This window comes from Taudactylus pleione, unplaced genomic scaffold, assembly GCF_031769625.1.
Source record: "Taudactylus pleione unplaced genomic scaffold, aTauple2 ptg000910l, whole genome shotgun sequence".
Classification (NCBI taxonomy): Eukaryota; Metazoa; Chordata; class Amphibia; order Anura; family Myobatrachidae; genus Taudactylus; species Taudactylus pleione.
In genome coordinates this window covers 1-119,340 of record NW_028285311.1, presented here as the reverse complement: position 1 = coordinate 119,340, position 119,340 = coordinate 1, and the positions used below count along the sequence as shown (strand labels likewise).

The 119,340-nt window shown below is 44.4% G+C and overlaps 3 protein-coding genes and 1 long non-coding RNA gene across 8 annotated transcripts; 3 read left to right on the top strand and 1 right to left on the bottom strand.

The window, feature by feature from the left end:
• Positions 1 to 2,927: 2,927 nt before the first annotated feature.
• LOC148473805 (uncharacterized) lies at positions 2,928 to 73,269 on the bottom strand. The gene is given in 9 exon segments (XM_088459440.1): positions 2,928 to 4,291; positions 55,077 to 56,278; positions 59,780 to 59,886; positions 60,458 to 60,978; positions 61,274 to 61,329; positions 61,449 to 61,527; positions 61,778 to 61,966; positions 62,783 to 62,947; positions 73,130 to 73,269. Coding segments are annotated over 8 exon segments (2,934 nt in total). The 5' UTR covers positions 62,861 to 62,947; positions 73,130 to 73,269; the 3' UTR covers positions 2,928 to 3,589.
• Positions 28,962 to 41,411, top strand: LOC148473806 (uncharacterized). Of its 4 annotated transcripts, none has more exons than XM_088459424.1 (7): positions 28,962 to 29,030; positions 33,142 to 33,209; positions 35,513 to 35,704; positions 37,281 to 37,359; positions 38,496 to 38,593; positions 38,737 to 39,037; positions 40,210 to 41,411. In XM_088459424.1, the coding sequence occupies exons 2-7, from the start codon at positions 33,144 to 33,146 to the stop codon at positions 40,965 to 40,967; spliced, it is 1,494 nt and encodes a 497-aa protein (XP_088315550.1). In that variant the 5' UTR covers positions 28,962 to 29,030; positions 33,142 to 33,143; the 3' UTR covers positions 40,968 to 41,411. The 4 variants fall into 4 exon arrangements, with proteins under 4 accessions (XP_088315550.1, XP_088315549.1, XP_088315546.1 ...); XM_088459423.1 differs by having other exon boundaries at positions 35,513 to 35,770; positions 40,213 to 41,411; XM_088459420.1 differs by having other exon boundaries at positions 35,513 to 35,770.
• A 233-nt stretch (positions 73,270 to 73,502) lies between the features above and the next one.
• Positions 73,503 to 97,038, top strand: LOC148473804 (uncharacterized). Of its 2 annotated transcripts, XM_088459410.1 has the most exons (10): positions 73,518 to 73,573; positions 74,511 to 74,601; positions 77,161 to 77,223; positions 79,600 to 79,676; positions 79,792 to 79,889; positions 80,019 to 80,214; positions 80,309 to 80,417; positions 88,937 to 88,951; positions 92,987 to 93,161; positions 93,429 to 97,038. In XM_088459410.1, exons 4-10 carry the CDS (start codon positions 79,622 to 79,624, stop codon positions 94,131 to 94,133), a joined length of 1,353 nt encoding a protein of 450 aa, XP_088315536.1. In that variant the 5' UTR covers positions 73,518 to 73,573; positions 74,511 to 74,601; positions 77,161 to 77,223; positions 79,600 to 79,621; the 3' UTR covers positions 94,134 to 97,038. The 2 variants fall into 2 exon arrangements, 1 of the variants encoding a protein (XP_088315536.1); XR_015872947.1 differs by lacking the exons at positions 74,511 to 74,601; positions 79,600 to 79,676; positions 80,019 to 80,214; ... (2 more) ...; positions 92,987 to 93,161; positions 93,429 to 97,038 and having other exon boundaries at positions 73,503 to 73,573; positions 79,792 to 79,814.
• Positions 97,039 to 104,800: 7,762 nt separating this feature from the next.
• On the top strand, positions 104,801 to 106,915 carry LOC148473803 (uncharacterized). Its single transcript, XR_015872948.1, has 3 exons — positions 104,801 to 105,122; positions 105,202 to 105,315; positions 106,129 to 106,915. It is a non-coding gene; the product is annotated as an uncharacterized LOC148473803 (long non-coding RNA).
• Positions 106,916 to 119,340: the final 12,425 nt, after the last annotated feature.

Genomic DNA, 119,340 nt, shown 5'->3' with positions numbered 1-119,340 from the left:
CTCTCCATCCACTACCCATTCCTACCCAACCATGGACCCATCTTTCCATGGATTTAATCACAGATCTTCCTGAGTCTAGGGGGTGTATGGTTATTTGGGTAGTGGTGGATTGTTTTACCAAGATGGCCCATTTTTGTCCTTTGGCTCGAATTCCATCAGCCCCCAAATTAGCACAAATATTTATTAAAGAGATATTCCGTCTTCATGGATTTCCTTCTGAGATAGTGTCTGATCGGTGTGTCCAGTTTGTTGCTCGTTTTTGGAGGGCCTTATGTTCAACATTGCTAATTAAATTACAGTTTTCTTCTGCATATCATCCTCAGTCAAATGGACAAACCGAAAGAGTAAACCAGGATTTGGAAACTTTCTTGAGAATGTATATTTCCTCTTCTCAAGATGATTGGATGGATTTTTTGCCTTGGGCTGAGTTTGCCCATAACTTTCATTATTCATCTGCTATAGGTGTAAGTCCTTTTTTCGCCAACTATGGTCGGCATCCCTGAGCTTCAATCAATTCCTACAGTGGACATTCCAGCAGCTAAAGCTACTCTCCAACATTTTTCTGGAATGTGGAGACAGGTACATAAGTGTCTTAGGAAAGCCTCTCATAATTATAACATTTTTGCTGCTAGAAAACGTTCGGTTGTTCCTAAACATTCTGTTGGGGATCATGTCTGGTTGTCCACTAGAAATCTTCGACTTAAAGTACCTACTATGAAGTTTGCTCCCTGGTATTTGGCCTTTTCATATTGTAAAAATTATCAATCCAGTAGCATGTAAGTTACAGTTACCTCCAACCATGCATGTACCTAACTCCTTTCATGTCTCCTTGCTTAGACCATTGATTCTTAATCGATTTCATGACAGCTTGCCTAAAGTACCTCCCATAACAACTTCTGAAGGTGTGGAGTTTGAGATCGATAAGATTCTGGATTCACGTAAGCATCAAAATCAATTGCAATATCTCGTAGACTGCTTATTATTTGAAACCTGATTCCATTTAGGTCACATGTTCTGAACTTCCTATGGATCACAGACCTCTAGTATAAAGCCTGTTACTGTGTCTCAGTGTCTGTGCAACATTACTTTCAGGTCTTTCTTGGACTCCTGCCAGATCCCCGCTGTGCCTGTGGTTTGCTGTGGACTTTGCTATCTCTGCCCGTGTTCCGGTTAAACTTCTGATAGTTTACCAGCCGCACTACAGAGCTCAGCATCGCCATTGCCTAAGTATTGTTATTCTGCTCTATTGCTGTGGTTCCATTCCTTGCTGCATTATTTACTCTGCCTGTTGTCTTCTACTTCCGTGGACATTGTAGTTAACTTTGCTACAGTTGTCAACTGCACCGTTATCGTCGCCGGACCCTTAGTGCATCGTGGGGCTCAACCCCGCTCTGGATCCTCATCACGCCACAGGGCTCAACCCTGCTCCGGACCCTCAATACATTGCGGGGCTCAACCCCACTCCGGATCCTTGTCACGCTGCAGGGCTCAACCCTGCTCCGGTCCCTCAGTGCATTGCAGGGCTCAACCCTGTCCCGGATCTTCACTATATCACAGGGCTCAACCCTGCTCCGACCTTCACTACATTGCAGGGCTCAACCCTGTCCCAGATCTTCACTACATCACAGGGCTCAACCCTGCTCCGACTTTCACTACATTGCAGGGCTCAACCCTGTTCCAGATCTTCACTACACTGCAGGGCTCAACCCTGCTCTGGATTTTTATCACGCTACACGGCTCAACCCTAGTTAAGGTCCTCTATGCCATCCTGAGGTCTTAGCCTCATATTGGACTCGGGGTTTCCCTACCACATTAGTTCTTGTGCATCAAAGACTTTATTTACATATACAGGTTTGCTCCTATATTAATTACTGCATATTTGAACCCCTGTGTTGTTGGGACTTTATGTGAAACATTGCTATATATTTTTGCCTGTGAAAAAATTCTATTTACTTTTATTCCGTGCTACTGAGATTTTATGAAAAGGTCATTCCTAAAACCACCTTAGTTTATAGTGCCCAGTAGGCCCGACTCCTTCCAGGAGTCTCAAGTGTCGGCAGCCGTGACAGTGGACCACGTGATTACTCGGCAGTCACCTGCTCTCATAGGGTAGAGATGGCAGTCTCATCCAAGTGAGTAGACAGAGACGCTCACATTATACTTGGATCCCAGAGACAGCACCAGTCCTTAAAACAACTAGGAGATGGAGAATTGGGTGATCACCACATCTAATTATTGGGGTAAGCTACCTGGAATACACATCCATTACCTCTGTATCTCCACATACACACATTGGAATACATGTTAGAACTTTGTTACTATTCAGTGAAGATAATATTTAACAGAGAAGTGTCTCTTTGTCACATGTATCAACATCTTCAATTGACTGTACATTAGTTTCCACTGTTGGGAACTCTGGTGATGCCTTTTTGGACATAAAGAACATCTACACGTTAATACCTCACCATATTGAGTGGATTTTAACAAGGGTTCTTTTTGTGACAATTATTGCATAATTATTGTCTACATTTGTGTATTGTTTATGCTATTTTATATTTTTGATGCTGGGACCCATGCATTTAATGTCCTTTAACCTATGATTATTTTAATAAATTGTATTAATTTTTTTCATGGTATTTGCACTATATTATATGGATATAGCAGTGCAGATTTTATATAGTATTATTGCAGGTCAGTGGTGCTGATGTCTGATCTCCATTGTTTCCTCTTGGCACCAGCCATGCCTGTTATTACATCACACCCCCGCCAGTGATGTCACACACATCCCCTTACTAGCGCTGCCATAGACACTAGGGACAGTTTTATAACAAGACTATATCACAAATCTAGCCCTGAGTGATTATAGCCCATTAATGTAACAAACATAAAATATAAAGTGATATAAAAGGTAGAACAATAACACTACAAGATGTTAAACCACATTTATTAGTCTACCAGTACATATAGCATCATCCTCTGTGCTCAGGAGAGGGAGCGCGGTCCTATTATAGACACAAATATAATCAGACTCCACCCAGAGCGCCAGGAACACCCACATATAGGACAGTCCTTATCCCTCACATTTGTGGTGTCCTGGTGATGGCGCCACTAACCGAAGAACAATTTGTGTTGGTCTCTTTATTTCTGGAAAACAAACCTATGACATCACAGTGATCATTTATGACATCATGTTTCTCTGGGCACCTGGCATCCTTGTATATCACAGGTTATTGCAGGTGGGGGAAGAGGCTTATAGCAGGAACGTGTTTGTCAGGTATTTAGACCCAATGTCACATTACAAGTCACTATGAATTTACCCCAAGTCCCTGGAGCATGGTCCATGTTCTCGTGCACTCTTATGCTATTTTGGGTGATACAATTCCAAAAGTGACCATACACGCTGCATAGTGACAATGAGTGTATATTATCTTGTGAGAGATTGAAGAGCCCATCTCAGCAAATTAGGCATGAGATTTGCTCTTTAGATAAAATATTTTCACTCTCAGACTTTCCCATTTAAATGTGTGTGAATAATAATCCGCAAGATCTGACTTTAATGTAATTTCTCTCAATCAGAGCATGTGGCCTCTCACCTGTGTGACTTCTCATGTATAACAAGATGTGATTTCTGTCTAAAACATTTCCCACACACAGAACATGGAAATGGTTTCTCACCTGTGTGAGTTCTATGATGTTTAACTAGATCTGGTTTCAGTGTAAAATATTTCTCACATTTACTGCATTAAAATGGTTTCTCACCTGTGTGACTTCTCTGATGTGTAACAAGATTGAATTTATAGGTAAAACATTTCCCACACTCAGAGCATGGAAATGGCTTCTCACCTGTGTGACTTCTCTGATGTCTAACAAGATCTGATTTGTGTGTAAAACATTTCCCACACTCTGAGCATGGAAACGGTTTTTCACCTGTATGACTTCTCAGATGTCTAACAAGGGCTGATTTCAGTGTAAAACATTTTCCACACTCAGAGCATGGAAATGGTTTCTCACCTGTGTGACTTCTCTCATGTATAACAAGATGTGATTTATGTCTAAAACATTTCCCACACTCAGAGCATGGAAATGGCCTCTCACCTGTGTGACTTCTCTGATGTTGAACAAGATGTGATTTATGTCTAAAACATTTCCCACACTCAGAGCATGGAAATGGCCTCTCACCTGTGTGACTTCTCTGATGTGAATAAAGAACTGATTTATATGGAAAACCTTTCCCACACTCAGGACATGAAAATGGCTTCACATATATATTAGCAGGTTGATGGGTAATACGCTTTGTTTTCTTTGTAGAACACGTGGCATTTATATTATTGGGAAAAATATTATCTACTCTGAGAGTTGTAATAGATATACCGATATCTGAGTTATCAGGAGAACATGACACATGAGAAGAATGAGATGACATATCTATACTGTGGAGAACTGGAGAATCCCGTCTGATGTCATCTTTTATTTTAGAATCTGGAGATATAATTAGATGGTCCTGCGATATATTCCATCTGTTACTTCCACCTGTTGGGAATATAATAAATGTACAGTAATATTAATGTTTTAACAAAATAAGGTTAATATAAAAAAACCCTCTAAGTGATGAATTTAAGACGTTTAAAAAGGTACAATTTGTAACTAACATTTCTCAATCTGTGCTCTCTCTCTACATGTGTTTGTTTGGTACATATTTATTTTTAATAGCTGAAGTGCCTGTGCAAGAGCTTAATTTGCAATGTGAAAGGAGGATGTGAATATGATTAAGCTGAAATATGGTTTAAAATAATAAAACAATTGTTTGCATAATATAAAGGTGAAATAAAATACTGCTGCCTCCAGGACGGCAGAAGAGGTGCGAAATATCCAAGAGCTATAATGAAAGAAAAGCTGTAACTGCAAATGCTTACCACGCCTGTGTAATAGTCCCATTACCACGCCAGTGCAATAGTCCCATTACCACGCCTGTGCAATAGTCCCATTACCACGCCTGTGTAATAGTCCCATTACCACGCCAGTGCAATAGTCCTATTACCATGTCCCATGACCACGCCTGTGCAATAGTCCCATGACCACGCCTGTGCAATAGTCCCATGACCACGCCTGTGCAATAGTCCCATGACCACGCCTGTGCAATAGTCCCATGACCACGCCTGTGCAATAGTCCCATGACCACGCCTGTGCAATAGTCCCATGATCACGCCTGTGCAATAGTCCCATGACCACGCCTGTGCAATAGTCCCATGACCACGCCTGTTCATTAGTCCCATGATCACGCCAGTGCAATAGTCCTATTACCATGTCCCATGACCACGCCTGTGCAATAGTCCCATGACCACGCCTGTGCAATAGTCCCATGACCACGCCTGTGCAATAGTCCCATGACCACGCCTGTGCAATAGTCCCATGACCACGCCTGTGCAATAGTCCCATGACCACGCCTGTGCAATAGTCCCATGATCACGCCTGTGCAATAGTCCCATGACCACGCCTGTGCAATAGTCCCATGACCACGCCTGTTCATTAGTCCCATGATCACGCCTGTGCAATAGTCCCATGACCACGCCTGTGCAATAGTCCCATGACCACGCCTGTGCAATAGTCCCATGACCACGCCTGTGTAATAGTCCCATTACCATGTCCCATTACCACGCCTGTGCAATAGTCCCATGACCACGCCTGTGCTATAGTCCCATGACCACGCCTGTGCAATAGTCCCATGATCACGCCTGTGCAATAGTCCCATGACCACGCCTGTGCAATAGTCCCATGACCACGCTTGTGCAAGTCCCATGATCACGCCTGTGCAATAGTCCCATGACCACGCCTGTGCAATAGTCCCATGACCACGCCTGTGCAATAGTCCCATGATCACGCCTGTGCAATAGTCCCATGACCACGCCTGTGCAATAGTCCCATGACCACGCTTGTGTAATAGTAATAGTCACCTCACCACGCCTGTGTAATCGTCACATCACCACGCCTGTGTAATAGTCACATCACCACGCCTGTGTAATAGTCACATCACCACGCCTGTGTAATCGACACATCACCACGCCTGTGTAATCGACACATCACCACGCCTGTGTAATCGTCACATCACCACGCCTGTGTAATCGTCACATCACCACGCCTATGTAATACGTTACCACGCCTGTGTAATAGTCACGTCACCATGCCTGTGTAATAGTCACATCATCACGCCTGTGTAATAGTCACATCATCACGCCTGTGTAATACGTTACCACACCTGTGTAACCGTCACATTACCACGCTTGTGTAATAGTCACATCACCACAGCTGTGTAATCGTCACATTACCACGCCTATGTAATATGTTACCACGCCTGTGTAATAGTCACGTCACCATGCCTGTGTAATAGTCACATCATCACGCCTGTGTAATACGTTACCACGCCTGTGTAACAGTCACATCACCACGCCTGTGTAATAGTCACATCACCACGCCTGTGTAATAGTCACATTAAGGCTCTGCATGTTCTCTGCACATTTCTAGCAGAATTAGTTTTCTTTCTGGGTCTGCATGAGACTCACAGGATTGTAGAGCCGGGCTCTGGTTTTATTAGTGTCACAGAAAATGAGAGATATGGTAAGAGCTTACCCTTGTTATCTCTCTTTCTTCAAAATCCATAGGGTCCACAGGGTCGACCTTGGGGTATAGGTTGGGAACCAAATCCGGCCACCACGCAGTTAAAGCTTTCAGCTCCCAGGATGCACTGGATCCACTCTCCCTATAACCCCGCCCCCAAGCCAGAGGCACCTCAGTTTGCAAGTAGCCAAAGGCCAGAGGAGGAAAGAAAGAGAAGTCTGGAACACTGAAGAACCATACTCAGAGAAGGAGATGGGAAACCAGTGACCAGTAACACAGCTCATATGAAGCCAGGTACGTCAGGGTGGGTGCCCTGTGGAACCTATGGACTTCGAAGAAAGAGAGATAACAAGGGTAAGTTCTTACCATATCTCATTTTCTTCTTCAGGGTCCATAGGGTTGACCTTGGGGATGTCCCAAAGCAGTCCTTATAAGGGTGGGGATGCTCCTGGAGAATCCATCGCCCAAAGGAAGCATCCTGAGAGGCAAAGGAATCCAATGCATAGAACCTTAGAAAGGTTTGGACAGAAGACCAAGTGGCCACCTTGCAAGGCAGAACAGCCGAGGCGTCACAGCGAGCCACCCACGAGGGGCCCACAGCCCGAGTAGAATAAGCATCAACAGAAACAGAAAGGCCTTCCTATGTGTAGGCCCCTGAGATAGCCATACGAAGCCATCTAGCCAATGCTTGTTTATTGGCCGGCCATCCTTTCCTGTGAAATCCATAGACGACAAATAAGGAGTCTGATTTCCTGAAGGAACTTGAATGGACCACGTAGATCCTGAGAGGCCGGACCACAGTCAATGAGGCCAGCCCAGCTGATAGGACTGGAGACTGAAATGTCGGTACAGTAAGTTCCTGAATAATATGGAACTTAAAAACCACTTTAGGAAAAAACACAGGACAAGTGCGACTCATAACCCTGTCTTGGTGAAATATCCAGAAGAGGGAGCCACATGAGAATGCTCCCAATTCCGACACTCTCCTGGCAGATGCAAACGCCATAAGAAAGAGTCTAAGCCATAAACCACGTAAGGGCTATCAAAACTAGTGGTTCAAATGGAGGTCCCAGGAGGGCATGAAGAACCAACGGCAAATCTCCAGGAGCCCCTAGGGGGGATAAAGGGAGGTAGAATCCAGAAAACACCGTGAAGGAGGATCTGGATACCCGAGAGTTGGGCTATTCCACAACCGAACCATACTGAAAATGCAGAGACCCGCACTTTCAGGGAGGCCAGGTGGAGGGCTTGACCCAAGCCAGCTGGAAGGAATGCCAGAACTTCTGGAAATCCTAAACACCTAAGGATCGTAGCTACAGGTACAATACCATAAGAATTATGTATGCCATATTCTGTGGTAGATCCCAGCAAAAGCTGGCCTAGATGCTCTAAACATCCCGATGACAGAGCCAAAAGAATACTTAGGACCACAGTAGGGATGCAGTCAAATACAAACGATCCAGGTCCAGGGAAAGGCAAGGACCCTGAGACAACAGTTCCGGATATTGAGGCAGCAGGAACAGTGTCGATGGAGAGACTCCGAAAATCTAAGTACCAGAGATGTCTGGGTCAATCTGGAGCCACCAGCAGGACAGTATCTCTGTCTCGATTGAACCTCCAAAGTACTCGAGGAAGGGAGACCGAAGGAAACAAGAACACAAATTGGAAGGTCCACTTCACTGACAACGCGTCACCAAAGGTTGCTTCAGTACCTCTAGTTCTGGACCCTAACACCGGCAGTGTGTGATAGAGTCAGGAGGCCATGAGGACCACCTCTGGAAGGCCCCCTCTGCTCACTAGTAGTTGAAACCTCTCTTGGAGAAGAGACCATTCCCCGGGATGCATGTTGTGATGGCTGAGGAAGTCCCCTTCCCAATGGAGAACTCCCGGAATGAACACTGCAGAGATGGCTGGGAGGAGACCCTTGGTCTATGTCAGAATGTATGACATTCCTGTCATTGCTGCCCAACTACGAGTGTCTCCTAGATGTAAGCCACTGTTGTGACATTGTCGGACTGAACCTTTACAGGTTTACCGTGAAGTGTGTGTTAGGCCAGAGCAAGGGCCCAAGACAGCTTGAAGTTCCAATAAGTTGATTGGCTGGGCAGAATCGACAGACATCCAACTGTCCCAAAAGGAATGTGCACCAGTCACTGTGCCCCAGAGACTGGCATCTGTTGTAAGGATTACCCTAGATGAGATGGCTATAGCCACCCAGATAGAGACAGACACACCTCCGGAGAGAGCATCATCGTCTGAACAGTGATCCGATGGAGAAACCTGTTCCATCTGGAGAGGATCAGTTTTGCAAAGGCCTGGACTGAAACTGAGCATATTCCACCATTCGGAAGGTAGATACCCTGGATTCCAGAACCCGCATTACAGAGTATAATGACACTTGGCTGTGGAGACCTCCGCGCACTCGTAGTTGAAGAGTGGAGATCTTGTCTGACGTCAGAAGGATTCTCCAATTCTGAGAATCCAGCAGGGCTCCCAGATGAATCATACCCTGGGAGGGATTCAGGGAGGACTTTTTACCAGTTGAATTACCATTTGTGCTTGTGAAGGAAAGCAATGGTTAACTGGAAATGGCTTTAAAGTACCTTGGTGATCCTGCTAAGAGCAGGCCATCCAGATACTGGAGTAGTCGGATACAGTGAACAGGTGGCTGTCATAAAAGCCATAAATCTGGTAAATCCCTGTGGGGCTGTGGACAGTCCAAAGGGCAGAGCCTGAAAATTGGAAGTGTTGCTGTGGCACAGCAAACCTTATCCAACACTGATGAGAGGGCTCTATAGGTACCTGTAGGTACGCGTCCTGAATATCCAGCGATACCATAAAAGTCCCCAGGTTCCATAGCTCGGATGATGGATTGTAGGGGTTCCCTCCTGAACCTAGGCACCTTTAGGCATTGGCTTAGGGATTTGAGATAGAGGATAGACCAATGAGGACCATTCGGCCTCTGCACCAGAAAGAAAATAGAATAACCAGTCCCTCGCTGAGATAGTGGGGCTGGCATAATTATCCCTGCTTACCGCAAGGACTGTATAGATTTCTGGATTTGTAAGGCCTTGTTCGGGTCTGAAGAAGGGCCTGTGTAGCAAAACATGTGGGGAGGCCGCCTGAGCAATGAGAGGGTGTACCCGTGAGAGTCTTCAACTCTTACCCAAGCATCCGTGGTGACTTGACACCAGCATTGGGCGTACTGAAAAAGTCGGTATCTCATTCTGGGATCCCCCAGATGAAAACCTGTCCTGTCAGGCTGAAGGTTTATCCTTAGGTATAGAAGCAGGGCGTCTGGATGTCCAGGTCTGCTCGGTACCGGGTATGGCTGCCCTCGTGGAGGCCGACAGCCTAGGAAAAGACTGGCCTTTAGGTTGTCCCTGAGGACAAAAAGACTTAACAGATTTAGTCCGAGGCCTTGTAGTGGGAGTTGTTGAAAGCGGAAATTTGCCGTTAGTGATACTGCCAATGTTGCTACAATCTGGTCAAGGTCAGGACCAAACAAAATCTCCTCAATATAGAGTATCCATTTTTAAGGCCTATCTTGGAGTCCACCTCTGCCTTCCATGAGTGCAGCCATAGGGTATGGCAGCAGATAGTCGCAGCCAAAACCCTGAAGGTTAGGACACTGGCATCCAATGTTGTTACTCCAATATATGAAACTGCATTTTTTATGTGAGCAACAAAAGACATCTGATCCCCAGAAGTTTTTGAGGGAAAAAGCTCTACAAATGCATCAGCCCAGCACTCAATAGCATTAGCCACCCATGCGATAGCCATGGTTGGACGGGCAACAGCCCCTGAAAGCGAGTATATTGATTTCAGGTAAAGTTACTACCTACAGATCCATAGAATCCGTCCGGGCAGGGAAGGGAGGCGTAGTAGCGCTCTTAATCAGACGAGTAACATGAAAATACACCCCAGGAGGTGATTCCTATTATTTGTAATGACCCTCAGGGAATGGGAAACATGAGGCCAAACGCTTTCTGATACCTCTTATCTGGCGATAGCCAGCCTACCGCCATGTGATCCACCCGCTGGTCAGAGAAGGGGATCACAGCCGAAGACACTTAATGCTTAAACTGAGGGTGATTTGATTTAGGTGCAGGATTGACATACTCTATAACTAGAATGGACTTGACCACCAGCACCAAAGCAGGGATATTAATACTGGATTTAGGCTCCCCCTCGTGTGAGAGGGATAGGAGTCCAGCAGTGTACACTGGGAAGTAACCTCTGGGCGTTTATTACGCCATTTTGTGTTTCGTAGAAACAACATCCACCCAGGGTGGCTGTTTTGGTAATCCCTGCCAGGGAAATGACAGACTGTTGTGGAACCTGAGGGAATTGCATGTACTGTGAAAAACCCTGGTATGAAGCGACAGTCTGTGTCACAGAGGTAAAGTGCAAGAACTGCTAGATACCCTGAGAGGGAAGGGTAGCATGTTAAGTTAACCCCAAGTGGGTTACAACTATGGGGGCTGCCAGGCGATCTGCAATGGAGGCCAGGGTCTTGAGGAAGAACCTGCCTAAGGGGGTCCTTTAAGGGGCCCGGCACCTGATGGCACCTAATATATAACCCTTTCTGATTCAAATCCTCCGTACTCACAGCTGCAGCACATGACTTGCAGGATAGCAAAAAATGGGTGCAGTATATCGTGCTCCATTTTCTGGTCAAACAATCATCATTGTGGAAATATCAAGCAGCGCTATACTGGTCCTGACTGGCGCTAGGATTAGCTGCAGGGACCCATTATCACCGTATGCAACACACAGTTCCATCTAACATATGGCAATGTGCAGCACACAACAGTATGTGACAAACCTCACAAATATTGACAAGTATATATATGTGAGGTCTCAGAACCACCCTAGGTACACCTGTATTAGGGCAGATTGTAAAGAAAAGGGATAGATATATACTGACAGTGGAGAGAATAAGGCACAGACAGTCAGCGCTAGCATAAGTCACATACAATGCAGAAATATACAGTGATCGGGTTAAGCAAAAAAAAATGTGGGTCCCAAGGACCCCTCACTTTAAAAAATTTGGATCCTACTCCACAGTTTCCGGGTCCCATCACAAATTATGGTTTTGAGCTCCCCATATGCCATGAGACAACCCCAAATGCCCTACACATACTGTACACTATGGAAAGTCAGTCACCAAACACCCCTTAATCTTCCCCATCCCATTAGTGTCATCATTGGCATCTCCCCCCAGCCCCCATGGCCATGACAGCACCCAAATCAATAAAACTTATGAAATGAGCACAGACTATATGGGGTTAATGTATACAGTATGCAGTCGGGAAGCCGGCGGACCTTATACCGACAGCCGGCTTCCCGACTGACATGTCCCGGCAAGTGTCAAATGACAGGCGTCGCTATCCCGACGCCTGACATTAGACCTACGCCGGGAGCCTGACGCCCAGCATCCCGATCGAAGGGACGTTGGTGGGGTTTTAGGGTTAGGTTAAGGGCTCCCGGGGGGGGACTTAGGGTTAGGCACTCCCCCAGGAGTTTAGGTTTAGGCTAGGGCGAGGGAGGGTTAGCGTTAGGCACCCCCGAGGGGGACATAGGTTTAGGCAGCGGGGAAGGGGGGGTTAGGTTTAGGCACTTAGCGGGGGGATTAGGGTTAAGCACTTGGGGGGGAGGTTAGGGTTAGGCATCCCTAAGGGAGGGTTAGGGCTAGGGGGTAGAATAGGTTATTTAATACTTACCTTCTGACGATCGGGATTTCCTCCTGTGTCAAGATGCTGCAGTCAGGATTTGAACCATAATGATTCCATGTATACAGCTGTTTTTCACAGAAATCTCCAGCAAGTGCTAATTAGCACTTCATCATTATTATCAATGAGGACTACGATCTGACCTCTATGTACTAAACTCCAAAAAGCAAAACTTTTTGGAGTTTAGTCCCGGTAGTTTACACTATCTCCACATGGTGTAAACTACTGTAAGCCTATGAGGGCTCCAGATGCAGGAGAGAGATCTTTCAATCTCTCTCCCCCGCAGCCCCCGGTCGGCTCTGGTAGCTGACACTGTGTCCATGCGCAGTGTCAGCTTTTCCCGGGGAAGTCTTTCACTTCTGTGAAAGACTTCTAAAATTTGTCAGGTGTATAACTCGCAGGGACAGCGGTTACCGCAACCACTGTCCCTGTGAGTTCCCCTTAGTGCATAGCCTGGCACACAGGGATGTGGGGATGCCCTGTGCTGTGTGGCACGCAGGGTTGTGGGGATAGCCCATGTGGCGGTAGAGAGAAAGTTGGGATGCCACACTATATAACACAATGAAAGCTGGCCAAGACCAGATAAAGCCTTCGGAGGGCATGGGGCACTTAAGACGGGGGCCTCTCTCTCTTGTGAGCGATTTCCCCCTGGCTGTGCCAGTTGTGTGTGTTCCGCCTCCTCCCACACCTCCATGAGGTCCTACCTGAACTCCTGCAGGGGGGGGCAGACTCCGGAGCCTTCTCTTGGGCAGCGCTAATGCTGCTCATCTCCAGCCTCTGTCCCCAGCAGCAGAGCAGTAAACGTTGGGCATGCTGCTGCTGGCTCTGTAGGGTGGAGAAAAGAATCGTTCCTGGACAGCAGCAGCAGAGCTGGGTTGGAGCGAGGGCCGACAACAGAAACTTTGGGGCACATCACACTAATTTTTCTTGTCCCCATCTCATCCCTCCCCACTTGGTACAAGCTGGTTGGCTTGAGTCTTTTCCTACCTCTGCAATGGGGTCTCTAAAGAAATGGATCCTTCCTGGTCAGATGATGGCTTCAGATGGTATGCACTATTTATGTAGACAATCGCATGGGCCAGAAGATGCCTGTTTAAGTAGGAATATTACCAATGTCGTCATCATCATATAACACAGGTTGTATGTTTTTTGTTTTTTTAAATTGGTGTCTTAATGAAGATTATTGTGCCACAGCCTCTTCCCTCCTGTTTTTTCAGCTGTCTCATCCTACTATGTCTCTCCAGCAGCCTCAGTTCCCCATCTCTCCAGCAGCCTCAGATCCCTATCCCCGTCTCTCCATAGCCACAGATCCCTATCCCCCTTCTCTCCATAGCCACAGATCCCTATCCCCGTCTCTCCATAGCCACAGATCAACCTATGTCTCAGACACCCTCTCCACGTGTCTAACCAGCAGCTGAACCCCCCCCCCACACCTGTCTCTGCAAAATCCATAGCACCCCCTTGTCCCTGTAGAAGCCTTGGCCCACCTGAGTCTTTGCAGCAGAAGTCAGAGTTTCCCAAATAAATGTTCCCAGCAGCATGCCGGGCACCTCCCCCACACCCCCATCTCTCTGCAGGAGCAGCCACAACCTCCCCGTATTTCTCCATAACCCCACACTCACCTGGGCTGCATCTTCTGCTTACTCCTGCAGACAGCGGCGACAGGCTCCTCACTTGCTGATCTTCTCCCAAGCAGTGCGCGGACGTCGTGACGTCACTCGCACTGCGGCCAAAAAAACAACAACTTTATTGAGCCGGCCGGGAGAGATACCAGTGACAATGAAGCAGCGTCGCGGATCCCACACAGATTGGCTGGCACTGTCGCTGGTCGGGGGGCCTCCTGAGAGAGGGGGACCTGAACACTGCTCGGCCAGACCCCGCCAGCAACCTCCCTCCTGATCCCGAGCTGACTGCCGGAGAGGTCACTAACTCACAGCTGGCAGCGGCAGCAGGCTCCATGGACACTATAGAGGCGGCGCGTCAGGCTGGCAGCAGCTCCCTGCCAATCACAAGCCAGGACGGGAGTTTCAGCCAATCAGAGGTGACCAAGACCATGCTGTTGGCTGCCAACCACATGTAGCAAGAGCAGCAAAGGCAGCCCAGCACTAAGTTTGGTAGGGTATATGTAAGTGACACGGACAACGCGTCGGACGGGACCCGCTCCTTTTTTAAATCTGAGTCCCTTTCTGCCTGTAGCGCATAAAAACGCGCTATAGCGCATATTTTGCGAACACTGATATATACATAAACATTACATATAATATACTACAAATGTCGCTACATTCAACTGCCCAGATTCAGTGTCTAGGAATGCTATAGCGCTGTGTACACGCACCCAAACGGCCAGGTACGCAGGGGGACTGGGCTCACTGTTATCCTAGGAGTTCTGCTGCTGCACCACAGAGAAAATGCCCACCTGGAGACCTCAGAGGAAGCGCGGCCCGCGGAGGAATGCAGCTCAGGGACGCCAGACCTTACGATGGAAAGGCGCCCTGAGCTGAGGGGAGGAGCCGCTAGACAGGGAAGACTGCCTCCCCTGGCTAGCAATTAACCCCTGGGACACCGTTTCCCGCTGCCGGCATAACTCCCTGGTGGTCTAGCGGTCACACGGGGGATGCCTCTGCAGAGGGGGAGCCCGCTGCCGCTATCGCCTCCAGTCGGTCCTCAGAGACCGGAGGCAGCGTCTTACCTGATCCCCGCTGCTCCGGCAGCAGTCGTGGGAGTCCCCAGAGCCCGGCTAGTACAGACTCTGGGGTCCCGCCACAATCCCCAGATCTGTACTGGCTTATTTTATTTAAAAGAGTTTTAATTTATTTTATTTATTTTTCACTACTCTTCAGAGCGGCAGCATCAGACTATCCATTGGACGTCCAAGATGCCACCGCTCTGAAGAGTAGTGAAAAATAAATAAAATAAATTAAAACTCTTTTAAATAAAATAAGCTTAGGAGCTGCTAAGGGTGACCCGACTCCGGCAGGGCACCAACTAAAATTGAGGTGCCTCTGCCTTGGGGGCGGGGTTATAGGGAGAGTAGACCCAGAGCATCCTGGGAGCTGAAAGGTTTAACTGCGTGGTGCCCGGATTTGGTTCCCAACCTACACCCCAAGGTTAACCCTGTGGACCCCCTATGGACCCTGAAGAAGAAATATATTTAAGTGACTGTTAAAGTGAGACATATTTTATTGATATTATGTTGATATTTACATGTTGCATTATATTGTGTTATTGTAGGTAAAGGTTTTACATCCTCTGTAAATAAATGCACTAATAACTTATTACATATAATATCTTGTACTAATGAAAGTCCCTTTTGTTAGGGCACACCCAGGGATCCACATAAACTAGAGTCTGGCTAAAGAGGTCGTCACCTATAGCAACTGCCTTTCCCATAGATATTTATATTCTCACAGATACTTGGATGTCTCCAGGTCTTATACTCAAGATAGTAGGAGCTTATGATGGAAACCAGGTGGCAGCAGAGAGTAAGCTGGAGTGGGAAACAGGGTGCAATGAAACCGGAGCCAGATGACTGGTGCTGAGAACCAGGAGGCAATAGCTGAGATCAGGGTCAGCAATCAGGAGAAGAATGAAACCGGTACTGAGCTTGAAGATCAGGAAATCAGGACAGGAAGCAGGGACAGGGTGCAGGAAGGTCCGGATGTTTAGGAACAAGCAGGAGGCACACAAAGGCAGGAACAGGTGCAAGGGGAGTCAGGATTCCAGTAACAGACAGGAGGTATCAGGGAGCAGGTCAGCACCAAGGACAGGATGCTATAACAGAGAGGTTATGTCCTCACTGCCTCTTACATAAACAGACACCCAATCAGCATGCCCGCTGGGACAAGCCCTCTAATCTGCGTAAATCCACTGTAAGGGAAAACAGCCAGACAACAGCCGGGACCAGAAGGCAGTGCGGCTGACATGATGATATCATGCAGCGTCCTGGTAGCCTAGCAAAGGCCAGAACAAGGTGGGGCTGTGTGAGCGGTTGCAGAGGTTATATGAGTTCAGAGGATATATGATGAATATACAGCACTATGCTAGTTTTAGGCAGGTGTGGAAAAAATGCTGCAAAGTAAGAATGATTTCACAAATATAAGTATTAGTTTATTTTTATCAATTAACAAAATGCAAAGTGAATGAACAGAATCTAAATCTAATCAATATTTGGTGTGACCACCCTTTGCCTTCAAACTGCATCAATTCTTCTAGGTACACTTGCACACAGTATTTGAAGGAACTCGGCAGGGAGGTTGTTCCAAACATCTTGGAGACCAAACCACAGATCTGTGGATGTAGCTTGCTCAGATCCTTCTGTCTCCTCATGTAATCCCAGACAGACTCGATGATGGTGAGATCAGGGCTCTGTGGGGGCCATATCATCACTTCCAGGACTCCCTGTTCTTCTTTACGCTGAAGATAGTTCTTAATGACAATGGCTGTATGTTTGGGGCCGCTGTCCTGCTGCAGAATATATTTGGAGCCAATCAGACGCCTCCCTGATGGTATTGCATGATGGATAAGTACCTGCCTGTATTTCTCAGAGATGATCATTATCACCTGTTGGTATTATTGGTTAATCATACACCTGACTATAATCATACAAAATCTCTGACCTTGTGCAAGTGTACCTAGAAGAACTGATGCCGTTTTGAAGGCAAAGGGTGGTCACACTAAATATTGATTTGATTTAGATTACTGTTCATTCACTTTGCACTTTATTAATTAATAAAAATAAACTAATAACATTTCTATTTCTAAAAGCATGCTTACTTTGCTGCATTTTTTTTCCATACCTGCCTAAAACTTTTGCACAGTATTGTATATGGAGTTTCACCCAAAACTACACACACACGTTCTCACTAGGACACCCTGTAAAATACAAATAACAAAGCACAAACAGCTATTACCAACAGTGACCAAGGATCTAGGCATTCAGATGCATCATTTGAAGTTTCCAATCAGATCTTGTGAATGGTGATTGCCATGTTTTTGGACCTGTTTTATTGACTGTATTATAATTTCTCTATGACGTGGATCATTATAATCCTGTGTTTCAAATACACACACACATGATGTGAGGGGGAGAGCAGGAGTATAATAATGGCTGATGTATCCTGATGTATGAGATACACCAGAGAGTGTGGGGAGGAGACTGGTCAGATCTCTGGGCTGGTAACACACAGTGACATGATGTGAGGAGGAGAGCAGGAGTATAATAGGGGCTGATGGCTCCTGATGTATGAGATACACCAGAGTGTGTGGGGAGGAGACTGATCAGATCTCTGGGCTGGTAATACACAGTGACATTATGTGAGGAGGAGAGCAGGAGTATAATAGGGGCTGATGGCTCCTGATGTATGAGATACACCAGAGAGTGTGGGGAGGAGACTGGTCAGATCTCTGGGCTGGTAACACACAGTGACATGATGTGAGGGGGAGAGCAGGAGTATAATAGGGGCTGATGGCTCCTGATCTATGAGATAAACCAGAGAGTGTGGGGAGGAGACTGGTCAGATCTCTGGGCTGGTAATACACAGTGACATGATGTGAGGGGGAGAGCAGGAGTATAATAGGAGCTGATGGCTCCTGATGTATGAGATACACCAGAGAGTGTGGGGAGGAGACTGGTCAGATATCTGGGCTGGTAACACACACACACATGATGTGAGGGGGAGAGCAGGAGTATAATGGGGGCTGATGGCTCCTGATGTATGAGATACACCAGAGAGTGTGGGGAGGAGACTGGTCAGATCTCTGGGCTGGTAACACACAGTGACATGATGTAAGGGGGAGAGCAGACGTATAATAGGGGCTGATGGCTCCTGATGTATGAGATACACCAGAGAGTGTGGGGAGGAGACTGGTCAGATCTCTGGGCTGGTAACACACAGTGACATGATGTGAGGGGGAGAGTAGGAGTAATAGGGACTGATGGCTCCTGACTCCCCCACTGAGCAGATACATTTTCCTCATTAGTTTGTACTGACAGAGAAGGGTGTAGGATTAGAGATTGCTGTAGTGACTGAACAAGAAAAATACGCAACTTTTTCTGTAGTAAGTGAATATAACTCACCTGTGCTGATATCTGTAAGTATTTCCTCCTCCTTATACTGCTGATCACCCCTCACATACGTCTCTTCTTCTCCCTCTGTATCTACTGCTTTATTATCAGTCACATAAGTCTCTTCTTCTTCTATATCTTCTGTTTTATTATCAGTCCCATACGTCTCTTCTTCTCCATCTGTATTTTCTGCTTTCAAAGCAGTCACGTACATGTCTTCTTCTTCTTCTATATCTTCTGCCTTATTAAGAGTCACATACGTCTTTTCTTCTATATCTTCTACCTTATTATCAGTCACATACGTCTCTTCTTCCCCCTCTATATCTTCTGCCTTCATATCAGTCACATACGTCTCTTCTTCTCCCTCTATATCTTCTGCCTTCATATCAGTCACATACGTCTCTTCTCCCTCTATACCTTCTGCCTTCATATCAGTCACATACGTCTCTTCTTCTCCCTTTATATCTTCTGCCTTCATATCAGTCACATACGTCTCTTCTTCTCCCTCTATATCTTCTGCATTCATATCAGTCACATACGTCTCTTCTCCCTCTATACCTTCTGCCTTCATATCAGTCACATACGTCTCTTCTTCCCCCTCTATATCTTCTGCCTTCATATCAGTCACATACGTCTCTTCTTCCCCCTCTATATCTTCTGCCTTCATATCAGTTACATATGTCTCATATTCTCCCTCTGTATCTTCTATCATAATATTAGTCAGCGCTATACACTAAACAGAAATAGTTTTTAATTTTAGATTTCATTAATAGACATTAAACAGTAGGATATCAGTGTATAACACACACAGCTTTAGACCCTACATTTCACCCACCTGATGCTCCTGTGGGATCTTGTGATTCTCCTCTGTGTTACTGTATACTATCCCATTCCCAGCAGTCATCTCTCCAGTCAGCAGCTTGTTGGTGAGTTCCAGTATCTTCTGGTCATTGTGTCTCTCATGTATCAGTGAGTGAGGTGATGGCACCGTGATGGAGCTCTGGGTCCTGCTCAGTCCTCCTGATAAACAGGGACGGCTGCTGAGTGTCTCACCGTCACCGGATGTCTTCTTCACTACTGTGTAATCCTGTGTATTGGAGGAGGACATCAATGAGAAGGTAAATTAAACCTAAATGGGACTGTTTATTCAAGTGATCACTTTGCATAATATACAAGAAGACAATTTTACAAATACATGTCTTGCAACAATCTAGTATATACAGGAAAATGTACAGTATATAATATCTCCTGCTGCTACATCTTTGTGTCAATGACAGAAAGAAAATAACATAATATGTGAAATGTAATAACTCCCAACTACAGTCAGGACTGATACCAAGGACTGAGAACAGCTGCTCTGAGCGATCTAGGTCAGAGTGATGTCACAGTGACCCTCCCAGATCTCGTCACCTCCCAAATCACATACCTGTATCATTAATATAGATGTAAGTGATGTCACTGTGACACCACCAGATGTCCTCACCTCCCGAGTCATGTCCCTGTATTATTATAGATATAAGTGATGTCACTGTGACACTCCCAGATCCCCTCACCTCCCCAGTCATGTCCCTGTATTATTACTATAGATATAAGTGATGTCACAGTGACACTCCCAGATCCCCTCACCTCCCCAGTCATGTCCCTGTATTATTACTATAGATATAAGTGATGTCACTGTATAACTCCCAGATCCCCTCACCTCCCCAGTCATGTCCCTGTATTATTACTATATCCTCTCACCTCCCCAGTTAGTACGTAGATGATCTCCAGGGTCAGATGTAAGATCCTCTCAGTCCTGTGACTCTCGTCCTTTTCCATCCTCAGTGAATCAGTGAGAATACAGAACGTGTGATGTGTAATAAAGACTCTGGTTCCTCACAGCAGGACTGTCTAGGAATAAATAGAATATAATACACATCACAGAGAACACATGTAACACAGTCAGATATGTAACACTGAGTGACCAGTAAGTCTCCCCTATCCCCTCAGCCATAGAGCCCTGGTCAGTGTCTGTCAGAGGTCCCTGTGACCCAGCCCCATAAGACTTCTCAGAGGCCGTTATACAACACTGTACTGCATCAATGCTCCTCTCCTGGCCGGAGGTCTTATTCCTCCCAGACACAAAATCAGATGCTCTTTGCACCACTGTAAATAAGCTACATTGGTGTTAGGACACAGGACCTCATTCAGAGGCGGTCGTTAGATGCAAGCGGTCGCCCTGAATTAGGGCGGCCGCTTGCATACTGAACGACCACCTCCTTGTCGATCGCTAAGCTGTGGGTTAACACCCACAGCTCTAGCGACCGACATGGGTGATGGTCGCGATGGTCAAGACCATCGCAACTTACGACCAGACCCTAAGGTTGGGTCTGGGCACTCGTAAGCCCCAGGGAGCTTCCTGCTCTGATCGAGCAGGAAGCTCCCCACTGACATCACGCCTCCATTTGGGCAGGCACGCCCCCTGCCCGCCCACCAAATGGGGAGAGCTGTCAATCACCATCGACTGCTCGCCCCATCTGGTGCGAGACCCTTAGCGACGGCGCGCCCGTCGCTAGCCGGGTCTCGCGCATGCGCACGACGGAGCCGGCTTCATCGTGCGCATGCCCAGTGGGGCAACATCGAGTCGGTTGCGAGCGCTTAGCGCTCGCGACCGACTCTGAATGACCCTCACTGTCCTTTATTTTGAATCTGGCCTGCAGCACCTCTGTGCCACCAGAAGTGCTGCTGATGTATTCTGACATTGTCTCCTCACATGCAGGAATATTACTCCCCTGTTTAACCACCTGCACCTGTCTCAGATACTATTTATTCCTGCCCCTCACTATGCACCCTGCTGGTTATTGACTGTTTTAAATGGATTGTACTCCATGGCCTGAACCTGATCTCCTGTCTACTGGACTTCTGCAAAATGCAGCTCCACTGCTGTCTGTGAGTCTGTCTCATCTACTCTGCAGCTTTTCGCCTTTGCTTGTACCCAGTCTGTATATCCCCAGCCTATAATATGTGCAGCTAAAGCCAGCTGGGCCTCTGCAAGCTGTCCCTCCTATTACTGCATGTGACTCTGACTCACCCACTCTGCAGTATATGGTTCTTGTTTGTATCCAGTCTGTATATCCCCAGCCTATACTATGTGCAGCTAAAGCCAGCTGGGCCTCTGCAAGCTGTCCCTCCTATTACTGCATGTGACTCTGACTCACCCACTCTGCAGCATATGGGTCTTGTTTGTATCCAGCTTTGCAGACCCTCAGGTTTCTGTTACCCCCAGTTCCCGTCCGGTTCATGTATCACTCCTGGATTCTCTGCATTGCCTGCACTATGGTTTTGTTTCATCAACAATTTATATTTCACTATGCTCCTGACTCCACAGCTGTCATTACAAGTATCCAGTTACATAACAATGGGACAGAAACAGGGCTTTCCAGATCATTTGTTTTCTGTTTTAATGTCACCCTAGAAACAGACAATGTCAGACCCTATAATCACATAAAATATAAATTACACAAATGACACTATTCACTCTATTTCCTAGAGATATACATATTACATACATGCATACATACATAGAAATAACATCCATGCATAAATACATATATAATCAGAATGGGGCATTGCTAAGGTTTTGTCACAAGCTCTGGGAATGATTCCGGAACTCCCCCATAACTCTCTCCTGGGATATCACCAATATGTTATTATTACTCGCACATATATATGACACACTACTCCATTATAAAGACTCCCGGTAGCTGAGCTTTACAGCTATATGCTACTTATTGCACTTTTATATGCCACAAATACATTACGTGTTATCATAAGCAAAATACATAAAAAAATCAGGAGTCTGGAATCTTTTTATAGCAGCTGTGAGGAACACAGACAGGACCTGGATCGTTCAGAGCAGCTTTGAGTAACCCAGATAGGACCTGGATCGCTCAGAGCAGCTGCGAGGAACACAGACAGGACCTGGATCGCTCAGAGCAGCTGTGAGGAACACAGACAGGACCTGGATCGCTCAAAGAAGCTGTGAGGAACACAGACAGGACCTGGATCGCTCAAAGAAGCTGTGAGGAACACAGACGGGACCTGGATCGCTCAGAGCAGCTGTGAGGAACACAGACAGGACCTGGATCGCTCAGAGCAGCTGTGATGAACACAGACAGGACCTGGATTGCTCAGAACAGCTGTGAGGAACACAGACAGGACCTGGATTGCTCAGAGCAGCTGTGAGGAACACAGACAGGACCTGGATGGCTCAGAGCAGCTGTGAGGAAAACAGACAGGACATGGACCACTCTGAAAAAAACTAATCTGGAAAGAATAAATTGGAGATCTCAGAGAGACAATAATGATTTTTTCACTACAGAGACAATGAGGCCGATTCAGAGTTGGGCGAAGAAGAGCCCACAGCTGGTCTATCGGTACTCGCCCATGTGTGACTATATCCAAATGGTGCTACAAAGCCCTTCCCTGGTGTATATCTGTGCGTCCGAATGAGCCAGGACTGAGACACTCAGTATGACCATCCATAGGCGCTGTAATACTGCCTGGGGTGTCTTTAGACGCCGCCATCGGTTGCACCAGACCTATGGTGGGGCAGATTATCATCTCCAATTTGAGCGATTGAACATCTATGTATGCAAACCCCTCAGTCACATGCCCACAACACTCCCATGACACGCCCACAGCGCTCCCATGACACACCAAGAGACGAGGAATGATACTGGAGAGAAAATAAGAAAATAGGTACTGGAAGAAAGAGAACGAAGGAAAGAAATAGGAAGGAAGATATTGGATAGAAAATACAAAGTGGAAGGAAGATACTGGAGTGAAGCTACCTAGTGGAAGGAAGATACTGGAGTGAAGATACCTAGTGAAAGGAAGATACTGGAGAGAAGATACATAGTGGAAAAAGATACTGGAGAGAAGATACATAGTGGAAGAAGATACTGGAGAGAAGATACATAGTGGAAGGAAGATACTGGAGAGAAGATACATAGTGGAAGGAAGATACTGGATAGAAGATACATAGTGGAAGATACTGGAGAGAAGATACATAGTAGAAGGAAGATCCTGGAAAGAAGATGCATAGTTGAAGGAAGATATTGGATAGAAGATACATAGTGGAGAGAAGATACTGTAGAGAAGATATATAGTGGAAGGAAGATACTGGAGAGAAGATACATAGTGGAAGGAAGATACTGGAGAGAAGATACATAGTGGAAGGAAGATCCTGGAGAGAAGATACATAGTGGAAGGAAGATCCTGGAGAGAAGATACATAGTGGAAGAAGATACTGGAGAGAAGATACATAGTGGAAGGAAGATACTGGAGAGAAGATGCATAGTTGAAGGAAGATATTGGATAGAAGATACATAGTGGAGAGAAGATACTGTAGAGAAGATATATAGTGGAAGGAAGATACTGGATAGAAGATATATAGTGGAAGGAAGAAACTGGATAGAAGATATATAGTGGAAGGAAGAAACTGGAGAGTAGATAGATAGTGGAAGGAAGATACTGGAGAGAAGATACATAGTGGAAGGAAGATACTGGAGAGAAGATACATAGTGGAAGGAAGATACTGGAGAGAAGATACCTAGTGGAAGGAAGATCCTGGAAAGAAGATGCATAGTTGAAGGAAGATATTGGATAGAAGATACATAGTGGAGAGAAGATACTGTAGAGAGGATATATAGTGGAAGGAAGATAATGGAGAGAAGATACATAGTGGAAGGAAGATACTGGAGAGAAGATACATAGTGGAAGGAAGATCCTGGAGAGAAGATACATAGTGGAAGAAGATACTGGAGAGAAGATACATAGTGGAAGGAAGATACTGGAGAGAAGATGCATAGTTGAAGGAAGATATTGGATAGAAGATACATAGTGGAGAGAAGATACTGTAGAGAAGATATATAGTGGAAGGAAGATACTGGATAGAAGATATATAGTGGAAGGAAGAAACTGGATAGAAGATATATAGTGGAAGGAAGAAACTGGAGAGTAGATACATAGTGGAAGGAAGATACTGGAGAGAAGATACATAGTGGAAGGGAGATACTGGAGAGAAGATACATAGTGGAAGGAAGATACTGGAGAGAAGATACATAGTGGAAGGAAGATACTGGAGAGAAGATACATAGTGGAAGGAAGATACTGGAGAGAAGATACATAGTGGAAGGAAGATACTGGAGAGAAGATACATAGTGGAAGGAAGATACTGGAGAGAAGATACATAGTGGAAGGAAGATACTGGAGAGAAGATACATAGTGGAAGGAAGATACTGGAGAGAAGATACATAGTGGAAGGAAGATACTGGAGAGAAGATACATAGTAGAAGGAAGATACTGGAGAGAAGATACATAGTGGAAGGAAGATGTGCCACCACTGAAGAGATGAACAAAAAGAAATAATAAGCAATCTATCTGATCAAGTGCTCAATAAGGCCCAAGTACATCTTCTCAGCCAAGGATTATCTGCTGCTGATTGGCTGCCGGTCCGTGAGCTCCAATTGGCTCACGAACGGTGACTATTTGATTGACAGTGGTGCTTTTAGCAATGCATGCAGGGTAGCTGGGCCGCGTCACCGGAGACATGCTGTGCTGCGGCCAATCTCTGACAGCCTGACAGGGATTGGCAGCGGCACAGCGCGTCCCCAGGGACCCGGCTCTTTTTTAAAAGTGAGTCCCGAGGCCTTAATACCGGGTAAAATATGCGCTATAGCGTGTATTTGCGATCACTGCATCAACCAGACACATCCCCTGGTGTTACTGTATAATGGGCCAGATTCAGCACAGATTGCAAGTCTGCAAACGCACGCACCCGGCCGCTGACAAATTATGCAAATGAATGTGTGATCGCAATGCCACCGCAGCACAAAATGCAGACGCCCAGCGGTACATAATGCCGCCCCATTACCTTTACTTACATCCACAATGCCTTGTAAGACAGCGAAAACATTGGTAACATCGAGAACCATCGGACACATACGCACAATAGTGGTTGACCAGACCTCACTCACAAATTGCTAAACTTCCTCTGTGCATCTAGTGCTCAAACTGCGTATGTCGTCATAGGGGCTTATTTATGCATGCCCCTGTAATGGCATCACCACCCACAAACAGCACTTCCTGTCACTCAATGCTGGGTCTGTGTATAAACTGTGATCGCTTCCCTGGTCGCAGTGGCTAGCTCGTGCAATGCGATGCATATGCATGTGCATAACACAACAATCGGCCGGGTGCATGCGAATTAGTACTTATGTTCCTTGCTGAATCAGGCCCAATGTCTCATTCCCAGCAGTCACCTCTCCAGTCATCACCCAGACACATCCCTTGGTGTTACTGTATAATGTCTCATTCCCAGCAGTCACCTCTCCAGTCATCACCCAGACACATCCCCTGGTGTTACTGTATAATGTCCCATTCCCAGCAGTCAGCTCTCCAGTCATCACCCAGACACATCCCCTGGTGTTACTGTATAATGTCCCATTCCCAGCAGTCACCTCTCCAGTCATCACCCAGACACATCCCCTGGTGTTACTGTATAATGTCCCATTCCCAGCAGTCACCTCTAAAGTCATCACCCAGACACATCCCCTGGTGTTACTGTATAATGTCCCATACCCAGCAGTCACCTCTCCAGTCATCACCCAGACACATCCCCTGGTGTTACTGTATAATGTCCCATTCCCAGCAGTCACCTCTCCAGGCATCTCCCAGACACATCCCCTGGTGTTACTGTATAATGTCTCATTCCCAGCAGTCACCTCTCCAGTCATCACCCAGACACATCCCCTGGTGTTACTGTATAATGTCCCATTCTCAGCAGTCACCTCTCCAGTCATCACCCAGACACATCCCCTGGTGTTACTGTATAATGTCCCATACCCAGCAGTCACCTCTCCAGTCATCACCCAGACACATCCCCTGGTGTTACTGTATAATGTCCCATTCCCAGCAGTCACCTCTCCAGTCATCACCCAGACACATCCCCTGGTGTTACTGTATAATGTCCCATTCCCAGCAGTCACCTCCCCAGTCATCACCCAGACACATCCCCTGGTGTTACTGTATAATGTCCCATTCCCAGCAGTCACCTCTCCAGTCATCACCCAGACACATCCCCTGGTGTTACTGTATAATGTCTCATTCCCAGCAGTCACCTCTCCAGTCATCACCCACACACATCACCTGGTGTTACTGTATAATGTCCCATTCCCAGCACATCCCCTGGTGTTACTGTATAATGTCCCATTCCCAGCAGTCGCATCCCCAGTCATCACCCAGACACATCCCCTGGTGTTACTGTATACTGTCCCATTCCCAGCAGTCGCATCCCCGGTCATCACCCAGACACATCCCCTGGTGTTACTGTATACTGTCCCATTCCCAGCAGTCGCATCCCCGGTCATCACCCAGACACATCCCCTGGTGTTACTGTATACTGTCCCATTCCCAGCAGTCGCATCCCCGGTCATCACCCAGACACATCCCCTGGTGTTACTGTATAATGTCCCATACCCAGCAGTCACCTCTCCGGTCATCACCCAGACACATCCCCCGGTGTTACTGTATAATGTCCCATTCCCAGCAGTCACCTCTCCAGTCATCACCCAGACACATCCCCCGGTGTTACTGTATAATGTCCCATTCCCAGCAGTCACCTCTCCGGTCATCACCCAGACACATCCCCCGGTGTTACTGTATAATGTCCCATTCCCAGCAGTCACCTCTCCGGTCATCACCCAGACACATCCCCTGGTGTTACTGTATAATGGGCCAGAATCAGCACAGATTGCAAGTCTGCAAAAGCACGCATCCGGACGCTGCCAAATTATGCAAATGAATGTGATCGCAACATACACAATGCCTTGTAAGACAGCGAAAACATCGAGAATCATCGAACACATATGCACAATAGTGGTTGACCATACCTCACTCAGAAATTACTAAACTTCCTCTGTGCATCTAGGGCTCAAACTGCGTATGTCGTCATAGGGGCTTATTTATGCACGCCCCTTTAACGCCATCACCACCCACAAACAGCACTTCCTGTCACTCAATGCTGGATTTGTTGACCAAGGCGATTTAACACTTGCACAACTACAGCATCTTATTCAAAATGACAAAATCTGGTGCCTGTGTCCACTTAACCAACCTATTTATGCCCAAGTCCTTGTTGTACCAGGACAATTACAATTTCAATTTGTGTAAGAGACACAATTTTTTGTTAATACAAATTTAACATAGTGATCTAACTAGATCTAATTTTATTAATAAAACGTATTGAATAAATTGCTGGAGCACAAAGTGAATAAGAAGCTGTCCGAAAATTAAGATAACTTCAGCCTCGTTCTGTGCTGGGAGCTGTGTTATTCCCCCTCATATATCACTGTCCGGTCCCCTCTCACCTATATAATAATAATACCACATATGTGTGTGCTGGGAGCTGTGTTATTCCCCCACATATATCACTGTACGGTCCCCTCTCCCCTATATAATAATAATACCACATATCAGTGTGTACTGGGAGCTGTGTTATTCCCCCTCATATATCACTGTACAGTCCCCTCCCCCCTATATAATAATAATAATAATAATAATACCACATAGTGTGTGCTGGGAGCTGTGTTATTCCCCCTCATATATCACTGTACAGACCCCTCTCCCCTATATAATAATAATACCACATATCAGTGTGTGCTGGGAGCTGTGTTATTCCCCCTCATATATCACTGTACGGTCCCCTCTCCCTATATAATAATAATACCACATATCAGTGTGTGCTGGGAGCTGTGTTATTCCCCCTCATATATCACTGTACGGTCCCCTCTCCCTATATAATAATAATACCACATATCAGTGTGTGCTGGGAGCTGTGTTATTCCCCCTCATATATCACTGTACGGTCCCCTCTCCCTATATAATAATAATACCACATATCAGTGTGTGCTGGGAGCTGTGTTATTCCCCCTCATATATCACTGTACAGTCACCTCTCCCCTATATAATAATAATACCACATATCAGTGTGTGCTGGGAGCTGGGTTATTCCCCCTCATATATCACTGTACAGTCACCTCTCCCCTATATAATAATAATACCACATATCAGTGTGTGCTGGGAGCTGTGTTATTCCCCCTCATATATCACTGTACAGTCCCCTCTCCCCTATATTATAATATAATATATACAGGACACGTTACCTGGCTCCGGCTGTCAGGAATGTCTATGATAAAATGGCAGCTAAAGCCCCTGTGGCCCCGCCCCCTCTGCTCTGTGACTGGGAGACTATAAGAATATGGCCGCCGGTCACCGTACATGAGGACATCATTAGACTATACAGCTGTTACTCTAGTGATGAAGCTGTGAGCGGCAGGTGCAGGGGGTCTTCTGGTTACAGGACGTCCTTCCTACTTTGTGCCGCCTGATTGGCTACTCGCTGCTGCCAATCACCGAACTGAGAGGAACGAGAGGAGGGCGGGCACTATGATAGGAGGGGCGGGGCAGACAGTAGCCTTAGCCCCACGGAGGAGAGAGGGGCGTGGCTATATAGAGGGGCGTGTCTTCTTGTATAACTGCTACTTCCGGGTGACGGTCCCAGCAGGAATAAGCAGCAGGTGATGGTATTTATTGTTATTATACAGGGGGAGCAGAATGTGGTGCCTCATTATAATCATACAGGTAGATCAGACACCAGTGTTCTATATAATACACGTGTAACAGACACTGGTGCACTGGTGTTACTATAATACAGCTGGAGCAGCCTTTAATGCTGCACTTTGAGTATACAGGTAGAGCAGATGCCAGAACTTTTTGTTACTCTAATACAGCTGGAGGAGACTCTGGTGCTGCATTATCATACAGGTGTAGCAGACCCCAGTGTTGGTATGATACAGGAGGAGCAGAACCTTTTGTTACTATAATACAGCTGGAGCAGACTCTGGTGTTGTATTCTCTTTATACAGGTGGAGCAGAAACCAGTGCTTGTATAATACAGGTGGAGCAGAACCTTTTGTTATAATAGTACAGCTAGAGCAGACTGCTGCATTATTTTTATACAGGTGGAGCAGACCCCAGTGTTGGTATAATACAGGTGGAGCAGGCTCTGGTGCTGCATTATCATTATACAAATAGCAAAAGCAGAAAGTTCTCTCTTTTTTGGGGCACTCACCCTACTAATAATAAAGTGTAACCTGTAATAGTGTCAGTAAGAAATGACCGAGGTGTTATCTGTATAGCGCAATAAGTCAGGAAATACACAGAACGTAACATAAAGAGGATATAAAGCCTGGTCTAACCAGGGCCAATAACCCCTCAGCACTGACCAGCTGTGTGATGGGAGACGTATATAGTGATTATCTGTATCATTTATGGTCAGACAAATACATCATGGCCCAGTGCTGTGTGTGTGTATATAGAGAGAGAGAACGGAAGGTGCGGCACTCACAGCATACAACAACAGCTGACAAGAGGCGGTGGGGTATATCAACCTTTTAGTTCAATAAAGACTTTTTTCAAGATAACAAAGCTGTACACAAACATACCTTATATACAGGCATCTCATCACACGTGAAGCCGTTTCCCCGGCTCTGGGACTGCGCACCCGCCCGGCGGCGCTGTTGGATGACGTCATCACGCTGTCAGTGGACGCTCATACCTATGACACCATCACCATGGTTACTAAAGTAACTCCTAATGGACAAAAATGAGTACATATAAAAAGACATGTAAAGAAACACAATACACATACATGACTGCCTATTGCACCAATCACATGGCTCTCAGCTGGGGGCTAAGTAATGGTAAGTTTAGTCGCTACAAGCTAAAGAGACCCCTAACAGCTGACATCTTGGACCAATATCAAGAAAAAAGCCCACAGAGAAGCTAATACATAAACTTTATGTTACCATTATACGCACAAAGTCAGAAAAGCTGACACATCAGTGCGATATTGGAGAACTCACAGTTGGGCTACTAAATGAATTTATAGTGCCTTTGTACCTAAGGCTCCATGAGGACAGATTAAAGTTACAAAACACTATCATATGAAATACTTTCATTTAGGCCCCTAGGATGGACCACATCCAAACGGGATATCCAACGTGCTTCACACTGTAATAATTTTGAAGCTCGATCACCTCCACGCAAAGGGGGGGAAGGTGGTCAATCATATGGTAGCGTATGCTGGCCAAGGGATGTTTAAATATGGCAAAGTGCCGAGCTACCGGCTGTTCACTAGTGCCTGATTCTAGGGCTTGACGAATGGCGGAGCGGTGTGCCGCCATACGCTCCTTAAATTTCCTTTCGGTCTTACCAATGTAGGTGAGGCCGCATGGGCAGATGACTTGATAAACCACATAACTTGTATTGCAGTTCAATAAGTACTTGATGGAGATCTTTTTTCCACTATGGGGATGCGAAACCGAATTACCTACAATGAGATATTGACATGTGATACACGGGCATTTAATGCAACCCACTTTTGCATGTGTAAAGAACCTAGTTGAGGGATTTTCATTCAACTTAGAAATATCGGTCTTCACCAAGCGATCACGCAAATTGCTTCCTTGTGAATAACTTGGCATAAGCTGGGCACCAGTAAGATGTAAATTGCTGTCTGATTCGATGATAGGCCAATGTTTCTTAGAAACTTGGTTAATCACTTGGGACGCTGTGTTAAACCTGTTGACCCAAGGAAATTTTGGAATAGAAGAATTTTTCCTCTCTTTCCGTGATAAAAGTTGATCTCTTATTAAGCACCATAACTTTTGCTTTAGTTTGCTCTAAGGCTTTTCGTGAGTATCTTCTGGCATAAAACCTTTCAATAAGCTCATTTAGTTGATTGCTGGCTCTCAAAGGATCACTATTGATACGCCTCACCCCAATCATTTGTGAGTAGGGGAGCCCCCGGATCAGACTCTCAGTTTTGCACTTGTAGCAGCAAATTTCTATCTGTGGGTTTTGTGTATAATGTTGTAATTATAGAGTTGTTATCAATAATTATTTTGACATCTAGAAAATGAATTTCTTGCCTACTCATGTTAATAGGTTAATTGATTTTATTATGATTTTCCATGAATAGCTGGAACTCATGTCCTTCTCCACTCCAAAAATTGAGCAGATCATCAATGAAACAAGAGTAGGAAAATATCTTTTAAACAACCTGTGTATCGCTATACTTCAAACATTACGATATTCGCATAGACCGGGGCTGCGCTAGAACCCATAGCGCAGCCCTTTGTCTGTAGGAAAAAGCTTTTATCATAGATAAAGAAGTTGTTAGTAGCAATTCCAGTGATTTTTTTACAAATACCAAACTGAAATCATGAGGAATCTAATTATATAAAGAGACTACATCAATTCCTATAAGTCAACAAGTTTTAGGTACACAAGCAATAGATTTAATTCTCTCCAGCAAGCTGGTGGTATCAAGTAAGAACGAAGGTTTGTTCTGAATAAGGGGCTGCAATAAATTATCCCAAATAATTGCACAGGGCTGTAATAGCGAGCCCCTAGCCGAGACTATGGGGCATCCGGGCGGAGGATCAATGCCTTTGTGGATCTTAGGAATCAAGTAAAACAGGGGTTACTATTGGAAAAGCTGGAATTAATGACTCTATAAGTTTTGCTGTGATCAATTGCAAGTCCATAGCCTGTTGAAGAATAGTCATTATTTTTTTCTTGCATGATGCTGTAGGGTCACCAGGAAGCTTAGAATACACATCTCTATCAGAAAGTTGGCATTCAGCTTCTAATCGATAATCAGTAAGGTCCTGCAGCACTATAGCGCCGCCCTTGTCCACAGGGCGGATTATAAGATTTTTGTTGTTGGATAATGCAAACAGTGCTTGGCGTTCCAAGACAGAGCGGTTAGGGTGAATCGGAACTTTTTTTATTTCAGTGCTCGCTAACTCATGGTCCAAGATTCTGACGTATGTTTTGATGTTGGAGTTTGATTGGGGTTCAAAAGAGCAGCGGGGGCCCACAGCTTTCAATTTAGAAGGAATTTGATCCTTGTTTTCCATCACTTGATCTTTAAAAAATTCTTTGAGTTTAAGTTTTCTCTGTAGGGTATTTTTCTCTATGTCCCATTGAAACTCATTGAAGGGTACAGTAGGGACAAATTAAAGATTAAATAGTAGGTCTTTCGGGACCGAGGTGGCTTCCCTGCATCAAGATTATTGGCCATGAGAGGACCTTTGGTGTGACCTCCAGCAATGCCGTGTGGTGGTCAGTGAGCAGCCCTATGAAGCTGGGGCAGAGGAACTTCTGAGAAACACTGACCTAGACTCTATGGCTCTGGGAATGAGGGGACTTAGTGGTCACTCAGTGTACTCTTACATTTATATAGGCAACATGATAGCGTAGTGGACAGCATTTCTACTCTGCTCTGTGGTCGTGAATTCAATTCCCAACCAAGGTCCTGTATGTGTGGATTCTGTAGGTTTTTCCTTGTTTGCATTGATTTCTTCCAGGTGCTCTGGTTTCTTCCCATTCTCCAAAGCCACACTGGTAGGTTAGTTGGCTTCTTTCATAAATACCCCTGGTGTGTGTGTGTGTGTATAGGCTGTCCATGTGGTAGGAAATGTAGATTGTAAACTCCCCTGGGGCAGGGACAGATGTGATTAAATATTCCCTGTAAAGCACTGTGTAATATGTGCACACAACATACATAACTGGTAAGAAATAGCATCTAATAATTATATTTATTCCTATATTTCTGTGCAGTGATGAGTCACATGACTGCGAGGATACTAAATCTCACACTGGAGATCATCTACCTGCTGACTGGGGAGGTGAGCGAATCTGAGCATGTCAGAGTGACTTCACTTATATCTATAGTAATAATACAGGGACATGACTGGGGAGGTGAGAGGGTCTGGGAGTGTCACAGTGACATTACTTATATCTATAGTAATTATACAGGGACATGACTGGGGAGGTGAGGGGATCTGGGAGTGTCACAGTGACATCACATATCTATAGTAATTATACAGGGACATGACTGGGGAGGTGAGGGGATCTGGGAGTGTCACAGTGACATCACTTATATCTATAGTAATAATACAGTGACATGACTGGGGAGGTGAGGGGATCTGGGAGTGTCACAGTGACATCACTTATATCTATAGTAATAATACAGGGACATAACTGGGGAGGTGAGAGGGTCTGGGAGTGTCACAGTGATATCACTCATCTATAGTAATAATACAGGGACATGGCTGGGGAGGTGAGAGGGATCTGGTAGTGTCACAGTGACATCACTTATATCTATAGTAATTATACAGGGACATGACTGGGGAGGTGAGGGGATCTGGGAGTGTCACAGTGACATCACATATCTATAGTAATTATACAGGGACATGACTGGGGAGGTGAGGGGATCTGGGAGTGTCACAGTGACATCACTTATATCTATAGTAATAATACAGGGACATAACTGGGGAGGTGAGAGGGTCTGGGAGTGTCACAGTGATATCACTCATCTATAGTAATAATACAGGGACATGACTGGGGAGGTGAGAGGATCTGGGAGTGTCACAGTGACATCACTTATATCTATAGTAATAATACAGGGACATGACTGGGGAGGTGAGGGGATCTGGTAGTGTCACAGTGATATCACTCATATCTATAGTAATAATACAGGGACATGACTGGGGAGGTGAGGGGATCTGGTAGTGTCACAGTGATATCACTCATATCTATAGTAATAATACAGGGACATGACTGGGGGAGGTGAGGGGATCTGGGAGTGTTACTGTGACATCACTTATATCTATAGTAATAATACAGGGACATGACTGGGGGAGGTGAGGGGATCTGGGAGTGTCACAGTGACATCACTTATATCTATAGTAATAATACAGGGACATGACTGGGGAGGTGAGGGGATCTGGGGTGTCACAGTGATATCACTCATATCTATAGTAATAATACAGGGACATGACTGGGGAGGTGAGGGAATCTGGGAGTGTCACAGTGACATCACTTATATCTATAGTAATAATACAGGGACATAACTGGGGAGGTGAGAGGGTCTGGGAGTGTCACAGTGATATCACTCATCTATAGTAATAATACAGGGACATGACTGGGGAGGTGAGGGGATCTGGGAGTGTCACAGTGACATCACTTATATCTATAGTAATAATACAGGGACATGACTGGGGAGGTGAGGGGATCTGGTAGTGTCACAGTGATATCACTCATATCTATAGTAATAATACAGGAACAATGACTGGGGAGGTGAGGGGATCTGGGAGTGTTACTGTGACATCACTTATATCTATAGTAATAATACAGGGACATGACTGGGGGAGGTGAGGGGATCTGGGAGTGTCACAGTGACATCACTTATATCTATAGTAATAATACAGGGACATGAATGGGGATCTGGAAATGTCACAGTGACATCACTTATATCTATAGTAATAATACAGGAACAATGACTGGGGAGGTGAGGGGATCTGGGAGTGTCACTGTGACATCACTTATATCTATAGTAATAATACAGTGACATGACTGGGAAGGTGAAAGGTTCTGGGAGTGTCACAGTGACATCACTTATATCTATAGTAATAATACAGGGACATGACTGGGGAGGTGAGGGGATCTGGGAGTGTCACAGTGACATCACTTATATCTGTAGTAATAATACAGGGACATGACTGGGGGGGGGTGAGGGGATCTGGGAGTGTCACAGTGACATCACTTATATCTATAGTAATAATACAGGGACATGACTGGGGAGGTGAAAGGTTCTGGGAGTGTCACTGTGACATCACTTATATCTATAGTAATATCCGAGCAGCAGGGAGTCGTTCTCGGATATAGTATTAATCCCACAGTTCTCACTGTAGTTGGTATGTATTACATTGCTATCAGTATGTTGTTCTTTCTCTGTCACTTACAAAAAAGTTTTTGGGGCTGCTAGAGATACTATATACTCCACATTTTCATATATATGGGAGATTGTTATAAGATGTTTTTTTTGTAAAATAGTCTACTTGAATTTTATGCAATTTGATCACCTGAATAAACCGTCTCATTTAGGTGGTTTAATTGACCTTCTCATTGATATTTTCCCAATACACAGGATTACACAGTAGTGAAGAAGACATCCAGTGAGTGTGAGACACCCAGCAGCCGTCTCCGTATGTCAGGAGGACTGAGCAGGACCCAGAGCCCCATCATGGTGCCTCCACCTCACTCACTGATACTAGAGAGAGACAATGACCAGAAGATCCTGGAGCTCACCAACAAGATCATTCAGCTGCTGACTGGAGTGGTGACTTCTGGGAATGGGACATTATACAGTAACACCAGGGGATGTGTCTCGATCATGACTGGAGAGGTTACTGCTGGGAATGGGACATTATACAGTAACACCAGGGGATGTGTCTGGGTGATGACTGGAGAGGTGACTGCTGGGAATGGGACATTATACAGTAACACCAGGGGATGTGTCTGGGTGATGACTGGAGAGGTGACTGCTGAGAATGGGACATTAAACAGTAACACCAGGGGATGTGTCTGGGTGATGACTGGAGAGGGGACTGCTGGGAATGGGACATTGTACAGTAACACCAGGGGATGTGTCTGGGTGATGATTGGAGAGGGGCATGCTGGGAATGGGACATTATACAGTAACACCAGGGGATGTGTCTGGTTGATGACTAGAGAGGTGACTGCTGGGAATGGGACATTATACAGTAACACCAGGGGATGTGTCTGGGTGGTGACTGGAGAGGTGACTGCTGGGAATGGGACATTACACAGTAACACCAGGGGATGTGTCTGGGTGGTGACTGGAGAGGTGACTGCTGGGAATGGGACACTATACAGTAACACCAGGGGATGTGTCTGGGTGGTGACTGGAGAGGTGACTGCTGGGAATGGGACATTACACAGTAACACCAGGGGATGTGTCTGGGTGATGACTGGAGAGGGGCATGCTGGGAATGGGACATTATACAGTAACACCAGGGGATGTGTCTGGTTTTTGACTGGAGAGGTGACTGCTGGGAATGGGACATTATACAGTAACACCAGGGGATGTGTCTGGGTGGTGACTGGAGAGGTGACTGCTGGGAATGGGACATTACACAGTAACACCAGGGGATGTGTCTGGGTGATGACTGGAGAGGGGCATGCTGGGAATGGGACATTATACAGTAACACCAGGGGATGTGTCTGGTTGATGACTGGAGAGGTGACTGCTGGGAATGGGACATTATACAGTAACACCAGGGGATGTGTCTGGGTGATGACTGCAGAGGTGACTGCTGGGAATGGGACATTATACAGTAACACCAGGGGATGTGTCTGGGTGGTGACTGGAGAGGTGACTGCTGGGAATGGGACATTACACAGTAACACCAGGGGATGTGTCTGGGTGGTGACTGCAGAGGTGACTGCTGGGAATGGGACACTATACAGTAACACCAGGGGATGTGTCTGGGTGATGACTGGAGAGGTGACTGCTTAGAATGGGACATTATACAGTAACACCAGGGGTTGTGTCTGGGTGGTGACTGGAGAGGTCACTGCTGGGAATGGGACATTATACAGTAACACCAGGGGATGTGTCTGGGTGATGACTGGAGAGGTGACTGCTGGGAATGGGACATTATACAGTAACACCAGGGGTTGTGTCTGGGTGGTGACTGGAGAGGTCACTGCTGGGAATGGGACATTATACAGTAACACCAGGGGATGTGTCTGGGTGATGACTGGAGAGGTGAGTGCTGGGAATGGGACATTATACAGTAACACCCGGGGATGTGTCTGGGTGATGACTGTATCATTGTGTGTGTCAGGTTCCTATAAGGTGTCAGGATGTCACTGTCTATGTCTCCATGCAGGAGGGGGAGTATATAGAGGAATACAGGGCTCTGTACAAGGACGTGATGATGGAGAATCACCAGCCCCTCACCTCACTGGGTAAGAGGAGACTGGCATTTATTGTACAGGGGAGAGCAGGTATGGGGGCCCCCTATATACACATCACCTGATAATCACTTATAGATGTGTCGTCTTACATCTGTCCTCAATACGCCACAGCGTGACTTGCCTGGCAGCTCACTCTGGTCCCATGCAACTCTGCTAAAGTTGAGCATCTTTCATACAGATGTGTCCTCAAATCTAACCTAAATAACAGAACACAGTGGCCCTGATTCAGAGCCGGACACTCTGACAGAGCGCTCGCTCTGAATCAGGGCCGTCCTTCGATTTATTTTAGAGCGGCCTCCTGGTCGCTCACATAGCTGTGGGTGACCACCCACAGCTATAGCGAGCGGCCAGGAAGATGGTCTCGATGGTCAAGATCATCGCGACCATCGGGCTTGCGACGAGACCCTTGCGGTAGGGTCTCATTGTGATGTCACTTGTGATGTCAGTGGGGCCGGCCCTAGACGGAACGCCTCCGTCTGTGTAGCCACGCCCCTGGCCCACCCAGCAAAGGGGGCGTGCTGTCACTCAACATCGACAGCATGCCCCCTTTGTAGCGAGACCCGGAGCGACGGCTTGCCCGTCGCTATCCGGGTCTCGCGCATGCGCACGACAGAGCCGGCTCCGTCGTGCGCAAGCGCACTGGGCCAACATCGACCCGCTTGTGAGCGCACAGCTTTCGCGAGCGGGTCTGAATCAGGCCCAGTGTGACTTGCCTGGTGTGAGTGAGCCACCAGGTCCTGTGCTACTAGGACACACCAGCAGACTGTGCTGATTAATGTGATATGTGACACTTGTATATCTGTTTGCACCTATGTCTGTATATGAAGCACAGCGGAACTTGGAATGAAAAAAGCTGCGGCCGCTACATTGTAGCACTTCGTATACAGATTCAAAGACTCAGTCGCACACAGATATACAAGTGCTGCATGTCAATTAATCTGCTGGTTTCTTTGCATTGTCACTTAGATGGATTTTCAGCAAAAAAAGTTGCAAAAAAGTCACCTGGCGCTAGCAGTGTCTCATGGGACTTGGCGTTCCGTAAGGGGCTTTTTGTCTCGACTGCAGCAAAGATGTGTAAGGGCACATCTATATATACAATGTACTCAGTCACTGTGTGTCTCCTACAGATGGACCCAGTAACAGAAATACCCCAGAGAGATGTCCCTGTTCTCTTTATTCACAGGATTGTACAGAGAAGAATCACAGGATCCCACAGGAGCATCAGGTAGGTGGGATTTAGGGTCTCACCAGTATACAACAGTGACTATCACTACATGATGCATAGATAAGCTGTGTGTGTCTTATACACTGATATTATACTGTTTAGTCTCAATTAAATCAGACATTATTGTTATATGGATCATTTAGAGTGAAGATCTTGCTGATATTAAGGCAGAAGATACAGATGGAGAAGAGATGTATGTGACTGATAATATGGCAGAAGATATAGAGGGAGAAGAAGCGACGTATGTGATTGATATGAAGGCAGAAGATATAGAGGGAGAAGAAGAGATGTATGTGACTGATATGAAGGCAGAAGATATAGAGGGAGAAGAAGAGACGTATGTGACTGATATGAAGGCAGAAGATATAGAGGGAGAAGAAGAGATATATATGAGAAGTGATAAGCAGTGTAAGGAGGAACAAATCCCTACAGACATCAGCACAGGTGAGTTATAAACACATCACATATTCTCCTTACTTACTCAGTCACCACATCAATGTAAAAGTTTATGAGGGAATTGTATCTGCAAAGTGGGGTAGTCAGCTGCCATCAACCCCTATTAGTCTCATGCTCTCCCCCCTCACATCATATCACTGTGTGTTACCAGCCCAGTGATCTGGCCAGTCTCCTCCCCTCAATTTCTGGTGTATCTCATACATCAGGAGCCATCAGCCCCTATTATACCCCTGCTCTCCCCCCCCTCACATCATGTCACTGTGTGTTACCAGCCCAGAGATCTGACCAGTCTCCTCCCTGCACTCTAAAACCATATACTCCCACATCACAACAAACTCCATGTATACACACACAAAGCTATAAGCACACACTTATTATTGCACAGCCCTTCCACCAATGCTTGTCTACAATGATTGATTCAAACTATAATAGTACTGTCTGTGTGACACTTTGGAGAGAGGTGGTGAGTCTGATAGAGTGAGAGTTCCAGAGGTGAGGAGCAGCACAGGCAAAGTCTTGGAGGCAGGAGTGGGAGGATATAATGAGTTGGGTGGCGAGACGCCAGGCATTGGCAGAGCAAAGTACTGTAGGTGATGAGAGTGTGGAGGGAGGGATTTATAAAGAAATGAAGGGCGAAGACATATGGTGACTTTATAGGTGATTGTAAGGAGCTTGAAAGTATTCTGAAGGGGATGGGGAGCCAGTGTAGGACCTGTAGTAGAGGGGAGGCAGAAGCTGTAGTTTGGAGATGAGCTGGGTTGAGGACAGATTGCAGTGGAGAGAGATGGGTGTTGGGGAGGCCACATAGGAGGTGGCTGAAGTAGCCCTTTGTAGAGATGAACAATGAGTGGATGAGGGTCTTGGTTACCTCTAGGGTAAGAAAGGGTCTGATCCTGGAGATATTTTGAAGGTAGAAGTGGAAGACTGGGAGAGGGACTGAATGTGGGCATGGAAGCAGAGGGCGGAGTTAAGGATATCTCCAAGACAGCAGACTTGTGGGATAGAAGAGATGGTGAGGTTGTCGATGGAGGTGAGGGGACGCCAGATGGTGGGAAGACAATCTGCTCAGTGTTAGACATGTTAAGCTTAAGAAAGCACTGTGATATCCAAGAACATTTGCTCTCAATGTAAGTTGTTTATTCTTATACATTTGTTTCCAGAAGATGGACACACAAGCAGGAATACCTCGCAGAGAGATCTCATCGTGTCACCAGATTTTAAAATAGAAGATAAGAACATCCGACAGGATTCCTCAAGAGAAACTCCAATTACCCTAAATATACATCCAGCACTTCACAGTGCAGATATGTCATTTGGTCCCTCTAATCATGAGGAACGTTCTCCTCCTGATAATTCAGAACTTGCTACACACAGTACAGCTCATATAGGTAATAGAATATTATCTTGTTCTAAATCTGGTAAAAGTTCTATATGTCGGTCAGTTTCTGTTAGACATCAGAAAACTCACACAGGTAAGAAGCCATTTCCATGCTCTGAGTGTGGAAAATGTTTTACACAGAAATCTGATCTTGTTGCACATCAAAGATGTCACACAGGTGAGAAGCAATTTCTATGTTCTGAGTGTGGAAAATGTTTTACACTGATATCACATCTTGTTACACATCAGAGACGTCACAGAAGTGAGAAGCAATTTCCATGCTCTGAGTGTGGGAAAGGTTTTACAGTAAAATCTGATTTTGTTACACATCAGAGAACTCACACAGGTGAGAAACCATTTCCATGTTCTGAGTGTGGGAAGTGTTTTGCACAGAAATCAGATCTTGTTAAACATCAGAGACGTCACACAGGGGAGAAACCATTTCCATGCTCTGAGTGTGGGAAATGTTTTAATCAGAAATCAGATCTTCATAGACATCAGAGAACTAGACACAGGAGAAATACAACTTCAATGAGCTGATATTCATGGACCCAAAGTGCTGCACAGAGCACAATCCAGGTGTGTAGAGGGAAAACACAATGAATAGCATCTGAATAATGTGCACAATAAATACTAATCTGGGGAGACTCATCCTAGTTGGAGTTTCTACATCCTCATGGGACCCCAATAGTTCCTACCAATTGGTGTTTATTGTGCTACCATCACATACAGCTACAGTGTTATCAGCTCTGTATATGTGACCTGCAGACGCTCCTGGTGACTGACCACAGTGTGGTTTATGCTCTCACCATTTTATTCACCTATATCACATTTATATGCTTTGGATATTAAATAGCTGCTGATTATTTACACTATGGCCGATTGATGCAACTAATGTATATTAGGTACTGCATCGATACTAACTACTGTAAAAGCTGTGTACATTAATGTATATAATAATATAATAAAAGCCTTTGTGTCATACAGTATGCTGGATGTACCATTCACTCCCTGAAATCTAGATTCAGGGAACACAGATGAACATAGTAAAGGGTCACCAGCCGCACAGTGTATCGCAGCACTTTGCTACCAATCACAGCTGCGCTTCTGAAGACCTGTCACATGTAGGGGTGCAGCATGTGTGGAGGACAAGCAGGGGCGCAGACAGGCTCAGGAACTTATGTGCTAAAGAGGCATTATGGATGTTTACATTACAAACCTTGTTCCCACAAGGGCTCAGTGATACTATAGATCAGGGGTGGCCAACCCGCGGCTCTCGAGCCGCATGAGGCTCTTTTGAGCTTCTAATGCGCCTCTGCAGACCCCCCAATATTTACTGAGAATACTGGTCTCTGAAGCCATCAGAGACTAAAGAAGCCTCTGATCGCTTCAGAGGCCAGTGTTCCCAGTAATGCAATGCACGGGTGGTGTCCTGATGTCACTCGCCATGTGAGGAGTCCGCACTTCTGCTGGATCCAGTTAGATCCAGCAGGCGGCAGAAGCAGCAGCGACGGCGGGACTCAGGAACCCTGATGGCGTGGAGTGGTGCCAGCGTGAAGGTACGTTTCTTCATAGGGGTGTGGACTGGGAGGGGGAGCGCTAGTGCTGGGGGCACGACTACAGGGATATTGCAGGAGGGGCACAGCTAGAGGAGGCATTGCTTAATGGGCACAGCTACAACGGACAATGCAGAAGGGGCACAACTGCTGGAGGCATTGCTTAAAGGGCACAGCTCTAAGGGGGCATTGCAGAAGTGGTACAACTACAGAGTGCATTGCATAATGGGCACAGCTACAGGGGCATTGCTTAAAGGCCACAACTACTGAGGCAATTGCTTAATGGGCACAGCTACTGGGGGCACTGCATAAGGGCCACAACTAATGGGGGCATTGCATAATGGGCACAGCTACAAGGGGCATTTCAGAAGAGACACAACTACAGATGGCATTGCATAAGGGTCACAACTACAGGAGCCATTGCTTAAGGGACACAACTACAGGGGGCATTGCAGAAGGGGCACAACTACAGAGGGCATTGCATAGAGGGCACAGCTACAGGGGGCATTGTGTAATGGGCACAGCTACAGGGGACATTGTATAATGGGCACAGCTACAGGGGGCATTGCATAATGGGCAAAGCTACAGAGGGCATTGCATAAGGGCCACAACTACTGGGGGCATTGCTTAATGGCCACAACTACTGGGGGCATTGCATAATGTGCACAGCTACAGGGGGCACTGCATATGGGGCACAACTACAGGGGGCACAGCATAATGGTCACTGGCATTCTCAATGTATTTTATGTTTTTCTGGATTTCAATATGTATTTTTTGTGGATCTGCCTTGTTTCTGTGTATTTTGTGTGGATTTGTATTTTATGTGGATCTGGCTTGTTTCTGTGTATTTTGTGTGGATGTGTATTTTATGTGGATCTGGCTTGTTTCTGTGTATTATGTGAACATGGCTATTTCAATGTTTTCTATATTGCTCTGGCTTTTTTTGTCACTTGAACAGTGAAAAATGTATATTGAGAAGATTATGTAAAATGTGTATTTTCAATGTCCTGGGCTCGCCCCCAGCGTGACTAAAAAGGGTGGTGTGACACAAGGTCATGCTCCTGCAAATGTCATACCAAAGGCGTGCACACAAAAATGGGTCGTGGTCTTGTGACAGCTAAGACACACGCGCATGCTATCAGCTCTTTCGGTTGACTACATATATTTTTTGGCTCTTTGCCTCCGACTGGTTGGCCACCCATGATAAAGATTGAGTCCTGTGCTTAGATGTCGGTGTAGTCAGCCTGGTCAGTTGGACCTGTATATGGGGCCATAACTGCAACTCTTTCTGTACATATAGGGGTTACATGACTTGTGTGCGGAGTCTGTTACCCGTATTCCCCATATGTGTAGGTAACACAATACCAGGATGACATTAATAACTGATAGAGGAGACCAGCCTACACTGCGCTAGCCGGCTCCGTTGTGCGCATGCGCGAGACCCGGCTAACGACGGGTGATCCGTCGTTAGGGGTCTCGTCGTAGACGGGGTGAGCTGTCGATGTTGAGTGACAGCTCGCCCCGTTTTCTGGGCGGGCCGGGGGCGTGCCTGGCCAAACGAAGGCGTTCCAGTAGGAACGCTTGCTGTTTGGGGGCGGCCCCACTGACATCATCAGTGATGTCAGTGGGGAGCTTCCTGCTCGATCAGAGCAGGAAGCTCCCTGGGGCTTAAGCTTGACGAGACCCTACCTTAAGCCCCGATGGTCGTGATGGTGTTAACCCACAGCCTAACGACCGACATGGAGGCGGCCGTTCAGGATGCAAGCGGCCGCCCTGTTTCAGAACGACCGCTTGCATCCTACGACCGCCCCCCTTCCCCCAAAATAAAGAAATAACTTTTTTTAGATGGCATTCTTCTGCATGCGCTTCTGGAAAGGGTGCATGTCCTTGCGGAAGACACCCAATTCATCACACTGTGGGGTGTGCCCAGCACTTATGGAGGTGCTTGGCTTCCCCCAAGCTCTCCCCTTATGGCGAATAATTGCCATGCGCAGTAAAGCACCTTACACAATATGCCTTACATAGTAATGGCCTTTATAACACATTATGTCACATGCAGTAATGCCCTGTATAATACATGCTACACGCAGTAATGCCCTGTATAATACATTGTGCCACACACAGTAATTCCCTTTATAATACATTATCCCCAATTCAAATTGGGCCACACAGTAGTCCCTTATTCATGTTATGACACATAGTGGTGCCCCTTTTACACAATGCCCAAATTAGTGTCCCTTATACACAAGGCCCACAGTAGTAGTGCCCCTTATACAATGCCCACAGCAGTGGTGCCCCTTCCACAATGGCCACAGTAGTGGTGCCCCCCATGCAGTGCCCCCATTAGTAGTACCTGCAGTGGGAATCCCACAGTAGTAGTGCCCGCATTGGTTATGTCCCCTATAGTAGTGCCTCAATTGGTAATAACCCCATTAGTAGTGCCCCCAGTAGTAATGCCCCCTATAGTAATCCACCCAGTAATAGTGCCCCCTATAGTAGTGATGCCCCCAGTAGTAGTGCCCCCTATAATAGTGCACTCATTGGTAATGCTCCCAATAGTAGTGTGCCCAGTGGTAATGCCCCCTATAGTAGTACCCCCAGTAGTAAATCCCCCCAGTAGTAATGCCCCCTATAGTAGTGACTCCAGTAGTAATGCCCCCTGTAGTAATCCCCCAGTAGTAATGCCACCTATACTCATGCCCCCAGTTCTGGCGCTTCTGAAAAAAATACAATTAAAACACAAACACAATACTTACCTTAAGCCCCGCTCTTGTGCCCGCTGCCGTCTAGTCCGACAGCGTCTCCATGGATCTATGGGAGAGACGTCATGACATCCCTCCCACAGTGCTGTCTGCGGGAGCCGAAAGTCAGAGCTTAGGAGTGAGCTCCAGCTTTCGTCTGCCGCTGCAGGGAGGCAGCTAGTGGGGGGGACTGGCAAAGTTTTTGAAAACTTCACTTTAGAGACTTTAAAATATGCTAGCACCCATTTTCAAGTACTCCAAATTTGACAGGACTACTTATTTTCACAAAAAAATTCTGCTTAATGCCATTCTTCACCACTTTAACAAGGACGCTAATAACAAGAATATTAAACAACTTCAGTACCCCAAATAGTTTTATTAGGGCTATTGGAACACTTCTACATTGATCCCAATGTTAGAGCATCTTTTTGGGGGGTTCAGGCTGATTTCCCCATTTCTGACAGCACTTTCCGCCTGTTCTGAATTCGCCGCTTGCCGTTTTTGTCTGGTTTGGAATTGAATAGGGCGAAAAGTGGGGGCGCGCATGGTAAGTTTTCGCGTCCAAAACACACAATGTCGGTGAAAAGTCCGGTAGGTGGAACTTTGTCGCAGAGGTAAAAAGAAATGAATATGGCCCTTTGCTGGGTAATGTTCCAAAGCCATCATCATAGTGCATGAAGCCTCATTAGTCAGTGACATTGGTGAACCATAATAGCCATCGACCTCCCTCACACATACACATGGGAAACTTGTAGGATAATTACTAACAACTGTGTCCACACTACACAAAGTTCTCCAGGTGGTTATATATGTAGCAAAAACAGCCTCTATATGGGGAGGCAGCAGGACAGGGTAGAGGAATGGAACAGGGCACAGAGTGGGGGAAGGCAGCAGGACAGGGCAGGGGAATGGAACAGGGCACAGAGTGGGGGAAGGCAGCAGGACAGGGTAGGGGAATGGTGCAGGGCACAGAGCGGGGGAGGCAGCAGGACAGGGTAGGGGAATGGTGCAGGGCACAGAGTAGGGGAGGCAGCAGGACAGGGTAGAGGAATGGTGCAGGGCACAGAGCGGGGGAGGCAGCAGGACAGGGTAGGGGAATGGTGCAGGGCACAGAGTGGGGGAGGCAGCAGGACAGGGTAGAGGAATGGTGCAGGGCACAGAGCGGGGGAGGCAGCAGGACAGGGTAGAGGAATAGTGCAGGGCACAGAGCAGGGGAGGCAGCAGGACAGGGTAGGGGAATGGAACAGGGCTCAGAGTGGGGGAGGCAGCAGGACAGGGTAGGGGAATGGTGCAGGGCACAGAGGGGGAGGCAGCAGGACAGTGTAGGGGAATGGAACAGGGCACAGAGTGGGGGAAGGCAGCAGGACAGGGTAGGGGAATGGTGAAGGGCACAGAGTGGGGGAGGCAGCAGGACAGGGTAGGGGAATGGTGCAGGGCACAGCAGGGGAGGCAGCAGGACAGGGTAGGGGAACGGTGCAGGGCACAGAGGGGGAGGCAGCAGGACAGGGTAGGGGAACAGAGCAGGGCACAGAGCAGGGGAGGCAGCAGGACAGGGTAGGGGAATGGAGCAGGGCACAGAGTGAGGGAGGCAGCAGGACAAGGTAGGGGAATGGAGCAGGGCACAGAGTGGGGGAGGCAGGACAGGGTAGGGGAATGGAGCAAGGCACAGAGCGGGGAGGCAGCAGGGTAGGGGAATGGTGCAGGGCACAGAGTGGGGGAGGCAGGACAGGGTAGGAGAATGGTGCAAGGCACAGAGCGGGGGAGGCAGCAGGACAGGGTAGGGGAATGGTGCAGGGCACAGAGCAGGGGAGGCAGCAGGACAGGGTAGGGGAATGGGGCAGGGCACAGAGTGGGGGAGGCAGCAGGACAGTGTAGGGGAATGGAGCAGGGCACAGAGTGGGGGAGGCAGCAGGACAGGGTAGGGGAATGGTGCAGGGCACAGAGCGGGGGAGGCAGCAGGACAGGGTAGGGGAATGGAGCAGGGCATAGAGTGGGGGAGGCAGCAGGACAGGGTAGGGGAATGGTGCAGGGCACAGAGCGGGGGAGGCACCGGGACAGGGTAGGGGAATGGCACAGAGCACTGTATTTCCTTCATATGCATCTGTTTATGCTGATTGAGAAGATTTATGCTAAGATCTGCCATATGAATCCATATATGTGTGCACATTACTCCCCTGTGAAGGGATATTATATGAAATTGTGTGATATCAATGAAATAGAAATCCCCAATTAACTCCACTAATTCTAAACATTACCTCGATCAGAGGGTTATCATAGACAATATTGAATTATATATTTAGCCTAAACTCAATTAACAGGAACCTGTTACATAGTATAATATCCCTGTATCTGTATATGTTGTCCCTTGAGACCTTATATAGGGAAAACCGTATCTGGGCTGGTAATATACCTATAGATTGATGAACATATCCTATCCTGAGACTCACCATACCTCTTTTGAAATTATGGATGGATCTCTTTTTTGTGCAATCTGTTTTTAGTAAAGGTTCCAAAAAGCAAACATACAGATATATATAATCATACAAAGACTAGTAAATCCATATCAAAATGTATAGCAATTGGAAACCAATATAAAGTTATATAAAGAACAATAACTATAGTGGAAAATAAACAAAATAAAATATAGAAAAAGAAAAGTACAGAAAAACTATCAGATGGGGGGTGGTAGGGGAGGGTCATCTTATATTAAAAGAGTAAATCTATAAAAAAATAAGGAAGCCAAGACATATTATGGGATAGATACGGTTGGAGACATATCATTTTATACTCCGCTGAGGATTTATACTCCAACCATGGCAGCCAAGTAGTGGTAAAAGAAGGTGGCCTATTGGTGGGAAGAGGTATAAGATCCTCCATTGATAAATAATAATCAATGATCTGGAACCAATCTTTACATGTGGGTGGGTCACAGGAATTCCAGAAAATTGGGATGACCGCTTTTGCTGCATTACTTAGATGGCACAGTAAGGATTTCTTATAACTTAAGCTAGACCCCACTGTTTTGTGAGCTCCAGTGTCTGCTTAGGGATTCAGGAACGGATATCTATGTGTCTCAGGCTCTTGTTTTTGCTTTGGGTTTTATTTTATGAAATTACATGTCTAATGAACCTTTAAAAATGTATACAGACTATAGTCCTTATAGATTTGAATGCGAGAAATGCAAATGTGTTATTATTATTTAACAGTTTGATAATTGGTTTCTTTGGTTGGTATGAATATTGTCCCTTGATACACCTTGTGATCTTTTTACTTCCAGATATAGAATAAACAAACATAGAAGTGCCTTTTGGTAGATTACCATATTGACGGAGATTATCTCCAGACCAGAGTAGGAGAATTTTGGGATTTGTTTATAACTAATTTACCAGTCAGTCAATCTATATCCCAAAGGTACGGTTATAGTTTGCCCAGATCTACTAAGGATACCCACCTTAGTAACAGAAAAAATAAGACTGTCTGGTATTCATCCCCTAAGTAGGAGATACCTCATACAATAGAACAGGGTTTTGTAAACCCACAGAGAAGGGTTTTGTAAACCAAAAGATATGGGTAATACAGACAGTAAGCACCTGTCCAACTGTCAGACCCCCACAGATATGCACAGTTTTAAGTCCTGGGGTGACAGAAGGGATGTCCAAACTCTTTAATAAGGTTGGCATACACAGAAATGGCACACACTTGACCCAATTAAATTACAACGGATACATAAGTCATATGGCCCCTACATAAAGAGTAACAAACTTGAAGGCAAACTTTGGAATTAAATAAAAGTGTCAGAACAGATCTTGTTAGAGAAAGAGACACAAGAAAAGAAATAAGAGAGTAATTGAATGCCCTTTAAGGATTATGTTAAGAGACACCTATAAGGACAGTAGGTCCAAATTGTTCAGTGAAAAATGATATTGCTAAAAAGAAATAGTTATGCCCAATAGAGATTGTCAGGCATGTGATGATTTAGCATTGTGGTGCTGTAAATTGCAGAGTTTGTAGACTGAAGGTATCATATACTGAACCCAGAAAAGATACCAGAAGTTGGGATGGGGTTAAGAAATATATAGATCCCTGTAGGAAAAATACATGGAAGTGTGAATGTCCTCAAGTTAAATTGTGGAGAGAGATAAATTGTTTATGATATTAAATGTAAAAAGAAGCTATGAATGGGGATTAGTAGGTTCAAGAAGTAGTTAACGTGGAAGATACATAAATTAATGTGTATGTTCAATAAAATCTAAATGTGATGTGAGATATTAAATATTTGAAGGTATGACATAATTGTTCTTGTCTTAGTTAGTGTTAGTGACATTTGCAAATCAAAATTATTATTATTTTTTTTGCTATTGGCTTTTGTCTCAGTACAATACATAAGTATGTATAAAAGTTTTCTGATTGTGGTATTATAAGGACATAATTAATCTGTCACTGATTACTAACAGCAATGTTACAAAATGCTGGAGAAGTGAGTGTAGAGGGTGTCATTATTGGACTAATAGACAATGTACTGTCTGTAATATAATGAGAAAGGACAGGCAGGACAAGCGAGCACCACAGCCTATTTATGTTGTGCAATCATCAGGAAAGTGACAACAGTTAGTGCCATTTGGGCAAAATATTGGTGCACGTTCAAAAAAAAAATGAGGCTAACAGCGTCCCCTGTTGCTACAATGTTATCTAATGTTACACGTAGTCAAAGATCCCAAACTTATATGTAGAATGGTTTGTGTTTTCACTGCCCTCGTCTCAGTGAATCCAGTGCAGAACACATAGACAAGTATAGGAAGATAGCCCCCAGAGTCACATACTTCCCAATGTAACCAGTCTTAGTGGCCCACAATATACTGTATCCATCTGTAGCCGCTAAAAGTGTTATTCACTCCAAATTAATCTCACCAGAACTTTTGATCTCCTCTGTAGTCCTGGCCACTGGCCTGGATGGCCAAATACAGTATTTACAGAAGACAAATCCATTGCAGATTATTGTAAATAATGGTGTAATAGTCTCTGATGACTGCCCACTTAATCTGTTAGGGGCAGATCTATGGTCAGCATTAAATGCCACAATAACATACAAAGATGGGGAAGTGACTTAACTTTCAAACCAGGACTTCTTGGAAAAATAACCTTTGATACAAGAAATGTACTAACATATCTCATTAATGTTAACACTGAAAACTTGTAATTAAATGAGATATTTGCTAAAGTCCCTGATATGTTATGGGCAAAGGGTAAAATGGATGTAAGGCTACTGCCCATCCAGCCCATGGAAAAGAAACTTAAAGCTACATGTGCAAGTTAAACAATACCCTTTAAGACCAGATCAAGTGGCTGCAGTAACCAAACAGGTAGATAACCTGAAAGCAGGGTACTTAGGGAATGTCGTTTCAGTCGGAACTAGTTTTTTCCTATTAAAAGGAAGACCCCAATTCCAGATGAATCTCCCTATTTTAGGATGATTCGTGATTTAAGAAAGATTAATAAAAGGCTACAGCTTGATACATGGACTGTACGTAATCCACACACCGTGTTGAATGGCATATCACCCACCTCACACTTTTACTGTTTTTCAATCCCAATAACAAAAGAAATCCAACTATTCCAACTTCTACACACCAAGAAAAGCAATGTGCTTGGACTAGACTGCCACAAGGGGGTGCTACAAGCCCTAGTGAATACTCAGAGACAAGGTCATTGGTTTTAAAAGATTGGCTTCCTGCCAGTGCAATCACAATCGTTATACAATATGTGGACAATTTACTTTTATGTGTTGACTCAGAGCAGGATTGTTTGCATGAAATAATAGCATTACTGCATATTCTGCACAGTAAATGTTGTAGGGTATCTAAAGAAGCGGGATACCTTCTGAAAATAAATGGTAACTTTTGTATGATGCATTAGAGGGACCTATACAACAGAGTCCGCTTTAATTAACACTTGAATGAATTGAAGTTTTTATGTTGTATAACAAGACATCATTAATGCACTAGCATTAGCTGTACCTGAGTATAGTGAGCCTTTATACTGTTTTGCCATGGGTCTAACTCACATGCTCAGGGGGTCCTTGCACAATCACATGAAAACTCTCGTCACTTAGACCCTGTAAAGTGCTAACATAGTGTTAGGACACATAACCCTTATAGTACCACATGGGGTTATAAAGATCCTCAGTAGGGCTCAAACAAAGCATTTGTCTGTTGCTAGGATTACACAATATGAGGTAGTTTTGTTGTACAAGTAATGTCACTCTTAAAAGGTCTAGTGTTGAATCCTGCATCATTGCTCCCGCAGGTTTCAAGAGATACAAGTACAAATAACAATGACAGTGATAGTGACAGCATCAAGGAGGACACTGAAAATATACAATCATGATTGTGTTGAACTAATGAAGCAGGAATCACTGTCCTTATCTAATATTTCAGATGTTCCTATTGTAGATGCCGACCTTGCTCTCTTTGTAGATGGTTCCAGATACAATGTAGATGGAGTTACACACACAGGATATGTTATCCATATCAGAGCACTGTCTACTGCGTTCTAGTTACCCTAAAGGCTTTCAGTGATAAAGATAAAAGCACATACAGGAGACACTACACCCGAAGCTGATGGCAAGAGACTGGTAGACCAGGCCGCACGTGCTGCTGCCATAAGTCACTACTCCCAGGGTGAGCCCACATATGTGGTACATCCCACCCACAAGACTGACTTAAGTACCCTCATAAAGCAGAAAGAATTCCTGCACAGACAGGCCAAGAAGACTATTTTGTGGGGCACTCTTAAATGATGAAAGTTAATTGAATATGATAAGTTGATAAATTAAAACGTAAATTGTAATAATACTCTTAAAATAATAGTGCACAAGACACCAAAGAGAATTTAATAGTTGTAGTTCAACCAGAAAAGTATATATATATATATATATATATATATATATATATATATATATATATAAATATAAAAATAGACAAATCTATACTAAATCCTGCTTGAGAGAGGGATAGTTCTTTCTACGACAGAAAAAGTGGGGCTAAAATATTCATAGAGCTATTCCTCTATCCCATATGTGAGGGAGAAAAAGAATAACATTTTGTGTATTCCAGCAAGCACAGGCAGATAGTACAATGTATTCTGAGTTATCTCTAATATAAAACCTTCTATATGTGCAGAAAGATGATGGATAACAGTGATCATTAGCATATGACATTAGAAACCTATATCTTCTCTAATGCTATGCAGACAGCCTTATATCATGAATCCAATCACTATTCAGAAAAGGCACAGTATCCTTTATAATGCGTCAATAGTTCTTGAGCAGTGTCACATAGAAATAAAAGTCAATTATATGCATGTTGAATACTGAGAGATTAATATATTGATCATTATCCTATGATTCATCAAAGCATAGATAAGAAAAAGTTAAAGTAAGACACTGTTAAATATCTCTCCACTTCTGCTTTCACATGGGGGTAGTGCAAGCCATGTGATGAGAGAGCGAGGAGACTGGTGTCTATAGAAACAACAGCAATGATAGGGTTTGTTAAAGCTCTGCCAGGTGTTAGATGAGCCCAGTTACCATTTAGGGCATTGCAGGGCTTAAATGCGCCCAGGAGCAGTCAAACCACTACCACTACCAGGAGAGATAGAGAAGGTACCTGTCTGACCATGTGTATTCTGCACTGTGAGAAGGGAATTCTGCGCTGTGCTCTGTTCCTGTCAGCTGAAGAATGCTGCGTGTCTGTAATCCAACAGGCAAAACCTGAACGTCTGGCTCAGAAGAGTGTGTGCCTGTAGTGGATCGCGCAATGGCGGTTACGTGTCTGTGATCAGCTGTTAGGTGCCTGGGTAGACGCTGTGTGTCTGCAGCCCACAAGTAAGACGTCTGGTCCGGCTCAGGAGAGTGTAGCCTGCGGTGAATCTTACAGTGGTGGTCACGTGACCGTGAATGACGCGCATTTCACCCGGAGGCTTGTTCACAAAGGAATGCCCAGACACATTCTACCATTCCTTTGTGAACAAGCCTCCGGGTAAAACGCCTTTAAGTATTCAGAAGAGAAAATTACAGAATACTGTGAAGGTTTTTTTTGCTGACCTTCAGAGAATCAGAGCATTGGAATGTGCAGATGTTTAAAATGTGCAGATAGTGCCATGAACACACTCCCAAACATGTATTCTAGACTCCTTTTCTATACTACACTCCCCTTCTATGCTAGACTCCCTTTCTATGCTAGACTCCCTTTCTATACTAGACTCCCAAACATGTATTCTAGACTCCTTTTCTATACTACACTCCCCTTCTATGCTAGACTCCCTTTCTATACTAGACTCCCTTTCTATACTAGATTCCTTTTCTATACTAGACTCCCTTTCTATACTAGACTCCCTTTCTATACTAGACTCCCTTTCTATACTAGACTCCCTTTCTATACTAGACTCCATTCTATACTAGACTCCCTTTCTATACTAGACTCCCTTTCTTAAATAGAGAAGATATAATCATGACTGTGGGGTAATTGATGGGCTCTCAGTAATGAACTGCCAAGAATTAATGAATGTTTGCACTTTCTGATAATTGTATATGTTACACTGTGAGATTATCCTATCTGTAAGAACGCCTATAAAACCTGTGTACTTTATCTAATACAGAGAACCTGAAAACTGACTTATCTGTTTGGTTTGAGTGTTATTTCTCCACATCAGCTGATGTAACAATGGGATATCCCCACCGAGAGTTTTGACACATATAACGAGCTCTGCCCGGTGATAAGACAGTTGAAGAGTCTGTTTTAAATCTATCAGTGTTTATACACCAGTTACCCCATACACACCACGGAAGGTGAACGCTGAGTGTTTTATACACCAGTTACCCCATACACACCACGGAAGGTGAACGCTGAGTATACACCAGTTACCCCATACACACCATGGAAGGTGAACGCTGAGTGTTTTATACACCAGTTACCCCATACACACCACGGAAGGTGAACGCTGAGTATACACCAGTTACCCCATGGAAGGTGAGCGCTGAGTATTTATACACCAGTTACCCCATACACACCATGGAAGGTGAGCGCTGAGTGTTCTTCTACTTTACTTTAACCATTTGTAAGGAAGGTTACCTCACTCACATAGCAGCTCCCTATGAGCACACCCAGCATCCACCTTAAGTGTTAAGACTGATGCATTTCACCTCCAGAGACTTTATCTGTCATTGCTGATCTGTGAAAGCTTTGTAGTGGAAGTGATCCAATTGCTACATGGCATTAATTGTTCCACACATGATGTAAGTGGACCTTTTATTATTTTTAAGGTACTATATATAAAACAATATCAACAGTAAATAAAAAATAATTGGTTGTGTAACACCGGTTGGGTACACAATGTGTGTGTTACATATATCTGTCTATAGATTAAACATCAAACAGACATAGTAAATAAAAAATAGCATTTATTAGTGATAACTTGGCTTAGTTAATTAGTACATGACATTAGGATACAAATACTGGAGGTAGATGATTGGCTGAATTTCTCACGTGGAAACCCAGAGAAATAAAACTACAGATTACAATGTAGCAAGTATAAATATATTAGTACATACTGCACAATATTAAGTTTGAAAAAGATCTTTATAGCCTCATCCTCTAAGCTCAGAAAAGAGAAGAAATGAGAGAGAATAATTATTTACATACATAGAAATATACACAAATTTGGGACACCACCAGCAGCACCAGGGACACCCACACATAGGACAGTCCTCACAGTTGTTGTGTCCTGATGTTATTTCTTTTTCTAACAAATACTTCCCTGATACACTGTAACTGTTTCTATCCTCCCATTGCTGTGGGCACCTGGCCCCCCTGCAGCATATAATAGTTATTACATAGAGGGAAGGAGGTGGGTGGCAGGAACTTGTCGGTCAGGTTTCAGACCTTATGGTCTCTTATTAGATGACAGGACTGTTATCACTTTGGCTACTGTTCTTTGTGTCTTCCTACAAACTTTTATACCATTCAGGTGATCAGATTCCAAAAACTGCTATACACACTGCAGGGTAACTCTCCTCATTATCTTACAAAATAGATAAAAGCAAGAAAAGCACAATGAGGACAGTAATACAAGCTATAAACTTTCTGGATCATGAAACAGAAATGTCAAAGGCCATTGAAGTACCCAGGTCAGAAGATATACTAAATAGTTATATATTTTTTTTTAAATACATTTTCACTTGTTAACACAGTTTCTTCAGTGTAAATAAGGATTGGTTTACCAAGATCTGATTTCTGTCTTTTCCAACAATCAGAACATGAGAATATCTAATCTGTGTGATGTATGTTATGTCTAACAAGATCTGATTTCCGTGTAAAACATTTCCCACACTCAGAGCATGGAAATGGCTTCTCACCTGTGTGACATCTCTGATGTCTAACAAAATCCGATTTTTCTGTAAAACACTTCCCACACTCAGAGCATGAAAATGGTTTCTCACCTGTGTGATTTCTCTGATGTCTAACAAGATGTGATTTATAAGTAAACCATTTCCCACACTCAGAGCATGGAAATGGTTTCTCACCTGTGTGACTTCTCTGATGTCTAACAAGATCTGATTTCTCTGTAAAATATTTCCCACACTCAAAGCATGAAAATGTCCTCTCACCTGTGTGACTTCTCTGATGTCTAACAAGATGTGATTTATATGTAAAACATTTCCCACACTGAGAGCATTGAAATGGTTTCTCACCTGTGTGACTTCTCTGATGTCTAACAAAATGTGATTTATATGTAAAACATTTCCCACACTGAGAGCATTGAAATGGTTTCTCATCTGTGTGACTTCTCTGATGTGTTACAAGAAAAAACTTCTGTGTAAAACATTTACCACACTCAGAGCATGAAAATGGCTTCTCACCTGTGTGGCTTCTCTGATGTACAAGAAGATATGATTTCTGTGTAAAACATTTCCCACACTCAGAGCAAGGAAATGGTTTCTCACCTGTGTGACTTCTCTGATGTGTAATAACTTCTGATTTATGTGCATATTTCCCACAGTATGCGCAGGAAAACATATTTTTACCTGTGTGAAATCTCTGATGTCTGACAAGATCTATTTTATATTTAAAACATTTCCCACACTCAGAACATGGAAATGGTTTCTCACCTGTGTGGCTTTTCTGATGTCTAACAAGATGTGTTTTATATGTAAAAAAAATCCCACACTCAGAGCATGGAAATGGCTTCACAACGGCCTTAGCTGACTGATGGGTAACAAGCTTTGTATCCTGTGTAAAACTTTTGCCATGTATAGAACAGGGAGAGATTGCGGCTATGCTAAAAGCTGTACTATGTATAACAGTATCTGAGTTATCAGGGGAACATTGCTGACGGTCAGAGGGATCAGATGACATATCCCCACTGTGAGGTACTGGATGTATAATTGGGGTAATAGGCTTTTCTCCTGGAGAATCCTGTGTGATGTTATCTTCTATTGTATAGGCTGTTGAGAAAATGTGACATTCTTCCGAGATATTCCTGCTGTTATCTCCATCTGCTGGGAATAAAATAACAAGTTTACTTTGATCAATAAAGATTATGCTGAAAAATCTCCAAATGTACTTGACATGGGTAAATTCAAAATGTTAGAAGATATAATTCATAACTCAGTATCTGACATTAAGGTGTGTTATACATATAGCATAACCTTACATGTTGTACATTTTAATAATTTGTGTTGCTTTCAATATCAAGCATGTGGGGGGTGTGCAATAAGATTGTGGATGTGCAGAGCATAGATAGACAAAATCTGACTGTTTGGTTCTGAAGTGTAATCTCTGGTTAAAGCACAGAACTGTATATAAGCAGCACTGCACACCAAAGTAGTCAGCTTGTTCACTTCCATTACAAATTCCTTATGGAGATCAGCAGAGGCCACTGGAGAGCCATGATCTTCTACAACTACAAGAGTAGTCTGCAACAGCAGGAGAATTGTGACCGGTTACAAGTTGCTTTTGGGGAGAAAGCACCATCCTGGATCACTGTTTTAGTTGTTTGCAGAATTTCGGCATGGGAGATGGTCCCGAAAGACGAGAAGCACTGCAGCCCACCTGTGTCTGCCACCACAGACGACAACATTGCTGCCATGAAGGCCATAGTTAAGGTGGACGCCAGGGTGACCATGGCCTAGTTAGAGAAGGAGATAGGCATCTCATTAGGATCCATCTGCTCAATACTCTATGAAAAGCTTGGTGAGTTCTAAGGCTGGGTACACACCTGCACAATATTGTCCCATTTTGGGCAGATTGGGATGACAAATCACGCATATCATGCAGTGTGTATGCCTGATTTCCCATGGTTGCATGCGATATCGTGTGATTGGCTATGCTGCACGTCATTCATTAAATCTTTTAAGTGTGTGTCGGTCATTTAGGTGTGTACCCACCCTAACAGAGGCAGCTGGGATATTTAGAGGCAGTACTTTCAAGGAAGCCCTGCACAGCAGGCATATCACAGTGAGAGACCAGCACTGGAGATACTGGCACGCTCTATATGGTAAAGTCAGCTGTTGATCAATACAGATTGTCAGCCGGCAGCCAGAAGTATGTGGAAAGGCCACCCTGCCTAATGAAAGAGGGGTGGCTGGATACACGGCAACAGCCTTCTCTCTAAAAGGGTTAGATTAGCCAGCAGATGTACCCAGGGTCTACCCTTGACCAAATGGGTAACACATTGAGGTCAGGCTGACCATCAGGCAGCCCAGAAGAGATGCAGCACATGGCACAGTCGTAATTATAAAATTTGCTGAAGACACCACGATAGTGGGTTTAATCAGTGATGGGGATGAGGAGAGTTACAGGACAGAAGTGGATCAACTCATTAAGGGTAATAATTTGCTGCTGAATAATAAAAGAAACCAAAGAGGTAGTGATAGATTTTAGAATAAGTAGGAAAAGTGCCCCCCGAGCCTTATTTTTAAATGGCTCAGAGGGTTAGTGGGATTACGTTTTTAGGAATCAACTTTTCTGATGACCTATTGTGGTTGTCACATATTTCATCAGTAGTTGGGAATGCTCTGCAACGCCTTTTCTTCCTAAGGAAATTGGTGGGAGATGCCGCACATACAGGATGGGGGGAGACGCCGTGGGGGGAGATGCCGCGCAAACAAGCTGGTGGGAGATGCCGCGCATACAAGCTGGTGGGAGACGTTGCACATACAGGCTGGTGGCAGACGCCGCACATACAGGCTGGGGGGAGAAGCCGCGGGGGGCGATGCCACGCATATAGGCTGGGGGGAGACACCGCGCGCCCATTGGCTGGGGGAGATGCCGCGCGCCCATTGGCTGGGGGAAACGCCGCGCGCCCATTGGCTGGGGGAGACGCTGCAGCGCAGCCATTGACTGGGGGAGACGTCGCAGCGCTGCCATTAGCTACAACAGCACAAACAGAGCCAGCGGGTCCTACAGTACCTGATCAGTTTTTAAATCTGGGTCCCCAGTTTGCTGTAGCGCGTCAAAACGCGCTATATCGCGTATTTTGCGAACCCTAGTTTTCTATTTAGATGATTTGCTTTTCAAAGCAAAGTCAATAGAGGCTCTTCAAGCAGATCTGATAAGGACAGTGAACGTCCTAGAGTTCCATGTCTGGGTTACCAACTACCAAAATTCCAAGATGCTTCTCAGTCAACGCAGGAAAGTTTTGAAGTGTTCAATACCCAACTAGCCAGGGTCTTTTTGCCAACAGAAAACCTATAATAACCAAGTCGTACAACATTACAGCAGTAGCATACATAAATCATCAGGGGAGCTGTAAAAAGTTCCCTGGCAATGAGAGAATCCTTTCAGATCCTATCTTCAGCGGAGATTCATGTTCCAGCGATATGTGCAGTATTATTTCAGGAATAGAGAGTTGGAAGATGGACTTTCAGAGTGGCCAGTTTATACTTCCAAGGGAATGGTCTCAGCATCCAGAAGCCTTTAACAGTCTGATAACTATATGGGGGTCAGCAAGAGATAGATCTAATGGTTTCTCAATTCAACAATAAAATGGCCAGGTGTTGTTGCAAGGTCAAGGATCAATCAGCCTTCCTAATAGATGCCATGGTGGTCCCTTGGAGATTTCATCTAACGTACATTTTCTAACATATAAATTTGAGAAAGTTGGCTCTGATTCCAAAAGTAAAGACTTTCTAGCAGGGTGTATAACATATACAGCCGCCATATATGCATTCAGAGCCTTGGGATATAAAGCTGGCGCTGTCAGCGCTTCAGTTACCACCCTTGGCAGTAGGTGGACATGAAGTGGGTAACTTTTAGTTATATAATCAGCTAGAAGAGTTTCTCCTGATGATAGAACTAAAAGAAAACATAACTTCCAAGATACTCACTTCAGGGTTAGAGAAGAATACCTCCCGGAACAGCCACTCCATCAGATGTCTGCACTGAAACTACTCATCACATGACTGCCCAGACCCGGAAGACTTCTCTGGATACGCCGCTGCTGCCGGGAGCCGGTAAGTCACAACCAGGGACGGTTCACATTCTATCACGTCAACATTTCTCAGTTTCCACATAATGAATATCAACCTTATATACCACACCGGTCTCCAATCATGTTACCAGCTCTCTTCACGTGTAAACTAAACCCGGCTCCACTAGTACAATATTATGCACGTCCAGCCTCAGTGTAAAATCCAATTATTTTACAAGGGCAAAACAGAAAAATGCCATATAATAGAAACAGTGCTCTATAGAAGCGCTAGGCAGCCAGCGTAAGTCAGGGGGATTACTGTACAAACATCCCGACTGATTCACAAGTAAAATTTGAGTAGTAGCCTGGATTAGTTACAGCTAAAACTATGAAAGCATCTGTATGCTCTGTGTATTCTATTACCTTCACCTGGTAGTACTGTCATTTTTAGGACATTTGATTTGATTCAATAAACATCTGTTTTCATCCAAGATGCCGGCATCTGCTCTATATCCTGTGACCACCCCATAAAGTGCCTGAGCAAAGAGAATGTCTGGCTTTTTTCCTGTAATAAGTGTTTATTACTCACCTGTGCTGATATCTGTACGGATTTCCTCCTCTCTACACTGCTCATCACCCCTCACATATGTATCTTCTTCTGCCTCTATATCGTCTGCCTTCATATCAGTCACATACGTTTCTTCTTCTCCGTCTTTCTCTTCTGTCTTATTATCAGTCACATACGTCTCTTCTTCTCCCTCTGTATCTTCTGTCTTATTATCAGTCACACAAGTCTCTTCTACTGCCTCCATATCTTCTGTGCTATTCTCAGTCACATATGTATCTTCTTCTGCCTCTATATCTTCTGCCTTCATATCAGTCACATGTCACTTCTTCTCCCTCTGAATCTTCTGCCTTATCATTAGTCACATACGTCTCTTCTTCTCCCTCTAGATCTTCTGTGCTATTTTCAGTCACATATGTCTCTTCTTCTCCCTGTATATCTTCTGTGCTATTATCAGTCACATACATCTCTTCTTCTCCCTCTATATCTTCTGCCTTCATATCAGTCACATACGTCTCTTCTTCTCCCTCTATATATTCTGCCTTCATATCAGTCACATATGTATCTTCTTCTCCCACTATATCTTCTGCCTTCATATCAGTCACATATGTCTCTTCTTCTCCCTCTATACCTTTTGCCTTATCAGTCACATATGTCTCTTCTTCTCCCTCTATATCTTCTGTGCTATTATCAGTCACACATGTCTCTTCTTCTCCCTCTATATCTTCTGCCTTCATATCAGTCACATATGTCACTTCTTCTCCCTCTATATCTTCTGCCTTATTATCAGTCACATACATCTCTTCTTCTCCCACTATATCTTCTGCCTTCATATCAGTGACATATGTCACTTCTTCTCCCTCTGTATCTTTTGCCTTCATATCAGTCACATACGTCTCTTCTTCTCCCTCTATATCTTCTGTGCTATTATCAGTCACATATGTATCTTCTTCTGCCTCTATATCTTCTGCCTTCATATCAGTATCATACGTCTCTTCTCCCGCTTTATCTTCTGCCATAATATCAGTCACATACGTCTGTTCTTCTCCCTCTGTATCTTTTGCCTTCATATCAGTCACATACATCTCATCTTGTCCCTCTATATCTTCTGCCTTCATATCAGTCACATACGTCTCTCCTCCCTCTATATCTTCTGCCTTGTCAGTCACATATGTCTCTTCTTCCTCTGTCTCTTCTATTTTAATATTAGCCAAATCGTCAACCTAACAAAACAATAAAATAACACTTTAATATTGTCTGATGTCATTACTCGAGACTAAACTCCAGTGCATTAGACTTATAAAGGTTTATTTATGAAGTGATAGGTTGTAAAACCCAGAGCTTCTGATCCTGTTTATGCCCAATATTTAAAAAAGCTAATAAAAGCATTGTCTTATTACATATCGGGCATAAATACATCCACTTTACATATCATACAATGAACAGTCACTTTGGTATATTATTGAGACCATAAATCCCATCTAACTGTGGGAATCTGTGAACCTCCTCTGTACAAACCTGGGAATAAAGAGGACGGGGACATCTCTCTGGGGCATTTTTATTACTGGGTCCATCTGTAGGAGACACAAAATTACTGAGTTCATTATATATATGTGTTTATCAGATGATGTGTGTATTTAGGGGGCCCCTATACCTGCTCTCCCCTGTACAATAAATGACAGTCTCGTCTTACCCAGTGATGTGAAAGGCCGGCGATTCTCCATCATCACGTCCTTGTACAGACCCTTGTGTCCCTCTATATACTCCCCCTCCTGCATTAAGACATAGACAATGACATTCTGACACCTTATGGGAACCTGACACACACAATGATACAGTCATCACCCAGACACATCCCCTGGTGTTACTGTATAATGTCCCATTCCCAGCAGTCACCTCTCCAGTCATCACCCAGACACATCCCCTGGTGTTACTGTATAATGTCCCATTCCCAGCAGTCACCTCTCCAGTCATCACCCAGACACATCCCCTGGTGTTACTATATAATGTCCCAGAAGTCACCTCTCTAGTCAGCAGCTGAATGATCTTGTTGGTGAGTTCGATGATCTTCTTGTCATTGTCTATCTTGTGTATCAGTGAGAGAGGTGGAGGCACCGTGATGGGGCTCTGGGCCCTGCTCTGTTCTCCTGACACACAGGGATGACTGCCAGACGTCTCACAGTCATCAGATGTCTTCATTACTATGTAATCCTGTGTATTCAAAAACTATGTAATCCTGTGTATTCAAAAAGATACTTTGAGTGCAGATCCTCTTCACCACCCCAGTCATGTCCATGTATTATTACTATAGATAAGTGATGTCACTGTGACAACCCTTGTCAGTTGTGGTAACCCTTAAATGTCATAATTTTAATTGAATATAAATAAAGATTAATATGTTTTAACTAAGGAATGATTAATGTGGACTGACATAATGGTGCACCGTAGTAAAAGACTCTACTTTTCTCTTTGTTTTTGAAAAAAAGTCACTGTGACACTCCCAGATAATCCTCACCTTCCAATTCATGTCCCTGTATTATTACTGTAGCTATAAGTGATGTCACTGTGACACTCCCTGACCCTCTCACCTCCCCAGTCATGTCCCTGTATTATTACTATAAATATAAGTGATGTCACTGTGACACTCCCAGATAATCCTCACCTCCCCATTCATGTCCCTGTATTATTACTATAGCTATAAATTATGTCACTGTGACACTACCAGATCCCCTCACCTCCCCAGTCATGTCCCTGTATTATTATTTAAGCTATAAATGATGTCACTGTGACACTCCCAGGCCCTCTCACCTCCAGAATCATGTCCCTGTATTAATACTATAGATATAAGTTACATCACTGTGACACTGCCAGATCCCCTCACCTCCCCAGTCATGTCATTGTATTATTACTATAGATATAAGTGATGTCACTGTGACACTCCCAGATCCCCTCACCTCCCCAGTCATGTCCCTGTATTATTACTATAGATATAAATTATGTCACTGTGATACTCCCAGACCCTCTCACCTCCCCAATCAGCAGGTAGATGATCTCCAGGGTGAGATTTAGTATCCTCTCAGTCATGCGATTCCTGTCCATGTCCATCCTCAGTGATCAGTGATTTATAGAGGACACGTCTCACACTCACGTGACGTCTAGTAACAAGGATCTGACTCCTCACTGTACAGAAATCTAGAAATAAATATAATTATTAGAAGCTATTTCTTACCAGTTACTTAAATAGTGCGCACATATTACTCAGCGCTTTACAGGGAATATTTAGTCACTGACATCTCTCTCTGCCCCAGTGGAGCTTACAATCGACATTTCCTACCACATGGACAGCCCACACACATACACACTAGGGGTATTTATGAAAGAACAATGTAAAAGAAAAGGTGTGAGGTCTAGGCCAACCACAAGAGACTCTATAAAGAGAGCACTCAAAATAGCAAGTTATCACCCATTATTATCTGACTAAAATTTAACCTTTAATTGGATTGTTAGAAACAAAGTAAAATTGAACTCACACTTACATATAACAGATATAGACAAGTTGACAAAACTACAGTATATTGTAATCACTGTAGTTATTGGTCATTTAAAGGTGAAGTATTACAAAAATTACATAGATACATCACTAACATAAATGTTAAAAGGTCTTAATGTAAAAAACACCAGGTACAGAATAATAAATCAAAAGTTGCTCCCTATGTAGGACATGAGATGATCACCATCAATGATAGATCTACAACAAAAACCCCTACAGAAATAAAAGTTGGGTGTATCCAGTTATGCAGCTGGGCTCTGCTGTTCCCCCTCATACAATGTAGAGGAGAGGGAATGAGAGATCTGCTAGCGCAATCACCCTTTGAAAAGAAGTCAACAGTGATCCACTTCATCAACCCCAATCTCTGCTGTTGGTTGTCTTGCCACAAGTACTGGACAAACAATGAGAGGATTCTTAGGTTGGTATGACAATCACTGGGAAATACAAGTATTGAAACAATCAAATCTCAAAGGGGGGTGTATAGAGAAGTCTGGGATAAAGATTCTGATCTAATTCCCTCTCCTCTACATTGTATGAGGGGGAACAGCAGAGCCTAGCTGCATAACTGGATACACCCAACTTTTATTTCTTTACTTTAGGGGTTTTTGTTGTAGATCTATCATTGATGGTGATCACCTCATGTCCTACATAGGGAACAAATTTTGTTTTATTATTCTGTACCTGGTGTTTTTTACATTAAGACCTTTTAACATTTATGTTAGTGATGTATCTATGTAATTTTTGTAATACTTCACCTTTAAATGACCAATAACTACAGTGATTACAATATACTGTAGTTTTGTCAACTTGTCTATATCTGTTATATGTAAGTGTGAGTTCAATTTTACTTTGTTTCTAACAATCCAATTAAAGGTTAAACTTTAGTCAGATAATAATGGGTGATAACTTGCTATTTTGCGTGCTCTCTCTATAGAGTCTTTTGTGGCTGGCCCAGACCTCCCACATTTTATTTTACATTGTTCTAATTACTCTGAGAAGCACCTCCACAATTCTACACATACCCTGAGGGGAATAATTGATTATAGAGTGGATACAATAGCAATTATTTTTATCCCATATAATTAATTACTTTATTATACGGTGAATTGAAACCTGTGCGGTGACATTTCCCATTTCCCTTCCCTTTAATATGTATTTATGACAGAAGCCAACTAACCTACCAGTGTAAGAAACCAATGTAAACACGGGTAGAACATACAAAATCCAGACAGACAGGACCTTAGGCAGGAATTAAATCCATGACCCCAGTGCGGAGTAGAAATGCTGTCCACTATGCTATCATGTTGTCCATAAAAACATAAGATTACACTGAGTGACCACTAAATCCCCTCAATCCCAGAGCCATAGAGTCTTGGTCATTGTTTCTCAGAAGTTCACTGACCCAGCTTCTCAGGTGCCCTCCCTCTATTAGTGACTTGGTAACCATGGTTGGCTTGAGCCTTCCTAGGTGAGAGGGTTAATAGCTCCCTCCCTAGTTATGATGATGTTATCAACAGTGTTCCAGTATTGGGGGCAGACTAATGGGTGACTTGTTATTGTGGACCCCTCGTATGCAGATTCCCTCCCTCAGAGTGTGTTTGTTCTGCAGGGGTCCCTTCAAAATGTTGCTGTGGGGACAAAGTTCTAGGTCCACCTATGGTACTGAGACATCTATTCCAGGAGCTGGAAGAGATGGAATTAGTAACCTAACACCTGTTCTGGCAAATAGATATAGCTACTACTCCAACACCTATTCCAGCAGCTGCAATAAAGGGCGTGAGTATTTAGATCCCTATTTTGACACCCACAATGGATGGCTAAGGTACTGGGAGACCCAATGGGACAGCTGGAAGAGATGGTTCTCATAGCCCTATTCTGGCACTTGAAACAGCTGGCTAACGTACGCACAGCTCCATCTACCACCTGACACAGTTGGTTAAGGTTATCAGAGCTCTATTCCGGCACAAAGAACAGCAGAAGTACTCACTGCTCCATCTAGGCTCCCGAACAGGTAGCTTACACACTCAGAGCTCTTTACCGGCACCAGGAATGGCTGGCTAACATACTAAAGTGAAACCTGAAACAGATGGCTAACGTACACAGAGCTGCATTCTGGAACTCAGCTAAGCTGGCTAACGTACTCCGAGCTCCATCCGCCATCTGTAACATTTGGTAAAGATGGTCAGAGGTCTATTCCGGCACTTAGGACGGATGCTAATGCACTCAAAACTGTATTTTGGCACCAAGTCCCAAACGTACTTTATCTCCATACCAGCACCCAGAACAGATGGCTAATATACTCAGAGCTCCATCCCAGCACCCGGAAAAGCAGGTAAAAGTACTGTAGCTCCATACCGTCACCTGGAATAGCAGGCTAGTGTACTCAGAAACAGATGACTCGTGTACTATACAGTCACTTAGTCACCCTGGCAGGACACCGTTATACATTACACTCCTGCACATGACACAGATGTACTAGTGTACTATACCGTCACTTAGTCACACTGGCAGGACACCGTTATACATTACATTCCTGAACATGACACAGATGACTAGTGTACTATACCGTCACTTAGTCACACTGGCAGGACACCGTTATACATTACATTCCTGCACATCACACAGATGACTAGTGTACTATACCGTCACTTAGTCACACTGGCAGGACACCGTTATATATTACATTCCTGCACATGATACAGATGACTAGTGTACTATACCGTCACTTAGTCACACTGGCAGGACACCGTTATACATTACATTCCTGCACATGACACAGATGTACTAGTGTACTATACCGTCACTTAGTCACACTGGCAGGATACCGTATACATTACATTCCTGCACATCGCACAGATGACTAGTGTACTATACCGTCACTTAGTCACACTGGCAGGACACCGTTATACATTACATTCCTGCACATCACACAGATGACTAGTGTACTATACCGTCACTTAGTCACACTGGCAGGATACCGTATACATTACATTCCTGCACATCGCACAGATGACTAGTGTACTATACCGTCACGTAGTCACACCGGCAGGACACCGTTATATATTACATTCCTGCACATGACACAGATGACTAGTGTACTATACCGTCACTTAGTCACACTGGCAGGACACCGTTATACATTACATTCCTGCACATCACACAGATGACTAGTGTACTATACCGTCACTTAGTCATACTGGCAGGACACCGTTATACATTACATTCCTGCACATCACACAGATATACTAGTGTACTATACCGTCACTTAGTCACACTGGCAGGACACCGTTATACATTACATTCCTGCACATCACACAGATGACTAGTGTACTATACCGTCACTTAGTCACACTGGCAGGACACCGTTATATATTACATTCCTGCACATCACACAGATGTACTAGTGTACTATACCGTCACTTAGTCACACTGGCAGGACACCGTTATACATTACATTCCTGCACATCACACAGATGTACTAGTGTACTATACCGTCACTTAGTCACACTGGCGGGACACCGTTATACATTACATTCCTGCACATGACACAGATGACTAGTGTACTATACCGTCACTTAGTCACACTGGCAGGACACCGTTATATATTACATTACTGCACATGACACAGATGACTAGTGTACTATACAGTCACTTAGTCACACTGGCAGGACACCGTTATACATTACATTCCTGCACATCACACAGATATACTAGTGTACTATACCGTCACTTAGTCACACTGGCAGGACACAATTATACATTACATTCCTGCACATGACACAGATGACTAGTGTACTATACCGTCACTTAGTCACACTGGCAGGACACCGTTATACATTACATTCCTGCACATGACACAGATGACTAGTGTACTATACCGTCACTTAGTCACACTGGCAGGACACAATTATACATTACATTCCTGCACATGACACAGATGACTAGTGTACTATACCGTCACTTAGTCACACTGGCAGGACACAATTATACATTACATTCCTGCACATGACACAGATGACTAGTGTACTATACCGTCACTTAGTCACACTGGCAGGACACCGTTATACATTACATTCCTGCACATGACTAGTGTACTATAACGTCACTTAGTCACACTGGCAGGACACCGTTATATATTACATTCCTGCACATGACACAGATGTACTAGTGTACTATACCGTCACTTAGTCACACTGGCGGGACACCGTTATACATTACATTCCTGCACATCACACAGTTGACTAGTGTACTATACCGTCACTTAGTCACACTGGCAGGACACCGTTATATATTACATTCCTGCACATGACACAGATGACTAGTGTACTATACCGTCACTTAGTCACACTGGCAGGACACCATTATATATTACATTCCTGCACATGACACAGATGACTAGTGTACTATACCGTCACTTAGTCACACTGGCAGGACACCGTTATATATTACATTCCTGCACATGACACAGATGTACTAGTGTACTATACCGTCACTTAGTCACACTGGCAGGACACCGTTATATATTACAGTCCTGCACATGACACAGATGACTAGTGTACTATACCGTCACTTAGTCACACTGGCAGGACACCGTTATATATTACATTCCTGCACATGACACAGATGACTAGTGTACTATACCGTCACTTAGTCACACTGGCAGGACACAATTATACATTACATTCCTGCACATGACACAGATGTACTAGTGTACTATACCGTCACTTAGTCACACTGGCAGGACACAATTATACATTACATTCCTGCACATCACACAGATGTACTAGTGTACTATACTGTCACTTAGTCACACTGGCAGGACACCGTTATACATTACATTCCTGCACATGACACAGATGACTAGTGTACTATACCGTCACTTAGTCACATTGGCAGAACACCGTTATATATTACATTCCTGCACATGACACAGATGACTAGTGTACTATACCGTCACTTAGTCACACTGGCAGGACAACGTTATACATTACATTCCTGCACATGACATAGATGTACTAGTGTACTATACCGTCACTTAGTCACACTGGCAGGACACCGTTATACATTACATTCCTGCACATGACACAGATGACTAGTGTACTATACTGTCACTTAGTCACACTGGCAGGACACCGTTATACATTACATTCCTGCACATGACACAGATGACTAGTGTACTATACCGTCACTTAGTCACACTGGCAGGACACCGTTATACATTACATTCCTGCACATCACACAGATATACTAGTGTACTATACCGTCACTTAGTCACACTGGCAGGACACCGTTATACATTACATTCCTGCACATGACACAGATGACTAGTGTACTATACCGTCACTTAGTCACACTGGCAGGACGCCGTTATACATTACATTCCTGCACATCACACAGATGTACTAGTGTACTATACCGTCACTTAGTCACACTGGCAGGACGCCGTTATACATTACATTCCTGCACATGACACAGATGACTAGTGTACTATACCGTCACTTAGTCACACTGGCAGGACACCGTTATACATTACATTCCTGCACATGACACAGATGTACTAGTGTACTATACCGTCACTTAGTCACACTGGCAGGACAACGTTATACATTACATTCCTGCACATGACACAGATGTACTAGTGTACTATACCGTCACTTAGTCACACTGGCAGGACGCCGTTATACATTACATTCCTGCACATCACACAGATGACTAGTGTACTATACCGTCACTTAGTCACACTGGCAGGACGCCGTTATACATTACATTCCTGCACATGACACAGATGACTAGTGTACTATACCGTCACTTAGTCACACTGGCAGGACGCCGTTATACATTACATTCCTGCACATGACACAGATGACTAGTGTACTATACCGTCACTTAGTCACACTGGCAGGACGCCGTTATACATTACATTCCTGCACATGACACAGATGTACTAGTGTACTATGCCGTCACTTAGTCACACTGGCAGGACACCGTTATATATTACATTCCTGCACATTACACAGATGTACTAGTGTACTATACCGTCACTTAGTCACACTGGCAGGACACCGTTATACATTACATTCCTGCACATCACACAGATGACTAGTGTACTATACCGTCACTTAGTCACACTGGCAGGACACCGTTATACATTACATTCCTGCACATCACACAGATGACTAGTGTACTATACCGTCACTTAGTCACACTGGCAGGACACCGTTATACATTACATTCCTGCACATGACACAGATGTACTAGTGTACTATACCGTCACTTAGTCACACTGGCAGGACACCGTTATACATTACATTCCTGCACATGACACAGATGTACTAGTGTACTATACCGTCACTTAGTCACACTGGCAGGACACCGTTATACATTACATTCCTGCCAGTATGTATATATTTTATGTTTATATACATTTAGCACATTGATGTAGTGATTCTATCAGGATGAACCATCCGTTTGTCATACATTGTAGGTTCACAGAATTATACAATTAATTCACAAGTCCTTGAGAGTGAGATTAATTGCTTGTGAGATAACGGTCAGTTTATACAAGGCCGAGAAACGCGTTAGTTACTCTCACCACGACCTATTTCTACTTGTTGGGATACTTGTTTTTGACACCGGAATACCGTTTTTTTAACCGTGCTTTCAGCGCTACATGGCGAATCCAGCAGCTCTCTAGCATCTTCTATCACTAATATCCACTGTCACATACAGCACCGGACAGAGCGGAGTCACAGCCTGCAATACTATTCACTTTACCCGGCCGGGATCAGTTGTGGAGCAGACATCGGGTGCTCCTTCCCCTGACTATTACAGGATTGGAGTCACAGGAGGTCACCCGGCCGGGATCAGTTGTGGAGCAGACAGCGGGTGCTCCTTCCCCTGACTGTTACAGGATTGGAGTCACAGGAGGTTACCCGGCCGGGATCAGTTGTGGAGCAGACAGCGGGTGCTCCATCCCCTGACTATTACAGGATTGGAGTCACAGGAGGTCACCCGGCCGGGATCAGTTGTGGAGCAGACAGCGGGTGCTCCTTCCCTGACTATTACAGGATTGGAGTCACAGGAGGTTACCCGGCCGGGATCAGTTATGGAGCAGACAGCGGGTGCTCCTTCCCCTGACTATTACAGAATTGGAGTCACAGGAGGTTACCCGGCCGGGATCAGTTGTGGACCAGACAGCGGGTGCTCCTTCCCCTGACTATTACAGGATTGGAGTCACAGGAGGTTACCCGGCCGGGATCAGGTGTGGAGCAGACAGCGGGTGCTCCTTCCCCTGACTGTTACAGGATTGGAGTCACAGGAGGTTACCCGGCCGGGATCAGTTGTGGAGCAGACAGCGGGTGCTCCATCCTCTGACTATTACAGGATTGGAGTCACAGGAGGTCACCCGGCCGGGATCAGTTGTGGAGCAGACAGCGGGTGCTCCTTCCCTGACTATTACAGGATTGGAGTCACAGGAGGTTACCCGGCCGGGATCAGTTATGGAGCAGACAGCGGGTGCTCCTTCCCCTGACTATTACAGGATTGGAGTCACAGGAGGTTACCCGGCCGGGATCAGGTGTGGAGCAGACAGCGGGTGCTCCTTCCCCTGACTATTACAGGATTGGAGTCACAGGAGGTTACCCGGCCGGGATCAGTTGTGGAGCAGACAGCGGGTGCTCCTTCCCCTGACTATTACAGGATTGGAGTCACAGGAGGTCACCCGGCCGGGGTCAGTTGTGGAGCAGACAGCGGGTGCTCCTTCCCCTATTACAGGATTGGAGTCACAGGAGGTTACCCGGCCGGGATCAGTTGTGGACCAGACAGCGGGTGCTCCTTCCCCTGACTATTACAGGATTGGAGTCACAGGAGGTTACCCTGCCGGGATCAGGTGTGGAGCAGACAGCGGGTGCTCCTTCCCCTGACTATTACAGGATTGGAGTCACAGGAGGTTACCCGGCCGGGATCAGTTGTGGAGCAGACAGCGGGTGCTCCTTCCCCTGACTATTACAGGATTGGAGTCACAGGAGGTCACCCGGCCGGGATCAGTTGTGGAGCAGACAGCGGGTGCTCCTTCCCCTGACTATTACAGGATTGGAGTCACAGGAGGTCACCCGGCCAGGATCAGTTGTGGAGCAGACAGCGGGTGCTCCTTCCCCTGACTATTACAGGATTGGAGTCACAGGAGGTCACCCGGCCGGGATCAGTTGTGGAGCAGACAGCGGGTGCTCCTTCCCCTGACTATTACAGGATTGGAGTCACAGGAGGTCACCCGGCCGGGATCAGTTGTGGAGCAGACAGCGGGTGCTCCTTCCCCTGACTATTACAGGATTGGAGTCACAAGAGGTCACCCGGCTGGGATCAGTTGTGGAGCAGACAGCGGGTGCTCCTTCCCCTGACTATTACAGAATTGGAGTCACAGGAGTTTACCCGGCCGGGATCAGTTGTGGAGCAGACAGCGGGTGCTCCTTCCCCTGACTATTACAGGATTGGAGTCACAGGAGGTTACCCGGCCGGGATCTGGTGTGGAGCAGACAGCGGGTGCTCCTTCCCCTGACTATTACAGGATTGGAGTCACAGGAGGTTACCCGGCCGGGATCAGTTGTGGAGCAGACAGCGGGTGCTCCTTCCCCTGACTATTACAGGATTGGAGTCACAGGAGGTTACCGGCCGGGATCAGTTGTGGAGCAGACAGCGGGTGCTCCTTCCCCTGACTATTACAGGATTGGAGTCACAGGAGGTTACCGGGTAAGAACCTCTAACCACAAATAAGACTTATTACCCGCTTTATATAAAGTTTATTCAACCTTTCATCCTGCATACAAATATATGGGTCATCCATTATCCCGGGAAACATTATCCAACATACTTATTATCCGGATTTCTGTTACAATAACTGGACGTGTAACATAAATATTTATCCTCCACCAGGAGTTACACGATTTCTTCTTCCTTGATCTGCAACAATTGTTTCTTTTTTACTTTGAAATTGTTTTTATGTTTGTATTTAATATGATAAATGCTACTACTTAGTGACACAAGCAGAATTTTATTGGTCAATATTTTAGAATATTTTATTAAAGATCCAGAGTTAATAATCTCTTAGAATTTGGATTTGTGATCTTTGTTAGATGTCTTGTATGATACTAAAACAAATTATCAGCGCTCCCGATTTCCTTCTCTTTATATTAACAAGGTCTGCGCCACCAGTATTATAGTAACAACTGGGGCTGTTCCACCTGTATTATATTAACAACAGAGTCTGCACCACCTGTATTGTAGCAACAACTGGGTCTGCATAACCTGTTATAGTAACAGCAGGGTCTACTCCACCTGTATTATAGTAACAATGGAGTTTGCACCACCTGTATTATAGTAACAACTGAGTCTGCTAAACCTGTATTATAGTAACAACTGAGTCTGCTAAACCTGTATTATAGTAACAATAGAGTCTGCACCACCTGTATTATAGTAACAACAGAGTCTATAGTACCAACGGAGACCGTGCCACCTGTATTATAGTAACAACTGGGTCTGCTCCACCTGTATTATAGTAACAACTGAGTCTGCACCACCTGTATTATAGTAACAACTGAGTCTGCACCACCTGTATTATAGTAACATCAGGGTCTGCGCCACCTGCATTAGAAAATTAGGACACTAGAGTGTATCCTACCTGCACAGTGACAATGCAACACCACAGTCTGCTCCAGCTGTACTACAGCAATGAATCAGTGTCTGGTCTCCTTGTAGTACAGCAAAGTGTCACCAATGTCTGCTCAGCCTACAGAATAATAATAATAATAGTAATAATATAATATAATTACCTGCTGTCAGACACAACACTGGCTGCTCCCTGTCCCTGCTGCTTCCTGTGGGAATGATAGGAGGAGGGAGACCTCAGACCAGGAGAAAATGGCCGCCGCTCCTAATGTAACCTCAGGGCCAGGGAACATGATATTGCAGCTGGACTGTATACAGGAAAATGGCCGCCGCCCTCCCGCACTGAGGACATGTATTATAGACAAAACTGTCATTCTAGAGAGGATTACCGGGCTGACTAACACGGCTCCGCCCACCCGCCGTCTCTATGGCTGCAGTCTTCCACTCCTCCCTGATAATGAGGTGAGTGACGTTTCGAGGAGCCAATCAGATTGTTAAAATTACAAAGCAGAGATAAAGCCTAATACAGATTAACAAGTGACGACAGGAAGTGGGCGGAGTTACATAGAGCGCGGGGAAGGCGACGTCTCTGTGTCCAGCAGCAGCAGGTAATGTGTCCTATTATACAGAGGGAGTGGTCTGTGGTGCCCTACTATACAGGGAGAGCAGCCTGTGGTGTCCTGCTATACAGGGGGAGCAGCCTTTGGTGTCCTGCTATACAGGGGGAGCAGCCTGTGGTGTCCTACAGGGGAGCTGCCTGTGGTGTCCTACTATACAGGGGGAGCAGCCTGTGGTGTCCTGCTATACAGGGGGAGCAGCCTGTGGTGTCCTACAGGGGAGCTGCCTGTGGTGTCCTACTATACAGGGGGAGCGGCCTGTGGTGTCCTACCATACAGGGGGAGTGGCCTGTACCTATAGAATATACCAGTGGGGGGAGGCCTGGGCTATATACCCTGTACTGTCACACAGTCTCCTCATACAGCAGCACTGGGGGTCCCATAATAACAGCTCCCAGCACACACTGATATGTGGTATTATTATTATATAGGGGAGAGGGGAGTGTACAGTGATATATGAGGGGGAATAACACAGCTCCCAGCACACACTGATATGTGATATTATTATTATTATATAGAGGGAGAGGGGACTGTACGGTGATATATGAGGGGGAATAACAGCTCCTGGCACACACTGGTATGTTGTATTATTATTATTTAGGGGGAAGACCATGCAGTGATATATTAGGGAGAATAACATAGTTTCTAGCGCACACTGATATGTGGTATTATTACATAGGGAAGAGGGGACTGTACAGTGATATATGAGGGGGAATAGCACAGCTCCCAGCACACACTGATATGTGGTATTTTTATATATGTGAGAGGAGACCATACAGTGGGTCTGATTCAGCACGGCTCTCAACTGCATTCTTAGCTGCAAATACGCATGCATTGAAACTGCGACAATGTTAGTAATTGCAAAAGCTCAGCCGCCATTAAGACGCCCACTTCTGTTTACTCACATCCGTCTTACCTTGCAATCTAGTGTAAACATTGGTAACATTGACGAACATCGGCCCATCACGCAATTAAGGCACGTCAGACCCTACGCAGAACTTCAAGCCTTGTGTCACGCCGTGAGTACTCAAGCTGTGTATGTCATCGCAGTGGCTAATTTATGCATGCCCATTCAAACGGACAAGCTCGCCCGTCACCACCCCAAACCGTTTACAGCCTGTCACTCACTCTGCGATGGATTCTGCTCTGCGTCCATAATGGCAGTGTGATCGCAGCACACGTGTGGTGAATGCGCAGTAACTATTGCTGAATCTGCGTATACAGTTGCTATTGCTATAAATGCTGAATCAGGCCCAGTGATATATGAAGGGGAATAACACATCTCCCGGCACACACTGATATGTGGTATTATTATTATATAGGGGAGAGGGGACCTTACAGTAATATATGAGGATGAATATCACAGCTCTCAGCACGCATTGATGCGTGGTATTATTATTATATAGGGGGATGCGGGCATTGATGCGTGGTATTATTATTATATAGGGGGATGGAACTGTACAGTGCTATATAAAGGGGAATAACACAGCTCCCAGCACACACTGATATGTGGTATTATTATTATTATATAACAGAGAGGGCACTGTAAGTGATATATGAGGGGGAATAACACAGTCCCAGCACACACTGATATGTGATATTACTTGCTAATGCAACAAACTGCTGAGATACATACCATAGTGTGCTAGAACCACCAGATCAGTTAGTGACACCCCAGACAGGAAAAAGGAACTGCATGGGTTGTGACAGGAGCAGGGTGCTAGGCTGATCACTACAGTTCTGTCTGCAGCTCTGTCCTCTAACCTGGCCCCCGCATCCTGCCCATGAGCAGTACTAACCCTGAGCAGATTAGTGACTGGCGTACAGAAAGAGCGGACGTGCAAGGCGACTGCCACCAAAGTGATGGTAGGAATGGGCAGCAGTACCTTTTGTGTTGCACTGAAATGCCCATTCCAACACCTCCATATAGTATTCCCTCTCACCTGAATCTCAACCATGTTTTTGAATAGAGATTTGCTGAAATTTGCTACATTGCGCGTACGCGTCCATTTAGTGTCAGTCAGCAGTTGCCGGAGTTCTTGTCCAACCGGGTCATTAATGATCTGTCATCCTTTACATGTTTTTTGTGATGCTTCTTGATTTATTATATCGCTGCTCTGATTACATGTAGGTCCTATTTCTGGTTATGATCTATGTAGATCCTGTATGTGGTTATGCTCTATGTAGGTCCTGTATGTGGTTATACTCTATGTAGGTCCTGTATGTGGTTATGCTCTATGTAGGTCCTGCTTCTGGTTATGCTCTATGTAGGTGCTATTTCTGGTTATGCTCTATGTAGGTCCTGTTTCTGGTTATGCTCTATGTAGGTCCTGTTTGTGGTTATGCTCTATGTAGGTCCTATTTCTGGTTATGCTCTATGTAGGTTCTGTTTGTGGTTATGCTCTCTGTAGGTCCTTAGTTTTCACTCTAGGTCCGGTGACAGGCAGGGAACCAGACCTAGAGTAAGGGCATGGTCACTGAAAAGTGACGCGTCCCCTTTTCGTCACTCTTGGGGGCATGCCCGGTACTTACGGACAAGCCGGGCAGCCCCCAAGCACTGCGGTCACTGTGATGGAATCCGTTCACCGGCGGTGACCTCCGCTCTGCCGTTTTCCCCACCCACGGGACACTGCAGCCCGCGGATGGAGGACGGAACCCGAAGGCTGTTTCAGCAGGGCTCCGCGCTGGAGGGCAGGGTGCTTTCTGCCCTTCAGAAATAGGGCAGAGCAAGGCGCCCGCTGAAACAGCCTAGCGGGAACGCTAGGTCCTATTTGTGGTTATGCTCTATGTAGGTGCTATTTGTGGTTATGCTCTATGTAGGTCCTATTTGTGGTTATGCTCTGTGTAGGTCCTATTTGTGGTTATGCTCTATGTAGGTGCTATTTGTGGTTATGCTCTATGTAGGTCCTGTTTGTGTTTATGCTCTATGTAGGTGCTATTTGTGGTTATGCTCTGTGTAGGTCCTATTTGTGGTTATGCTCTATGTAGGTGCTATTTGTGGTTATGATCTATGTAGGTGCTATTTGTGTTTATGATCTATGTAGGTGCTATTTGTGGTTATGCTCTATGTAGTGCTATTTGTGTTTATGCTCTATGTAGGTGCTATTTGTGGTTATGCTCTATGTAGGTGCTATTTGTGTTTATGCTCTATGTAGGTGCTATTTGTGGTTATGCTCCATGTAGGTCCTGTTTGTGTTTATGCTCTATGTAGGTGCTATTTGTGGTTATGCTCTATGTAGGTGCTATTTGTGTTTATGCTCTATGTAGGTGCTATTTGTAGTTATGCTCTATGTAGGTGCTATTTGTGGTTATGCTCTATGTAGGTGCTATTTGTGGTTATGCTCTATGTAGGTGCTATTTGTAGTTATGCTCTATGTAGGTGCTATTTGTGATTATGCTCTATGTAGGTCCTGTTTGTGTTTATGCTCTATGTAGGTGCTATTTGTGGTTATGCTCTATGTAGGTGCTATTTGTGGTTATGCTTTATTTAGGTCCTGTTTGTGTTTATGCGTTATGTAGGTAATTGATATCTGACATTTTCTATTTATCTCATATGTAGTTTCTTCCCTCTTATACAGGGGTTTTACCCAAGCCTCTGATTATTGCAGACACTTGAAGTGGACATAAGAACACTTCCACAGGTAAGATTGTCACTATCCTGTGATTTATTATTATTCCCGTCTCCCAGCCGTCTCCTTGTACAGGATGTCACACATTAATAAATAACACAATAAAGAACATTACTATATATTAGTCTGGATCTTTTCTCTCTCACAAAGTCTGGCCTCTGGGTAGACGAGGATGAAACAAGGGACCCGATTGCCAGGTTCTCTCACAGATGTGACCCTTAGTACATACCATACATTTTTTTGCCAATTTAGATGCACATGTAGGTAACAATTTCCTCTTGGTTGGCAAATACCACTAATATCATCCTCAGTAATACAATAATACAGATCAGTGGTAGATGGAGCATTAGATGTAATATCCCTGTAGTTATTAGGGAATAACAGGACACATGTATTACTAGTGGTGTTAGATGGAGATGTGACTAAGGGCTGATTCTCAGTAATACAATAATACAGATCAGTGGTAGATGGAGCATCAGCTGTAATAACCCTGTAGTTATTAGGGAATAACAGGACACATTTATTACTAGTGGTGTTAGATGGAGATGTGACTAAGGTCTGATTCTCAGTAATACAATAATACAGATCAGTGGTAGATGGAGCATAATAACCCTGTAGTTATTAGGGAATAACAGGACACATGTATTATTAGTGGTGTTATATGGAGATGTGACTAAGGGCTGATTCTCAGTAATACAATAATACAGATCAGTGGTAGATGGAGCATTAGATGTAATATCCCTGTAGTTATTAGGGAATAACATGACACATGTATTACTAGTGGTGTTATATGGAGATGTGACTAAGGGCTGATTCTCAGTAATACAATAATACAGATCAGTGGTAGATGGAGCATCAGATGTAATAACCCTGTAGTTATTAGGGAATAACAGGGCACATGTATTACTAGTGGTGTTAGATGGAGATGTGACTAAGGGCTGATTCTCAGTAATACAATAATACAGATCAGTGGTAGATGGAGCATCAGATGTAATAACCCTGTAGTTATTAGGGAATAACAGGACACATATATTACTAGTGGTGTTAGATGGAGATGTGACTAAGGTCTGATTCTCAGTAATACAATAATACAGATCAGTGGTAGATGGAGCATCAGATGTAATATCCCTGTAGTTATTAGGGAATAACAGGACACATATATTACTAGTGGTGTTAGATGGAGATGTGACTAAGGTCTGATTCTCAGTAATACAATAATACAGATCAGTGGTAGATGGAGCATCAGATGTAATATCCCTGTAGTTATTAGGGAATAACAGGACACATATATTACTAGTGGTGTTAGATGGAGATGTGACTAAGGTCTGATTCTCAGTAATACAATAATACAGATCAGTGGTAGATGGAGCATCAGATGTAATATCCCTGTAGTTATTAGGGAATAACAGGACACATGTATTACTAGTGGTGTTAGATGGAGATGTGACTAAGGGCTGATTCTCAGTAATACAATAATACAGATCAGTGGTAGATGGAGCATCAGCTGTAATAACCCTGTAGTTATTAGGGAATAACAGGACACATGTATTACTAGTGGTGTTAGATGGAGATGTGACTAAGGGCTGATTCTCTATCACCATATTTCTTAGAGCTGATATAGAGTGATAAAAAGAAACTAACCTTTGTTGCAAAATATAACCCCTCACTTATCACTCGACCACCTACACACACATACACCTATTGCCTCTTACAGTAACTACCTGAGTAAATAGAGCTTTTTTTGTAATTTAAAACAACCTTTACCATGAGAGCTCTCAGATTTCAAACTACATCTTTCGGTGGTGCACGTTTAAATATGATCCCTGTTTTTTTAAGTGAGCTTATCTAGTGTATATGCTATATTAAAGACAAAGACAGGAGTGAAATGACTGGGAATACTATGGCTTTGATTCAAGTAGACGCAAAGGGGTGAGTTATCGCCACCAACTAACCTGCAACCTGCTCCACTCATGGCCCGATCTAGCCCCGCAACCATGGATATTTATATGTGTGTGGTGGCACCGTAAGTGTGGCATATAGCTGTACTTACTCGTGGATGCGACTGTCATGTCTAATTGGATCGACCCCTAAATACAGGGGAGTGTCACAGTGACATCATTTATATCTATAGTAATAATACAGGGACATGACTGGAGAGATGAGGGGATCTGGGAGTATCACAGTGACATCACTTATATCTATATTAATAATACAGGGACATGACTGGGGAGGTGAGGGGATCTGAGAGTGTCACTGTAACGTCACTTATATCTGTAGTAATAATACATGACAGTACAACCAGGGGATGTGTCTGGGAGATGACAATATCATTGTGTGTGTCAGGTTCCTTTAAGGTGTCAGGATGTCACTGTCTATGTCTCCATGCAGAAGAGGGAATATATAGAGGAACATGGGTCTGTACAAGGACGCGATGATGGAGAATCACCGGCCCCTCACATCACTGGGTAAGAGGAGAATGTCATTTATTGTATAGGGTAGAGCAGGTTTGGGAGCCCTATATACACACATTACCTGATAAGCACATATATACAATGTACTCAGTCACTGTGTTTCCTATAGATGGACCCAGTAATAGAAATACCACAGTGAGATGTCCCCATCGTCTTTATTCACAGGATGGTACAGAGGAGAGTCACAGGACCCTACAGGAGCATCAGGTAGATACCAGTATACCAAAGTGACTGTGACTATATGATCTATAGAGAATCTGTGTGTGTATTATACACTGATTATTTTACTGTTTATTCTCAATTAAATTACACTTGATTATTTTATGGGTCATTTAGAGTGAAGATCTTGTTGATATGAAGGTAGAAGATACAGAGGGAGAAGAAGAGACGTATGTGACTGATATAAAGGTAGAAGTTATAGAGGGAGAAGAGACGTATGTGACTGATATGAAGGCAGAAGTTATAGAGGGAGAAGAAGAGACGTATGTGACTGATATGAAGGCAAAAGATACAGAGGGAGAAGAAGAGACGTATTTGACTGATATGAAGACAGAAGATATAGAGGGAGAAGAAGAGACATATGTGACTGATATAAAGGAAGAAGATAGAGGGAGAAGAAGAGACGGATGTGACTGATATAAAGGCAGACGATACAGAGGGAGAAGAAGAGACGTATGTGAGGGGTGATCAGAAGTGTAAAGAGGAGGAAATCCCTACAGATATCAGCACAGGTGAGTAATAAACACTTATTGCAGAAAAGAGTCACATACTCTGTTCAATCACTACAGCAATCTCTTATCCTACACCCTCCTCTGTCAGTACAAACTAATGAATAAAATGTATATGCACAGTGGGGGAGTCAGGAGCCATCAGCCCCTATTATACTCCTGCTCTCCCCCTCCCATGTCACTGTGTGTTACCAGCCCAGAGATCTGACCAGTCTCCTCCCCACACTCTCTGGTGTATCTCATACATCAGGAGCCATCAGCCATGCCTGCACTCTGTTACACATACTGAGATGGAGATTCAGAGAGTGTGAGGACACAGCAGGGTACAGCTAGTATGTCCTGTGTGTGATATAATGTATAGACCATGTCTGCACTCTGTTACACATACTGAGATGGAGATATGGAGAGTGTGAGGACACAGCAGGGTGCAGCTAGTATGTCCTGTGTGTGATATAATGTATAGACCATGCCTGCACTCTTACACATACTGAAATGGAGATAAGGAGAGTGTGAGTACACAGCAGGATACAGCTAGTATGTCCTGTGTGTGATATAATGTATAGACCATGCCTGCACTCTGTTACACATACTGAGATGGAGATCCGGAGAGTGTGAGGACACAGCAGGGTGCAGCTAGTATGACCTGTGTGTGATATAATGTATAGACCATGCCTGCACTCTGTTACACATACTGAGATGGAGATATGGAGAGTGTGAGGATACAGCTAGTATGTCCTGTGTGTGATATAATGTATAGACCATGCCTGCACTCTGTTACACATACTGAGATGGAGATCCGGAGAGTGTGAGGACACAGCAGGGTGCAGCTAGTATGACCTGTGTGTGATATAATGTATAGACCATGCCTGCACTCTGTTACACATACTGAGATGGAGATATGGAGAGTGTGAGGACACAGCAGGGTGCAGCTAGTATGACCTGTGTGTGATATAATGTATAGACCATGCCTGCACTCTGTTACACATACTGAGATGGAGATACGGAGAGTGTGAGGACACAGCAGGGTGCAGCTAGTATGACCTGTGTGTGATATAATGTATAGACCATGCCTGCACTCTGTTACACATACTGAGATGGAGATATGGAGAGTGTGAGGACACAGCAGGGTGCAGCTAGTATGACCTGTGTGTGATATAATGTATAGACCATGCCTGCACTCTGTTACACATACTGAGATGGAGATATGGAGAGTGTGAGGACACAGCAGGATACAGCTAGTATGTCCTGTGTATGATATAATGTATAGACCATGCCTGCACTCTGTTACACATACTGAGATGGAGATATGGAGAGTGTGAGGACACAGCAGGATGCAGCTAGTATGTCCTGTGTATGATATAATGTATAGACCATGTCTGCACTCTGTTACACATACTGAGATGGAGATATGGAGAGTGTGAGGACACAGCAGGATGCAGCTAGTATGTCCTGTGTGTGATATAATGTATAGACCATGCCTGCACTCTGTTACACATACTGAGATGGAGATATGGAGAGTGTGAGGACACAGCAGGGTGCAGCTAGTATGTCCTGTGTGTGATATTATGTATAGACCATGCCTGCACTCTGTTACACATACTAAGATGGAGATCCGGAGAGTGTGAGGACACAGCAGGATACAGCTAGTATGTCCTGTGTGTGATATAATATATAGACCATGCCTGCACTCTGTTACACATACTGAGATGGAGATATGGAGAGTGTGAGGACACAGCAGGATACAGCTAGTATGACCTGTGTGTGATATAATGTATAGACCATGCCTGCACTCTGTTACACATACTAAGATGGAGATCCGGAGAGTGTGAGGACACAGCAGGATACAGCTAGTATGACCTGTGTGTGATATAATGTATAGACCATGCCTGCACTCTGTTACACATACTAAGATGGAGATCCGGAGAGTGTGAGGACACAGCAGGGTACAGCTAGTATGACCTGTGTGTGATATAATGTATAGACCATGCCTGCACTCTGTTACACATACTGAGATGGAGATATGGAGAGTGTGAGGACACAGCAGGATACAGCTAGTATGTCCTGTGTGTGATATAATGTATAGACCATGCCTGCACTCTGTTACACATACTGAGATGGAGATATGGAGAGTGTGAGGACACAGCAGGATGCAGCTAGTATGACCTGTGTGTGATATAATGTATAGACCATGCCTGCACTCTGTTACACATACTGAGATGGAGATATGGAGAGTGTGAGGACACAGCAGGATACAGCTAGTATGACCTGTGTGTGATATAATGTATAGACCATGCCTGCACTCTATTAGTAGTGACTGTTTTAGCTCCGTGTAACAACCATTACAGTGTAGCATATAGGTAAGGTCTGAATTCAGTGCATCCCAGGTTTAAGCCCAGATGTTGCACCCATAGTACATAACATGTCATAAGAGAAAGAATCTGGGGGAAGTGTATGACGCCTTAGAGAGAGATACAGAGGAGAAATTGCCCACAGCAGCCAATCGGCTTCTAGCTATCATTATCAAGTACAGTCAGTGAAATGACAGAAGCTGATTGGTTGCTAAGGGCAACTTCTCCACAAACCTTCTGTAAGGTTTGGTACATCTCCCCCTTTGTAATTTTTAGTGATTACTCCCCGGCCAGTGTTACTGCTGCACCCTAATCCTCCTCATGAGAAACATCGCCAAATATATGATGAAGTCATTGGGCGCCATTCAATATTGGTCGATGTTTCTGAGGGTGCGAGGAGAAATCCAATGAAATCTCCGGCCACGCGGCTGTTTGACGACTTACCCCGGCACTAACCGCTTCGCAGCCTTCACTTTAGTCGGAGAATGACGGTTCTCATGACTAAATACCCAGGTTAAGTTGTGAGAACTGGCATTCTCCGACTTAGCACCACGCTGAATTTAATTGCTCCAGGAGCTCACACAATCGCGGCCACTGACTGTATGGAGATGTTGGGGTACAGCCGGGCACATCTTATAGTTACACAGTATGGAGATGTTGGAGTACAGCCGGGCACTTATTATAGTTACACAGTATGGAGATGTTGGGGTACAGCCGGGCACGTCTTATTATAGTTACACAGTATGGGGATGTTGGGGTACAGCCGGGCACGTCTTATTATAGTTACACAGTAGGAGATGTTGGGGTACAGCCGGGCACGTCTTATTATAGGGACACAGTATGGAGATGTTGGGGTACAGCCGGGCACGTCTTATTATGGTTACACAGTATGAGATGTTGGGGTAAAGCCGGGCACGTCTTATTATAGTTACACAGTATGGAGATGTTGGGGTACAGCCGGGCACGTCTTATTATAGTTACACAGTATGAGATGTAGGGGTACAGCCGGGCACATCTTATTATAGTTACACAGTATGGAGATGTTGGGTACAGCCGGGCACTTATTATAGTTACACAGTATGGAGATGTTGGGGTACAGCCGGGCACGTCTTATTATAGTTACACAGTATGGAGATGTTGGGGTACAGCCGGGCACATCTTATTATAGTTACACAGTATGGAGATGTTGGGGTACAGCCGGGCACGTCTTATTATAGTTACACAGTATGGAGATGTTGGGGTACAGTCAGGCACGTCTTATAGTTACACAGTAGGAGATGTTGGGGTAAAGCCGGGCACGTCTTATTATAGTTACACAGTATGAGATGTTGGGGTACAGGCGTGCACGTCTTATAGTTACACAGTATGGGGATGTTGGGGTACAGCCGGGCACGTCTTATTATAGTTGCACAGTATGGAGATGTTGGGGTACAGCCGGGCACGTCTTATTATAGTTACACAGTATGGAGATGTTGGGGTACAGCCGGGCACGTCTTATTATAGTTACACAGTATGGAGATGTTGGGGTACAGCCGGGCACGTCTTATTATAGTTACACAGTATGAGATGTTGGGGTACAGCCGGGCACGTCTTATTATAGTTACACAGTAACTAATTTCCATATAATCTTTCTTCTTCAGGGTCCATAGGCTCCACAGGAAGACCTTAGGGTATAGCTGGATCCTGGGCACCACACAGTTAAAAGCTTTTCTCCCAGGATGCACTGGACCATCCTCCTCTGTACCCCGAGCCAGGGGCACCTCAGTTCTAGTTGTGCCCGGCCATAGTCGGGTCACTGTTTGCGCAGGGGGGCTGATTAGCAGCCCCAAAGATATTTTATTTTTATGAGTTGATAGTTTTTTTCTTTTCACTCTTCAGAGCGGCAGCGTCGGACTGTCCATAGGCAGTCTGCGCTGCCGCTCCTTCACCCCGCCGACGCTGCGATGCCAGTACAGATCTGGGGATCTCAGCGGGACTTCGGAGCATGTGCTAGCCATACTCCGCGAGACTCCCTGGACTGCTGCCGGGTCTACGGGGACAGGTAAGAGCGGATCACCATTTGCGGAGATCTGCGTGTTAAGCAGTCTTTACCTCCAGTCTCTGGGGACAGACCGGAGGTGCTGCCAGTGGCCGCAGGCCCCTCATACCCTGCGTGTCCACTAGACCACCAGGGATTTGAAACTGGTAGCGGGAACCAGCATCCCAGGGGTTTATTGCCGGCCAGGGGATACAGCCTTCCCTGTTTATCGGCTTCTCAGCACAGCGCGCCTTTCCGCTAAGGTCTGGCAATGCTGAGCTGTTCTCCTCCTATGGCCACGCCCCCTCTGAGGTCTCCGGCGGCCATTTTCTCTGGTGCATCGCAGATCTGTCTGGACAAGCGTGCGGACCAGTCCCCCTGTATACCTTTCCCCTGGGGTCAGTGTATACAGTAGACACTGAATCTTGGCAGCTGATTGTAGTGCCAAGTTGCAGTAGGTATTTTCTATCTGCATTGTATGTCACTTATGCCAGCGCTGACTTTTTTTTTTTCTCAATTCTGTCAGTCTGTATCTATCCTTTTCCTTTTCCTACAGCCCTGACCGGTGTGTGGGGGGAGGTTTCCTTGATTATATATCTCTATATATCAATTATTTGTGAGTCTGTCACATGTGTGCTGCACGGTGCCGTATTGTTGGACCAGTGTTTTGCATCCCTTGTGGGTACTCAGTTTTGCGCTTCCTGATTTTCCGTAAATATATATATTATAAGGGCACAGTCGGCCTTTTGGGGTTCAGGTAATTGAGAAAGTTACAGTTTTAAAACTATTACCTCAGTAACCCGCCATTATACAGATAGAAAGTTTCAATTTGTTGCGCAGCCTCAATAGGAGCCTCCAGCAGGTGTACGCACTGTGGCTTCACTCCGGTGCACCAAGATGGCTGTCATCTGCGGGCGGTAGCGGCGATGAGCTATGGGGAATTATACTGGCGTTAGCTGTGGCCGGGACCTGGGGGGTAGTGGGCGTTCGCTCCAGCCGGGACACGGGGACGGTAGAGGGCATTAGCGGCAGTGGTGCAGACATTAGGACCCAGGGGAGGTAGCAGCACACAGATGCTCCGATCTGAAAGATCTGTGATACCTGCATCTGTGTTTAAATAAACAGACTCAGAAGGAAATACAGGATCAGTGAGATCCGTCTGTGCCTCTGTGTTTAATTTAAAAAAAAAAAAATGCCTGTTTAAAATAAAAAAAAATGGCGTGGCCTCCCCCCCCAAAAACAACAACCAGCTCCGGGCTATGGAGACCCAGTACTGGTTTTGCTAAATACAGGGGACAAAAAACGTGGGGCTCACCCGTATCAGGCTTTTCATAACCAGTCCTGGTTGACAAAATACGGGGGACAAATGACGTAGGGTGGTCCCCCGTATTCAGCACAACCAGCACTGGGCTCTGAGCCATCCCTGGTTCTGGAAATACAAGGCAAAAAAGGGTAGGGTCCCCCTGGATTTACCAGAACAAGCACCGGTCCGGTTCTAGCTGGGGGGGGGTGATGCCACAGCCAGGGAAGCCCTTTCACCGAGCCCCCCAGTGAAAGCATCAAGCCAGATATCCCTGGAGAGCTGGGGACCCCCCCAATAAAGGGGACCCCCTCTCCAGGGCATCCCAGGCTGATAGCCCGGGGCTATCCACGGCACCCCTGTCTGGTGGGTGCCGGGTTGATTATGTAAAGTGTGGTGCAATTAAAGTTAAAATATTGGCTTTTGCTGCGGAACTACAGTACCCAGCAAGCCTCCCCTGCATGCTGGTACTTGGAGAACCATAGCAAAAGCAATATTAAAAGACCACAGAACACAAAGTAAAATGTTATTAAAACTAACATGCGCACACACGTACTCACTATCTCACATACTCACCTATGTATCCCTGTAGCCAATATGTCCTCTACTCCAGTAGATAATCCTATGGAGCACCTGTAATAAAAAGTCCATACTCTCCTCCTCCTATACGTGGATCTGTCTTCTTCGTTCCAAAGTAGGCAATCCAGGGTCTTGGCAAAAAAAAACCACAACAACACGAACATTAGTAGTGTCCTCTAAGGACACTACACATTCAATTTTTAACATAAATGCATAGGGCCATATTCAGAGGCAGAAAGTCCGTGGTCAGACTGTTCACCATCATCGCCGTTTTTCAATGGGATAAAGTATCGGGCGTGTGCCCACTTATCCCCGTATTCAATTAGGAATCGGCGAAAACGTGATTCAGCAGAAAGGTAAGTATCAAAGTCCTGTCACTTTCGGGGAAATCTTCCTGTCACCCACCAAAAGATGGTCTGACATGGGGGATCACTATGGGTACCCCCGATTTGGCATGCTGAAGGTAATAGGGGTTTTTAAACAGCCGTGGAAGGTGCATTAATGCGTCTTTGAAGAAATGGTGAAGAATAGCATTTAGCTTTCTTTTTTTGTAAAAATAACTAGTCCCATCAAATTTGGGGTACATGTAAATGGGTGCAAGCATATTTTAAAAAATATGCTTGCACCCATTTACATGTACCCCAAAAATTCTTAAAAAATCCACCTGCTGCAACCACCCGCATTCTAGAAAACACCTGCCGCATACTTAGGGACCCCCCCTGAGTCAATTTCGCTAGTTTTTAAGTTTGTCCCTCAAGTTTTTTTCTTTTCCGCCCCCAAAATGAAACATTTTTTGGGGGGCTGTCCTACGCTTGTTTTTTTTAAAAATGTTTTACACAGATTACTTTAAGGGAACATTCCAAAGACTGCAGGGTACTTTTTTTAATTCTATACCCCAATTCTGCAATTTTTTTTGCCACCTAAGCAGTGGTGAAAACTTATCCCCGTTTTTTTACATAGACTTTTCACACCTGCGAAAAAGACTTTAAATTTGAATATGGGGATAAGTGAAAATGGCGAAAATGACATCGGCGATGACTTTTCGCTCCAAATTGAATGGCCCATAGATGGATCTCACTGATGCGCCCGTGCATTTGTGACTTACTGATTTTATTTTCTCAGGTGCATGCCCAGTACCGGTGAGCCCTCTGTCGCCCACTGCTGCCCCTCCGCACCCACGTTGCTGTCGCTACCCCGCACACATACAGCCCACCCCTGCAGCCGACTCTCGCCTCCTGTGTGCCGGCCCCTCTTCCACCTGCGCTAGTGTACCATTTTGTTGCTCTTCTCCCCTGCAGGTGACCCAGTTTGCTCCTCCAAACCCTGATAGTTAATACATTTTAAAAAAGCATTGAAATTCCATAGACAAAAAACCTTAAGGTTTCACATGTCCCATTAGGGCTTCTTAGACATGATCTGAAATTTCACAAAACCTACTTAATTTCTGCCACTCAAACTCTAAAAAGTAATCAAATTACGATCATTAAGGCTGACACCTTAATTTATGTGTTCCTTGCATAATACAGATATGGAATGCCATGACACAATGTGGTTAACTGCAGATTCAGCACTCTCACAGAATGAGATTGCTGTCACTCACAAAATGGTGGAGCTGCTAATTTACAGAATTGTGTGCTCATTGGAATACCAAACAGCCATCCTTCTCTCTCTGGGTATCCCGCAAATATTGCAGTCTACTCCTGGGCCTCAAACTGTTGCTCCCTATCGGGGATTACCGCTCTACATGCAATCCCCTCTTGTACCACAACAACCTGTCATTTGCTTCCAGGGACTTACGCAAGCTGTCCAACCCCCCTGGTGGATGTTTTCTCTAGTTCATTTCAGAGTTTGGCAGCTTCATCTACCATGGCCTGTCAGACCATGTTGCGGAATGAAAGACCTCAGAATGCATCTAAAGGTGTCCTGTATTGTCATCCCAGTCTACGCAACTCTCAGACACGGACTTGTCATCAGATGATGGGGAAATGGCTGGGGTGTCTGATTCGGATTCCCCTGCACTGGAGGTGGAGCCCAAATCCGCTATTAATGTTCCAGCATTGGTAAGGGTGGTCCGATCCATACTAGATATAGAGGATGACGTTCCTGCCCCTAAATCCAAATACCCTGAGTTTAAACAGGTTACGGTGACTTCGGCAGTTTTCCCTCTTTCTGACCAGCTGGCAAACCACATGGCGGAGGCCTGGCAATCGGCTGGTAAGAGGTATCAACCGCAAAAGTATTTGGTCTCATGTTATCTGTTCCCTGAGGGTCATTGCAAGAAGTGGAAATCACCTGCAGTGGATTCTCATGTTACTCACCTGATTAAGAGCGCTACTCTGCTGTGCCTTCCATTTCTTCTCTGAAGGATTCTACAGACAGAAAGGTGGAGACATACCTGAAATCAATTTACTCTCTCTGGAGCTGTGGCCCATCTGTCCATGGCTATCTCTTGGGTGGCTAAGGCCATTGAGAACTGGGCAAATGTTCTGGAGGACACCTTCCCCAAGGAGGCCTTTGAGGCTCAAAGGTCTCTTGTGGGCCACATGATGGTCGCAGCCGACTATATTGGTAAGGCTGCTTTGGATACCAGCTTACTGACCTCCAGAGTCTCGGCCGCAGCCGTGTCTGCTCGCTGCTCTTTGTGGTTACACTCCTGGATGGCGGATGCTGATTCCAAAATGGGCCTGGAAGCCTTGCCCTTCAGCTTTTCTGCCATTTGCATCAAAGGCATTTTGCCATTTGCTCCTTCAAAGGCTAGAACCTCTTCCTTTTGGTCCTTTCGTTCTCAAGGAAAGCCCAAAGGACAGTCTTTCCCTAGACAATCAGCGGCCAAGTCGACCTCTAAGCCTTAAGCTGCATACACACACAACGATTTTGTTACCAACGATTTTCTGAACGATTTTCTGTTAGATTATCTGTCAGATTTTTTAAAGTGTAATGAACGATTTTTTTGAACTACAAACGATTTTTGCATATTCCCTTAATGAAAATCGTTGAGTTGACAAGTCTGACTGAACTACAAACGTGAACGCTCATGAACGATGATCGTTCATCGTTTGACTCAGAAAGTGAACGATATTTCAAACTATTATCGTCAAACAATATCGTTTAACGATAATCGTTCAAAAAATCGTTGTGTATGCAGCTTTAGAAACAGGCCTGGGGTGCCAGACAGAGGATAAGTCCTCAGCCTGATGGGACGGGCCTCCCTCTGGGGGATCCCAGGGAGGGAGGCCGATTTCTTCAGTTTGCCCAGTACTGGTGTCACCCAACCAAGGATGCATGGGTAAAAGTAGTGGTCTCTCATTTTCATCAAAGACCTCCCCACCAGTTTTTCTGCAGGAGCCCTCTTCTAGACAAGACCAAGGCCTTACAGATTCAGGAAGCCATAGAATCCTTGCTGAAAGCAGGGGTTATTGTTACAGTTCCACTATCTCAGAGCGGGACTGGTTACTACTGTACTCTGTTTCTGGTTCAAAAGCCGAATGGGCCGGCCTATCCTCAACCTCATATCTCTGAACAAGTTCCTCCGGGTGCCCAGGTTCAGGATATAAACTTTACGATCCATCATACTGGCTATGGAACCTGAGGATTACATGGTATCACTGGACATTCAGGATGCATATCTACATGTCCCCATAATGCCTTCCCACCAGCATTATCTGTGGTTTACTATACTGCAACAACACTTTCTGTTTCGGGCGCTGCCCTTTGGCCTTTCCACGGCTCCAAGGGTATTTACCAAAATTATGGCGGTCATGGCAGCCCACCTACGAAGTCAGGGTATACAACTCCTGCCGTACCTAGACGACCACCTGTAGTTGGCGGGCTCTCCAGAGGAACTTCAGCAACAGTTGCACCTGACGATCGCTTGTCTACAAGCACACGGGTGGCTGATCAATTGGAAAAAGTCCTCATTCCCTCACAGAGAATGGTTAATTTGGGAGCCTTTCTGGATTCTCATCAGCAGCGGATTTTTCTAACTACGGAAAAGATCTCTCTGCAACTGTGGGTGCGCAATTGCCTGCTCTTTCGCCTGGTGTAGGTACACTCGGCAATGCAGGTTCTAGGATCCATGGTGTCCACATCCGATGTGGTGGAATACACCCAGTTCCATTCAAGGCCCCTGCAGGGACTGATACTATCCAAGTGGAATGGAATACCCCACCAAATCAGGACTCAGACGCTGGTGCGCCTGTCTCTGCCTTGGTGGCTACAGACAAATCATCTCACCAAGGGTTGCCCCTTTTGGATCCCGGACTGGGTACTTCTCACAACGGATGCCAGTCTCCGAGGATGGGGCACGGTGAATGGCCCGCACTTGTTTCAGAGCCATTGGACAGCAGATGAAGCTTTCCTTCCAATCAACATATTGGAACTTCGGGCTGTGTACAGGGCCCTCAGGATGACAAGACACATATTTCACGGAAAAGCTGTGCAGGTTCAGTCCGACAATGCCACCACGGTGGCTTATTTCAACCATCCAGGAGGCACTCGAAGTTGGGCAGCAATGACAGAAGTGTCACGCATCCTGACTTGGGCAGAGAGTCACTTCCTGGCCATCTCGGCAGTGTTCATTCCGGGAGTCCTCATTGGGAAGCGGACTTCCTCAGTCGTCACAACCGTGCATAGAAGGGGAATGATCTCTTCACCAAGAGGTGTTTCAACTCCTAGTGGACAAATGGGACCTCCCAGAGGTGGACCTCATGGCCTCCCGTCACAATCACAAGTTGCCAGTGTACGGGTCCAAGACAAGAGATGCCGAGGCAAGCTTAGTGGACGCTCTGTCAGTGAAGTGGACCTTCCAGTTTGCGTACCTGTTTCCTCCAGTATCCCTGGTTCCTAGGGTTCTTTGGAATTTCAAGCAAGACGGAGGCATGGTCCTGCTGGTGGCTCCAGCTTTGACCAGACGTCATTGGTAATCAGATCTTCGGAGTCTCTCCATCGACACTCCGTTCCTGCTGCCTCAACGCCCGGACCTGTTGTCTCGGGGTCCTTGTCTTTACCCAGACCTGGATCATCTCTCCTTGGCGGTGTGGATCTTGAGATATCCATTTTAAGGTCTGAGGGATTCTCTAGCTCGGTCATCAGCATGATGCTTCGAGCACTTAAGCCAGGATCTACCACAGAGTGTGGCATACATATTCTTAGTGGTATCGCACAAGGCATTCGACCCTCAAGTGTTTCGTATTTCCATAATATTAGCATTCCTTCAATCTGGTTTGTACCTCCGCCCTGGCCTCGTTGAAAGTGCATGTCTCTGCACTATCTGTGTGGTTCCAACGAAGGATAGCTCTGCTCCTGGATATCCACACCTTTTGCCAGGGTGTTCTCCAGATTCAACCTCCCTTTGTCCCTCCAGTGGCTCCTTGGGATTTGGCGATAGTTCTTCAGGCCCTCCATTTGAACCACTAGATTCGGTGGAAATTAAGTGGTTAACGGCTAATACTCTTTTTCTTCTGGCAAATGCATCTGCCAGGAGGGTGTCGGAATTGTGGGTTCTCTCCTGTTGTTCTCCATTTCTGATATTTCACCAGGATAAGGCTGTGCTTCGCACTCGCCCTGAGTTTCTCCCTAAAGTGGTTTCTAATTTCCACATTAATCAGGAAATTATAGGACCGGCCTCTGTCACCTGACCCCTCAGTGGGTGAGACCTCCTTGGATGTGGTCCGTGCTCTCAAAATTTATGTGGACCAGACCAGTTCCCTTCGTTAATTGGAATTCTTATTTATGCTCTTTGGATTTCACAAAAAGGGATGGGCAGCCAACAAACAAACATTGGCTAGATGGCTTCGTATAACTGTCTCCAGAGGCTTACACAAAGGCAAGCCTGCCTGTTCCGGCTTCTGTTAAATCTCATTCTATTAGGTCTGTGGGCCCCTCGTGGGCAGTCCCCCTGTAGAGCCTTTGGATCCTGAAGAAGAAAATGAGAGTTATGGTAAGAACAAACTTTGGTTAACTCTTTCTTTGAAGTCCATAGCGTCCACAGGGCACCCGCCATGACGCACCTGGCTTCATGTGGGTTCTCATGTTGGTCACCTGTTTTCCCTTCTCTGTGAGTGTGATTTTCGAGTGTTCCAGTCTTCCTTCTCTCTTTTTCCTCCTCCTGCCCTTGGCTACTTACCAATTGAGGTGCCTCGGGGGCGGGGTATAGAGGAGGATGGTCAAGTGCATCCTGGGAGCAAAGCTTTTAACTGCGTGGTGCCTGGGATTCAGATCCAGCTATACCCCAAGGTCTCCCTCTAGACCCTATGGACTTCGAAACCAAGCGTTAACCAAGGTAAGTTCTTACCATAACTCTCATTGTTCCCAACAGATGGACACAGCAACAGGAATAACTCGGGGAGACGTCTCATATCTCCAGATGGCGACGTAGATGATAACTTCTCAAAGGACTCTCCAGGAGAAAACCCCATTATCCCCAGTATACATCCAGCATCTCACAGTACAGATATATCATCTGATCCCTCTAACCATGAAGAATGTTCCCCTGATAATCCCAGTAGTGTTACACACAGCTCATATCACACAGGTGATAAACTATTGTCATGTTCTGAATGTGGGAAAGGTTTTACCAAGCAGATCAGTCTTTCTATACATCAGAAGAGAGTTCACGCAGCTGAGAGGCCTTTTCTGTGTTCTGAGTGTGGGAAATGTTTTACGCTGAAAGGAACTCTTACTAGACATACAAAGATTCACACAGGTGAGAGACCATTTACATGTTCTGAATGTGGGAAATATTTTTTGCATCAGGGAACACTTGATGTACATCAGAGAAGTCACACAGGTGAGAAACCATTTCCATGCTCTGATTGTGAGAAATGTTTTACACAGAAATCAAACCTTGTTAAACATCAGAGACGTCACACAGATGAGAAACCATTTTCATGTTCTGAGTGTGGGAAATGTTTTACAGAGAAATCAAACCTTGTTATACATCAGAGATGTCACACAGGTGAGAAACCATTTCCATGCTCTGATTGTGGGAAATGTTTTACACAGAAATCAAACCTTGTTATACATCAGAGACGTCACACAGATGAGAAACCATTTTCATGTTCTGAGTGTGGGAAATGTTTTACAGAGAAATCAGATCTTGTTATACATCAGAGAATTCACACAGGTGAGAAACCATTTTCATGTTCTGAGTGTGGGAAATGTTTTATAGAGAAATCAGTTCTTGTTATACATCAGAGAAGTCACACAGGTGAGAAACCATTTTCATGTTCTGAGTGTGGGAAATGTTTTACAGAGAAATCATATCTTGTTAGACATCAGAGAAGTCACACAGGTGAGAAACCATTTACATGCTCAGAGTGTGGGAAATGTTTTACACAGAAATCAGATCTTGTTATACATCAGAGAACTCACACAGGTGAGAAACCATTTCCATGCTCAGAGTGTGGGAAATGTTTTAGAAATAAATCCGCTCTTTTTAGTCATCAGAAACGTCACACAGGAGAAAAACGATGTGTATGAGCGTCTAGAAGTATATAGAAATTGCAGCAATATTTGCAGTATTGTAATATAATTGGAAATTATCAGAAGAAGCATAAATACAATGTTAGCCTAGATTGCTGCCCCTGCTTAGTGAAGGATAAATGACATTTGCATTATCCCACTATGGGCCTGATTCAGCAGCGGAAGCAAATGCAGCTACCGTCTCTTACAGATCGCAGGTGCTAATATATGCTAATGCCGAGGCACAGCCGCCATAACCACGCCCACTGCTGCCTTCTCGTTATAATCCAATGTCACCTTCCTGTGCAATCATCGGTACCATCGCGGCACATCAATCAGTCACACAGCATTTACATCAGGTCTGACCAGCCGCAAACACTGCTGCTCTCCTGACACGCAGAGAGGTCTCATGCTGCAGCTGCCATAGCTATGGCTAATTTATACACACACATGACATGGCAATCACACGGACAGACATGCCTGCAGGACATGGCGATACCATGGACAGACCCATGACATGGCGATCACACGGACAGACACGCCTGCAGTTTTCTGTCCACCCCCCCGTTATTTCCCCCCAAACGCTGTCACCCTGCAACTCACTTTGCGATGTATTCCTCTGTGCGTCCGTAATCACAATGTGATCGCTGTGTGTTAACAGTGTGACTTAGACACAGGTGTGATGGGAAACATTCGCTCATTCTGTGTAACTATCGTCATTGTGTCCGCTGGTGAATCAGCCCCTATACACTAATATATTACATTATATTATATATCCATACGGATGTCACCAACATAGGGCTCCAACAGGTTCCTCATGTAATGGCTTTCAGTTTCCTTATTCTATCAGATCAGAGTTTTCCAAACTCCACTATTACAGGCCAAGTATTAAGGATATCCATGCTTGAGCACAGGTCACTTAATTAGTGCCTCATTCAGTTTGAATTAACAATGTGGATTAAAACATGGATATCCTTAAAACTTGGATTGTAATGGCAGTGTTTGGGAAGCTCTGTATTAGAATATTATTGTGCTATTGGCCTATTTGTACAGTAACAAGACCACATGATGTAATATAGGGACATAACTAATCTGTCATCATGACAATGTCCTGGGGATGTAATATGGGAAGTGGGAAACTATGACATCATTTGATGACTGGGCTGTAAGTGACGGGGTGAGATGGGTGATATAATGACATCTATAACCTCTGATTTTATCTCACTGGATCCAGTATTCTCTGGTTGGGTTTCCTGGTAAATGGATCTCTAATCTCCTTACAGCAGTCTGATGTCTGGTTCCTTCTAATTAGATCCTCTGTAACCTACTATTTACACTATTCCAAAAGATAAGGACATTACAATGATTATCACTTATGTAATTTATACATTATTAGATAATGTAATTAGTGTTGGGACACAGGAAGCTGCTGGTCCTGGTATAAACCACTAACAGTAATGTCCATTAAGTGCATCAGGCTCTCGATATCCCCATCAGAATACAGATGTGAGCAGGGTACGTAGTAATTGGGGAATAATACAGGGACATCACAGGATAAGTACAGGTTGTCCTCAGTATGTCCTGTCTCACCTCCCACAGTGGTGACACCACCAGTAATGTGCAGGGTCAGGAGATGAAGATTATTTGGTAGTGAGGAAATCACAGAAAGGACAATACAAGCTTTGTTATAAACCTACAAAAATAGTTCAAGAGTTTGGTAACAAGTAAGAAAATCAAACACTGCATGGACCTGTCTGACGTCCATGTGGGGTAACACAGCTGCGTGTCGCGCTTGTTAGTATTTTCCACACTTTTTGACCTGCAAGTTTTTGTACATTGTTAGTAAAGCTGGAATAGTGACCAGTTGTCCTTTTGGTGGTGCACATGTTCTGTGATGGCCTAGATGTAAGATCTTTGTTTTGTTTTTTAGAGTTATCCTAACTTTGCTTTTAGTATCTTTATACTGTGACTGTCTTAGTATCCATTTCTCATACCCAAACAAGAAAGGTTTTGTCTTACACGTGTGCCCCTCTTTCCTGTCTCCTGTCACTGTGACACCGCTCTGGTGTTGGGGATTTGCTCTCTGATGGCAACCTGCATGGATACACTGGCCTGTCCTGTTATTACCTCCTATCATGGTATATATCAGTATATTGTTAGTACATATGTATTAGATAATATGTCATCTCTATTGTATGTGTGTCATGGAGGGAATGACAGCACTGTGCGAGTATCATATCCTGCAGCTTATAATACATGAGTAATACAGAAATGACACATTGTACACAAGCCATGAATAATAACAGGAATTGCTCTGTATGAGTAACTGGACTTTACAGGACTATTATGTGCAGGATGTTACTCTCATCTTTAATGTAAGGACCATATTATACCAAAGAGAGAAAGCCAGAACAGCTATTCCTCATGGATGGCTCCTAATACGTACAGACCCCACCTGATGGAAAATGCCAGGATACTGCATATCTCTGAGCGTTGGATGTATGATCTGTTATCTATATACAGGTGCACAGCACAGTGTCACTGCACCAGTATGCCGGGAGCTTCACATCATTACTCTGTTCTGTTACCTAGCTGTATCCATGTCAGTCTTGTCTGATCATAGTTGTAATGGAGTTATATGAGCTGACATACTTTGTGCTGCTGTTACCATTCTCTTTGTAGTTACAGATTTCCAGCTCCACCCACATTATCTGCTGCTTGTGTGTCTGCCCCCAGGTTTGCAGGATACAGCAGCTGCTCATTTTATAATCTGCTTTTCTTGCACTATTCTAGCAGCAAAACATTCACACAATATTATAGTAATCTGTAGTATTAAATATTCAATAAATAACATTCCAAGTGTTACTACAGAAGGAAACTATATTCTTGTAACCTTGCAATAAAATGACTCTGATGTAGAAAATTCTGCCTCACTGCTGTGTTTAGTGATAACTTGTGTATAAAGGAAAATCGAGGTGTGGGGGGAATGAGGGATATACCTGTAACCATTTTTATATTGGGATGTAGTCGGCAGCTTTGCGGTAAAATACTGGCGATCAGAATCCCAGCACCAGAATCACCGCTGACATCCTGATGGTAAGTATTAGGTTAGGTACAAGGAGGAGGCTGAGGGGGGATTAGGGTACTTACCTCCAGGCATCAGGATTCTGACTGTATGCTCCTGTTGGTATTCTGACGGCCAACATCCCATCCCCAACTTATTATATTAATACCAGGGTTCCCGTGTAGTGTATAGTATAGTAATATTGGGGTTCCCGTGTAGTGTATAGTAACACCGGGGTTCCCATGTAGTGTATAGTATAGTAATACCAGGGTTCCCGTGTAGTGTATAGTAATACCGGGGTTCCCGTGTAGTGTATAGTAATACCGGGGTTCCCGTGTAGAGTATAGTATAGTAATACCGGGGTTCCCGTGTAGAGTATAGTATAGTAATACCGGGGTTCCCGTGTAGTGTATAGTATAATAATACCGGGGTTCCCGTGTAATGTATACTATAGTAATACTGGGGTTCAGGTGTAGAGTATATTATAGTAATACTGGGGTTCCCATGTAGTGTATAGTATAGTAATACCGGGGTTCAGGTGTAGTGTATAGTAATACTGGGGTTCCCCTGTAGTGTATAGAATAGTAATACCGGGGTTCCCATGTAGTGTATAGTATAGTAATACCGGGGTTCCCGTGTAGTGTATAGTAATACCGGGGTTCCCGTGTAGAGTATAGTATAGTAATACCGGGGTTCCCGTGTAGAGTATAGTATAGTAATACCGGGGTTCCCGTGTAGTGTATAGTATAATAATACTGGGGTTCCTGTGTAATGTATACTATAGTAATACCGGGGTTCAGGTGTAGAGTATATTATAGTAATACTGGGGTTCCCATGTAGTGTATAGTATAGTAATACCGGGGTTCAGGTGTAGTGTATAGTAATACTGGGGTTCCCCTGTAGTGTATAGAATAGTAATACCGGGGTTCCCGTGTAGTGTATATTATAGTAATACCGGGGTTCCCGTGTAGTGTATAGTATAGTAATACCGGGGTTCAGGTGTAGTGTATAGTATAGTAATACCGGGGTTCCCGTGTAGTGTACAGTATAGTAATACCGAGGTTCCCGTGTATAGTATAGTAATACCAGGGTTCCCGTGTAGTGTATAGTATATGGTATTGATCAGCAATGAAGAATTGTATTACATGGGAGAATCCACCACATGTGATCCATAACAGCCCATATGTGGGATCATGTAATGGGTACAAGGACCTGTGTATGAGCCTATCTGATGGGTCACAGCGTCTCCCTATGTCAGTAATGTGTCTGCTCTATGTCAGTCATACAGATATAATAGGACAGTTCCCCCTTATACATGGACTAATGTACCTGCCCCTCTGCACATTCCCAGCTTTGGTCTGAGGACTGGAGGAGGATGCTGGGAATTGTCACTGGAACCTTCTCTGGTAAATCATCTCCACATTTTCTCTGATGACAACTTAGATAATATTACTGATGTCTGTATTACAGTAAGAATTGGACATGAAGAAACCATTGATAGAGCCGATGTATTTAGCTTTGGTCACAAAATATTTAATGTTAAACATTGGTTATGAAATATCAGTGTGTTCTGATGTCTCTACACAAGACTTCTCGTGGTTACAGCAGGACTGGCTGAGCTGACCCACCGCCTCCTAATAATGGTAGGCTGGCTGTTCCTGTGCTTCATTCTCAGCAGTGATCACACAGTGCTCCGCCTCCTGTGACATCCATGTGACTGCCCTGATGGACTCTGAGCTTAGCCAATCAGTAGCGATCACACACTGCTCTGCCTCCTGTGACACCCATGTGACTGTCCTGATTGGCTAATCTCAGAGTCCATCAGCAGTGCACTTTGTCATTGCCAGGCAGAGCTGCTCTGTTGTGACATAATGAGTGTTACCATCACGTCAGACAACTGGCCGCTGCCCAAGTTGCATGTCTGGTTGAAGATTCTCTGAAGTTAGTGTGGGAAGGGCGGCCGCGGGAGTCAGTCACAATGAGCTAACATTGGAACTGAATTGTGAATGATAAGGAAACATTGGAACCTCAGCCTTTTTGGGTAAGCCACTTAACATTGGAACCAAGCCATCGATGGTGTGATCTGGCAACATTTATAATGCTGCAATGAGAATGTCAATATGAACCATGTTGAATGTCACCATATTCTACCTGGTGGCCCAGCAGCTACTTACCTGCTCCTGATGACTGCAGCAGCTTCCGTGTCCCAGCTGTCATGTAACTTCACACCTGTGATCCTTCAACATTCCAGTAAGTATCCTGCTAATCCTCCATAAGGTGCCTAACCCTATCCCCCACAGCCTAACCCTATCCCCTCACAGCCTAACTCTAACTATCCCCCACAGCTAAACCCTAACCCCCACAGCCTAACACTACCCCCTGACAGCTTAACCCTACCCCGACAGCCCAACTTTATCCCCTACAGTTTAACCATAACTCCCAGACTTACACTGACCCCCACAGATTAACCCTAACCCTGCACAGTCTAAACCTTATGCCTTAACCCTAACCACCCCACAGCCTAACCATAACCCCCCACAGCCTAACCATAACCCCCCACAGATTTACCCTAACCCCCCCACAGCCTAAGCCTTCCACCCACAGCCTAACTATCCCCCACAGCTTAACTGTAACCCCCCCAAAGTCTAAGTATCTCACCCACAACCTAACCTCAGTTATTAGTTTCCTGTATAGACAATGAAATAAATTCTAGGCATTGTCCTCAGTAGCATATGAATAACAATAATATTGCCCTATACTTTTATTCTACGCAATCCCAATACCAAATTCTTACCCCAATAGTAGTGCAAATTTTATTCATAGCAAATTTTTTATAAAAATTAAAGCTATTATATCTTCAATGTCTAAATATACTAATATACTGCTGTTACACTGACAAATATTCATTACCCATTATCATTAAGGATAAAATGATCACAGAAAGTATGTGTGTGTATGTATGTGCTGTAATAGGATTGGGGTAGGATGTCCCTCTCCTAGGGTAGATGTGCACCTCAAAACACACCTGCCAGGAAACAACACAGCAGTCCAGGATTTTCGTGCAAGCTAGCCACAGCTAGTTTTTATTGTGCAGTATAACAATGTAAAACAAAAATAAATCTTAGTCTGTCTGGGCACTAACTAGATAATAAATTCCCTCTCTCAAAGTGATAGGGCCTACTGCCTTAACCACCAACATAGGCATATGCACAGTATTACAAGTGGTACATCATAGTGTGTCTGCTGCCTGTCTCCCAGGTATGAGACACTGAGCCAAACCCTGACACAGCCTTTATCAGCCTCTCACAGCTGCAATCACTAATTAGCCTGCTCTCAGGCTGAAGGCCCCAACACATAAACCAGCCTCGTGAATGGAGCCCTCCCTTCACTCTCACATCCACACCCCCAGGACCCATTATCCGGCTTTTACTTAAAGCCCAAACTCTAATCAAGCAGACACATACATTTCCTGGGGGTTTAAAATACATAGGTCAAAAACCTTAGATACATATATGTGATTTAGCACTTTACCAGTGCTTCTGTCACATATCCCCCCCCCCTTTATTTTGACCTGTGGGACGGAACAACTGCAGCCACCATATAAAACACATGAGACAAAGCATCTGCATTGGCCAGCTGGCTTCCTGGCCTGTGCTCTACTGAAAATGTAACATTTTGCAGTACCAAGAACCACCTAGTTATTCTCCCATTGCTCTCTTTATTCTCTGACCATTTTAAAGGGGCATGACCAGTAATCAACCTGAATTTCGTCAGATTTAGGTATCGTCAGAACTGGTTGGGTGCACAATGCTACTTTTAACTCTTGAAAAGCCTTTTCTGCTTCAGGACTCCATTTAACCATAACTGTTTCTTTGCCTTTGGTAAGGTCTGTCAGTGGGACTGCAATGGTGGCAAAATTGGGTATAAACTCCTACCCCGTGATTCCTAAGAATGTTCTCACCTGCTTCTTATTTAGGGGTCGTGGCCAATATTGTAGTGCCTTGATTTTATTAAGTTGGGGCTTCATCAAACCCCTGCCAATGGTGTATGCAATACACTTTACTTCTTCCATCCCTAGACAACACTTTTTGGCTGTCAATCCAGCTTTATAGATGTAGACCAACACTGCTTGTACTCTGGGTAAGTGAGACTGCTAAATTAGCAGCATACTGTCTATGGGGCCTTAGAATTTTATCCATCATCCTTTGAAAGGTAGCAGGTGCCCCATGTAAGCCAAATGGCAACATCTTGTATTGGAACAACCCTTCTGGTGCAGAAATCCACCCTAGGCATTGGATAGGCATCGAACTTAATCTTAATCCCTGAGTTAGTGATTATGTCATTTAGATTCATGAACAACAACCCTACTCTCTATATGACAAGTTAGATCCAATGAAGGATTGACCTGTCCCCCAATAATACAATCCTACTTGTTTAAATTTATACTCCAAATATCCTAGGGGGAATACCCCACGTGTAAGACTAAGACACATTAGTTAATCAGTTAACTTAGCATGCAACATGCAGAAGATGTCATGCGATATGTATGTGTAATATATATATATGTGTATATATGTGAGCCACCAATAAATCTCAATTGAATATGCATATAGAATATTATATATCGGAATAGAATATTCCACACTTCATTTTATTCAGTATATTTATTCGACTCTAGCTATGCAGATGATGGAGATAAAGAAATTTACTTGTTATGTAACCACATTTATAAAAGGTGGTTAGTTGTGAGGTAACAGAGATTTCCCAAACACAAAAAATAAACATTAACAAAAGGCAGACTGTATTCGAGTCTGTGGCATTGTAAATATCACTTCAAAAATGGCCGCCTCAAGGGTAGAGACCGAAGCCTAACCACTAGGCAGGTCTAAATACCATACAAAGCACTGTTAATGAGAAAAATAAGGGAGGTAATAGAGATAGACCAGCGCTACACATTGTGACCACATACACCTATCGGAGCATGTGCAGTAGGAATACATGGACACGTGATGAGTCACGTGAGCGGCAATACTGACGGAACCCGGAAGTAAGGCTGATACACGCACAGAAGGGATTCCCAGGTTAACTACAGCGGGTATAAAGCAGGGTAAGTCACACCACCACCCCATTTGCCCTTGAAAAAGTCCCAAAATGGGGACGATACGCGTTGGGACCACCAGGACATTTGTTGCATTGACTTTAAATATCTGGACTTTTTTGTTAATAGCAGCAACACACAGCTGTTTTTTTAGTACAAGCCTACAATAAAAGGTTTTATTCAGATTAACATCAGCTCCATAGTCACATCATTTAGCCCCATATGCATGAAGTTACAAGTCAGCAAGCTGGGGGACCAGCAGAAGCCACTATTTGGTGAGTACTTTCCAATCTACTAACAATCTGCATATATAGTGTCCAAGTACCCTGATACTGCACTCATTTCACTTTGAGGTATCCATGATGTTATACAGAGAGGAGGGAAGAAACACTCAGAGACTTCCTGCATACAAGGAGAGTTGGATCACAGATGTCTATGCATTTATTTCACCACCTATTGAACACACTGCCCAAAGTTATTGTCCACCTGGTGTAAGAACACAGAGTTGTTGCATATTTCACCATCAGAACACACTGCCCAAAGTTATTGTCCACCTGGTGTAAGAACACAGAGTTGTTGCATATATCACCATCAGAACACACTGCCCAAAGTTATTGTCCACCTGGTGTAAGAACACAGAGTTGTTGCATATTTCACCATCAGAACACACGGCCCAAAGTTATTGTCCACCTGGTGTAAGAACAGAGTTGTTGCATATATCACCATCAGAACACACGGCCCAAAGTTATTGTCCACCTGGTGTAAGAACACAGAGTTGTTGCATATATCACCATCAGAACACACGGCCCAAAGTTATTGTCCACCTGGTGTAAGAACAGAGTTGTTGCATATTTCACTATCAGAACACACGGCCCAAAGTTATTGTCCACCTGGTGTAAGAACACAGAGTTGTTGCATATTTCACTATCAGAACACACGGCCCAAAGTTATTGTCCACCTGGTGTAAGAACACAGAGTTGTTGCATATTTCACTATCAGAACACACTGCCCAAAGATATTGTCCACCTGGTGTAAGAACACAGAGTTGTTGCATATTTCGCCATCAGAACACACGGCCCAAAGTTATTGTCCACCTGGTGTAAGAACACAGAGTTGTTGCATATTTCACTATCAGAACACACAGCCCAAAGTTATTGTCCACCTGGTGTAAGAACAGAGTTGTTGCATATTTCGCCATCAGAACACATTGCCCAAAGTTATTGTCCACCTGGTGTAAGAACAGAGTTGTTGCATATATCACCATCAGAACACACTGCCCAAAGTTATTGTCCACCTGGTGTAAGAACACAGAGTTGTTGCATATTTCGCCATCAGAACACACTGCCCAAAGTTATTGTCCACCTGGTGTAAGAACAGAGTTGTTGCATATTTCGCCATCAGAACACACTGCCCAAAGTTATTGTCCACCTGGTGTAAGAACAGAGTTGTTGCATATTTCGCCATCAGAACACATTGCCCAAAGTTATTGTCCACCTGGTGTAAGAACAGAGTTGTTGCATATATCGCCATCAGAACACACTGCCCAAAGTTATTGTCCACCTGGTGTAAGAACAGAGTTGTTGCATATTTCACCATCAGAACACACTGCCCAAAGTTATTGTCCACCTGGTGTAAGAACAGAGTTGTTGCATATATCGCCATCAGAACACACTGCCCAAAGTTATTGTCCACCTGGTGTAAGAACACAGAGTTGTTGCATATATCGCCATCAGAACACACTGCCCAAAGTTATTGTCCACCTGGTGTAAGAACACAGAGTTGTTGCATATTTCACCATCAGAACACACTGCCCAAAGTTATTGTCCACCTGGTGTAAGAACAGAGTTGTTGCATATTTCACTATCAGAACACACTGCCCAAAGTTATTGTCCACCTGGTGTAAGAACAGAGTTGTTGCATATATCGCCATCAGAACACACGGCCCAAAGTTATTGCTGAGCTGATATAGGACTGAAGTGCAAGGTCTTTTTGCATTATTAAGGAATATCCAGCCTATAGATATTGCCTACCTGACATAAGCCTACTAGGAACTACACACAATCATTAGGACGCTCTATAGATAGACCACGATACACATTAGGACGTGAATAGAATACTTATTGCAGTACCATAGAGCGCTAAGCTTAAAATTTTCTTCACAATAGTTAATTTCAACATGTAAAAAGTGTATTGTTTTCACTTAATGGTCCAGTGTCATTGTTTTATTTTACGTTTTTTATAAATGAATTTACTAATTTGAGTGTGGTAACCAACAGCAACCATTTTGCAGAAAGTATTTGGACCCTACAATCACATGCATTGTGTTAGGTGTTTTCACCCAGCTTGCAGTGTATTTTGCAGTTGGTAGGTTCGAACATGTTTGTCATTTCATCCTGGATTTGTTCTTGGTATACGCTTTCAAATACCAAGCACTAAATAAGTCAACCACAAATGTTTTTTTAGATATTGGAGTTAACAACATAAAGTGTTTTTTTTTTTATTAAATGGTCCAAAGTACAATTAATTAAAACAAAGATCAGGTTCCCAAATCCTGGAAATGTAATGGAAATACCCCTGCAACACACTTAATGCAACTTGATTAATTTCTTTAAAGCCCTATGTCATTAATGAGGCATCACTCATTTTTGTCTGATGGTACCTTGTTAGCACATAGAAATGGCATGCATTTTGGTGTAAAAAAAATATTTTTCTTTTTAACAAAGAGCCAAGAAAAAGAGTAAAAAATCACTCCCCCAAAAGGAGCAGCAACCACCCCAGCAACAGCAGAAGCAACAAGAGCAGCAGCTCCAAATAACACAGCAGCATGAAGAGGCCGAGGAGGCTGGTGAGTTGTGGAGCTGGAGTTGTGTGTAGACCCACAGTAATGTAAATGAGACCATGACAATGTTAATGTTGTTCTGTAGGACCATCAAATCTGCCCTCCCAAAAAGAGGCATCTGACCCCCCAGTTTTTGCAACACCAATATGTGATGAAGTTGATTTGTTTTCTGGAGGCCCCTCTTCACCTCTTCTGTACGGTGAGTTGTTGTGGATCTGTTTTGGGAAAATATATGCATAATTGTTAGTATTTTTTTTTTCCATTTTTTTCTAATACTTTTTCATGGTTGACATTGTTAGTTTAAGGTCTCAGTAATTTTAGAGGTTTACTTACATGGTTTTGCTTTTAGAAGTTTGGACAAATTAACACTAATTTTAAGGGTCTTCTTTTTTTACTTTTAATTCGTCCCATGGAAACACACTGGCGAGTTCTGTTGTGCCTTTCATTTGCAGTATTGTGTTGGTTTCTCAACTTAGTTAGGTACTTAAATGTAAGATCATACCTGTGATTTTGCATTTTAAAAAGGATAACTTTGTTATTTTCCTAAAAGTTACTCTGTTCATATATTATATTGACTTCGTATGTGTTTTAAAAACATACATTACACATTTTTAAAATGTACGAACCTTAATTGCTGACTTTATCACAAAAAAAAAGTTGTTTTTGTTACCTATGTGCCTTCTATTTTTCCAAAAATAGATTTGTATGTTGTGAAACCTAAATCATACGTTGTTATTTATTTTTTTGGCTTGGGTATGTCATGTTGCACCTGTTGGGGTTTTTTTTTTTTTGGGCCCATGCTAGTTTTGTCTTATTTACCTAAACAATTTTTCTGTTTTTAAGGACACCAAACATTCTCCATAATTTGGCTTTTAAATGTGTGTAAACCAAGATAATATGGCTCATGTTCTTAGGTTTGGAGGACAATACCTACTAAAACTTTATTCTTGCGGGTAAAACTTTAGAAATGTGACGGTGATTTCAAAAAAACTTACCAGAAACTCTCTTCTAGATTCTCTGGAACAACCTGATCTTCCTGCAGACACCATTTCGACTGAAGACGGACTTTCTGAACCTGAAAACACATTTACATTAACCATCATACCTCCAACACCAGTGATGCCAGCATCAAATTTTCTACCCTCCACTCCCCCAATTTTGTTGGGGACACCACAAGCACAACCAGCATCTCAACCTCCACCACCACAGCCAGAAACCACATACTGGCAAGAAATGTATATTTGTCAACAACAACAAATTGATTGATTGCAACAGCACATTTCCCAAAATCAGACCATAAACAAAATTGGTCATAGGCATATCAAAATCCAGATGGCTCAGAGGGTGGAGCTTACACGAATGGCCAACTCTTTAGAACAAATAAGACAGAGCATTGTGAGATTGGAGGCTGCACACGTACAACAATCATTTCATGATCATGGCAAACCAAACCGCTGCCTTTAGGGAGTATTGTGCTGTTTTGCAAAATTTAGGCACACAAATGTTAGGTCGCTTACACGAAACAACAGCAAGCCTGACCTCGAGCAGCACTTCACTGGCACCAACACCAATTAAAACCACCTAGACAAACACTGCGAACCAGAGGTGGCAGCAAACCAAGTCAGGGTGGCAAACCAAGTCAGGGAGGGGTCACTCTAACTGATTTCTTGAACAAAAGCCAGATGTAAAAACTATGGTGAATAGACAAATCAGATTTTGGGGCCTATTCATCAACACTAAAATAACGTTTTTAAGGACATTTTCCTTAAATAACGTTATTTTGGTATTCATGTAGCCACTTAGCACAGGAGATATCACAGATATCTCCTTGCTAAGTTCCCTTGCGTTAATTTTCACACTCCCCATACATTAGTACATTAGTATGGGTACATTAGTACATTAGTATGGGGATGTGGAAATTGTGGTATTCATCAAATTCCGACAATTATCAATTTTCGGAATTTGATGCAGTTACTATTCGCCACTGTGAGGTGGTGAATAGCAGGTGAAACTTACCTGTATCCGCGTGTGCAGGTCCCCCAACGAGTCCCTCCAGTGCTCTGCTCCGTCCTCAGGCTCCGGAGGCTGATCGGACATGTGTGCTCCCCAGCAGAGCACAAGAAAGTTTAGACAAAAAATTAAAAGTTTTTTTTTTTCTAATCTGTCATGTGGTCTGCTGGGAAACCACATGACAGACCAGCAGGACGGAGCCGGAGGCTGCTGCGCGGACAGGTAAGTCGGGGGGGGGGAGGTGAGCGGAGGGGGGTGTAGGGTGTAACGCATCTGTAGGCAGTGCTGCGCATGCGCTGGTTTTACAGATGTAACAGCGCATGCGCAGCACTGTTTCCAGATGCGATAAGGTGGTGTAGAGAGGGAAAAGTATCTATTTCCCGAAAAGCTGTCATCGCAAAAATGACAGCTTTTTGGAATAGATACTTATGGAGAGGAGGAATGATGAATTCCACCTATAATTAGGTAGAACTCCATGCGAGTTCTAAAGCTAATTATCTCCAGAGAATTTTTAGGTTTAATGAATAGGCCCCTTTATCCTTACGTACATTTGTAAAGAATTGCTATGTTTTGATAGAATTGCTAGTATTGATGGAAATTTGTATGTGTTAATCTACCTGAAAACATGAAAAGGGGATTGGACAGTTTTGTGTGTTGTGTTTCAAGTGTATTTTAATACACTTCTTTGTCCATTTTTTTTTTTTCCAAAATGTTTTTATTGCAAGAAAGTTCCTACAGATGTACAAACATAGAGAGAGATATACATCATGGTTGTGTAAAATACACACAAAAAAAACACGTTATCCCAAAAAAAATAAATAAGGAGAAACAAAGTGGTACATCCAGATAGATATTTAACAAAGGATGATAGCAGAACAAGAAACTTTCTCAATTTTCTATATATGCAAAACTAGCATAATAATCGGATAAGAGGAGTCATGGGAAGGAGAAACAAGGAAAGCAGAAATAACACAAATGTGGTCAAAATGACAAATGTCATAGATTTTAAAACATTTAACAGTATGTTAGATACATTTTGTATATGCAGTGAACTTTGAGAAATAAAATGTTAGTTGCAGATAGTGACAAGTAAACAAATATTTGAGGAGTGAGACATTAATCGTGGTTTAAATGCAGCCAGCATGAAATCGAATAAATTGTATTAGGCAACAATAAAGCATCCAGTGGGAAATGGACTAGGCAAAAGTAAAATAAATATATGCATCAACCCATACCGTTTCTAGGGAATAAAAAGGGGCGATTTAAGTAAGGAATGGGAGTGCTTGAAACCAACCTGGGAGCATCCAAGGAAATTAGGCAAGCAGAGCCCTGTGTAGCCAGAGAAATTGGGAAACCAAACCTAAATTTGGGGAGCCCCAGGAGGACTCCGTCACCAAGAAGCACACGTGTATAGCCAAAGATGGAAATGGGAGGGAGAGAGAAATCATTAAACATATCAGGCAGCTCAGATCTCCCGATTCCCCCAGGCACACCAGGGATTTCAAGGTTAGGACGAGCATCATAATTACTCAGGTCAACCAGATCAGTGGGTGGGAAAACAAGAACCAGAGAATTAGACTGAGCAATATTTGTCAGTAAAGGCAGTACGCTATCACCATCCTCTAGCTTCTGCTGTAAGTCGGAGACAGGTGGTGCGACAGAGCTTAATCGTAACATCACTGCTTGGAGTGAAACCCAGATAACATCCAGCCTGTTACAGAGCTGAGATACAAAATCAGTCAGTTGTGGCGTGTTTACAATGGGAAATTTGGGCAAGGAATCCATAGCCAATAAAGGTACAGACCAAGTAACACAGATAATACAAAACAGTACAAAAGCAATATTACATGAGCAGTAAAGTACAGTTATAACCCAGGTCAACTGAAACCATAAACAGTAACCATAAAGTTGGCAGGTTTGAATATATCAATGACACTGTAATAAAAGTTTAACCAGTAAGTTGTATTGAATATAATTCACCACTAGATGGCGTATTTGTTATATGCAATCACAGCAATACTAGAAAACTGATAAGCTACGAGTCCAGCAATATTATAATTTTGTTGACAGTGTCCTTGGTCTGAAGTTGATCAGTAATATAGACTCAGATATACCTGAGAATATAAATCCAGTAGATAGGTGTAGAATCAGGCAGACACAAACAGCTGGGTCACAGTTTCACAGACGGACATCCAATAGAGTATCAGCAGGCAGCAGCATTGCACAGATTACCTGAAAGACTCAGAGTTAGATGCTGCCGAGAGTGCAGAAGCCGGATAGATACAGAAGTTGAAGCCACCATCTAGGAGGCGCATTGAAGATAAGTCCTCAGGAAGTCAGCAGCGGTGACAAGATGGTGCCAAATGAATAAGAGGGTCACTGTCCAGGGAGTATGATCCAGCGGTGGCAGGAAAGATCACAGCAATAACCAGCCTGGAAGACAGAGGGAGCACAGAGCAACAGATGCAGTCAGATCTTCCCATCAGCAGCAGGCACAGGGGAAGAAGCACACAGTGCTTCCTCCACTGAGCGTCTTCCCAACACCGCACAGCAAGCCAGACTTCAGAGGTAGGAGGTACCACACTGGCAACGGGGCCAAACTGGGAAGCAACCAGTGAAGAAAGCTACTGGGCAGTTATTGAGGGAGAGCAAGAGGTATCTTAGCTTGTGATGAGTAGGAGAAACAAGTCACAGCATAGTTTTGCGCCAAACACTGGCGGTCATAAACACCTTAGAAGTAAAGGCTGGGTTCCGGGGAATAAAGCAGCTCCTCCAAAAATAAAGAGTCCAGCAGCAGCCTCTAGTCTTCCTTATCAGTTTCTTGTGAAAGTATCACAGACAGAGGCTGTGTGGGAGGACAGATAGACCAGGATTTCAAATAAGTTGGAGGAGCTCTGGTAAAAAGCGGCCATACACGATGCGCCGCCAACCGGAAGTCCTCTTCTTTGTCCATTTTTTATGTAATTATGTGTTTGTTTATTTCACAAAGACGTTGTGTAATATTTTTGTCAAAAAGACCAAGCAGATTGTTTACTTTGCAAATATACATTTCAAATGACCAAATAGGTTATATTGGTTGCTTCGAAAATAATAAAAAAAGAAAAACAATTTTTGGAATGCCAAAGACCAGACTATTTTTGAGTTAGACATCACAAAATGGGTGTAATGACGTGGTAAATATGTATTAAGCTTTGGTTAAAGATGAGAAAGGTACAGGTTCCATCAAAGGTTGACCAACAAAACATAATAACAAATAACAGTAAAAGCAGCAATGTTGGCCCAAGGGTGTGGGCAGAACACACAAACTCAGGGGACCAAAACAGCAGGTTACAAACATACCGAAAAAAATAGCTAGCAGAAAACTCTAGGGAAAAAAACATACTGGCCAAATATGTTAATTCCTAATTAAATGACAAAAAAAACAAACAATGTAGGTATTAGAATAAGCCCAAAAAAATTGGACAACAAAAAAGCCATTAAAAACACTTAAGCATAAATTTGGAACATAAAAACATAGGACACATTTAATAAACCAGGTGAGGAATGACAGTAAAATGCTCCTCAATCAGATTCTGCCTCACCTGTCTTCCAGTTCCTGTGCTCACGCTGTCGCCTGATGTGTCCAAAAAGCCAGCCAGCTGGCTGTCCTCCACATAATCAGCGGTTAAAGGCTGCTGCAAACACATATTATGCAAAAGACGGCAGCAGAGCACAATATCTGACACTTTATTGGGCGCATATAATAAAATTCCACCAGATTTATCTAGACAACGGAATCTAGACTTTAACAAGCCAAATGTACGTTCTATCACACACCTGGTGGACTTATGTGCATCATTATACTTGTGCTCAGCTGGCGAATTTGGAAGCAACAGTGGAGTCAGTGACCAAGAGCAAAACCCATAACCAAAGTCACCTATTGTGCAGAAGAGAGAAATTAGATTTAGAACTATATGTGTATTTCTATGTAACTTAGACAAAACCAAAATTGAAAATACTTACCCAGCAGCCATCCTTCCGGCATTTGACCAGCCTCAAATTTGTCATGGAGGGATGACTGGCTGAGGATAAAGGCATCGTGACATGAGCCAGGGTAGCCAACTACAACACTCATGATTTTGAGTTTTTCATCACAAACCACCTGGACATTGGTAGAATGGGCATGGTGCCTATTCAAAAACATATGGGCCCTAGCCCGAGGTGGTCTTAGCTCAATGTTTGTGCAGTCTATTGCACCAAGGACATTTGGCATGCCTGCAGTGCCATGAAAAGCAACCTTGACTGCATGCCAGTGTGACTCTTGGTTAGGGAAGCAGATTAAGGCTTGGAGCAGAGGCTGAAATGAGGCCATGACCTGTTAAATACCTGGAAAATGTGGACTGGGAAATTCCAATGACCCTACCAGTGATAGACTGGAAGTTTCCTGTAGCAAAAAAGTGCAATACACTCAAAAGCTTATGCATTCCTGAGACAGCACATGAGCGACCTGTCTCAGGGTCTAGGCAAGATCATACAGATGGAATATGTTGGCTCTATTGAGCCTGAACATCTGTATGACCTCGCCATTGGCCAACGCAATCAGGTTCAAACGCCCCCTAAAAAACGCTGCCTGTGCAGCCTCCATGGTACCTGCACAACCTCTTCAGCCTGCACTCTGGAGATCGAAGGGATGTGTTCAGGAGTCCTCCGGACTCTGGAGAGATGGACAAGGTAGGCCTGTTGCTCCCAAGGCATATTACCCAAGCTTGGCTGAGGCAGCGCATGGTCTGATTCACCTGGGAATAGAAGGTATGTGCAAGTTGGTCAGAGCATATTGGTGTGCACCAGGCTTTTCTTCTCAAGCTGGAAAGAGATCCATGTCCTGTCTGACTTGCTTGAGGAAAAATGTCGGGAAGACAATCCCCACTGAGCCATCCCATATCCCTCCGACAGACGGGCCTTTTCAGGTAATACAAATTGACTTCATCCAATTACCACCTTGCAGGAATCTCAAGTATGTATTAGTTTATACAGATGTATTTTCTAATTGGGTAGAGGCATATCCAGCTGCCACTAATACTGCTGTTTTTACTAATAAGAATATTGTTCAGGAGTTTGTATGCAGAGACGGTATCCCTAGAATCATAGAAAGTGACAGGGGTACTCATTTCACTGGTGATGTTTTCCAGAACATGTGTAAGCTTATGGGTATCAATAGTAGACTTCACACCCCCTACCGACCACATGCCAGTGCCAAGGTGGAGAGGGTAAACGGTACTATTAAGAACAAACTGAGTGAGATCATGGCTTAAAGTGGATTAGGATGGCCAGAAGCCTTACCGCTCGTCCTCCATAGCATCAGAACCACTCCTAGATCTCCTCTTAATCTGTCTCCCTTTAAGATACTGTTTGAGATGATTTGAAGAGTAATAATGAGGTTACTGTGTGATATCTTTTAAAGATGAGTAAACAGCTGAAACAGCAGCAACAGAAATTGAAAATGTCACCTGATATGCCAGAAACAAACTGTCATGTGTCATGATCCAGTGCAAGAATTCCTCTGTGGAGGACGGTGAGCCGAGGGGTTCGGGTGACTAGGGGAGTGACTAGACTAGGTCTCCTAGTTGTGGCCAAACCCAGGTTTGGCTAGACCTGCCCAGAGGCGTGGAGTCTAACTCACTTGGTGGTTTTCTCCAGTGACCCCTCCAATTGGGATTTGGTTTTCAGCTGCACCAAGTGAGCAGGTCGCGGCCCTCTGGACAGGTACCTGGGAATGGCAGAAGACCAGAAACTATAATGAATGCAATAGCACTGGAGGTGAATGGAATGAATGAACTCTGGAAATGGAACTGAATGCTATAACACAGGCATGGACTGTAAACAGTTAAGTATGCAGAAAAACACAGACATATACTGGGGATTGCAAAGGCAAGAGCAGAGTGGACTCAGGGAATATATGGGAATGCTAGAAATGATTGGAGCTGATTACCAGAGACAAGACACTGAGCAAAGAACACAGACATATACTGGAGATTGTACAGACAAGAGCAGAGTGGACTCAGGGAATATATGGGAATGCTGGAAATGATTGGCAGAGACAAGACACAAAGAGAAGTCAGGCATACACTAGGAGAGTGCTAAATGCAAGTGCAGATTTGCACTGACAAGACACAGGGCAGATTGACACAGATATGTGCTGGGAGGTCCAGCTGAGAGCTAATTAATACCAGCAGGTAATCTGACACCTCAGTGACACAAGGAAGCTGCAATACTAGCAGCACATATACAAAGACACACAGACAGAAAACAAAACAGTCTGGATACTGGGAGAGAACTACTCTCAGACTAAGAATAGCTTGGAAGCTAATACTGGAAACTGGAGAACTGTGAACAGGCTGAAGTAACTCTCTGAAAGATTAGCACAGAGCAATGCTGGTATCACTGGAACAGAGAAGAAGTTGAACAGCAACTTCCTGGAGTTCTGGAGGCGGATTTATACCCAGGGGTAGCAGATTACTGGAGCACAGCATCAGCTGACTCTAATCATGCTACCATAGGTTAGGAGTACTGTCACATGAGAGGAACTGTCATGGCGGCACCCATGATGGGAACTTCGAACCCCAGCACACAGCCGACCATGGAAGCTCGCAAAAGCACCTAAGGCAGAATACTCAGCCCCACATTCATCACTGCACCAGACATCTGACCGCAAGGAAGTCAGTGGAAGCCGGCAAGGAGGTGAGAGAGGCCGATCCTAGGCTGAACCCTGACATCATGATGTTGAACCTGGAGAATATGTTATGATCAGAAATTTCTTATGCTCAGATTGCTTGACAGACCGGTGGGAAGGTCCTTATCAGGTGCTGATGATGAGTACCACATCCTTGAAAGTAGCAGAGAGAGATACCTGGGTCCATTGAACTCACTGCAGAAAGGTCAACCACCCGAAGTAGGTACAAGGCGGAGCCGAGACAGATAATGTGGACCTGTTGATTGCGAGCCTGTTCCGGGAGAGCTAGAGACTGCAGTGAAAACACCTGAGCCAGAGACATGTGCAGACTACTATTCCAGCAATGGCGTGGCGGACTGTTTTTCTGTCTTTTCCTCCTTCCAGGGTTCTTCTCATCCTTATTTGTTTCAGGATTTCCTGTTTCTGTGACAGAGGACAGATCATGGAGAGGGAGGCCGATAGTAATGTCGATGGAGTGGAGTCGGAAGAGGGATTGATCAAACAATCAGGGCGGTATACGGTCAAACTCAGTACAGGAATTGTTAAGAGATCTGTTAGCCATGAAAACTCGGAGACAGTGTGAGGGGTTATTGTCTGAGGAATACTGTATTTGTGAGTACTGTGGATCCCTAGTTGATGAAAAGTCATCCAGTGATGCCAGTCCAAGAGTAATCTGTATTTGGGTGGGCATCCTTTAGAGGATTACCATTCCTTAGTGGGTAAGGTCTTAAACCAGACTGAATGTTCAGTGTGCCTCAGGGACAACATAATGTAGGATTAGTACCATTCCCATTAAATTTCTCTGAGGTCCGTGAATTACATGGGGGAAGGCCGGTGGACAAGAAATATAATATATCTAGACCCCCTAATTTTAAGCTCCACCAGTACGAAGTAGATAGATCCCTGTTATGCTTAAATCTCACAAATTTCAGAAAACTGGGAAATTGGGAGGTGATCTGGAACAATCAAACAATGACCTATTCACCAGAGCTGATAATGAGCCTATCGATTCTGAACTTGTATGCAGAATTATTGCAAGTGGGAGATACTTCCGGTACAGGTACATGCGTAGTTATGACAAAGTAATGGTTGGCAAGAGTATCAGTAGGGTACTGTGCAGATATTGTCAAGCTGGATGGTTGGCTGAGACCTAAATTGTAAAATTAATATCTGAAGACGCCATGTTTGCATTGCCTGCCCGACGCCATCTGGCGTAGTCAGTATAATGTCATTGTACACGGTGATATTTTAGCATTGTGTACATCTGCCGTGTTACTGCACACTGTTAAAGTCTTTATATAATAAATGCGCACGAATACACATATATATATATTTTTAAAGACTTTATAAATTCAGTGATGACAGACAAGTCTTGAGGACATGTCTGTGACAAATAAATAAGAATACACAAAGATACTGTGAGTGTTTGCTCCGCATACAGATACAGTATGCCTGTGGTGATAGAAGTATAACACAGACACTTCTATGCTCAGAGATAGTGTTCTGAATGTAGATTTTCAAACAATTGTCAGATGTTTAGCTATTGTTAGCAATTGTAGGCCTTGTGTCCAATGCTGATGTGGTTAAGAACTAACAATTGTATTCTAGATAAGCATAGGAAAACCTTTTGTTAAAATTATCAGACATCTTGCCAAGGCTTGCTCCACCTGTGAATGGGACAAACTCCATTGTCTGTCATTTTCTAGTTCAGATAGAAGTAATAATAATAACCAGTTACTGTTTAAAGCTATATATATATATATATTAATATATATATGTATATATACACTTAAACGATCGCATGTGTATCCACAATGCATGCACACATATATACAGTTGCTATTGTAAATAGAAACACACACAGCACATGTTTTGCGCTGTACACAACCCCTGCATACAGCGCACCTTTTACGCTGCATGTAGACACAATGCATACTTACATATAACCATAAATATACATGCACTCATAAAAGGTTCCTGCACATTATGATTTATATTAACGTTATTAATTATGATGTATAAACATATGTATTTGATATTAATGGTATACAACATGATAGACATGGCATGTATGGTACTAAACTGACACACTGTTTATTTCCAGATATCTGAACCTACCAGTGAGGGAGTCGCATCTTGCGTTCGATGGTTATGGAATATAGGAAATTATTGGTTAGAATGTATACACTGTAATGTAGTGTCTCTATCTAGTTTAAATCAATTAAAGAAAGACAATGTAATCTGGAGAATTGGGACATACCCCTAGTGAATTGTCCTATGAACTACAGCGTACTACAAAGTCCAGCTAATGTTGAGAGTCCGCTATCCGTTATTGTGTGATTTAAAGGAACGCTAACTAGGACCTAGGGACAAGGAAGGAAAAGTTGTTTTCTTTCATTGTTAAAGTTTTGTGTTAGAGGGTAATTCGCACAATAGCGTACGCATATTTCCTGTATTGCTGCCACGTGTTCAAACATTCATTATATTTATAATGTGATTCCTTGTTAAACCTTTGAATTACACTACTATATTTGGGGAAAAGGATTATTTTTTTTCTGCGCAGAAAAGGGTGTATGTGATTGAAACGTGTTATTATAAAGTGGAGGCTTCTGTCTGTTAAGCCTAAAGTGGAAACTCAGTAGGGGCCTGACGAGGCCGTGCAAACTACTGGGCCAGTGTACAAAGCAGGTACATTGTGGTTATCGAGAAACTAAGGGGGTTCTCAGTCCGACACCCATTAATGGCAAAGTCCGTTGATCAGTTAGGGTCTTTGGGCAATGCGATCGGACCGCATGGTTATATAAACTGAGATTATGAAGTGGGTTGTTGTGGGAGTTAACTTGCTGGCAAGGTTAGGAGTTATTGGAACTCCTAGATGCTACCAGCTTGGAGTAAACTCAAAGTAGGAAGCGAGTGGTGAAGCTTGAGATAAATTCACCACAAGTAAAATAATCAGCTAGGTGGTTATTTTACTCCTCGTTTATGCACACTGACCATTTCGCTTATCGGGAAGGTGGTGCATAAAAGGGAAGAAGCGAGCGGCTGAAGCTTGGGTTGAAATCGCCGCAGGTAGACTAATTTAATAGGTGGTTATTCTGCTCCTCATTGTGCAAGCTGTCTGAAATGCTAACGGGATGGCTGTGCATAAACCGGAGGGAGTGCGTGAACGTAGCTCACTAAAAATCGTTCACCAATCGAAATTCTCTAGAAATTGCTAAGCGTTTTCTCAGATGGGTGCGAAGCCCTCTATTTTAATGGTTGATGATGTGCTGCTGGTGGAATGGCCGGTTGGCTCAGCAAGGTTTATCATGTTTAAAAGTATGGTGCGTGCATTACGGTGTACTGTGACATATGGGTCAAGATGACCAAGACATGTAGAAAACCTTTTCCTAAGATTGGTAGCTTTGATTCAGAGATACTAAATAAGTTAGAGATGGTATATGTTTAGTGAAATCTCTAAGGAAAAGGATAAAGTTCAATGATTGCTTAAAGTTGTGGCAGCACGAGGGGAGTATGTGGCTTAGCGGTGTGCATGCGGCGGAAACTAGTGTCGCTCTTACGACGCAAGGGAACGCATACGCAACGCTAAATAGCATTGTGAGCGCACCTCAGGGGAGCAAGCACGTATGGCAAGGTAGCGTTGCCGAAGGAAATGTTAATAGTGCAGGCGCACTTCCTCTGCCCTATGCAGATGGGGGTGAAGGTACAGTCGATCTAAAAAAATCATAAAAATGTAACAACTTGTACCCTCTCTTGAGTAACTATAAGGAACATGTTTATAGTGCAGATGATGAACCTGTTGTAATGTCCGCTCTTTCCCATGTTGCCCAAATGTTAAATTCACCATCACAACAAGCACAGCTAGCTACCCCACCAGTACCAGTAGTAGAGGTAGCCCCACCAGTGATAGTGCAGGAAGTATTAACACCCGCTGTAACCATAGCGGAGTTACTAATACCATACGTAGTAGTAGTAGGCTGAACCCTCCACCAGGTAACAAGGCCATAGGTAGCGGTGCAGTAGGCATCCATCCCATCCGGACAATAACTGTTCCCGATGGGAATCCAGACGCACATGGTGTAGTGGCCACAAGGGAAGTAGCGATGCATTGTCCATGGACAAGAGCGGAGCTACATTCCATAATGACAGATTTTCCTGATCCTAGGAAAGAATTAGCAAAGTGCCAGAGATTTGTAAAGGATTTATGTAATGCTCATGAGCCAACCAACAAATTGGCAAGTGGTATTACGGGCATGTCTTCCACACAATACCGACATGAAAAAAGTTGATCATGGCCTGTGTATTGGATGGAGATAGTCCCATAACTGATGAAGGCAATCAGGACAACATAACCAGCATTGTCACCCAATTGGCCGTATATTTCCCAGTAGTAGTTAACTGGAGTAACATTTTTACAATTAAGCAGAAAGAGGGTGAGTCTGCAGCAGATTATTTCTCCAGAGCACTGCAGACTATTACCCATTACACAGGTATAGAAGATATCAAAGACAACACCCATCACAGGGAAATGAAAATCACGGTGCTAATTTATATTCTTAAAAACACTATAAAGACCAGGGTTCAGACCTCACTTCCTGGATGGAGGGGAGTTACAGTAGACACACTCAGGTAATCTACAATTGAACATGATAAAACATCCTTAGGAAGAGAGAAATGCAGAGCGAGAAACTAATGGCTGTTAGTATCCAAGCTCTGGAAGGAATGCAAATACCACCGCAGCACTCTTATCACACACAGCCACAATACACATGTCCCACACAACCTCCAAACCCATATCCCCATACACAACCACAATCTTTCCACACTCCCCAACCCACACAACAACAATCTTTCAATACACGACTGTTTACAATCTTTTCAACCTGCCACTGGATCTGTTCTAATACAATAGACAAGCAGGGCACAAGGTTGCAAAGGACAAATTACAGCCATGCCAGATCAGGGTTAAATACTTGAGACACTGCCTAACCCAGGGGCTATGTCATCTGACTACTGACCGAATAGCGATTCAAATGCCTAAGGCAGTGGCCATCATTAAGTGTAAAGCCCATACATGCGAGGATGATCCGGTGTCACTGGGAAATAACAGAGCAGATGAAGCTGCCAAATGGGCAGCAGGGTTGAAAATAAATATACCAATTGATCAGATGATGTTTTTTTTTTCAAACTATTGATATGCAGAAGTTAATTGAGATGCAAAATTTGTGTTCCATTCAGGAAAAGGTAGTCTGGAGATCCAAGGGATGTGGACAGGAGTCCTCTGGACTCTGGAGAGATGGACAAGGTAAGCCGGTGGCACCTAAGGCATACTACCCAAGCTTGGCTGAGACAGCGCACGGTCTGACTCACTTGGGAAAGCAAGGTATGTGCAAGTTGGTCAGGGCGTATTATTGTGCACCGGGTTTTCTCAAGCTAAAAAGAGGGCAATGTCCTGTTTGACATGCTTGAGGAAGAACATTGGAAAAACAATACCAACCGAGCCAT

Coding starts and splice junctions, on each gene's coding strand:
- LOC148473804 (XM_088459410.1), top strand. CDS start 79,622: ATGGGTCTGTACAAGGACGCGATGATGGAGAATCACCGGCCCCTCACA. Junction 79,677..79,791: donor CCGGCCCCTCACATCACTGG/GTAAGAGGAGAA, acceptor TGTTTCCTATAG/ATGGACCCAGTAATAGAAAT. Junction 80,215..80,308: donor AGAGGGAGAAGAAGAGACGT/ATTTGACTGATA, acceptor AAGAAGAGACGG/ATGTGACTGATATAAAGGCA.
- LOC148473806 (XM_088459420.1), top strand. CDS start 33,144: ATGAGTCACATGACTGCGAGGATACTAAATCTCACACTGGAGATCATC. Junction 35,771..37,280: donor TCTCGATCATGACTGGAGAG/GTTACTGCTGGG, acceptor GTCTCCATGCAG/GAGGGGGAGTATATAGAGGA. Junction 39,038..40,209: donor CCCTACAGACATCAGCACAG/GTGAGTTATAAA, acceptor ATTTGTTTCCAG/AAGATGGACACACAAGCAGG.